We start from the raw sequence: 144,179 nt of genomic DNA, 5'->3' as shown, positions 1-144,179 counted from the left end.
TGATCAATAATCAGTAAATCTGTCTCAGGTCCCGATGATCAATAATCAGTAATCTGTCTCAGGTCCCGATGATCAATAATCAGTAAATCTGTCTCGCGTCTCAGTGATCAATAATCAGTAAATCTGTCTCTGGTCTTGATGATCAATAATCAGTAAATCTGTCTCAGGTCCCGATGATCAATAATCAGTAAATCTGTCACAGGTCCCGATGATCAATAATCAGTAAATCTGTTTCAGGTCCCGATGATCAATAATCTGTAAATCTGTCCTGGGTCTTGATGATCAATAATCAGTAAATCTGTCTCAGGTCCCGATGATCAATAATCAGTAAATCTGTCACAGGTCCCGATGATCAATAATCAGTAAATCTGTCACAGGTCCCGATGATCAATAATCAGTAAATCTGTCTCAGGTCCCTATGATCAATAATCAGTAAATCTGTCTCAGGTCCCGATGATCAATAATCTGTAAATCTGTCCTGGGTCTTGATGATCAATAATCAGTAAATCTGTCTCTGGTCTTGATGATCAATAATCAGTAAATCTGTCTCAGGTCCCGATGATCAATAATCAGTAAATCTGTCTCTGGTCTCAATGATCAATAATCAGTAAATCTGTCTCAGGTCCTGATGATCAATAATCAGTAAATCTGTCTCAGGTCCCGATAATCAATAATCGGTAAATCTGTCTCAGGTCCCGATGATCAATAATCAGTAAATCTGTCTCTGGTCTTGATTATCAGTAAATCTGTCTCAGGTCCCGATGATCAATAATCTGTAAATCTGTCTCTGGTCTTGATAATCAGTAAATCTGTCTCAGGTCCCGATGATCAATAATCTGTAAATCTGTCTCTGGTCTTGATAATCAGTAAATCTGTCTCTGGTCTTGATGATCAATAATCAGTAAATCTGTCTCAGGTCCCGATGATCAATAATCAGTAAATCTGTCTCTGGTCTCAATGATCAATAATCAGTAAATCTGTCTCAGGTCCTGATGATCAATAATCAGTAAATTTGTCTCAGGTCCCGATAATCAATAATCAGTAAATCTGTCTCAGGTCCCGATGATCAATAATCAGTAAATCTGTCTCTGGTCTTGATAATCAGTAAATCTGTCTCAGGTCCCGATGATCAATAATCTGTAAATCTGTCTCTGGTCTTGATAATCAGTAAATCTGTCTCAGGTCCCGATGATCAATAATCTGTAAATCTGTCCTGGGTCTTGATGATCAATAATCAGTAAATCTGTCTCAGGTCCCGATGATCAATAATCAGTAAATCTGTCCTGGGTCTTGATGATCAATAATCAGTAAATCTGTCCTGGGTCTTGATGATCAATAATCTGTAAATCTGTCCTGGGTCTTGATGATCAATAATCAGTAAATCTGTCTCTGGTCTTGATGATCAATAATCAGTAAATCTGTCTCGGGTCTCAGTGATCAATAATCAGTGAATCCGTCCTGGGTCTCAGTGATCAATAATCAGTAAATCTGTCTCGGGTCTCAGTGATCAATAATCAGTGAATCCGTCCTGGGTCTCAGTGATCAATAATCAGTAAATCTGTCCTGGGTCTTGATGATCAATAATCAGTAAATCTGTCCTGAACTCGATGATCAATAATCAGTAAATCTGTCCTGGGTCTCGGTGATCAATAATCAGTAAATCAATCAGTAAATCTGTCCTGGGTCTCGATGAACAATAATCAGTAAATTTGTCCTGAACTCGATGATCAATAATCATTAAATCTGTTCTGGGTCTCAGTGATCAATAATCAGTAAATCTGTCTCAGGTCCCGATGATCAATAATCAGTAAATCTGTCCTGGGTCTCGATGATCAATAATCAGTAAATCTGTCCTGGGTCTCTGTGATCAATAATCAGTAAATCTGTCCTGGGTCTCTGTGATCAATAATCAGTAAATCTGTCCTGGGTCTCTGTGATCAATAATCAGTAAATCTGTGTCAGGTCCCGATGATCAATAATCAGTAAATCTGTCTCAGGTCCCGATGATCAATAATCAGTAAATCTGTCTCTGGTCTTGATGATCAATAATCAGTAATTCTGTCACAGGTCCCGATGATCAATAATCTGTAAATCTGTCTCAGGTCCCGATGATCAATAATCAGTAAATCTGTCTCTGGTCTTGATGATCAATAATCAGTAAATCTGTCACAGGTCCCGATGATCAATAATCTGTAAATCTGTCCCAGGTCCCGATGATCAATAATCAGTAAATCTGTCTCTGGTCTTGATGATCAATAATCAGTAAATCTGTCTCAGGTCCCGATGATCAATAATCAGTAAATCTGTCTGGGTCTCAGTGATCAATAATCAGTAAATCTGTCTCAGGTCCCCATGATCAATAATCAGTAAATCTGTCTCAGGTCTCAGAGATCAATAATCAGTAAATCTGTCTCGCGTCTCAGTGATCAATAATCAGTAAATCTGTCACAGGTCCCGATGATCAATAATCAGTAAATCTGTCTCTGGTCTCAGAGATCATAATCAGTAAATCTGTCTCGCGTCTCAGTGATCAATAATCAGTAAATCTGTCACAGGTCCCGATAATCAGTAAATCTGTCTCAGGTCCCGATAATCAATAATCAGTAAATCTGTCACAGGTCCCGATGATCAATAATCAGTAAATCTGTCTCTGGTCTCAGAGATCAATAATCAGTAAATCTGTCTCGCGTCTCAGTGATCAATAATCAGTAAATCTGTCACAGGTCCCGATGATCAATAATCAGTAAATCTGTCTCAGGTCCCGATAATCAATAATCAGTAAATCTGTCTCAGGTCCCGATGATCAATAATCAGTAAATCTGTCTCAGGTCCTGATAATCAATAATCAGTAAATCTGTCTCTGGTCTTGATGATCAATAATCAGTAAATCTGTCTCAGGTCCCGATGATCAATAATCAGTAAATCTGTCTCTGGTCTCAGAGATCAATAATCAGTAAATCTGTCTCTGGTCTCAGAGATCAATAATCAGTAAATCTGTCTCGCGTCTCAGTGATCAATAATCAGTAAATCTGTCACAGGTCCCGATGTTCAATAATCAGTAAATCTGTCTCAGGTCCCGATGATCAATAATCAGTAAATCTGTCTCAGGTCCCGATGATCAATAATCAGTAAATCTGTCTCAGGTCCCGATGATCAATAATCAGTAAATCTGTCACAGGTCCCGATGATCAATAATCAGTAAATCTGTCTCAGGTCCCGATGATCAATAATCAGTAAATCTGTCACAGGTCCCGATGATCAATAATCAGTAAATCTGTCTCAGGTCCCGATGATCAATAATCAGTAAATCTTTCTCAGGTCCCGATGATCAATAATCTGTAAATCTGTCCTGGGTCTTGATGATCAATAATCTGTAAATCTGTCCTGGGTCTTGATGATCAATAATCAGTAAATCTGTCCTGGGTCTTGATGATCAATAATCAGTAAATCTGTCTCAGGTCCCGATGATCAATAATCAGTAAATCTGTCTCAGGTCCCGATGATCAATAATCAGTAAATCTGTCACAGGTCCCGATGATCAATAATCAGTAAATCTGTCACAGGTCCCGATGATCAATAATCGGTAAATCTGTCACAGGTCCCGATGATCAATAATCAGTAAATCTGTCTCAGGTCCCGATGATCAATAATCAGTAAATCTGTCTCAGGTCCCGATGATCAATAATCAGTAAATCTGTCCTGGGTCTTGATGATCAATAATCTGTAAATCTGTCCTGGGTCTTGATGATCAATAATCAGTAAATCTGTCTCAGGTCCCGATGATCAATAATCAGTAAATCTGTCTCAGGTCCCGATGATCAATAATCAGTAAATCTGTCACAGGTCCCGATGATCAATAATCAGTAAATCTGTCACAGGTCCCGATGATCAATAATCTGTAAATCTGTCCTGGGTCTTGATGATCAATAATCAGTAAATCTGTCTCAGGTCCCGATGATCAATAATCAGTAAATCTGTCTCAGGTCCCGATGATCAATAATCAGTAAATCTGTCACAGGTCCCGATGATCAATAATCAGTAAATCTGTCTCAGGTCCCGATGATCAATAATCAGTAAATCTGTCTCAGGTCTCGATGATCAATAATCAGTAAATCTGTCACAGGTCCCGATGATCAATAATCAGTAAATCTGTCTCAGGTCCCGATGATCAATAATCTGTAAATCTGACCTGGGTCTTGATGATCAATAATCTGTAAATCTGTCCTGGGTCTTGATGATCAATAATCAGTAAATCTGTCTCAGGTCCCGATGATCAATAATCAGTAAATCTGTCTCAGGTCCCGATGATCAATAATCAGTAAATCTGTCACAGGTCCCGATGATCAATAATCAGTAAATCTGTCACAGGTCCCGATGATCAATAATCAGTAAATCTGTCTCGCGTCTCAGTGATCAATAATCAGTAAATCTGTCACAGGTCCCGATGATCAATAATCAGTAAATCTGTCTCAGGTCCCGATGATCAATAATCAGTAAATCTGTCACAGGTCCCGATGATCAATAATCAGTAAATCTGTCACAGGTCCCGATGATCAATAATCAGTAAATCTGTCTCAGGTCCCGATGATCAATAATCAGTAAATCTGTCTCAGGTCCCGATGATCAATAATCAGTAAATCTGTCTCAGGTCCCGATGATCAATAATCAGTAAATCTGTCTCAGGTCCCGATGATCAATAATCAGTAAATCTGTCTCAGGTCCAGATGATCAATAATCAGTAAATCTGTCACAGGTCCCGATGATCAATAATCAGTAAATCTGTCTCAGGTCCCGATGATCAATAATCTGTAAATCTGTCCTGGGTCTTGATGATCAATAATCAGTAAATCTGTTTCAGGTCCCGATGATCAATAATCTGTAAATCTGTCCTGGGTCTTGATGATCAATAATCAGTAAATCTGTCTCAGGTCCCGATGATCAATAATCAGTAAATCTGTCACAGGTCCCGATGATCAATAATCAGTAAATCTGTCACAGGTCCCGATGATCAATAATCAGTAAATCTGTCTCAGGTCCCTATGATCAATAATCAGTAAATCTGTCTCAGGTCCCGATGATCAATAATCTGTAAATCTGTCCTGGGTCTTGATGATCAATAATCAGTAAATCTGTCTCTGGTCTTGATGATCAATAATCAGTAAATCTGTCTCAGGTCCCGATGATCAATAATCAGTAAATCTGTCTCTGGTCTCAATGATCAATAATCAGTAAATCTGTCTCAGGTCCTGATGATCAATAATCAGTAAATCTGTCTCAGGTCCCGATAATCAATAATCAGTAAATCTGTCTCAGGTCCCGATGATCAATAATCAGTAAATCTGTCTCTGGTCTTGATTATCAGTAAATCTGTCTCAGGTCCCGATGATCAATAATCTGTAAATCTGTCTCTGGTCTTGATAATCAGTAAATCTGTCTCAGGTCCCGATGATCAATAATCTGTAAATCTGTCTCTGGTCTTGATAATCAGTAAATCTGTCTCTGGTCTTGATGATCAATAATCAGTAAATCTGTCTCAGGTCCCGATGATCAATAATCAGTAAATCTGTCTCTGGTCTCAATGATCAATAATCAGTAAATCTGTCTCAGGTCCTGATGATCAATAATCAGTAAATTTGTCTCAGGTCCCGATAATCAATAATCAGTAAATCTGTCTCAGGTCCCGATGATCAATAATCAGTAAATCTGTCTCAGGTCCCGATGATCAATAATCAGTAAATCTGTCTCAGGTCCTGATGATCAATAATCAGTAAATCTGTCTCTGGTCTTGATAATCAGTAAATCTGTCTCAGGTCCCGATGATCAATAATCTGTAAATCTGTCTCTGGTCTTGATAATCAGTAAATCTGTCTCAGGTCCCGATGATCAATAATCAGTAAATCTGTCACAGGTCCCGATGATCAATAATCAGTAAATCTGTCTCAGGTCCCGATGATCAATAATCTGTAAATCTGTCCTGGGTCTTGATGATCAATAATCAGTAAATCTGTCTCAGGTCCCGATGATCAATAATCAGTAAATCTGTCCTGGGTCTTGATGATCAATAATCAGTAAATCTGTCCTGGGTCTTGATGATCAATAATCTGTAAATCTGTCCTGGGTCTTGATGATCAATAATCAGTAAATCTGTCTCTGGTCTTGATGATCAATAATCAGTAAATCTGTCACAGGTCCCGATGATCAATAATCAGTAAATCTGTCTCAGGTCCCGATGATCAATAATCAGTAAATCTGTCTCAGGTCCCGATGATCAATAATCAGTAAATCTGTCTCAGGTCCCGATGATCAATAATCAGTAAATCTGTCCTGGGTCTTGATGATCAATAATCTGTAAATCTGTCCTGGTCTTGATGATCAATAATCAGTAAATCTGTCTCTGGTCTTGATGATCAATAATCAGTAAATCTGTCACAGGTCCCGATGATCAATAATCAGTAAATCTGTCTCAGGTCCCGATGATCAATAATCAGTAAATCTGTCTCAGGTCCCGATGATCAATAATCAGTAAATCTGTCTCGCGTCTCAGTGATCAATAATCAGTAAATATGTCTCTGGTCTTGATGATCAATAATCAGTAAATCTGTCTCAGGTCCCGATGATCAATAATCAGTAAATCTGTCTCAGGTCCCGATGATCAATAATCAGTAAATCTGTCTCGCGTCTCAGTGATCAATAATCAGTAAATCTGTCTCTGGTCTCAGAGATCAATAATCAGTAAATCTGTCTCGCGTCTCAGTGATCAATAATCAGTAAATCTGTCACAGGTCCCGATAATCAGTAAATCTGTCTCAGGTCCCGATAATCAATAATCAGTAAATCTGTCACAGGTCCCAATGATCAATAATCAGTAAATCTGTCTCTGGTCTCAGAGATCAATAATCAGTAAATCTGTCTCGCGTCTCAGTGATCAATAATCAGTAAATCTGTCACAGGTCCCGATGATCAATAATCAGTAAATCTGTCTCAGGTCCCGATAATCAATAATCAGTAAATCTGTCTCAGGTCCCGATGATCAATAATCAGTAAATCTGTCTCAGGTCCTGATAATCAATAATCAGTAAATCTGTCTCTGGTCTTGATGATCAATAATCAGTAAATCTGTCTCAGGTCCCGATGATCAATAATCAGTAAATCTGTCTCTGGTCTCAGAGATCAATAATCAGTAAATCTGTCTCTGGTCTCAGAGATCAATAATCAGTAAATCTGTCTCGCGTCTCAGTGATCAATAATCAGTAAATCTGTCACAGGTCCCGATGATCAATAATCAGTAAATCTGTCTCAGGTCCCGATGATCAATAATCAGTAAATCTGTCTCAGGTCCCGATGATCAATAATCAGTAAATCTGTCTCAGGTCCCGATGATCAATAATCAGTAAATCTGTCACAGGTCCCGATGATCAATAATCAGTAAATCTGTCTCAGGTCCCGATGATCAATAATCAGTAAATCTGTCACAGGTCCCGATGATCAATAATCAGTAAATCTGTTTCAGGTCCCGATGATCAATAATCAGTAAATCTTTCTCAGGTCCCGATGATCAATAATCTGTAAATCTGTCCTGGGTCTTGATGATCAATAATCTGTAAATCTGTCCTGGGTCTTGATGATCAATAATCAGTAAATCTGTCTCAGGTCCCGATGATCAATAATCAGTAAATCTGTCTCAGGTCCCGATGATCAATAATCAGTAAATCTGTCACAGGTCCCGATGATCAATAATCAGTAAATCTGTCACAGGTCCCGATGATCAATAATCAGTAAATCTGTCACAGGTCCCGATGATCAATAATCAGTAAATCTGTCTCAGGTCCCGATGATCAATATTCAGTAAATCAGTTTCAGGTCCCGATGATCAATAATCAGTAAATCTGTCCTGGGTCTTGATGATCAATAATCTGTAAATCTGTCCTGGGTCTTGATGATCAATAATCAGTAAATCTGTCTCAGGTCCCGATGATCAATAATCAGTAAATCTGTCTCAGGTCCCGATGATCAATAATCAGTAAATCTGTCACAGGTCCCGATGATCAATAATCTGTAAATCTGTCCTGGGTCTTGATGATCAATAATCAGTAAATCTGTCTCAGGTCCCGATGATCAATAATCAGTAAATCTGTCTCAGGTCCCGATGATCAATAATCAGTAAATCTGTCACAGGTCCCGATGATCAATAATCAGTAAATCTGTCTCAGGTCCCGATGATCAATAATCAGTAAATCTGTCTCAGGTCTCGATGATCAATAATCAGTAAATCTGTCACAGGTCCCGATGATCAATAATCAGTAAATCTGTCTCAGGTCCCGATGATCAATAATCTGTAAATCTGTCCTGGGTCTTGATGATCAATAATCTGTAAATCTGTCCTGGGTCTTGATGATCAATAATCAGTAAATCTGTCTCAGGTCCCGATGATCAATAATCAGTAAATCTGTCTCAGGTCCCGATGATCAATAATCAGTAAATCTGTCACAGGTCCCGATGATCAATAATCAGTAAATCTGTCACAGGTCCCGATGATCAATAATCTGTAAATCTGTCCTGGGTCTTGATGATCAATAATCAGTAAATCTGTCTCAGGTCCCGATGATCAATAATCAGTAAATCTGTCTCAGGTCCCGATGATCAATAATCAGTAAATCTGTCACAGGTCCCGATGATCAATAATCAGTAAATCTGTCTCAGGTCCCGATGATCAATAATCAGTAAATCTGTCACAGGTCCCGATGATCAATAATCAGTAAATCTGTCACAGGTCCCGATGATCAATAATCAGTAAATCTGTCTCGCGTCTCAGTGATCAATAATCAGTAAATCTGTCACAGGTCCCGATGATCAATAATCAGTAAATCTGTCTCAGGTCCCGATGATCAATAATCAGTAAATCTGTCACAGGTCCCGATGATCAATAATCAGTAAATCTGTCACAGGTCCCGATGATCAATAATCAGTAAATCTGTCTCAGGTCCCGATGATCAATAATCAGTAAATCTGTCTCAGGTCCCGATGATCAATAATCAGTAAATCTGTCTCAGGTCCCGATGATCAATAATCAGTAAATCTGTCTCAGGTCCCGATGATCAATAATCAGTAAATCTGTCTCAGGTCCAGATGATCAATAATCAGTAAATCTGTCACAGGTCCCGATGATCAATAATCAGTAAATCTGTCTCAGGTCCCGATGATCAATAATCTGTAAATCTGTCCTGGGTCTTGATGATCAATAATCAGTAAATCTGTCTCAGGTCCCGATGATCAATAATCAGTAAATCTGTCCTGGGTCTTGATGATCAATAATCTGTAAATCTGTCCTGGGTCTTGATGATCAATAATCAGTAAATCTGTCTCTGGTCTTGATGATCAATAATCAGTAAATCTGTCACAGGTCCCGATGATCAATAATCAGTAAATCTGTCTCAGGTCCCGATGATCAATAATCAGTAAATCTGTCTCAGGTCCCGATGATCAATAATCAGTAAATCTGTCTCGCGTCTCAGTGATCAATAATCAGTAAATCTGTCTCTGGTCTTGATGATCAATAATCAGTAAATCTGTCTCAGGTCCCGATGATCAATAATCAGTAAATCTGTCACAGGTCCCGATGATCAATAATCAGTAAATCTGTTTCAGGTCCCGATGATCAATAATCTGTAAATCTGTCCTGGGTCTTGATGATCAATAATCAGTAAATCTGTCTCAGGTCCCGATGATCAATAATCAGTAAATCTGTCACAGGTCCCGATGATCAATAATCAGTAAATCTGTCACAGGTCCCGATGATCAATAATCAGTAAATCTGTCTCAGGTCCCGATGATCAATAATCAGTAAATCTGTCTCTGGTCTCAATGATCAATAATCAGTAAATCTGTCTCAGGTCCTGATGATCAATAATCAGTAAATCTGTCTCAGGTCCCGATAATCAATAATCGGTAAATCTGTCTCAGGTCCCGATGATCAATAATCAGTAAATCTGTCTCTGGTCTTGATTATCAGTAAATCTGTCTCAGGTCCCGATGATCAATAATCTGTAAATCTGTCTCTGGTCTTGATAATCAGTAAATCTGTCTCAGGTCCCGATGATCAATAATCTGTAAATCTGTCTCTGGTCTTGATAATCAGTAAATCTGTCTCTGGTCTTGATGATCAATAATCAGTAAATCTGTCTCAGGTCCCGATGATCAATAATCAGTAAATCTGTCTCTGGTCTCAATGATCAATAATCAGTAAATCTGTCTCAGGTCCTGATGATCAATAATCAGTAAATTTGTCTCAGGTCCCGATAATCAATAATCAGTAAATCTGTCTCAGGTCCCGATGATCAATAATCAGTAAATCTGTCTCTGGTCTTGATAATCAGTAAATCTGTCTCAGGTCCCGATGATCAATAATCTGTAAATCTGTCTCTGGTCTTGATAATCAGTAAATCTGTCTCAGGTCCCGATGATCAATAATCTGTAAATCTGTCCTGGGTCTTGATGATCAATAATCAGTAAATCTGTCTCAGGTCCCGATGATCAATAATCAGTAAATCTGTCCTGGGTCTTGATGATCAATAATCAGTAAATCTGTCCTGGGTCTTGATGATCAATAATCTGTAAATCTGTCCTGGGTCTTGATGATCAATAATCAGTAAATCTGTCTCTGGTCTTGATGATCAATAATCAGTAAATCTGTCTCGGGTCTCAGTGATCAATAATCAGTGAATCCGTCAGGGTCTCAGTGATCAATAATCAGTAAATCTGTCTCGGGTCTCAGTGATCAATAATCAGTGAATCCGTCCTGGGTCTCAGTGATCAATAATCAGTAAATCTGTCCTGGGTCTTGATGATCAATAATCAGTAAATCTGTCCTGAACTCGATGATCAATAATCAGTAAATCTGTCCTGGGTCTCGGTGATCAATAATCAGTAAATCAATCAGTAAATCTGTCCTGGGTCTCGATGAACAATAATCAGTAAATTTGTCCTGAACTCGATGATCAATAATCATTAAATCTGTTCTGGGTCTCAGTGATCAATAATCAGTAAATCTGTCTCAGGTCCCGATGATCAATAATCAGTAAATCTGTCCTGGGTCTCGATGATCAATAATCAGTAAATCTGTCCTGGGTCTCTGTGATCAATAATCAGTAAATCTGTCCTGGGTCTCTGTGATCAATAATCAGTAAATCTGTCCTGGGTCTCTGTGATCAATAATCAGTAAATCTGTGTCAGGTCCCGATGATCAATAATCAGTAAATCTGTCTCAGGTCCCGATGATCAATAATCAGTAAATCTGTCTCTGGTCTTGATGATCAATAATCAGTAATTCTGTCACAGGTCCCGATGATCAATAATCTGTAAATCTGTCTCAGGTCCCGATGATCAATAATCAGTAAATCTGTCTCTGGTCTTGATGATCAATAATCAGTAAATCTGTCACAGGTCCCGATGATCAATAATCTGTAAATCTGTCCCAGGTCCCGATGATCAATAATCAGTAAATCTGTCTCTGGTCTTGATGATCAATAATCAGTAAATCTGTCTCAGGTCCCGATGATCAATAATCAGTAAATCTGTCTGGGTCTCAGTGATCAATAATCAGTAAATCTGTCTCAGGTCCCGATGATCAATAATCAGTAAATCTGTCTCAGGTCTCAGAGATCAATAATCAGTAAATCTGTCTCGCGTCTCAGTGATCAATAATCAGTAAATCTGTCACAGGTCCCGATGATCAATAATCAGTAAATCTGTCTCTGGTCTCAGAGATCAATAATCAGTAAATCTGTCTCGCGTCTCAGTGATCAATAATCAGTAAATCTGTCACAGGTCCCGATAATCAGTAAATCTGTCTCAGGTCCCGATAATCAATAATCAGTAAATCTGTCACAGGTCCCGATGATCAATAATCAGTAAATCTGTCTCTGGTCTCAGAGATCAATAATCAGTAAATCTGTCTCGCGTCTCAGTGATCAATAATCAGTAAATCTGTCACAGGTCCCGATGATCAATAATCAGTAAATCTGTCTCAGGTCCCGATAATCAATAATCAGTAAATCTGTCTCAGGTCCCGATGATCAATAATCAGTAAATCTGTCTCAGGTCCTGATAATCAATAATCAGTAAATCTGTCTCTGGTCTTGATGATCAATAATCAGTAAATCTGTCTCAGGTCCCGATGATCAATAATCAGTAAATCTGTCTCTGGTCTCAGAGATCAATAATCAGTAAATCTGTCTCTGGTCTCAGAGATCAATAATCAGTAAATCTGTCTCGCGTCTCAGTGATCAATAATCAGTAAATCTGTCACAGGTCCCGATGTTCAATAATCAGTAAATCTGTCTCAGGTCCCGATGATCAATAATCAGTAAATCTGTCTCAGGTCCCGATGATCAATAATCAGTAAATCTGTCTCAGGTCCCGATGATCAATAATCAGTAAATCTGTCACAGGTCCCGATGATCAATAATCAGTAAATCTGTCTCAGGTCCCGATGATCAATAATCAGTAAATCTGTCACAGGTCCCGATGATCAATAATCAGTAAATCTGTCTCAGGTCCCGATGATCAATAATCAGTAAATCTTTCTCAGGTCCCGATGATCAATAATCTGTAAATCTGTCCTGGGTCTTGATGATCAATAATCTGTAAATCTGTCCTGGGTCTTGATGATCAATAATCAGTAAATCTGTCCTGGGTCTTGATGATCAATAATCAGTAAATCTGTCTCAGGTCCCGATGATCAATAATCAGTAAATCTGTCTCAGGTCCCGATGATCAATAATCAGTAAATCTGTCACAGGTCCCGATGATCAATAATCAGTAAATCTGTCACAGGTCCCGATGATCAATAATCAGTAAATCTGTCACAGGTCCCGATGATCAATAATCAGTAAATCTGTCTCAGGTCCCGATGATCAATAATCAGTAAATCTGTCTCAGGTCCCGATGATCAATAATCAGTAAATCTGTCCTGGGTCTTGATGATCAATAATCTGTAAATCTGTCCTGGGTCTTGATGATCAATAATCAGTAAATCTGTCTCAGGTCCCGATGATCAATAATCAGTAAATCTGTCTCAGGTCCCGATGATCAATAATCAGTAAATCTGTCACAGGTCCCGATGATCAATAATCAGTAAATCTGTCACAGGTCCCGATGATCAATAATCTGTAAATCTGTCCTGGGTCTTGATGATCAATAATCAGTAAATCTGTCTCAGGTCCCGATGATCAATAATCAGTAAATCTGTCTCAGGTCCCGATGATCAATAATCAGTAAATCTGTCACAGGTCCCGATGATCAATAATCAGTAAATCTGTCTCAGGTCCCGATGATCAATAATCAGTAAATCTGTCTCAGGTCTCGATGATCAATAATCAGTAAATCTGTCACAGGTCCCGATGATCAATAATCAGTAAATCTGTCTCAGGTCCCGATGATCAATAATCTGTAAATCTGACCTGGGTCTTGATGATCAATAATCTGTAAATCTGTCCTGGGTCTTGATGATCAATAATCAGTAAATCTGTCTCAGGTCCCGATGATCAATAATCAGTAAATCTGTCTCAGGTCCCGATGATCAATAATCAGTAAATCTGTCACAGGTCCCGATGATCAATAATCAGTAAATCTGTCACAGGTCCCGATGATCAATAATCTGTAAATCTGTCCTGGGTCTTGATGATCAATAATCAGTAAATCTGTCTCAGGTCCCGATGATCAATAATCAGTAAATCTGTCTCAGGTCCCGATGATCAATAATCAGTAAATCTGTCACAGGTCCCGATGATCAATAATCAGTAAATCTGTCTCAGGTCCCGATGATCAATAATCAGTAAATCTGTCACAGGTCCCGATGATCAATAATCAGTAAATCTGTCACAGGTCCCGATGATCAATAATCAGTAAATCTGTCTCGCGTCTCAGTGATCAATAATCAGTAAATCTGTCACAGGTCCCGATGATCAATAATCAGTAAATCTGTCTCAGGTCCCGATGATCAATAATCAGTAAATCTGTCACAGGTCCCGATGATCAATAATCAGTAAATCTGTCACAGGTCCCGATGATCAATAATCAGTAAATCTGTCTCAGGTCCCGATGATCAATAATCAGTAAATCTGTCTCAGGTCCCGATGATCAATAATCAGTAAATCTGTCTCAGGTCCCGATGATCAATAATCAGTAAATCTGTCTCAGGTCCCGATGATCAATAATCAGTAAATCTGTCTCAGGTCCAGATGATCAATAATCAGTAAATCTGTCACAGGTCCCGATGATCAATAATCAGTAAATCTGTCTCAGGTCCCGATGATCAATAATCTGTAAATCTGTCCTGGGTCTTGATGATCAATAATCAGTAAATCTGTTTCAGGTCCCGATGATCAATAATCTGTAAATCTGTCCTGGGTCTTGATGATCAATAATCAGTAAATCTGTCTCAGGTCCCGATGATCAATAATCAGTAAATCTGTCACAGGTCCCGATGATCAATAATCAGTAAATCTGTCACAGGTCCCGATGATCAATAATCAGTAAATCTGTCTCAGGTCCCTATGATCAATAATCAGTAAATCTGTCTCAGGTCCCGATGATCAATAATCTGTAAATCTGTCCTGGGTCTTGATGATCAATAATCAGTAAATCTGTCTCTGGTCTTGATGATCAATAATCAGTAAATCTGTCTCAGGTCCCGATGATCAATAATCAGTAAATCTGTCTCTGGTCTCAATGATCAATAATCAGTAAATCTGTCTCAGGTCCTGATGATCAATAATCAGTAAATCTGTCTCAGGTCCCGATAATCAATAATCAGTAAATCTGTCTCAGGTCCCGATGATCAATAATCAGTAAATCTGTCTCTGGTCTTGATTATCAGTAAATCTGTCTCAGGTCCCGATGATCAATAATCTGTAAATCTGTCTCTGGTCTTGATAATCAGTAAATCTGTCTCAGGTCCCGATGATCAATAATCTGTAAATCTGTCTCTGGTCTTGATAATCAGTAAATCTGTCTCTGGTCTTGATGATCAATAATCAGTAAATCTGTCTCAGGTCCCGATGATCAATAATCAGTAAATCTGTCTCTGGTCTCAATGATCAATAATCAGTAAATCTGTCTCAGGTCCTGATGATCAATAATCAGTAAATTTGTCTCAGGTCCCGATAATCAATAATCAGTAAATCTGTCTCAGGTCCCGATGATCAATAATCAGTAAATCTGTCTCTGGTCTTGATAATCAGTAAATCTGTCTCAGGTCCCGATGATCAATAATCTGTAAATCTGTCTCTGGTCTTGATAATCAGTAAATCTGTCTCAGGTCCCGATGATCAATAATCAGTAAATCTGTCACAGGTCCCGATGATCAATAATCAGTAAATCTGTCTCAGGTCCCGATGATCAATAATCTGTAAATCTGTCCTGGGTCTTGATGATCAATAATCAGTAAATCTGTCTCAGGTCCCGATGATCAATAATCAGTAAATCTGTCCTGGGTCTTGATGATCAATAATCAGTAAATCTGTCCTGGGTCTTGATGATCAATAATCTGTAAATCTGTCCTGGGTCTTGATGATCAATAATCAGTAAATCTGTCTCTGGTCTTGATGATCAATAATCAGTAAATCTGTCACAGGTCCCGATGATCAATAATCAGTAAATCTGTCTCAGGTCCCGATGATCAATAATCAGTAAATCTGTCTCAGGTCCCGATGATCAATAATCAGTAAATCTGTCTCAGGTCCCGATGATCAATAATCAGTAAATCTGTCCTGGGTCTTGATGATCAATAATCTGTAAATCTGTCCTGGGTCTTGATGATCAATAATCAGTAAATCTGTCTCTGGTCTTGATGATCAATAATCAGTAAATCTGTCACAGGTCCCGATGATCAATAATCAGTAAATCTGTCTCAGGTCCCGATGATCAATAATCAGTAAATCTGTCTCAGGTCCCGATGATCAATAATCAGTAAATCTGTCTCGCGTCTCAGTGATCAATAATCAGTAAATATGTCTCTGGTCTTGATGATCAATAATCAGTAAATCTGTCTCAGGTCCCGATGATCAATAATCAGTAAATCTGTCACAGGTCCCGATGATCAATAATCAGTAAATCTGTCACAGGTCCCGATGATCAATAATCAGTAAATCTGTCTCAGGTCCCGATGATCAATAATCAGTAAATCTGTTTCAGGTCCCGATGATCAATAATCTGTAAATCTGTCCTGGGTCTTGATGATCAATAATCAGTAAATCTGTCTCAGGTCCCAATGATCAATAATCAGTAAATCTGTCACAGGTCCCGATGATCAATAATCAGTAAATCTGTCACAGGTCCCGATGATCAATAATCAGTAAATCTGTCTCAGGTCCCTATGATCAATAATCAGTAAATCTGTCTCAGGTCCCGATGATCAATAATCTGTAAATCTGTCCTGGGTCTTGATGATCAATAATCAGTAAATCTGTCTCTGGTCTTGATGATCAATAATCAGTAAATCTGTCTCAGGTCCCGATGATCAATAATCAGTAAATCTGTCTCTGGTCTCAATGATCAATAATCAGTAAATCTGTCTCAGGTCCTGATGATCAATAATCAGTAAATCTGTCTCAGGTCCCGATAATCAATAATCAGTAAATCTGTCTCAGGTCCCGATGATCAATAATCAGTAAATCTGTCTCTGGTCTTGATAATCAGTAAATCTGTCTCAGGTCCCGATCATCAATAATCTGTAAATCTGTCTCTGGTCTTGATAATCAGTAAATCTGTCTCAGGTCCCGATGATCAATAATCAGTAAATCTGTCTCTGGTCTTGATAATCAGTAAATCTGTCTCAGGTCCCGATGATCAATAATCAGTAAATCTGTCTCAGGTCCCGATGATCAATAATCAGTAAATCTGTCACAGGTCCCGATGATCAATAATCAGTAAATCTGTCTCAGGTCCCGATGATCAATAATCAGTAAATCTGTCTCAGGTCCCGATGATCAATAATCAGTAAATCTGTCTCGCGTCTCAGTGATCAATAATCAGTAAATCTGTCTCTGGTCTTGATGATCAATAATCAGTAAATCTGTCTCAGGTCCCGATGATCAATAATCAGTAAATCTGTCACAGGTCCCGATGATCAATAATCAGTAAATCTGTTTCAGGTCCCGATGATCAATAATCTGTAAATCTGTCCTGGGTCTTGATGATCAATAATCAGTAAATCTGTCTCAGGTCCCGATGATCAATAATCAGTAAATCTGTCACAGGTCCCGATGATCAATAATCAGTAAATCTGTCACAGGTCCCGATGATCAATAATCAGTAAATCTGTCTCAGGTCCCTATGATCAATAATCAGTAAATCTGTCTCAGGTCCCGATGATCAATAATCTGTAAATCTGTCCTGGGTCTTGATGATCAATAATCAGTAAATCTGTCTCTGGTCTTGATGATCAATAATCAGTAAATCTGTCTCAGGTCCCGATGATCAATAATCAGTAAATCTGTCTCTGGTCTCAATGATCAATAATCAGTAAATCTGTCTCAGGTCCTGATGATCAATAATCAGTAAATCTGTCTCAGGTCCCGATAATCAATAATCGGTAAATCTGTCTCAGGTCCCGATGATCAATAATCAGTAAATCTGTCTCTGGTCTTGATTATCAGTAAATCTGTCTCAGGTCCCGATGATCAATAATCTGTAAATCTGTCTCTGGTCTTGATAATCAGTAAATCTGTCTCAGGTCCCGATGATCAATAATCTGTAAATCTGTCTCTGGTCTTGATAATCAGTAAATCTGTCTCTGGTCTTGATGATCAATAATCAGTAAATCTGTCTCAGGTCCCGATGATCAATAATCAGTAAATCTGTCTCTGGTCTCAATGATCAATAATCAGTAAATCTGTCTCAGGTCCTGATGATCAATAATCAGTAAATTTGTCTCAGGTCCCGATAATCAATAATCAGTAAATCTGTCTCAGGTCCCGATGATCAATAATCAGTAAATCTGTCTCTGGTCTTGATAATCAGTAAATCTGTCTCAGGTCCCGATGATCAATAATCTGTAAATCTGTCTCTGGTCTTGATAATCAGTAAATCTGTCTCAGGTCCCGATGATCAATAATCTGTAAATCTGTCCTGGGTCTTGATGATCAATAATCAGTAAATCTGTCTCAGGTCCCGATGATCAATAATCAGTAAATCTGTCCTGGGTCTTGATGATCAATAATCAGTAAATCTGTCCTGGGTCTTGATGATCAATAATCTGTAAATCTGTCCTGGGTCTTGATGATCAATAATCAGTAAATCTGTCTCTGGTCTTGATGATCAATAATCAGTAAATCTGTCTCGGGTCTCAGTGATCAATAATCAGTGAATCCGTCCTGGGTCTCAGTGATCAATAATCAGTAAATCTGTCTCGGGTCTCAGTGATCAATAATCAGTGAATCCGTCCTGGGTCTCAGTGATCAATAATCAGTAAATCTGTCCTGGGTCTTGATGATCAATAATCAGTAAATCTGTCCTGAACTCGATGATCAATAATCAGTAAATCTGTCCTGGGTCTCGGTGATCAATAATCAGTAAATCAATCAGTAAATCTGTCCTGGGTCTCGATGAACAATAATCAGTAAATTTGTCCTGAACTCGATGATCAATAATCATTAAATCTGTTCTGGGTCTCAGTGATCAATAATCAGTAAATCTGTCTCAGGTCCCGATGATCAATAATCAGTAAATCTGTCCTGGGTCTCGATGATCAATAATCAGTAAATCTGTCCTGGGTCTCTGTGATCAATAATCAGTAAATCTGTCCTGGGTCTCTGTGATCAATAATCAGTAAATCTGTCCTGGGTCTCTGTGATCAATAATCAGTAAATCTGTGTCAGGTCCCGATGATCAATAATCAGTAAATCTGTCTCAGGTCCCGATGATCAATAATCAGTAAATCTGTCTCTGGTCTTGATGATCAATAATCAGTAATTCTGTCACAGGTCCCGATGATCAATAATCTGTAAATCTGTCTCAGGTCCCGATGATCAATAATCAGTAAATCTGTCTCTGGTCTTGATGATCAATAATCAGTAAATCTGTCACAGGTCCCGATGATCAATAATCTGTAAATCTGTCCCAGGTCCCGATGATCAATAATCAGTAAATCTGTCTCTGGTCTTGATGATCAATAATCAGTAAATCTGTCTCAGGTCCCGATGATCAATAATCAGTAAATCTGTCTGGGTCTCAGTGATCAATAATCAGTAAATCTGTCTCAGGTCCCGATGATCAATAATCAGTAAATCTGTCTCAGGTCTCAGAGATCAATAATCAGTAAATCTGTCTCGCGTCTCAGTGATCAATAATCAGTAAATCTGTCACAGGTCCCGATGATCAATAATCAGTAAATCTGTCTCTGGTCTCAGAGATCAATAATCAGTAAATCTGTCTCGCGTCTCAGTGATCAATAATCAGTAAATCTGTCACAGGTCCCGATAATCAGTAAATCTGTCTCAGGTCCCGATAATCAATAATCAGTAAATCTGTCACAGGTCCCGATGATCAATAATCAGTAAATCTGTCTCTGGTCTCAGAGATCAATAATCAGTAAATCTGTCTCGCGTCTCAGTGATCAATAATCAGTAAATCTGTCACAGGTCCCGATGATCAATAATCAGTAAATCTGTCTCAGGTCCCGATAATCAATAATCAGTAAATCTGTCTCAGGTCCCGATGATCAATAATCAGTAAATCTGTCTCAGGTCCTGATAATCAATAATCAGTAAATCTGTCTCTGGTCTTGATGATCAATAATCAGTAAATCTGTCTCAGGTCCCGATGATCAATAATCAGTAAATCTGTCTCTGGTCTCAGAGATCAATAATCAGTAAATCTGTCTCTGGTCTCAGAGATCAATAATCAGTAAATCTGTCTCGCGTCTCAGTGATCAATAATCAGTAAATCTGTCACAGGTCCCGATGTTCAATAATCAGTAAATCTGTCTCAGGTCCCGATGATCAATAATCAGTAAATCTGTCTCAGGTCCCGATGATCAATAATCAGTAAATCTGTCTCAGGTCCCGATGATCAATAATCAGTAAATCTGTCACAGGTCCCGATGATCAATAATCAGTAAATCTGTCTCAGGTCCCGATGATCAATAATCAGTAAATCTGTCACAGGTCCCGATGATCAATAATCAGTAAATCTGTCTCAGGTCCCGATGATCAATAATCAGTAAATCTTTCTCAGGTCCCGATGATCAATAATCTGTAAATCTGTCCTGGGTCTTGATGATCAATAATCTGTAAATCTGTCCTGGGTCTTGATGATCAATAATCAGTAAATCTGTCCTGGGTCTTGATGATCAATAATCAGTAAATCTGTCTCAGGTCCCGATGATCAATAATCAGTAAATCTGTCTCAGGTCCCGATGATCAATAATCAGTAAATCTGTCACAGGTCCCGATGATCAATAATCAGTAAATCTGTCACAGGTCCCGATGATCAATAATCGGTAAATCTGTCACAGGTCCCGATGATCAATAATCAGTAAATCTGTCTCAGGTCCCGATGATCAATAATCAGTAAATCTGTCTCAGGTCCCGATGATCAATAATCAGTAAATCTGTCCTGGGTCTTGATGATCAATAATCTGTAAATCTGTCCTGGGTCTTGATGATCAATAATCAGTAAATCTGTCTCAGGTCCCGATGATCAATAATCAGTAAATCTGTCTCAGGTCCCGATGATCAATAATCAGTAAATCTGTCACAGGTCCCGATGATCAATAATCAGTAAATCTGTCACAGGTCCCGATGATCAATAATCTGTAAATCTGTCCTGGGTCTTGATGATCAATAATCAGTAAATCTGTCTCAGGTCCCGATGATCAATAATCAGTAAATCTGTCTCAGGTCCCGATGATCAATAATCAGTAAATCTGTCACAGGTCCCGATGATCAATAATCAGTAAATCTGTCTCAGGTCCCGATGATCAATAATCAGTAAATCTGTCTCAGGTCTCGATGATCAATAATCAGTAAATCTGTCACAGGTCCCGATGATCAATAATCAGTAAATCTGTCTCAGGTCCCGATGATCAATAATCTGTAAATCTGACCTGGGTCTTGATGATCAATAATCTGTAAATCTGTCCTGGGTCTTGATGATCAATAATCAGTAAATCTGTCTCAGGTCCCGATGATCAATAATCAGTAAATCTGTCTCAGGTCCCGATGATCAATAATCAGTAAATCTGTCACAGGTCCCGATGATCAATAATCAGTAAATCTGTCACAGGTCCCGATGATCAATAATCAGTAAATCTGTCTCGCGTCTCAGTGATCAATAATCAGTAAATCTGTCACAGGTCCCGATGATCAATAATCAGTAAATCTGTCTCAGGTCCCGATGATCAATAATCAGTAAATCTGTCACAGGTCCCGATGATCAATAATCAGTAAATCTGTCACAGGTCCCGATGATCAATAATCAGTAAATCTGTCTCAGGTCCCGATGATCAATAATCAGTAAATCTGTCTCAGGTCCCGATGATCAATAATCAGTAAATCTGTCTCAGGTCCCGATGATCAATAATCAGTAAATCTGTCTCAGGTCCCGATGATCAATAATCAGTAAATCTGTCTCAGGTCCAGATGATCAATAATCAGTAAATCTGTCACAGGTCCCGATGATCAATAATCAGTAAATCTGTCTCAGGTCCCGATGATCAATAATCTGTAAATCTGTCCTGGGTCTTGATGATCAATAATCAGTAAATCTGTTTCAGGTCCCGATGATCAATAATCTGTAAATCTGTCCTGGGTCTTGATGATCAATAATCAGTAAATCTGTCTCAGGTCCCGATGATCAATAATCAGTAAATCTGTCACAGGTCCCGATGATCAATAATCAGTAAATCTGTCACAGGTCCCGATGATCAATAATCAGTAAATCTGTCTCAGGTCCCTATGATCAATAATCAGTAAATCTGTCTCAGGTCCCGATGATCAATAATCTGTAAATCTGTCCTGGGTCTTGATGATCAATAATCAGTAAATCTGTCTCTGGTCTTGATGATCAATAATCAGTAAATCTGTCTCAGGTCCCGATGATCAATAATCAGTAAATCTGTCTCTGGTCTCAATGATCAATAATCAGTAAATCTGTCTCAGGTCCTGATGATCAATAATCAGTAAATCTGTCTCAGGTCCCGATAATCAATAATCAGTAAATCTGTCTCAGGTCCCGATGATCAATAATCAGTAAATCTGTCTCTGGTCTTGATTATCAGTAAATCTGTCTCAGGTCCCGATGATCAATAATCTGTAAATCTGTCTCTGGTCTTGATAATCAGTAAATCTGTCTCAGGTCCCGATGATCAATAATCTGTAAATCTGTCTCTGGTCTTGATAATCAGTAAATCTGTCTCTGGTCTTGATGATCAATAATCAGTAAATCTGTCTCAGGTCCCGATGATCAATAATCAGTAAATCTGTCTCTGGTCTCAATGATCAATAATCAGTAAATCTGTCTCAGGTCCTGATGATCAATAATCAGTAAATTTGTCTCAGGTCCCGATAATCAATAATCAGTAAATCTGTCTCAGGTCCCGATGATCAATAATCAGTAAATCTGTCTCAGGTCCCGATGATCAATAATCAGTAAATCTGTCTCAGGTCCTGATGATCAATAATCAGTAAATCTGTCTCTGGTCTTGATAATCAGTAAATCTGTCTCAGGTCCCGATGATCAATAATCTGTAAATCTGTCTCTGGTCTTGATAATCAGTAAATCTGTCTCAGGTCCCGATGATCAATAATCAGTAAATCTGTCACAGGTCCCGATGATCAATAATCAGTAAATCTGTCTCAGGTCCCGATGATCAATAATCTGTAAATCTGTCCTGGGTCTTGATGATCAATAATCAGTAAATCTGTCTCAGGTCCCGATGATCAATAATCAGTAAATCTGTCCTGGGTCTTGATGATCAATAATCAGTAAATCTGTCCTGGGTCTTGATGATCAATAATCTGTAAATCTGTCCTGGGTCTTGATGATCAATAATCAGTAAATCTGTCTCTGGTCTTGATGATCAATAATCAGTAAATCTGTCACAGGTCCCGATGATCAATAATCAGTAAATCTGTCTCAGGTCCCGATGATCAATAATCAGTAAATCTGTCTCAGGTCCCGATGATCAATAATCAGTAAATCTGTCTCAGGTCCCGATGATCAATAATCAGTAAATCTGTCCTGGGTCTTGATGATCAATAATCTGTAAATCTGTCCTGGGTCTTGATGATCAATAATCAGTAAATCTGTCTCTGGTCTTGATGATCAATAATCAGTAAATCTGTCACAGGTCCCGATGATCAATAATCAGTAAATCTGTCTCAGGTCCCGATGATCAATAATCAGTAAATCTGTCTCAGGTCCCGATGATCAATAATCAGTAAATCTGTCTCGCGTCTCAGTGATCAATAATCAGTAAATATGTCTCTGGTCTTGATGATCAATAATCAGTAAATCTGTCTCAGGTCCCGATGATCAATAATCAGTAAATCTGTCACAGGTCCCGATGATCAATAATCAGTAAATCTGTCACAGGTCCCGATGATCAATAATCAGTAAATCTGTCTCAGGTCCCGATGATCAATAATCAGTAAATCTGTTTCAGGTCCCGATGATCAATAATCTGTAAATCTGTCCTGGGTCTTGATGATCAATAATCAGTAAATCTGTCTCAGGTCCCGATGATCAATAATCAGTAAATCTGTCACAGGTCCCGATGATCAATAATCAGTAAATCTGTCACAGGTCCCGATGATCAATAATCAGTAAATCTGTCTCAGGTCCCTATGATCAATAATCAGTAAATCTGTCTCAGGTCCCGATGATCAATAATCTGTAAATCTGTCCTGGGTCTTGATGATCAATAATCAGTAAATCTGTCTCTGGTCTTGATGATCAATAATCAGTAAATCTGTCTCAGGTCCCGATGATCAATAATCAGTAAATCTGTCTCTGGTCTCAATGATCAATAATCAGTAAATCTGTCTCAGGTCCTGATGATCAATAATCAGTAAATCTGTCTCAGGTCCTGATGATCAATAATCAGTAAATCTGTCTCTGGTCTTGATAATCAGTAAATCTGTCTCAGGTCCCGATCATCAATAATCTGTAAATCTGTCTCTGGTCTTGATAATCAGTAAATCTGTCTCAGGTCCCGATGATCAATAATCAGTAAATCTGTCTCTGGTCTTGATAATCAGTAAATCTGTCTCAGGTCCCGATGATCAATAATCTGTAAATCTGTCTCTGGTCTTGATAATCAGTAAATCTGTCTCAGGTCCCGATGATCAATAATCAGTAAATCTGTCACAGGTCCCGATGATCAATAATCAGTAAATCTGTCTCAGGTCCCGATGATCAATAATCTGTAAATCTGTCCTGGGTCTTGATGATCAATAATCAGTAAATCTGTCTCAGGTCCCGATGATCAATAATCAGTAAATCTGTCCTGGGTCTTGATGATCAATAATCAGTAAATCTGTCCTGGGTCTTGATGATCAATAATCTGTAAATCTGTCCTGGGTCTTGATGATCAATAATCAGTAAATCTGTCTCAGGTCCCGATGATCAATAATCAGTAAATCTGTCTCAGGTCCCGATGATCAATAATCAGTAAATCTGTCTCGCGTCTCAGTGATCAATAATCAGTAAATCTGTCTCTGGTCTTGATGATCAATAATCAGTAAATCTGTCTCAGGTCCCGATGATCAATAATCAGTAAATCTGTCTCAGGTCCCGATGATCAATAATCAGTAAATCTGTCACAGGTCCCGATGATCAATAATCAGTAAATCTGTCTCAGGTCCCGATGATCAATAATCTGTAAATCTGTCCTGGGTCTTGATGATCAATAATCAGTAAATCTGTCTCAGGTCCCGATGATCAATAATCAGTAAATCTGTCACAGGTCCCGATGATCAATAATCAGTAAATCTGTCACAGGTCCCGATGATCAATAATCAGTAAATCTGTCACAGGTCCCGATGATCAATAATCAGTAAATCTGTCTCAGGTCCCGATGATCAATAATCAGTAAATCTGTCTCAGGTCCCGATGATCAATAATCTGTAAATCTGTCCTGGGTCTTGATGATCAATAATCAGTAAATCTGTCTCTGGTCTTGATGATCAATAATCAGTAAATCTGTCTCAGGTCCCGATGATCAATAATCAGTAAATCTGTCTCTGGTCTCAATGATCAATAATCAGTAAATCTGTCTCAGGTCCTGATGATCAATAATCAGTAAATCTGTCTCAGGTCCCGATAATCAATAATCAGTAAATCTGTCTCAGGTCCCGATGATCAATAATCTGTAAATCTGTCTCTGGTCTTGATAATCAGTAAATCTGTCTCAGGTCCCGATGATCAATAATCTGTAAATCTGTCCTGGGTCTTGATGATCAATAATCAGTAAATCTGTCTCAGGTCCCGATAATCAATAATCAGTAAATCTGTCTCAGGTCCCGATGATCAATAATCAGTAAATCTGTCTCTGGTCTTGATAATCAGTAAATCTGTCTCAGGTCCCGATGATCAATAATCTGTAAATCTGTCTCTGGTCTTGATAATCAGTAAATCTGTCTCAGGTCCCGATGATCAATAATCTGTAAATCTGTCTCTGGTCTTGATAATCAGTAAATCTGTCTCTGGTCTTGATGATCAATAATCAGTAAATCTGTCTCAGGTCCCGATGATCAATAATCTGTAAATCTGTCCTGGGTCTTGATGATCAATAATCAGTAAATTCATCCTGGTTTAGTAATGAGACAGATTACAGCTCAAGTCGTAGTTCAGAGCACTTTAAACTTTCAGAAAACACTTCAGAACGAAACAAGAAGAGAATCTCAGAGAACTGATCTAGATTTCAGCAGTAATTCATCACTATTTGCTGATTTATTACATTTCAGTAGAACCATTCACTTCAGCAATAGTAATTGAGGAATCACATAGTATCTGACATATTGAGCTCACTAAATTTAGAGGTGTATAAATCAGATTAATAACTATAACACAAACCAGAAATTGTATCAAAGTCATCTGTAATAAATCGATTAATATTGATTTTAGAAACAGAACTGAATTTAGGAAAAGGGTATTCCTGCACAACCGGAGGCTGCAAGTTTGAGGACCACAGTTTTAGGACCCTAGTTTTTTGTGTGACATCACCACCTACCGTACTGGATCAACACTAATTAAAGATGGATGACGTGGACAGCAATCAGACGGTGAGTACCGATATTTAATTAAGTTTTTATAACGTTTAAACGGTGCGAAGTTTACATAGTTAGAACTGCTAACTATGAATTAATAATTAATTACCACCAAATTAAAAGAGTTTGTGAGCTAGTTTTATTAATTACTACTATGTTAATTTTGTGTTTTAATGACAAAGTATTATAAGTCAATCTAGCCAGCACATTAATTAAACTTATCAGATGACAAGAGCATGGTTGATGTAAGGTTTGTAAGATTTACCTGCAGCTTAATGAATTAGTGTAAATACTGGCTTAATAGTCGTTGTTTTACCATATTTATGTATAAAATATCTTTCATAATTAAACAGAAGAAAAGAGACCGGTGGACTTTATAGTAAAGTTACAGGGATCTGAGGAGCATTTTGTGCTACTGCTGTATCTTTTAACTATGCTGCCCTCCGGAATTTGTCCTTGCAGGAGGCTGAGCAGGTATTTCTTTCTGGTCCAGATGAACCTACCAGCTGGGGCTCTAACTTTCGTATGGTGGACCATTTCTGTGAACGGCAACAAGCCATCTGTGCTGCTTTAGCAGAAAACAGGAATAAGTGGTGCCTAATGCCTTCTGACACAGACATCACCACAGTGAAGACCTGCGAGAGGTCCTGGGCCCACTAAGTGCCTTCACTGATGCCCTGTGTGGAGAAAAAGAGACAACACTTTCTTCTGTCATCCCTGTGATGTGAAAGAGACAACACTTTCTTCTGTCATCCCTGTGATGTGGAAGATACTTTCAAATGTACAGGATAGTGATACAGACTTGGTGCTAGCCTGCAACATGAAAACGGAGATCAGGAAAGATCTGGAAATGAGATACAGCAATGAGAATTCACAAATGCTTCTTAATTCAGCCACCTTCTTTGATCCTAGATTTAAGAACACATTTGTAACTAAGGAAAAGGAAGTGACAGAAGTACCACTGCAAAAAGCTGCCACAGCTGAACTCTCTAATATACAATCAGTCATGGAGTCAATTCAGGCAGAGCAGGAAGAACAAGCTGCTGCTAAAACACAAAAACAAGACTTGGGTAGCCTCCTGTCTTCTATTGTATCAGAGAAAAAAAAAGAAAAGAGGTGGGAAATGGAGATGAATGTCAAGCCAGGAGAGAATCTCTAGAGAACCCAGCTAACAGACTGAACAAAAGAACCACATAAATGAAAAAAAAAAAGATTAGTTTTAGTAAGCAGAGTTCTATACCGGCTACCAGACAGGAGAAGATTGAACTCAGAATACAAGGGGTGAGAATCATCTAACAAAATGTTCTCGACTTTACCCAACACCTGTCTATGGTATAACTGAGCCATAGACATCTGCTTCCTCCCCTGTTATTTTGTTTCCCTGATTTACGATCCTCTCCATACGGTTTTTATTTTTCACATTCAGAGAGTTAAACCAGCACAACAATGAAAAGGGTAAAAACGACTCAATATAGGATCTGTAAAACATGCACATCAATGTTGTATCCACATTAAAAGACCTCAATTTCCTTAAGCAACACAATCTTTGCTGCCCCTTCTTACACAAATCATCAGTGTTTGTGGAAAACGTCAATTTACAATCTAATACAGTACCCAAATACTTGTACTGTTCAACACTATGGATACTCGTTCCATTAATACTTATTTGCTTATCATCAATTGATTTCCCCCTCAATCTATAATCTATAGTCATCGCTTTAGTTTTCAGAACATTTAGTTTTAAAAAAGCATTCTGACACCAAACAGTAAAATCCTCAACCACAGGACCATGCGTAGAATCCTCCTCACTCAATAAGCTAACGATTACAGAGTCGTCAGCAAATTTTAAGATGTGCCTATTTTCAAAACTACTCTTACACGTATTAGTGTATAAAATAAATAATAAGGGAGAGAGGATGCACCCTTGAGGTGACCCAGTCGATGACACCAACCATTCAGAATAACAGTCGTTTACTTTGACTCTCTGTGTTCTCTGCACAAGGAAATCTAAAATCCAGCCTACCAAATAAAAATCCAACCCAAAATTCTTCGATGAGTTTGTCAATTAAAATATATGGCTGAATGGTATTGAAGGCAGAAGAAAAATCGATAAAAAGTAATTTAACATAAGTTTTCGGCTTCTCTAAATGCTGAAATACTAAATGTAAGAGAGTTCCAACAGCATCCTCTACACCTCGATTCTTTCTGTATGCAAATTGAAGAGGGTCTAAAGAACGCTCAGTCTTATGCATAATTTCCCTCTTAACTAATTTTTCTAAACATTTCATCACTAAGGAAATAAGCGCCACCGGTCTAAAATCATCTAATAACTGTGCATTCTGCTTTTTTGGCAATGGAATCAGTGTAGACTGCTTCCACCGTGCAGGTACTTTTTGTATTTTTAGGGACCATGCAAAAATGTCATAAAATGTTGGTCCTAACTGCTCAGCACATTCCTTTAGTAAACGACCCCCTATATTATCAGGCCCCGGTGCCTTGCTGTGCATTGCATGATAGAGACCAATGCCACAGAAAACCCACTTTCTTGGTGGAAAAGGAATGAATCAAGCCTCTCCATCCTTTCAATGTTTGCCAAATACTACCTTTGCATTCCAGCATCAAGCTCAGCCTCTGAGAGAGTTTTCAGTACATCTGGGCTCATTCTGTAGCCCACTAAGATCCAGACTATCAAGTGACAATATTGACACATTAGTTTTCCTGTCCAAAAATCTGCAACTATCAAAGGAGTTCTCAAAAAAATAAAGATGTGACTTTTTTTTTCTGTCTGCAAAATCAAAATTTAACCTATGTTCCCTCTAGGTTTTTTTGGTTCGATTTCATACGTTTTTGTTTTTTTTTGCACCATGTGATAAGGAGTAAAGACTGACAAGATATGAAGATATTAAACTATTTTAATAATATCTTTTAAATATTTTACCTACTGTATGTTTGCTGGCTTGGCTGTAGGTTTTTTTTTTTTTGTGAACATTTAAATGACAATAAGCACACCAGTCATTTTTATCAGCTTAACTTAAAAAATTCCTTTCACTCTTATCAGACAAGTCATGACGGGCAGTTACACTCTCTCTTCTAACAGGAACAAATCATGAAGATCTTCATGACTGGTTAGACCTGAAGCAGCACACCAGCGATCTAACTGGATTTTCACGAATATTCGCTTATTCCTGCTTGAAAAGCAAAACGTTATTGATAGTGTAAAAAACATCCACATTGAAACACATGCTGATTGATGGACTAGCATTACTCAACATTACTTACTACCTTCCAGCAACGCTACATTCAGTGAAGATAAAATAGTAAAAAACATAGTTCATTTAAATGAAACCAGAAGCTGAACCAGAAAGTTTCTAAAAATGCCCCATCCTACTGATGAAGATCTGTACACTTTAATATATGTTGCATTTTGACATTGCCAACCTTTAAATTAAAGGGGGGGGGGGGGGGGGGTGAAATGCTATTTCATGCATACTGAGTTTTTTACACTGTTAAAGAGTTGGATTCCCATGCTTAACATGGACAAAGTTTAAAAAATTAAGTTGTACGTTTGAAGGAGTATTTCTGTTCCAAGTTTTGGAAAGTTTTTTTCGAGTATGGCTCTGTGTGACGTTAGATGGAGCGGAATTTCCTTATATGGGTCCTGAGGCACTTCTGCCGGAAGAGCGCGCGCTCCCGTATAGCAGAGCACTGAGAGCACAACAGACTTCACTGATCAGAGCGAGAGCGTCGCCAAATGTCACAAAAAGAGTGTGTTTTTGGTTGCCAGGGCAAGACAACCCTGCACAGATTACCAAAGAAAAAAACAGCATTAAAGGACCAGTGGATGGAGTTTATTTTTACAGAGCATCAACGGAGTTGTGCAAGTGTTTTTGTTTGTTCCCTGCATTTCGAAGATGCTTGTTTTACAAACAAGGTCCAGTTTGACGACGGATTTGCGTATCATTTATTTCTTAAGGATAATGCAGTCCCAACGAAAAAGGGTCACGCAGGCAGTGAGTAAAACTGCTTCAAATATCTCTGCCTCCTTGTTAGTGCGTCCGCCTCCCATGCCGGAGACCCGGGTTCGAGCCCCGCTCGGAGCGATTCGTTGCTGCTGCTGCTCTCGTTCAGTTTCAGCCTCGGGATCTGATTCTTGATCATAAATAAACGGCTGAATCTGACTGTTAGCCATGGTTTGTTTTGGGTGTTTTTTTCTAAAGTTGGGGTACTCGAACTTGGACTCGGACTCGAGTCCAATTTTGAATGAACTCGGACTTGTCACGCACTCGGGTGAATTTGTACTCGGACTTGACATGGACTTGAACATTTTGGACTCGGAAAATATTCAGAGTACAGTCGAGTCCACGTCATGTGTTACAATAAAACCAGCATAAAATTGAAATGATAAATTAATCTCATTAGTCTCACCTTCTGTCATTTTACTGCACCACACCGGCAGGCAGAAGTCTCATGCTTGCAGACGAAACACACGCACCACTCACTGGATATCAATGTGGATTAGTGATGGGAAGTTCGATTCTTCTCCGTGAACCGGTACTTTCGGACGGTTTGATTCAATAAACCGGTTGAAAAAAAACAGTTCACCGGATACATAATCCATTGCGATGTATTTGTTATTAAATGAACTTACGTTTCGTCAGATTGCTCTTCATTCAAGCCCTCGGTTTACCCGCACTCATTACATTAGCACAAAATCAGTTCAGAATCAATCACCAAAAGAATCAGTTCGGTTCAGACGCGCTGTGAGTCATTCGGCTTCATGCTGAATCACGAATGCGCAGTATCATCAGCTCCTCGGTTCTCGAATCGGACGCGTCCGAAAGAAACGGTTTTCGGTTCAGTTTACTGATGATCTGAAAACTGATACAACCGGTTCTTGACTCGAGAACGAGAAACGCTCAAAACCCGGGGAGGAAAATCTGACAGGGTAGGATAAAATGTCAGGACACTGGCACATGCTGCAGTTCAGTATCATCAGCTGCTCTACTCGTGTTCATGTTCTGTTTACTACAAACTCAGTTTGTGAATCTGTCATCATTAACTATAAATACAGTACAGATATTTCATAAATCATCCCTTATTCATATTAAACATGGAGTCTTTAGAGTCTTAATTATTGTCCAACTTCCCTGAAAACCCCTTTGTCCCATACATAATCTACAATATACAGATTAAACATGTAGCCCCTATCTTAAAAAAAAACGTGTATATATATATATATATATATATATATATATTTTTTTATATATAGTTTTATCACACTTTCCCATGTTTAATTACACGCATGCGCAGTATCATCAGTTCATCGGTTCTCAAATCGGACGCCTCCGAAAGAAACGGTTTTCGGTTCAGTGTACTGGTGATCCGAAAACCGATGCAACCGACTACCAGAGACAGCAGCAGCAACCAACAGATGCTGCACAGCTCAGCATTGCAGGATTTGCAAGACCAGAACTGACCAAACAAGCAATGCAACTTTATGATGCAAGGTCTCCAAGACAACAAGAAATTCATAATGTCATCATTAAGGATCTCCTCATTGGCTGCACTTTACCTCTGTCAAATGTGGGGGAGAGGCATTAAATAACTGAAATGTCATCTTTAACTGGAGGACAATATAGTGTGATACAATAATAAAATAGGTTCATTTGTATTTTCATGCACTTGTAATACAATAAAACCTTTGAAACCTTTTTTGATAGGAAACTAGTTCTGTTGACATAAAATAAAAATGTTCAATGGCAATGACTAGATGTAACAGTGGTTTTTTTTTATTACATTTTTATATTGCCATTGGTTTAATGGGTTGAAAGGTTAAAATATTAATAAAATGTAAAAATGTACAATACCAATTTATAATCTTTTTTTAATTTAATTCCTTTCTGGACTCGAGCGGACTCGACTCGGACTCAGCCTTTAAGAACTCGGACTTGAGTCCAACTCGGCCCCTTCTGGACTCGGACTCGGACTCGATGTTTGTGGACTTGGTCTTGACTCGTACTCGACAAAGGTGGACTCGGACACAACTCTAGTTTTTTCCTCACGGTAATATCACAGTTTCCAAACGCTCTCAACGCAAAAGCCTACTGGCGCTCATGATTATTTAGCTCCGCCCACACGTCATGCCTCCAGTCGGTCGTGTTTTTCCGGGAAAAATCAGTACAGACTATCTTTCTCTTATTAATATAGTAAAACTAAAGACTTTTTGGAGTTATGAAGGATGCATTACTACTCTATAGGTACTAAAGATTAACAGGATATTGAGTGAAAACTAGCATTTCACCCCCCCCCCTTTAAGTTGACAGTAAGTAAGTTGAAGAAGTCTGAAGATTGTATGAAGACTGTATAACCTTTTGAACTGCTGAACCATGATGTGCGTTTTAGTTTCACCTGTTGGCCTATTGTTCCTAATTTTCTCATCTTTTCTCATTGTCTCATGTTACTGCTTCTGATCATCTCTGTAATAAGTTTCTGGATTTTTTTGTCACCAAAGTTGAAAATGTTTGTAGAGATTTTTGTACTTCTACTTTACTGTCTTCTACTGCTGTTCACATTTCTTCTTATTCTGGTACTAAGTTGTCTAAATTCTGTACAATAGACTCATATTCTCTTTTAGCAGAGGTTTCAAAAATGAAAGCAGCCACTTCTATACTAGATCCCATACCATTTGGTCTGTTTAAATCATGTTTTGCTTCTTTGTGTTCCTTTGTTTTGAGCATTATAAATGACTCTCTGTGTACTGGGGTTGTACCAACAACGTTTAAAACCGCTGCAATTACCCCAGTGCCTAAAAAGTCAAATATTGACTATGAGATCTTCACCAATTTCCGTCCCATATCTAATATCCCTTTTTTTGCTAAACTTTTGGAACGAGTGGTTGCTTCTCAGTTGATTTCTCATTTAACTCAGAACAATGTCTTTGAGCCTCTGCAATCAGGCTTTCGTAAATTACATAGTACAGAAACAGCTCTGGTTAGGGTCACCAATGACCTGCTAATCGCCTCAGATTTTGGCTGTCTTTCAGTTTTGATCCTACTTGATCTCAGTGCCGCTTTTGACACGGTTGATCACTCAATTTTAATTACTCATCTTGAAACTGTTTTTGGGGTTTCAAATACTGCTCTTAATTGGTTTAAGTCCTACCTTTTTGATCGGAAGCAGTTCGTTGCCATGGGTGGATTTAGATCTGAGGTTAATGTTGTGCAGTCTGGTGTCCCACAGGGGTCAATTTTGGGCCCTCTTCTTTTTAATATTTATGTTTATCCTCTTGGCCAGCTTTTGAGATCTCTTGGTCTAAAATTCCACTTCTATGCACATGATACCCAGATCTATATTCATTTTAGACCTAATGAAATTGTGCCTGTTAATATTCTTTCTGAGTGTATTTCTAAGATTAAGAAATGGATGACGGATAATTTTCTTTGTCTTAACAGTGAAAAGACTGAGATTATATGGAGTTTAAAACAAAATTGATGAATCTAGGAGTTTTCTAAGATGGAAGAATGAAATTTTAACAGTATTCAGAACATGTGCCTCAAACGTTAGGCTGGCATCGAAAATTACTACCAGATTCCAAATCAGAGCAAATCAGAGCTGGTTGTTCTTACTCTTGATGGCACAAATGTGGAGTTTAAAACAAAATTGAGGAATCTAGGAGTAATTTTCGATGCCAGCCTAACGTTTGAGGCACATGTTCTGAATACTGTTAAAATTTCATTCTTCCATCTTAGAAATATTGCCAGATTGCGTCCAATGCTATCGTTTACTGTTGCTGAGAGATTGATAAACACTTTTGTGTTTTCCCGTATTGATTACTGTAATGCCTTGTTAGCTGGCGTGTCAAAATCTACCTTAAACAGAATGCAGGCCTTACAAAATTCAGCTGCCAGAATCCTTACTAGAACTAATATACATGATCATATTACTCCCGTTTTGGAGTCTTGGCACTGGCTTCCAATTAGGTTTAGGGTGGACTTCAAAATTTTGATGCTTACTTACAAGGCACTGCATGGTTTAGCACCTCAATACTTGACCGAGCTTTTAACTCCATATACTCCAAAACGTGATCTTCATTCTTCGGAATCTGGTCTTTTAACTGTTCCTTCAACTCGTTTAAAATCAATGGGAGACAGGGCTTTTTCTTCATTAGCTCCAAAACTTTGGAATTCTCTACCGATTGAGATTAGGCAAGCTAAATCTTTTGGTATTTTCAAATCACAGCTTAAAACTAATTTTTTTAGGTTTGCTTTTAATTGATCTATTGTCTTTTATGTTTATTTTACAGTGTATTATGTCTTTTTGTGTGCTGTATTTTCTTTCTTCTTTGTTGTTTTAATTGTTTCTGTACAGCGCTTTGAGATGTACATTTAAAGGCGCTATAGAAAATAAAGGTTATTATTATATTATATAAGTAATAAACAGAATTGAGCATTTAGTAGTTGAGTATTGTGCATTTTCCCCTACCACTATTTCTTAATAATTGTTTAATGATTTTAATGGAACCGGAATCAGAACCGGAACCGTTAAGTGGAACTGGAACAGAAATCGGAACCGGAAAATTTCTAACGATTCCCAACCCTACTGAGAAGGTTCCTATTAAGATTCTCAGACACAGGGATGCATCAGAATCATTCATTTTGCAAACTGTCCTTCCTTTTACTCAGGAGTCCATTACAGGAAACAGTGTGCTGATTCGCGGCATTGGATTGCAAACATTGTCTGTACCCCTACATAACATGTTTCTCCAATCTGATTTAGTAAATGGAGCAGTGGTGGTGGGAGTCCGTCCTTCATTACCAATGGAAGGAGTTTCAGTGATTTTGGGGAATAATCTGGCGGGTGACCGTGTATGGATTGATGTTCCACCTCCACCTGTGGTTGCTACTTGTCCTTCTCCATTGGGTGACACTGATATCTCCCAGCAGTATCCAGAGGTATTTGTGTCTTGTGCACTTACGCGTGCAATGCATAAACAATCCGATGCAAAACTAAGTCATGTGAAGGATTTGTTTACCTCTAAGAGGGTAGGGCCTGGTATCCTTGCTTTGCCTTCTGTTCCCCATCAGGTCTGGGTGTCTGCTCAGAAAGAGGATTCATCTCTGAACTCGCTGTTTGATGCTGCTTTATCTCTTGATGTAGCAGAGAGTTCCGTTAATGGGTACTTCATTGAAAATGGGGTACTATTGCGGAAGTGGACTTCTAACACAGAGGGAGGTTTGACTGAACCAATTATACAGGTAGTTGTGCCTGTTTCTTTGCGAAGTGCAGTGTTGGATTCTGCTCATTGCGGGGTGTCTGGTCATTTGGGTAAAAATATGACCTACCAACATTTGCTGGTGGATTGTGTTAGTCCTTTACCACCTTCAAAGTCTGGTAGCATTTACTTATTGACAGTAATGTGTCAGAGCACTCTATATCCTGCTGCATTTCCTTTGCGTTCAATCACCACACGATCAGTTGTAAAAGCCTTGTCCCAGTTCATTTCTATTTTTGGAATTCCAAAAGTTGTTCAGAGTGATCAGGGGACAAACTGTACATTTAACATGTTTCAAGAGGTTCTGCGGCAGCTTGGCATTAGACACAACAAATCCAGTGCGTACCATGTGGAAAGTCAGGGTGCCCTAGAACGTTTTCACCAGACGTTAAAATCTTTGTTGAGGGCATATTGCACCGAGTTAAAAGGTGATTGGGAGGAAGGTGTACCTTGGTTGTTGTTGGCCACATGTAAGGTTATTCAGGAGAGTTTGGGATTTAGTCCCAATCAGTTAGTCTTTGGACATTGTGTACGGGGACCAGTGTTGGATAAATTACCCAAAAAAAGTAATCCACTACAAATTACTAATTACTGCTCTAAAATTGTAATTTGATTACATTACTGATTACTGTATGTAAAAAGTAATCAGATTACTAATTACTTTCAAGTTACTTTGAAAACCTATTAAACCTACAAGGGAAAAAAAACTACAAACAAAGTGAAACTCAGTTCTTTCCATAATTTAATATTGACTGAAAAATATTACAGAAATATGAAAACAGCAACTTGAATTAAAGATCCAATGCATTTCTATAACTTAACATTCTTATCATAAACTTGCCTAACAATGAAAAACTGTAGTCTTTTTAAATGTATATGCAGTAGGCTTATGTCTTAACTACATATGGGCTGTCATTCCAAGGAAGCTTCTATTATTACAAGTCCAGATGTCTGCGGTTGTGGAGACATATATTCCAAATGCTCTAATGTTTTTTTAAGTTCATACTCCATAGGGCTGTCACTTTTCGTTCGAAAATCGATTGCACAATCGATCGGACCAACCAAAAAAAGTTTCCAAAATGAAAATAGGGAATCGATTTTGACCAAACTATTAATTTTAAAATAATTAAACAATTAAAAAAATATACATGTAAAAAAAACTTGTGTTGGGGCTTAATTTTTATCATCTAAACGCGGGCTCAGGCTTGCGCTCCGGTTTGTGAGGTAAATGAGCGGTCATGTGATGTGTTTCGAGTAGCGCGAGAAAGAGGTGAAATGGATGCTGAGTAGGTTCAACGGAGGCTTGCCTCTGGCGAAAATAAGTTTTGGTTGCACCAGCAACTAAAGCAAAGTTCTGAGGTGTGGAAAAGTTTTGACCGTGTTTATAATAAGAATAATGAGTGAATAATCACCATCAGTGAGCACAGGAACACATTGAAGACATCTACAGTGGATTCATTCATTTTCCTCCACAAAAACATGTAGACCTAGCCTAACCTCTGTGAGTAAAGGTTTTTCAAATGATAACTATATAGTCATTAAGGCTTAAATGCATAATGTGGACAGAGTATTTACGCTAATGTTGGCATTATTCTTTTATTAAATGTCATCTGATATGTGGAAAAGCAAATCCGGCGGAGCCTTTATCTCAATTTCGTTATTGCCAAATACCATATCTTAATTTAATCTGTTAAAAAAGACTCGTTTTTATTGGTGCGTTGGTTTATTTATAGGCTAAATGAGTCTATGTCTATTTAGAGTGCCGAGATACGATGTTACAGAGGACTTATTTTATTTCTTTATTCCAACTTCCAAGTGGCCTAGTCTACGTTAGCTATGAATAAATTATGTTAAAACATGTATAAATGACTCATTGTTGACAAAAGGCAAAAGAGCTGTGCGTGTATGTGCACATCTGAATGTCGGGCTGCGCTGCACACGGGTTCGGGCTTTAAAAGGCTGTCAATCAAAATGTATTCTCGGGCTCGGGCCGAAACCTGTCGAGCTCCGGTCCTGTCGGGCCTGACATTTAAGACCCGATTACAGCTCTAATGCCAATAAATAAGAAATATTGCTGACTTGTGCGTTTCCGTCTTTTTTTTAGACATGGAAAATCGATTTTACAATCGATTCATAGTCTTAAAAATCGAAAATGTTTTTTACACAAAAGTAACAGCTCTCTATCCGCATAGCATTTATCTAGATACCTTGCAAATTTCTTTCGGTCCTGCAAGGGTACAGAGCTGTCCGTCACGGGTATCATCGCAAGTCTCTAAATGACTGCGATTCCACTGTCGACAAGGGCAGCATTTCCTCCACCACATACGCTGCTACAGCTCTCTTCACCTGTCCAGAAGTTACCTTCCCTCCCGATCTTAAACAAAAATCTCCGTCCATTTTAACAGCACGAGTTCTCCAGTAGGAATTCATTAAAGCGAATGCTCAATAAGCCGCCCCAAAACGTGATTCGAAATGCATTTTTATTTATTTACTTTAATATTTTTTCTTACTAATACATTTGTAATGCAAGTAACTTAATTTTATTGACATCAGTAACTGTAATCAAATTACATTTATTTTAAATGTAATGAGTTACATTACTGCGTTATCACGAAAAGTAATTAGAATACAGTAACAGTTACTTTGTAACGCGTTATACCCAACTCTGACGGTGACCCCTGGCGGTACTGAGTACTGCTGCTTTACCGGAGGAGCCACTACAGAGTCTGATTCAGTATATACAGGGTTTTCATCGACATTTAGTTTGGCTGGGGAATTGGCAAAAGAAAAGTTAGGAAAAACTCAGGAAAAGATGAAAGGCTGGTTTGATCGCAAGTCTGAGATTCGCATATTTAGTCCAGGAGATCAGGTGTTAGCCTTATTTCCTCTACCAGATTCTCCTTTTGCTGTGAAGTTTTTAGGACCTTACACTGTGCTTCGAAAAGTGTCTGATCAAAATTATATTCTTTCTACCACTGAGCACAGGAAACATTCCCAGTTGTGCCATGTGAATTTGTTAAAACCCTTCTGTTCTCGTAATGCTGCTCCTGAAGTCATTCCTTCCCCAATTAACCTAGCTAGTTTGAGTCAAGTAGGTGACGTGCAACAGGATGTGAAATCACCTGATGATGTCATTTTACAACCTCGCCTAAAAAACTCTTGAGACCTTGGCTAACAGAAGGATGGGTAAAACATTTGTCTTGCAAACAACGCTTTGAGTAAAATTCTATGCTGACTGAATTTTCTGTTCTTTTTTCAGATACTCCTTGATTAAACGTACAAACTTGATTAAGCACGATATTGATGTAGGCGATGTTAAACCTGTCCGACAATGATTTTATCGTGTATCATTTGACAAACGGCAGAAATTGGAGGCTGAAGTCAATTACATGCTTGAAAACAACATAGCAAAGCCTTCCTTTTCTGATTGGGGTTCGCCTTATTTGTTAGTAGGAAAATCAGACGGCACTCAGCGTTTTTGCACAGATTATAGACGAGTAAATATCCTTACTAAACCTGACTCATATCCTTTGCCTAGGATGGAAGACTGCGTTGACCAAGTTGGATCAGCTACGTCAGTAAATTTGATTTGCTCAAGTGCCTTTGACCGTCCGAGCACAGGAAATTTCCTCTTTTATTACACCATTTGGATTATATTCTTTTACCTTTCTCCTCTACATTTTAGCGTTTAATGAACAGAGTGACCGCTGGTTTAGAGGGCTGTGCTGTATATCGGTCCCCTGTCCTGATGGCTCCTCCACTTGATTAACCATTCAAACTTCAGGTGGATGCTAGTCAGGTTGGAGCGGGAGCTCTTCTGCTGCAGGCTTATGAGAGTGGTATAAATGGCTCTGTTAGCTATTTCTCACGAAAATTCAATTCGTATCAGCCAATTATTCTACCATCAAGAAAGAAGCGTTAGCGTACTGTGGTCCCTGCAACATTTTGAGGTGTATTTGTCTTGTGGGACTATGCCAACTGTGGTGTACACAGACCATAACCCCCTTATGTTTCTTCACTCTCTGCAGAATCCGAATCAGCGTCTTATTAGGTGGTCTCTTTTTCTTTGGACATTTTTCATGTATGTATGTTTTGGGGTTGGAACTTGTATAATGAAGAGTTCCTAATGAGAATCTCTCCCTTTTTAAGGGGGGAGGTGTTACGGCTCAGTTTTGTTTTGGGTTTGTTCTGTTGTTTTCTCTTTTTTCTATAGGTCGTCAGATAAGGATCCACACCTGTGTTGAATTCGGAAAGCAGTATTTAAGATCTGTCTAAGAGCTGTCTTTTGTGGGAAGGAGTTCTGAACCTGATTTTTTCTTTATTGTTTGTTTATTTTTTGTCGAACATATTTTTTCTTTATGATATAACCCCTAGATGTAAAATAAATATTTTGTTTAATTAAATTTTGGACTCTGATGCCTTTATTTTGTTACTTCCTTGAGCGGGAAAGTAACATATATATATATATATATATATATATATATATATATATATATATATATATATATATGAAGAGTTCAGATGCAAAAGCCTCCAAGTGTCATCTGAAATTTTCATCTAAAATTAGGATTTTTATCAGACTCCTATATTTATGTTCAGTTATTTCACTTTAATAGCCTGGAAAAGTACCTGCACATTGCCATTAAAGTAAAATGACTCAACCTAAGCATAGGAGCTTGATAAAAATCCAAATTTTAGATGGCACTTAGAGGCATCTGAACTATACACACACACACACACACACATATATGTTCCAGTTGAACATGTTAAACAAATGTATCTTATTTATCTCTCTCACTCTCCGTCTCTCGTTCTCTCTTTCTCTAGAATTGAAGCCTACAGCCATTCTATCCATGCGGCAACTGATGGAAAAGGGGTTCGCTTTGGTGCTGTTATCGCAAAAATGACATACATAAACATTTTTGAATTATTCTTGTCTCTTGTCTTGCCTCTCAACAACATTTAAAATATCGGCTGTAATTTAGTGACTCCATATGCAGATTCCAACTTCAACTTAAATGATAATGAGCAAATTTACCTTAAGGAGGTTAATAAATATACTATATCATTCAATAGCGCAAGACTTTTAAGGTTATCCATTTTTTACAATTGTTTTAAAATTGATATTAATTTTTCATTTATATTTTGTGTAAATTCATTTTTAAATTCAAAATTGTGAATCAAAGCACAATTAGTAATAAACCTCTGCTGCATTTTGAATCAAAAATCACATTTAAAAACAAATACTACTGAAATTAATATATTGATGCTATATACAAAGTGACGTGACTGCAAACTAAACCAACAGGATACTAGAAGAGCGGTCCTGAACACTGCAGCCTCCGTTTGTGCAGGAACATACTATTGGAATTAAGCCCTAGACTTTTCAAGCAGTATTCATGGCGATTCAAATCAGTGAATCGTTTTGTAAATCATTTGATTCAATTGACTCGGATCTTCGAAAAGCTCCGTTTCTCCATCAGTACTTGATGATAAACTGATTCAGAGAGAGAGAAATGAAACGCACTGTTTCTGTTACTCTTGCGCTTTACAAGCACAAAATACCCTTCATTAATAACACTGAACAAAGCATTGCAGTAATACAGTCGGTAACAACTCATTTCTAAGTTTTATATACAATTATCCGGAGTAGTTGTATCGATTTAAACACATTAAATGATTAAAATCACACACCTTCCTTCAGCCGAATCACAACAGATGCGGGAGCGCGCGCAGCCTTATGACGTCACGCCGCCAGAGCAGAATAAAAATCCCGTTCGTGAAATGAATTGAATGAACTGCAGAGCTGCCACAAGTCCGACATTGATCATGATCTCCAAGTTACAGGACTGGGAAGAACTTCAATGTCAAACTCATGGAGATTTTAAAGAACAAAATTAAATTTGTGGCTGCAGGAAGATTTGAACATTTACATAAAGGTAATAAATCAAAGTTCAGCTTAATTTGGTTAAAGTGTATTTCATTAAAGTACTGTGATTATAAAGGATTACATTGATGGTGAATTTTGACCGTCTGAATGGTCAAATATTTTATTAAAGGTTTAAAATAATTTATTCTAAACATTATCCGTCTCTCTCTCTCTCTCTCTCTCTCTCTCTCTCTCTGTGTGTGTGTGTGTGTGTGTGTGTGTGTGTGTGTGTGTGTGTGTGTGTGTGTGTGTTTGTGTGTGTGTTCACTACTGTGTGTGCGCACTTAAACCCTTCATGGTGCATCAAGAGCCTCTTTTAAGACCTGGTCGTTCATCTAAATGTTCACAAACTGGCACAAAGACTAGTAGTGTTGATATATATTTCTATTCACTCCCAGTGTTGTTAATTTTATGAATAATTTATGATCTTGAACACAATTACAGCCAAACGATTATTCTTGAACACCATCTAACTTTACAATTCACTTAAATGGAATATATTTTTGTCACTATTTTGAATTTTATTTTATTTATTCATTTTGATTTTAGTTAGTTTCTGCATTTTTTTTTTATTAAAATACGAATCATTTATTTTGAATATCTATACAGTTTTTATTGATATTTTTTATTATTTAAGTTTTAGCTCTAGTAGTGAGAACTGAAAACAACTGTAAACAAAATGAAAATATGTTTTATTTTAGTTAACATATATTACATGTAAGATGTTTTATTTATTAATTTATTCAAGTTAACTGTAATAAACCTGAATTGAGCTGTTTATATTTTTCATGTCGAATTTGGGAGTTTATCACATTTCAATCCAATGGTTTGGTAATTTTGTTTATTTCATACTATATTTTTCCTTTTTCTATTCTGGTTCCATGAATCATTGTGTGCTTACTAATTGCTTAACTGTTTCAAATTTACACTGGACTGAAAGCCATGAAAAGATGATCTTGCTGAAGGTTTTCAAAGTGACAGCTCACCCTAACAACAACCAGACCAGCTCTTAAACATATGCATTTCTTAATAAATATACCCAGATACAGATAAATATATTGATGGATCAAACGGGCCAAATAAAATTTCAAATAGTGTGAATCCACTGTCCCAGATTTGTGTTTTGGAGAGAGATGCTGTGATCACATTTGGGTTTGAATGTTTGAAGCACCTCTGTAGCTTCTCTCCGGTGCTCCGATTTAAAGACAGAGTAAAAAGCAGCGAGCCTTTGGAACACTCTGAAAAACAAATGAGCATTTTTTGCTATAACCTGGCACATGACATCTCTTCTTTCTTAGACTCATGTTTTTTGTGCATTGTCCCTGATTAAATATTAATAAACTTATTCAACATTCAACATAGAATAAAATAAAAGAGCTTCAATAAAAGCCTATTTATTTATTTAACATAAACATGCACTGTGAGCACTGAACACTTCTCATTCAGTCAGGGACTGGTTTGTACTTGCAAATGTAGTTACAGGACATGAGAATGTGTACCAAGAGCTATTAACATAAGGTCATATAACACAAGGTTAAATAGTATTAATAATAGGTTACAGATTACAAGTTACCCTGTTTAAAATCTAATAGTAGTGTAACTTTAATTACTTTATTAAAGTAATATAACTAATTACTTTTGAGTACTTTTTGTTTACTTTTCTAAATTTGTGAAAATTAAAGAATAATAAATGAAAGCATATACATCAACTCAAATACAGTTATCTAATAAGCCTGTGTCATATTCTGTATAATAAACTCTTGAAACATGATGTTTTTTTAACTGCTGTCTCTTTGTATATAATGATAGTTTTCTCAAAATAAGTAAAATGCACATGAAGTGACACAGAGCAGTTCTAGAAATTATGTTTATGTGCCCGTGTACTCCTATATTGAGGCGGCAGAGGTTGAAATCACTGCGAGCTTCAGTAGGCCTATGTGTAGTAAATGAAACCATGTCTTTGCCGTTAATTTACAGCAGGGGCGAACTGGGAAAAAATTCTGACTGGAAAATTCAAACTCATACAAACTAATTCATGGACAAAACTATTTTTTGTATGGACCTGACATAAAAAAAGGTTTAAATCTTTACTTTGGGGACATGCAAAATAATTAAAAGTTCTCTCCTGAACTGCACCTTCACTTTCATTTTTCTCTTCAGTCTCTTTATTTTGCCCCGTTATCCATCTCTCTCATGACTTTAATACTCAAGATTGAACAAAACTATACTTTACAATACAATACTCTACAATACTACAATATCTTTATAGAAAAATCTTAATACTGTACATGAGTCATGTTTTTCCCTTACAAAAATTAACCATGCTTTTATTAGCCTTTATAAAAGTACAATAACCTTTTTTTGTTTTTTTTTTTGCAAATGGATTTGTATTTATTTAAAAATAAATACAAATCCATTTGCAAAAAAAAAAAAGGTTATTTTACTTTTATATAGGCCATTTGTAAAATAATTTGACATTTTTGTTTACCACTGTTAAACAATAGTAACCATTTCCCCTGGATTTATAGTAAAATAATAAAATGTTAATTTTCGTAAGGGTTGTGTTGTTGTCTGTCGTAGCTTCGCCCCAAAAAATCTGATTATTTTTCAGCTAAATTACTACTGTAATATTACAACAGATAATAATGATGTCCTTCATATAGTATTTTGAGTGATGACTGATGAGCAACGTGCTGCTTCTTGATTAAATAAATAAAAACACAAAGACAAAAAAGCATCTTTACAGATGAAACTGACCTGAACCCCTGAACAGTAGTTCTGCTTCACTGCTCCAGCAGTCCACTCTATTCTCTCTCTCTATCGCATTGATTACTTGGAGTCTGATCCAAATCGTTTTGGGGAGGCGCAGAGAGCGCGCGAGTCAATACTAACACTTCATAATTTATTATAGATTTAATTATCAAATGGCGGATTCGCAAATGATCGCTTAAGTACATTCGCCGTGCAATTATACAATAATGATATTAAAATAGAGGGCAAAAATCGGCTGCCAGGCCACCAGGAATTGTCCCGGTTCTCCCGGTGTCCAGTCCGCGCCTGATTTCCAACATGCAGAATGTGCAAGTCATATATTGCATTTTGGGGTTTAATATTCACAGACACTAATCCATGTCATGTGTTGATTCAAGTGTACTGACCTTCTTTTGATTTAGTCATCCAAAATGTGGCATATTCCGTCCGCGTTAGGCATTGATTTGGTATGTACGGCGTTTCAAATGTTCATGTTTTTTATGTGTACTGCTTACACAAATGTAGCAAATACAGTCTTTATAAGGTTTCCATTGAAAAACAGTGATCTGTCGTCGATGCTTGAGGCTTAGATCTTTATAATGATACATTACAACAGCAATTATTATTAGCCTTGTATTACCACTGTTGTAAAAGCACCACATGCTGTCATAAAGTGAATTTGCATTCTCATCCAGCCCGTCTGCTGTTATGAAGTTTTATGTAGCATCATTTCAAAGCTAAAGTGAGAACATACCGTTTTTGCTTCAGATGTTACAAAGTATACAATCTAATTTAAATTAAAAAAAATTGTCATGCTACATGTGTGCAGCATCTTTGCTGAGAAATGCAGTTGTTGCCTCTAATTTTAAATGGCTTAGGTTACAGTTCAGTATAGTTCAACCTGTAATTGAGCAAATAAGTATCTTGTTCATATGCTCATATGATAACGTTTATATTATTTGTATTATTCATTTATATAGGATTTGTTTTAAAATCTCAATTTAGTTTTGTTTTGCATTTTGTCTGCCCTGTTGAAAAAAAACCCAGCAGAGCTGGTTAAGCTGGTCATGTGCTGGTCCTGAGCAGGAGCTAGGTGCGAAAAAAAGTTATACAGTCCATTCCCCTCTGCCATGACTGCGATGATCTTGTCCCATTCTTCTCTGCATTTGAACCTGCCAGCTTTGACCTTTCTGTTGCGTTACATTAAAATGTGGCCGATGTAAAAATGTCCTATGGGCAAAAACTCTTCTATCTTTTCTGCAGTAGGTTTCATAATAGTCTACTCTTATCTCGGACATCAACAACAACAGTAACAGGTAAAATAATAATAATAATAGCCACAGTAGTGGAACCTGTAGTAGTCGTAGGCTTACGCAGTTCAAGCCAAGTTGATTAGAAAAAAGAGTTTCTGACCGGGCCAATAAAGGTCAAGCACATGAAGGAAAATAGGCCATCGAAGAAAAATTAATAGGAAAAGGTGACTTAAAGAGCAATACTGGCAATTAGCACAAAACCTCTGGAGCACCAAGTTGGTGCTTGTAAGCACTTCGTCTTGGCGCAGTAATATCTTCACTAGAGGGAGCGGGGGCCGGTGAGAGGATTTTTCACAAGTGAAGATATTACTGCGCCAAGACGAAGTGCTTACAAGCTCTTGCCATGGTATTCCGCCACACAATATAGTTATCCATTTTACACGCTTAGAAAAGCGCAACGTTTTGTTTTGTGTTACCGTCCTAGGTCGAGTTACACTAGGCGAGTATCTGTATTTAAATAGGGAAAACGTGGAGGTGTTTGGTAGCTTCTCTGCTTGGCCCGTATTGAATGAATGGGCTAAGCTAAGTGCTTTCAAAGTGTCACCATCGCGCCAAAGCGATTGAGTGCACGCACTGAGACGAGAGAGGTATGTATCAACTCGTCTTAGGTAAGCGAAACAGATAGTTTAATATGAAAACACAGTGGAGTATCCCTTTAACAGCATGCTAATCATGCTAGAAACATGCTAACAACATGGTAATTATGTTAACAACATTCTAATGATGCTAGAAACATGTTAGCAACATATTAGTAATGTTAAAACGTTAGTAACTTGTAATCAAGCTAGAAACATGTTAGTGAAAGGCTAATCATGATAGAAACATGTTAGCAACATGTGAGTTGCATGCTTATCATGCTAGAGACATGCTAGCAACATTATAACAACATGCTAGTCGCATGCTAATCATGCCAGAAACATGCTAGCAACATGCTAATCATGCTAGAAACATGCTACCAACATGCTAGTCGCATGCCAATCATGTTAGAAACAAGCTAGCAACAATGCTAGTCACATGCTAATCATGCTAGAAATATGCTACCAACATACTAATCATGCTAGAAACATGCTACCAACATGCTAGTCGCATGCCAATCATGTTAGAAACAAGCTAGCAACAATGCTAGTAACTTGCTAATCATGCTAGTGACATGTTAGATACCTTGCTAATCATGCTAAGTACATTCTAGTCACCTGCTAATCATGCTAGTAACATGCTATTTTTTTAATGGATAGACACTTTTTATTTCCCTTCTTTTGGACTGATGCATGCAACCCGCTGAGTGCCATCAAACAGCTTGAAAGATCAATTTCTTCTTTCTTTCTTTCTATCTTCTTTTTTTCTTTCTTTCATTCTTTCTAATGAATCTTTTATTCCTGCTTTCTAATCTTATTTTTTTATTTTCTAACTAATCTTTCTTTCTAACTAATCCTTTTATACTTTCTATCTTCTTTTTCTCTTTCTTTCTTTCTAATGAATCTTTCTTTTTTCTAACTAATCTTAAATTTTTCTTTCTTTTTTTCTATCTTTCTTCTTTATTTCTAACTAATCTTTCTTTTTTTTCTTTCTTTCTAATCTTTGTTTTTTCTTTCTTTTTTACTAATTTTTTTTTCTTGGTCAGCGAAGTACCTCCTCAATCCACCAAATGCGCTGATGTCTGGGGAAGAGCAGGACCTGTTCACAAGGGGAGGGTTCATCTCCCTGAAGGGAGAAATTGAAAAAGTGAGCAAATTTAACAACATTTTATTATTATTTTTAAAAGAGTCCCCCCCCCCATTTTATTTATATAGCCACAAATGTTTTGCTTATTTTTATTAATAATAAGATATTCTCTGCCATCATTTTATTGCATTTTTTTTTATCATAGGTGAAGAGTGATTAATGTTTTAATACTTACAGGTTGAATTAAGGTAAAGTTTTGTTATAGATGCATTTTAATCAGATTTACAGCCAATGTTATTTTGATTATGTCCAAGCACTAGTAATTGTATTCACCTGCATTGCATTAACAACAATCCTACCCTTGTGATCATGCAGCTGCAGGTCCCCAGGATGACCCGAGTGGCTAATGGAGAGGTCCCCATCAGAGACCTGTCTCTCCGGTGTGGCCAGAAGGTTTTGGATGTGTCCCTCTGGCGTGATGAGGCCCTGGTCCAGCTCAGCCTGGGGGATCATGTTGAGATTTCGTACCTCAGGGCGAGTCTCAGACCTTCTCCCAAGCTGAACTCATCCAGCTATTCAGCTGTGGAGGTACACAACATTATGAATCATGTAACCTAATTATTCTCCAATTGATCTTTCTGCATCTTCCTACAGTCCTGAGTGTCTACCAAGTGGACATACAATTTTTATATATTCATTGGTAATAATTTATATTGGTAACACTTTAGAATTAGGCACTATTAGTTTAATATTAATGCGTTGACTAAGTTACCCAACAATTAGCAACACATTTGTTACAGTACTTGTCAATCTGTGTTACACATAATGTTAGTTAATAAAATACAACAGTTCCAAAACTTTCAGTTTCATAACTTTTTAATAAATGTAGAAATTAACAAAGATAAATAAATGCTTCAGAATCATTTTTTCTTGCTAGATCATGCGGTCAACTAACATTAATAGAGTTCATGTAATGACTCATGTCTATTGATATATAATGCCTTTGCTGAGACTTCCGTTCATGTTATTACATTTCAGAAGACTGTAGCTGAAGCAGTAGAGGTGGAGCTCAATATCATTGGGGTCTCGGATGGAGATTGTGAGACAGTTCTGCTGTCCGACACCTGTGAAGAATACACGGTCCCTGCAGCGCTAATGCTCGACATCACTGCTGATGACTTACCAATAAAAATTACACTAGCTCACAAAAATAAAATGGTTCAGAGTATTGAACCATTGGGGGAGATGTTGGAGGAAATGTGCCAATCAATTTGACTTTTTTTTCCTTTTTAATGCATACATTTAATTTAAAACTTTCAATTGATCTCAATGTGAACACTTTTATTAGTAGAAACTCAGTTAGCTTTTAAAAGCTAATCTGCTTACATACTAATTTGCTAACATATTAACAATAGTATTGTAACGATATGAAACTCCACATACATCGGGAAGAAGGAGGCGGGAACCAGCGCACAATCAAATGAAGACTTTAATGCCAAAAATAAACACAAAACAGCGCGTCAGCCCCTCACGGCGACTGACGCGCACAAATAAAAAGCAAACACATAAAATAATGTCCCAGGCCTGGTCCTCTCTCGTCCTTCACGGTCGTCACTCCAGTTTTATATCCTTCCATCTCCTACGTGGGACTCGATACCAGCGGTGGGGCGCAGGTGTAGCTCATCTCCAATCACTACACCCGGCCTCACTCCTCGTTCCCACGCCTCTCGGCCCCGCCCCACTTGCCACAGACCCCCATCGCCCCTCGCAGGCCGGGGGGTACCCTCGAGACTGCGCTCTACTCCCCCCCCCCCCCCCTCTTCCCTCCAGGGGGGACCGCTCACGGGGACCTGCAGGAACCTGGGGGTAGGACAGACGAGGAGAGAGAAAAGGAGATGGAAGGAGGAGCGACAAGGACGAGAGAGGGGAGAGAGAAAAAAAAAATAAAAAATTCCGGTTCCCAGACGCACTGCTGCTCGGCCCTCCACCGGCTGGGTGATCTCCTCCGCGGTGCCCGGCGGTGGCACTGGACGGCCCTCGGCGGACGGCACGACACTCCTCCGCCACCCGGTGGACGGCGACGGCTCCTCCGATTTTGGGCAGCGGCAGGAGTCCCCCGTTCCCTGCCCCTCCGGATTCCGTCACGGAGGCGGCAGGCTCCGGCCCCCTGGCGAACGGCGCCGACTCCTTCGCTCCCTCACAGACGGCAGCCGCCCCTCCATATCGTGGGCGGTCGGCAGCGAGCTCGCCCGTCCCCGGCAACTCGCTCCAGCCCACCGCCTCGAGCGTCCATGGCGGCACATACCTCGCCTGCTCGAGGGCACCGCGGATTCACCACAGCAGCGAGGGATCTTCAGCAGCGCGTCCCGGGCTTCGGCACCACTGTAACGATATGAAACTCCACATACATCGGGAAGAAGGAGGCGGGAACCGGCGCACAATCAAATGAAGACTTTAATGCCAAAAATAAACACAAAACAGCACAAATAAAAAGCAAACACATAAAATAATGTCCCAGGCCTGGTCCTCTCTCGTCCTTCACGGTCGTCACTCCAGTTTTATATCCTTCCATCTCCTACGTGGGACTCGATACTGGCGGCACTCGCCACAAGTATGTTATACAGAAGCTGTATGAGAGCAACAATACAAAGGGATCATTTTGTTATTAGCATAACAAAACATTAATCACTGCTAAATCTCACACTTAACATTAATCTTACTAAAAAAAAAACTTAAATAACACTTCATTTTAGCATTTACTCTCCCTTTTGAGTGCCATCAGCAAAACATGCTGGGAAATAGACATCAAAGCTGTATCAGTTAAACTTAAGTTTCTAAAATATATCAGTTATGTGAACTTGAAAGAAAAAGAAAGTGCTAAATACTCATAAAAGTTAACTTATTAGTTTAACTTAAGTTTTTCCTACTCAAACCAATTAATTATTTTGAGCGTTTACAGTGATGCTTAAAGGGCGAGACAGCGACCTTTAAGCCTCAATTATTTCATCCAGGTCTAGTGTCTCCGCGAGTTCTCGTTCAAATGTCAGCAACGAGAGGCTATTTAGTCTTTCTGTGAGCACTGATGGTCTGTTGCTGGATTTGATTCGGCTAACTGCTGAAAACAAGCGCTCCACAGAACAGCTTGTAACGGGCAATATGATCAAAACACACAGTAAACTGTTCATGTTGGGGAAAACATCCTTCTATCAAGAGTCTACGACTTCAATTAAGGATGGGTACAGTTGACCCCCATCCACCTTTCGTTTGAGCAGTTGCACAAATACTGTAAATTCAGTACCTTCCACTCCAAGTCCATAGTGCTTGCTCAGTACCTGTAATATTTGCATCTGGCCAAATGCGTCAGATCCGGGCACCAAGGAGACAGCAGCCTTCATTATTCCGTAGGAGTCACTCTGAAAACAGTTAAGTTCCATTAGCTATCTGTCAAGAATGGAAATCCACAACGATTGCAAATCTAAGTCACTCCTAATGGGCACACACCTGCCCACTGTGGAGATCACATGCGAGTCGAAAAGCCTGGCAGGTAGTTTTTTGTTACGTGCACCCACTAAGTCCCAGTTGTGCACATAGTTCTTCTTCATGACGTCACCAGTAAGCCCAATGATTCTTTCAAATTCCCCATCTGAGTTATTCCTAAATGTAGTAAAATTTTCTTTTAAACCCTCAATCATGTGTGACAGAGTCAGTAACAGAAACAGATAGGGACTGTAGGCCTTTTGTCGCAAATCACAAATTCATGTCAAACAGCCACTCCACCACACTGGTGCCCCTCAGGGATGTGTTCTCTCCCCTCTGCTCCTCTCCCTGTACACCAACGACTGCACCTCTAAAGACTATTTAGATATTAGACTAAAATAAAATAAAATAAAATAAAAAGGATAAGCATAACGTTTTGTTTGAATTCATACAAAAAATATATATATATTAGCTAAAAGCAAAAAATAAAAATAAAAAATTACACCACTTTTCAAAGTAAAAAACGGTGACATGCATTAAAACAAAGATGACAAGGCCAATCATACATACATAAAATTGTAGACATAAAGTAAACAGCATATGATTGTCAGCTTATATTTACAATAGCAGTTGTCTAGTATTAATTATTGTATCCAGAGCAAAGATATACAGCAGGATAATGAAGAGCTTGTCTTATTAATGGCTATAATTTACTAAGTAATTAATATAACACAGAACTGTATACCTAGTTGACAATCAAAATGTAAAAATATTATTTTGTCTGAATACATTTATACCCTGTATTCAACTGACATACAATGTTAGGATAAAAATGAAAAATCAGTAATTTCATGAGAAAAATAAAATTAAAAAAAAACCTCAGGATGAACTAGACTCCTTGCATGTACAACAAAGTTTTAAAGGTACCTGAAGTAAAAGACATGGTAATATAGTTACTTTTCTTGGCAAGGTTACAGCAATAATAACAACAGGACACACAACAAAAAATATTTAATGTATTGTACAGTAAATGGTTCAATCCAAAAGTAACCAAAAACCTGTGCATTATAATAATTATCCAGGAGTGTACATTATAAAACAATCTAAAAGCATTACATTAGTGAAAGAGTAATATGTAACATAGATTTTGAATGTATGTAACATAGGGAGAATGGATTTTGAACATTAAAGGTACATTAAAGGTCATTTTGTTGACAAGATGCCTGGTGTTCACAAGCTGTAGCACCACAGTTGCGTGTAGAAATAGTCTGTAAAACACTGGAGGTGGAGGGGAACTTAGCCAACGTGCTGTTTGTAAGCTGAGTTTTGGAGAATCACATACAAAAAAAATAATTTGATTTTTGAATTATTGTATTTATATTGGCTGAATAATGTCTTGTTTAAAATTAATTATACTGTTGCCAGATTTGACTGTCTTACCTTTGATAGCTGACACCTTTTCAGGAGTTTGAGGAGGTTTTGCCTCAGCATCTTTTTTAGTGTTGCATTTCATGCCAGTAACGCTCCTCAATTTGAGGTCTGTGGTACCCCATATAACGACAACCAGGCTCTTACAGAATTTTGAGCCACCCTCAACTCTCCTCACAATGTCCCATTTTTTGTGGGTATCATGACTCCATATCCTAGATCCTGAAAACAAAAAACACAGAATAATATGCAGAAAAATAGGTTAACCATTATATTGGTTTTACTGAATACTTTGCATCAACACGTAGGGCTAAGTACTGTTGCCAACTAGGGGTGAAACGGTCAGATCTTGGGTCTCAAATCTGACAATGCATTCGTATCTACAATATGGTTTGTTGAAAAATCACAGCTTGTAATTGATCACAAGACATTTTCTGGTGGCACGGCTCGAACTCGCCACCATTTGGTTCACAAATGCTCCCAAAATGTAATGTTTGTGACTTAAAAATTTATTTGGAATACTGCTTGAGGTAGATGTTGTGTTTTGTTAGTACATGTTCCATTTTATTACTAGTGTTCCAGATGGAACCGCTATGCACCGAACCGAATCAGAAAGCAGATTTCGGTGCCTCATTTCAGTGCTGCTTAATGCCTGAGCAATCGACTGAAATATGTGTCTCCGAAATGGACGTTAGAAGCAGGGGTGTTGCTAGGCCATTTTTAGTGGGGCTATAGTGATTAAATGTACTCAAATTTGTGTTCCTCTTAGGGTTAAGATTATAATATCTGTATCTTTGCAGTTATTTTTCATGAATACAGTTTACAGAAGGTCACAAGGGCGCAATCGGTTTCCCATCTTCTGTAAAGTTTTTGATGCGTTCCCGTCCAATTTTTAATGGTAAAATTATGTACCGTATTTTACAGATAAACAAAAAGCATTCTGCACTGTTTATAATACTAATAACAATTATAATGAAATCAGTTTAATAAGAAGTACTTGCGTGTGATTTCGACATCTTTGTTTCCACAGCGACAGAGTCTCCAGAGCGTGTGCTGTTAAAGCCCTTTCACACAAGCGCAGCATGCGGTAAACAAACCTGCACTGTTTAAAACATCTAGAGCTCACATCTGCCCTTTGAACACAGGAATCTCCAGATGTAGGTCTGAATGGGAAAGTTATCAATTCGCTGAAGGTGACGCTCATCACACCAAACGCGGTTTCTTCAAGCGAAAATCTAGCCCTTAACACATATGAACGCATACTTTATAAAACGATAATGTTGGTATTTTCAGTTGAAATGTTTGTTTAATATAAAACATATTACAGTGCATGTGGCATACCTCAGTCATTCACATAACTGATTGAAGACAGTGACACACAGCACTCAGTCAATTCACAATTCAATGAGATATAAATATTATGTGCGGTTTTGTATTTAATATTGTTTTGTATTAGCCTTAGAGTAAGGAATGCATAACTCAGGAAATAAGAGCATCCGAGGAGCATGTAAATGCTATGGTTATTTATTTTTAATATTCTTTAATGTTATCCAGGTTTCAGGCACCGTTTAGTCACCGGTACTGTTTAAAATATATCAATTTGGCACGGGTATCGTAAAAAACCCAATCAATACCCAACCCTACTAGTGTTGCCTCCTTTGTTCATTATTAAGCTACTGCATATATTGCATCTGACACTGGTGTCTAGTGTTGAGGAATATGGTCATTTTTCAAATCACCAGCCAGTGAGATCGCAGAGGATATTATCTGCGGACTGCATGATGAGCCCAATACACTGCCACAGAAACAAGAATGAGATGAATTCTAACGTGACTGTGGCATTAAACTCGATTAGTGAGGGTTTGTTTAAAATATTGCACATATATAGGCCGTTCTGATTACTTGTTAAAATCCAATTAAATACCTTTTACCAGCAGACAATGTACATCTGTTTGTGGTTGGAGACTCCTTCACCGACTACAGGCTCTAATCCTCATTTGCGTGAGTGCGAAATGTTGTGCTGAAGTTAAATAGTGTGGTAATCTGATAATAATAGCCAAATTATAAAATGCCCACTTTGTGTAATATCTGTTTGCTCTTCTGGATCATGAAATGGCTGTTGTGGGAGTGGAGTATGGACTGCAGAAGAGATCTCATTCCGTGTTACTGTAATATCATATTAAGCAACACTTATATTAGTTTTGTTGCCAAAACAATAATAATAAAAATAATAACTGGATTTAAGTTGCAGTTAAAAGTGTCCAATTCTAAGAACCATCTATATTAAATTATTAGTTAAATAGTCTAAAAATGCTCATTTTTGTGTGTGTGTGTGTGTGTGTGTGTGTGTGTGTGGAAAAGCTCCTCTTGGAGATTTAGGTTTAACCACCTTAGTTGCTGCAGTTCAGCCTTCGTGTCCCTTTTCTATTCTTTTAAGCATTTTTTTTCTTCTCATTTTCTTCATTAGACATCTTCTCCTCTCGCATCTTTTTTTTGAGGTTGTAATATTTGTCTTGCAGTTCCTTGTGCACAGCCATGGGGACATGTTCCTCTTGATTCAGGTGATTCAAAACTGATCTGGATAACTTTTCTTTTCTTTTAGGATATCCATTAAATTCTTCCTTTTTTGTGTGTGGTTTGGACTGCTGCCTTTTTTTCTTGTCATTTGTGTTGTCACACTTTAAAAAACAGAAAATAGTTCACACAATGTTCAATTCTCACAAAACATTAAATACTCATTACACATTGATTGTAACACCAAAACAAACTGACACTATCTCCGTCCAATCAACTGGCTTACTGTAATAATACTGTTATTTATAAAAAAAAAATATATATATATATATTTATGTAGGTCTGGGCTATAAAACGGTTATCTGTATTTAGCGACAGTACACCTTAATTGATAACAATAGAAAAAAAAATGTTTGATATAGCACATGCAGGGCCTAAATTGTAACACTTTGTTACATATATTTGCCAACGCCAATTTTTGACAGTGTCAGTTGCCAGATGGCGGGATAAACTTTTAAAAAATATAATAAATTCAATGTAGTGAGGACAACGGCCAGTTTTTACAGTCTTCATCATCTTATTCACATTGCTTCATGGCATTCTAGTTCTTTCCATCACTAAGGTGGTTAGGTACACAATCTGGTACCTTTGTATTTTTGTCTGAATGTTTAAATACCTATTCTACATCAAATAAAAGTTTGTAATGTTATGATTTCACCTCGTAAGCTTATTGGTATGGAAGCTTGTTTCCACCACGAAATATAAAAAAAAAAAAAAATTTGCTTTTTATCTCAAAATTTAGATACTTTTTAATTTGGTTTTATTTTTTATACCTGACCATTCTGATTTTTTTCTCTCTCAGTTGTGTGATATAAACTCTCAATTCTTACTTACTACTAAAAGTCAGAATTGCAAGATATAAACCTGCAACTGAATAATAATAAAAAATAAAACATGTCAGAATTAAAAAAAAAAATTCACAATTACCTTTTGTTTATTATTTCATGGCAGAAACAAGCAAAAAAAAAAATCGTTTTAAACTAACACTTTAGTAACTAACAACACTTACACTTTAACTTGAGACAAAAAAGTGCAGCATGATCTATAAAGACATGCATCACATAGCTTACAGATGGATTCATGGACCTTCTCGAGGATGACCGGTGTCCTGACATTTTATCCTACCCTGTCAGATTTTCCTACCCGGGTTTACTGCGCACGCGCACATCAATATTTAATGTATCTGCATTACTGTAAGGGTAGGTTAAGGGTTGGGGTAGGTGTAGACTTTAATAAAAACGCAATCTAATTGGTAGAAAGTAATATTTAATGTTGGTTTCCTGTAGCTGTATCCCTTCTAGCTACAACCGCGAATATAACACATAATTACTGTATTTGCAGTACTGTAAGGTTACTCCTGCCCTGTCTGTATGCAAACTGCCATGGATCTAGTTTAGATATTACTTCACTTTTCAATATTGACACAATGTACTTCTCAAAACATGTCTAAAAACATTATTCTCTGATGGTGTGGCTTTTTCGGAATAGGAATGATCACAGCTTTTTTCCAGAGTGCAGGAACAATATGTGAGTCCAATGACTGCTGAAAGAGTGTACACCACACTGGAGTAAGTTCTGTAGCACAGGTTTGAAAAAAAGCTTAGATTTCCTTGTGCATAATTGATGAAATAGCAGTTGCACCTTAGAACTGTCTACCTGTAATCTGCTGCCCATAACATCCATTAGAGAACCAATAACAGATCAGAATTTATCAGAAAAATCATCAGTTTGAAACTGCAGGTCAAATTTATTAAGTTCATTAGCTTTCTGTAAGTCGTATTAGTAGAACCAAAACAACAGGAACATGAGTAACAGCCTTCATTTTTGTTTCACTTTTTTTTTTCAAATTTGAAGTGAAAAACTGACGCTCAATAAGGTCTTTCTGTTGTCCCCTTGCTTCTTTTAACTGATGACTAATCTCTTTTTGTATTATTTTCAACACAGCAAGATCATGTTTTTTAAACGCAGCCTTTTCCTGTTAATGCAATTCTTAATTTCTTTAGTTATATAAGGTTTCTTGTTTAGATGTATAATAACATTATTTTTAGGAAATACATTGTCCACTCAAAATGTAGTATAATACGTTATTGTCTCAGTAGTTCTGTCAATGTACAGATCATTAAAAACATTCCAAACAGAGTAAACAACCTTTAAGTCTCTCTGTGGCATCGTCCGACTTTACAGTTACTTCCCTCATACATGGTTTACTGCGCTTGAGCATAGTCCTGTATGTGTCATGGCGCAGTACGACGTGCAGAGGAAGAAAAGGAAATTATAACTTTTTAATAAAAGAGAACAAAAAGGCCAACAAGGCAAAAATGAAACAGAACCAAAACAACAGGAACATGAGTAGAAGCAACCAGAATGTAAAACACGAAGGACAAGCAACAATCAACAAATCACAATTAATACAGCCAGACAGGGTGGTTACATTACTAACATACACCGCCAGACAGCCGCTTCTGATTTTCTGTGCATTCCTGTCCGCCCGCACCAGCGAGAATCCTTCCAGCCCCAGAGCAGCGTCTGGGAAATCGCAGTGTAAACATGTTTCCGTAAACACCACCAAACTTGAAGTGCGGTATTCAAAACATGCTTTGGGATTAGCTTGAAGTTCCTCCATTTTACCGTGCAATGATCTGGCGTTGCACAGTATCATCGCTGGTAAGGGTGGTCTGTTTCCTTGTCGTCGAAGACATTGTCCTATTCCGCCTCATTGGCCCCGTCTCCTATGACTTCTATTGCGTTCAGATGACGGCCTCACACAAACAGGCGGGTTCAAGGGAGGTGTCCCTCATGGTGAAGTGCAAGCAGTGCATCTCTGGCATCCATGTTGACACACCTGTATGCAGTGTTTGGCAAGCAGAGCAGTGCCACCGGAAGTACGTGGGGAGAGCCACAAGTGAATTTTCAGGGGTCATCAGGACAAACACGGCATGTAGAATCAGCAGTAAAATATGAACTATATTGCCACGCACATTGCATCCTATTCCTATCTGAAAGCCCAGGTGAGCAGTTGTCGCTAGCATCATGGCTATCAGTCTCAATTTGGTCAGTAAGTTAGCTGGTTAGAAAGACACAGGAGCTTAGCTTGGGTCTCAAGTCTACGTTATTCACTGACTGTGTTCGCAGTCTTAACTTTATTGCTAGCCTCTACTATCTGCTCCTGTCGTCAATCTCTCTCTCTCTCTCTGTGTGTGTTTCTCTACCTGTGTCTGCACCTATTCTTAAATAAATTTCGCTTTTTGTATGATACATTTCAGTTTACAGGGATTAAAGTTCTCTGTTGCTACGACAGATTTCCGTCAATATTTCCTGTCATTATGTCGTAAGTTAACTTTTAATAATTTTAAGGTTGTAAATATGCTTACATTTCTCAAATAGTGAAATATGTGTCTTAATTTTAGTTTGAATGTGTCTTAAATTAAGGAAGGACTAGGTGTATTCTACCTGCTGAGGGGGGTGTGATTAATGCCTGGAGTGGAGCGAAAACAGCACTCTAGCATTCTGTAATTACACTGATCCTGATCTACTCCGGGTTTTCTATAACTTTTAATGGAAAAACTGCTCAGGATAAGTGCAAAATGAAGGTTGTGAAATTATTGCCTAATGTAAACTCTACTTTGGTGCTGCAATGATATTGCATATTGCAACGATAACCAACCTCATCTGAGCTGCTTTAAATGCAGATGCACTAAAAGTAAGCTCAAAGAGCGACACCATTGCAACTCTCACTTGTTTTCTCAGGTAATGTGAAAAAAAATCAAAGTTATCTTGTAGATTACAATTTACAACTAGACGGATGGACTTCCTCTACAGTAAAAAATCTGGGTGTTATATTAGACAGCAACTGTCTTTTGAAAACCATTCTTCCATCTAAAGCCCTATTCGGACGGGATTAGTTTTACAGGGGGTTGTTAGAGAAATCTACGTTTCACAGACGTACTTGGTGATTTTAATCTCGTCCGAATCTGCCACGTCTGTGTTTTTCTCACACAACCTCTGTGATAATTCCAGAGCAAATTACCTACCGTTTTTCAGCAAACTCAGTGATCCTCTGAGAAAACTAATCCCGTCCGAATGCGAATGTCTGTGATTGCCGGTGATATTTTATTTCACAACGCGTTTCCTTGTGTGTTTTGGCCAACGTGAATTACCGTAGATGCTCTTACCGCGCGCATGTTTGATATATTTGCTTAGTGGCAAATAAATAATAATTAAAAAATAATACAAATAATAAAATCAAGAGCAAGATCGCGTAAACTGTTAATACCGGCTATTGTAATATCAGCATCAGGTAAGATTACTCACGTTCATTTATGTACTCAGTTACATAATGTTTTAATTACATTTAATTTAAAAAAAGGAAAACAAGTTAAACTAAAGGAACCACACAATAACATGGTTTTGTTATACTAGCCATGTAGTATTTATTGAGTAATAATACTAAGGCAATCATTCTGAATGAATGCAATGCACGCACACAGAGCGCGTGATCTCTGTGACGCCCAGATGCACAAATCAGACCCTCCCACCTCTGTAATAAACACGGAGATGTTAGTCCCGTCCAAATTGGTACATGAAAATCACAGACGTCCCGTGGTAAGAATCGAAACTCAAACGAAGTTTAGAAAACTAGTCCCATCCGAATAGTGCTTTAGAAACATTGCCAAGCTACGAAACATGTTGTCTGTTTCTGATGCAGAAAATCTATTTCATGCATTTATGACCTCTAGACTGGACTATTGTAATGCACTTCTAGGTGGTTGTCCTACATCTTCAATAAACAAGCTACAGGTTGTCACATTCTTCTGTCTTTCTGTCACTGTCTTCTGTTAGTGTTGTGTTTGTTTGGTGCCATATGCTCTCTCCTGTCCTTTTCTGACCCCGCCCACCTTGTCACATCATCATTGTTTTAGTTGCTTCACCTGTGTTTCTACCTTGCTCATTTACTCATTTACCTTCACCCTGCACACCTGTAACTCACTTACACACACACAGCTGTACCCCATTTGTTCATTAGTATATATTCTTGTCTCACCCACCACTCTGCCTGGCTGTATTGTTTAATGTTACTTGTGATTTGCAAGTGTTCCTGGTTCTAGTGTTTTTTGCAGCTTGGTTTTGTTTTTGCAGTGTTGGCCTTTTTGTTCTATTTAAGTTAATCTTCCCTGCATTTGGACCCAGACCCTGTTTTTTTTTTTTTGCTGGCCCGTGACACAGGTAGTCCAAAATGCAGCAGCAGTCCTTACCATGTTAACAAAATATGATCATATTACCCCAATTTTACAGTCTCTGCACTGGCTACCTATTAAGTTATGTATCAGTTATAAATTATCATTACCTAACCTATAAGGCCCTAAATGGTTTAGCTCCTGCGTACCTAACTAGCCTTCTACTACGCTACAATCCATCACGAACCCTAAGGTCACAAAACACTGGACTTTTGGTAGTTCCTAGGATAGCAAAGTCCACTAAAGGAGGTAGAGCTTTTTCACATTTGGCTGGAATAACCTTCCTGATAATGTTCGGGGACACACACTCTCTGTTTAAATCTACGGTAGGTGGACAACCTAAATGGGGATTACCACCCCACCGTTAACTGTAATTCAGTCGTGTGTTAAAATCATTCGTGAAACTACCGCCAGGTGGTGCAAAGGGACGGATTGCGAAATTAATGTAATTAAATTAGATAAAATGAGGAAGTAAAACAACTAATATTATGATATAACATTGTAACATCTTTAAAAAATATTAAACATTTACAGTTCATTTCAAAATGTAGGATTGTCTTAGACTACACTCTACTCATCAAACATTTAAAGAGGAATTTTAAACAAAGGAATTTTATAATTTTTTAAATAACATAATATTGTGTTGTCTCACATAAAGTAAAAATATACCTACAGAAATCTTGAAAAAAATTTTAAACGAAAAAGAATTGTGTAATCTGTGAATGTTGCATTTCTCTCGTCGGAGAGAGCCAGCACTGTGAATTTCATCTTGTAGCCGACAAGAAAACATCAGTTTATTAATAAATTATTAAAATGTCTCATTTTTCACAATTATTAGACTACTTCTTCATGTGCTTTGTTGCAAACTTAATGCATGTGCATGAGCGTGGAATATATTAAGATATATATCTTACAGATCCAGTCTGTATCCAGATCAGAGGCTCACTGCAGTCACCCGGATCCAGTACGTATCCAGACCAGATGCTGGATCAGCACCTAGAAAGGACCTCTACTGCCCTGAAAGACAGCGGAGACCAGGACAACTAGAGCCACAGATACAGATCCCCTGTAAAGACCTTGTCTCAGAGGAGCACCAGGACAAGACCACAGGAAACAGATGATTCTTCTGCACAATCTGACTTTGCTGCAGTCTGGAATTGAACTACTGGTTTCGTCTGGTCAGAGGAGAACTGGCTCCCCAACTGAGCCTGGTTTCTCCCAAGGTTTTTTTCTCCATTCTGTCACCGATGGAGTTTCGGTTCCTTGCCGCTGTCGCCTCTGGCTTGCTTAGTTGGGGTCACTTCATCTACAGCGATATCATTGACTTGATTGCAAATAAATGCACAGACACTATTTAAACTGAACAGAGAAGACATCACTGAATTCAATGATGAACTGTCTTTAACTATCATTTTGCATTATTGAGACACTGTTTTCCTAATGAATGTTGTTCAGTTGCTTTGACGCAATGTATTTTGTTTAAAGCGCTATATAAATAAAGGTGACTTATTTTGACCTGTTTCTCCAATTTTCTTTTACTGCAAATGTGAATAAAATCTTTATTTTTATTTTAAATGTTGTCAGTAGTTCACAGAATGAAGCAAAAATTATTTCACTCAATTACATACCTATAAATAGTAAAGTTAGAAAAACTAAAAATCATTTTGGAATGTTCTTGGAGATGTGTGAAATAAATGGAGAAGAAAAAATCTACTGTCTGCTTACCAATATAAATACCTAACCGATACTGAAGTTTGGACATGATGGTAAAAAGAAATCGCTGGATCTCCTGAGCAAGTAAAACACATTAGATCTGAAAATACAGTTAGCTGTTAGTGTAATAATCTCATGGAATGACCTGCAGTGTCAACTAAATATCAAAACAGCTCTACCTCTCTGTATCCCCTCCAGCCATTGTGCTCTACCTGCATTCACTGTGTTTCTACACATGTACAGTTCCTGTCAGATCTATTTTCAGACATTTCATTTTATGACCTGAGCTGAGGGATCCAGGAGCCCTCTTAGGGCATTAGGGAATTTCGATTAGAAGTAAAATAAAAAATTATTTAGAGGGGTCCCCAGATTTTTTTTAAGATAATGATGATAAATTTGATTAATAGAACACCTTGAAGAGCAAGACATTTCACCATTAACCCAGCAGCAGCACAAGTTAGCACATTGATTAGGGACTAAATCTAAGTCTGAACATCAATACAGCAGAACACATGAGTGTAAGATCTTAGTTGTTTGGGGACTTGTCCACCTTCTCCCTCCGTGTGTGTATGGGCCAATCGGTCTTAAAACCTTTCATATTAAAATCATATGGCGAGAAATCAAGAAAAAAACTTCTTCACTAGCAATCGTGCATGTTAGTTAACATTTCAAATCCCCCCAGTTCTTTGCTTTAATAGTTTTATATTTAATGTGCATGTGCTACAGTCACAAACTTTTATAGATGGTATCGACTGCAATAACATAAACGTGATTGTAAATGCACGCTTTTGTGGCCCTAACTTAACTTCCTGTAGACTTACAAATAGAATCAATAACAATAGATAAGTAGTCCCTCTAGAGTAGATTATTTTTGATAACAAGCTAAATATGTTTGCTCTGTAAATCAGATGGACTTACTGAAAATGCTAATTCATTCTCTGCCAGCAGGAGTTGCTTTAAAGCACGAGAAGCAAAGGTTTTCCCAGTAACTGCTGTACAAAGCAGTGCTGAGCTCACAAAACTGTTTTATCAGGCATATATCATGCAAGATTAAATGAAAATGACATCAAAAATGTAATAGACTAAATAAAGATAGCCTTCCTTCAGATATACAGTGATATAAAAACACCCGCGCCTCATTTTTATTTTTAAACATGCAGTACAAGCTTTTTGGAAATTCGGTCAGTTTTGATATTTTGAGCACCACAAATAAATAAATGTATGGGAAACACATCCCACAGCATAACGACCTGAGCCCAACTTAAATAACTTTAACTGCTTTTGTAGACAGCACTATAGCCAGAATGACAAACAAACACAGACCGGAAGTTAACTTAGTTATATATATATATATATATATATATATATATATATATATATATATATATATATATATATATATATATATTTTTTTTTTTTTTTTTATTGTAGGGGTGTAACGGTACATGTATTCGTACTGGACCGTTTCGGTAAAGGGCTTTCGGTACGGTGCATGTGTGTACCGAATGACCGAATGCAATATTTTGTTTGTGGAACATAGGTACATTTTCCCGCCCTGCAGTTGATTCTAAGGCCGGTGACACACCGCAAGCGTGAGCGGCGCACGAGCAGCGCGTATTTTTTCGGGCGTCCATGTTAATCAAGGAGTGCATTCACACCGGGAGCAGGAGCGTCACGTGAACAGCAGTGCAGCGGGGGTTTCGGCGTCCGGTCTATTTTTGCTGTGTTGCTCACGCTCAGTTAATGTAAAAGCACACTTTTGATGGACAAAATAAATATGATTTAACACAAAAACGTGTTCTAAATGGACAGAATATGCATGTCAAGAGGCCACCGACAGACCAGGCTCTTGTGTTCACGACAACAATATCTATACTTAATGTTGAGCATTAATATAAAGCCTACTGATAAAGGACACCGTCAACAGTATTGACAGCAAAATAGACTATGTTTGACAAGTGCAATATGCCAGTGTGTCACCGGCCTAAGGTTTGAAAAGGCATCATGCAAGTGTGAACATCACTACAACTAGGAAAAAAACGATTGTAAATCAAACGCAGCTCCTGTCGACATTTAAACAGACCTTTGCTCTTAATTCCAATCGGCCCAACGCAATAACGAAATCTGAACAGGTCTAAAAACTGAAACTGTTTATGCTGCACTTTACACTTTGGAAAAGTTATATTTTTTTAAATATGAGCAGGCCTATAAGCTAGGATTGGTAATGCTGCACTGTAATCATAGTTGTTTATTTATATTTTTCATTATATTTTATCATATGATATAGGTTTGATACTGAGAGTCTTTTATTTAGTGGAGAACTTTGCAGCAGTATTTTATTTCTTATTCTTTTTTTATTTTATATATATTTTATTTTAAAAAGTGTAAACAAATTGTAAAAAATAAAGTTTATAGTAATAAACAACCTGCAGTTTAATGTTTGCATTTCTTTCCCTTACTGTACCGTAAATAACCCGAACCGTGACTTTAAAACCGAGGTACGTACCGAACCGTGTTTTTTGCTTACCGTTACACCCCTAATTTATAGTATAAGTAACTTTCTCCACCGCTACCAAGAGTCGATACTCGAAAACCATGATCAGCAATGCAGTGTTTGGCTGGCAGTAAGACAACAACGTGACATCATATAATTTAAAAAGACACCTGACAAACAACTTTCTGGACTTCTGGATTTTTTTAAATATGATTCCCAATTATTTATATTCACAACTTTTAATATTTGTGCAGGCTTTACATTTTGATTTCAATGTAGTAATTAGTCATTTATATTTCAAATGTAAATTTATATTTGAACAGATTTGCTTTGTGACAGCATTCAAGTTTATTGAGGGTTAAGATTATGTTATCTGCATGATATCCAGTGCTTCAAAAGCCCACCCATAATAACTGTCATCCCTCAAATTAATGCATGACTCTACATTATCTGTGTGTAAGACAATTATGAAGTAATTATTTTATGTTAGTAAAATGGCTGTGTCTATATTAAAGGCTACACAACATTATTATATTATCTTTAAATACATATTTGAATTTGTCAAAAAATTTATTATTTTATATTATTGTACCTGGATCAGTAGGATATGCTTGTATTACAGTAGCGGTGGTAGCGGACAGATTTGAAGTATCAATTCTGCTTAAATATATGCAATCTAATCCTGTTTACATTAAATAAGCTGCTCAGAACAGGAGGTTAAGGAGCTGGCTGTCCAGTGCAGCCTCATCAACCTGGAGCTTAACATGCTCCGAACAGTGGCGATGGTAGTTGACAGGAAGAACCCCCCACTCACCATCATAGACAGCATTGTGACTGCAATGGAGTCATTCAGGTTCCTGGTAGTGATGGGAAGTTTGGATCATTTTACAGACTCAGACTTTTGAGTCTAGTTCAGCAAAATGAACAAATCTTTTTTCGAGTCATTTCGTTCATATCATTCATTTTAGCAAAATGTAATTAAAATATTAGGGCTACCTCCCCAACACATCTAGTACTTACGCAAACGTTGATCACACTACAAACTATACAAAACTAAAATGCTATAAGATACAGAAAAAAATATTCATTCTTTACCTGGGTCTTCAGTCTGTGATTAGCTCATCTCACTTCTTATCTGACAAGTCTTCGGGTTTAAGTCATTCCTTAATCACGCGACAGACCCATACGCAAAACCAATGCAGTTTTGAGCCGGAAAGAGAATTGATTAGTTCATCTCATGAGTCTTTCGGGTCGAGTTTGACTCGTTCCTTAATCACGTGACAGACCCATGTTCTATTTATGACATCACTGTGTTTTTATTACTGTTTGTTGAGGATCTGTGGTTTGTTATTATTTTATAAATAAATAAAACCCTGTTATAAATAAAATATTGATTAATTTGTCTTCTTGACTGCCTATCGTTAAATAAACACTAGGCTATATAATAATCCAAGCTTACAATAAAAAGTATTTATAGACTAGTTTGTTCATTTTTACTCCAATTTTGAGTTTGCTGGTATAATAATTGCTTTTCCTAGGCAGACTTGACATATTGGTGTAATATATGTATAAGAAGATTGCTCAAAAAAGGACATAATGACATACATTAAAAGCAAATAACATTTTGAATTTGAATTATTAATATTAGTTTAAGACATTAAGGTTATGATAACTTCAGCTTTAACAGTTTTAACCCAGCTCAGAGGAGGATACTTCAGAACCTGGTACGACTGCCAGTGCAGAGCCCATGTTTTGGGAAGACTTTGATGAGAGGGTAGCAAGTTTGAGGACTTCTGCTACGTCTTCTAAGACCTCAGATGCTATGATGGAGATGAGGGCCAACTTTGCAGAGCCACTCTGCCTGGTGGAGGAGATGTTCACCAGTATACAAAAGCCTTTCTGAAGTCACAAAGACAAGACTTTGCATTGTGGCCACATCCGTGCCATCTGAAATTGTTTTTTTCTAAAACTGGGCAGATTATCTCAGAAGGACTCACAGACTCAGCCCATCCAAGGTCAGGGAGCTTGTTTTTTTTTTTTTATAATGCAAACATGCCTTAAAGCAAGTCCTAAAAAAATAGCCACAGTGTGTTATTTATTTTAAAGCTTATTTATTTTTATTTATTTAGAAAAAGACTAGCTTGTTGTGCAATATTTTTGTTGTTGTTGTTGTGATTTTAAAGGTAATTTGTTATTTAAGGAGATACTCCGTAGCTTTAGTATCTCTTAATTATCATTTTTTATTCAAATGGTTTAAAATTATTTTGGGAATAGTTATCCTCTTTGATATAAAGTTTTATTTTGGCACAGAAGTGTTATTTTAAAACTTATTAATTTAAAATTATTATATGAAAAAAGCAAAGCTTGTTGTGCAATATTTAGTTTTTCTTTTTTTTTTATTGTACTTTTAAAGTTCATTTGTTAAGGTTATTAGGCTTTATTATCTTTTAATTTTAATTTCATTTTTAATTATTTAAATTTGTATTATTTTAATTTATTTTGGAATAGTTGTCCTCTTTGTTACAAAGCTTTTCTGGCACAAAAATAAACAATAAACAACCATTCAAAAGTATGTACACAGTGTTTTTTAATGTTTAGAAAGTGTCATATGTTACAAAAGTATGGTTTACACAGACAATCTGATTCAATAACTGCACAACTAAACAAAAACAAACAAACAGACAGAAAAGTACCATCATGATTGAAATTAAAAGCAACAATTTGAAACCAGAAATGCATCACGTAACTGTAAGAGTAAATAATAATAATAATAAATAAGTACTACGCACCCATTTGTAAGGAAAGTTGTAAATTAACTAATTACTCTAGCCAATGTTGTCACATCACGGGACAAAAGAACGAAAAACCCGAAGAACCGAAAGGTGAACTATTAAATTCTCTGCTATTAAATTCTCAACACTGCATTCTTTTACTGTCTATGCTTTTAGCGTATGGGTCTGTCACGTGATTAAGGAATGACTCGACCCGAAGACTCATGAGATGAACTAATCAATTCTCTTCCCAGCTCATACTGCATTGCATTTGGCGTATTGGGCTGTCACGTGATTGAGGAACGAGTCAAAAACCCGTTAGACCCGAACTATGAACTAATCAATTCTCTTTCCGGCTCATACTGCATTGGGTTTAGCGTATTGGGCTGTCACGTGATTAAGGAACGAGTCAAAAACCCGATAGACCCAAACTAAGAACTAATCAATTCTCTTTCCGGCTCAAGACTGTATTGACTGACAGGTGAATTACTACTACTAGAACAGAACCTATAGAATAATGTGCATGCGTGACTGAACGAATCACTCCCCGAGATGACTCGTTCTTCCCGAGTCACATTAAAGATTCGTTCAAAATGACACATCACTAGTTCCTGGGCACCACTATCTCTCAGGACCTGAAGTGGGACAATCACATTGACTCCATTTAAAAAACAAATGCCCAGCAGGAGCTGCTGATACAGTTCTACTCCATCATCATCGAATCCATCCTCTACACTTCAGTAACTGGTAACCAAATCTGACCTCAGAAGACTACAGAGGGTAGTCCGAACTGCTGAGTGAATCATCAGTACAACCCTCCCTTCTATTCATGAACTGTACTCATCCAGACTGAACAATGAATGTGGCTAAGCCACTCTTAACTCAAGTCTTCTCAGAAACAGACACATAATGCACATAAAAAGGGACTCTTCTCTAATTCATAGAAAAACCTTTCTCAGCAAAAATCCAGTTTTTTTTGTCTTTAGCCCAGACGGGACGCTTCTGACGCTGTCTTGTTCAAGAGTGGCTTGACACAAGGAATGCAACAGCTGAAACCCATGTCTTGCATACGTCTGTGTGTAGTGGTTCTTGAAGCATTGACTCCAGCTGCAGTCCACTCTTTGTGAATCTCCCCCACATTTTTGAATGGGTCTTGTTTCACAATCCTCTCCAGGGTGCAGTTATTGACGAAGCCAATCAGCAGATATGGGGATTGTTAGGAGGCCATGATGGTCAGAGGCCAATGGGCGAATTGAGCCAGGATGCCGAGGTCACACCTCTACTCTTTTTGAAAGACTTCCTGGGATTTTTAATGACCACAGAGAGTCAGGACCTCGGTTTAATGTCTCATCCGAAGGACAGTGCTTGTTGACAGTAGAGTGTCCCTATCACTACACTGGGGCTTGAATCTTGTGAGGAATCGATTATAAACATGATACAAACATAAATTCAGATCTGATCTCAAGTTCATTTCTTGTTGCGTTTTATTATTTATGCATAAAAACAATAGAGAAAATGACTGACAATACTTTTCACAAACATGATTCATGAAGAAATTTTCAATTGAAAGAAAATGTTGATATTAATAATACAAATGACTGATGTGACAGTACAATAAGAACACAAATGTAGATAAACACACACACACACACACACACACACACTCTCTCTCTCTCTCTCTCTCCCACACACACACAAAAACACAGACACAAAAACACAGACAGATCTTATATGAGGATTTGTGGCACATTTATTGTGACTGTTATTTCAGTGACAGAAGTTCAACTGCAGTATTAATGTCATGAAGAGACTATCACATCTCACTGTAACTGATTTACATGCAGCTCAAAACATTATGGGTAGAATCTCTTGTCAGTCTCGTCTGATTCATCAACACAGTTTCACTGATGATCCATAATAAACATAAAACCCAGGATAGAGCGGCTGAGTGAATGTGGTTTGGACTGTGTGGATGAGGCTCATTGTGTTTTTAGAGACTCTGTAGAAGGACAGAATTCCTGCTCTGTGATCCAGAAACACTCCTATTCTACTGATATAATCATTATCATACACTCCTATTCTCCTGATGATGGACTTCATAGGGAGATCAGTATCTATGTTATTGTGTCTGAATGAGTAACTATCAGGAGAGCAGAACAAACTCCAGGACTGATCATTATATCCAAACCAACACTCATCACCCCATCCTTTCCTGCCGATGCTCTTATATGACACTGATATAAACACATGTCCACTCCACTCAATCTCCCAATAACAGCGTCCACACAAACTCTCTCTGCACAACACCTGAGGATACTCATCAAATCTGTCTGAGTGATAAGGATATGGCTGTTTCTCTCTCACACTTGTCACGTTTCTGTTCTCCTCAGAAAGAATGAGTTCAGTGTTTGCTGTGTTTGGATCCAGTGTGAGAAAACAGATCCCTGAACACGAGAACAGAGACATTTAGAACAACAACAATCACTACAGCTGTGTGTGTGTTTATTTGTTTAGACATACATTTCTGTAGTCCCGCTGTAATCCTGGATTCTCCTCCATTATCCACACTAGAACACACACACAAAGTCATATTTAGTCAGTGAACAAATTGCTGTTGCTATGTAGTTAACATAGGGTGGTTGCTCGTAGGGGTGTGTTTTCCCAGTAAAGTTACAATACGATACGTATCCTGATATGGGACTACACCGAATTTCACCTCAGCAGAATTCAGTAAAACAGCTGTTTATTAATCACTACTGACTATAGGAAGAGCAGGTGGTCGACCTCTGCATTATGAAAGGCCTCCAGAACTGTATAAAAATATCAGTAATGGTGTAGATTTCACATTTCAACATTGGGCACTCTTTACCAGGTACAATATTTTGATTGTTTGCCTCTTGTTTTCAAGCCCATAAATAATAATGTACTAGTTCTAATATATTTGGTGGTGTTCAATAACTGAGAAGCTTTACTTCATTACTGTACTTAATTAATTTTTTCAAGTAGCTGTACTTTACTGGAGTAGTTTTATTTTGAGTAACCTTTACTTCACTGCATCCCAAAGCATAAGATCGTACTTTTTACTTCACTACATTTCATAAACATATCGTTGCTTCTTATAATATTATCAAGTGCTCCGACATACAGAAGTGGTTTCTGATTCATGAGCGTCTTCATGAGAGTCTTTTGAATGAACCTTTTAAATCAGAATTCGTTTACAAATTAGGATGATCCAATTGCAGTTTATCTAGAGTCGTCAACTTACTGATTCAAATGAACCATTTAGTGCGAGTCTCCAGTGAACTGAGTTCACAAGAACTGGGAGATCTTGTGCGCATGTCTGATGCTGTTAAAAGGTATTAATTTAGAAATTTATGATTAATTATTGTAACTGAAATTAATTTCATTGCATTTAGGTCAAAACTGTCAGTTTTTTTGTGAAATAAATCTGCTGTAAAGAGTGATCTATTTAAGCCCACTGAAATGCTTGAATGCAGATGATGCAGACACATCATTCAGTGTCTCTGTTTTAGGTAACAAAAACCCTGAAACGTTAAAATAACAGATTAAATAAACTAACTCATGCACGCTCAAATTCCCCGCTTCTGTAATGTTAACAGTTTTATTGAAATGCTACTCAAGCCTTATGTGATATCTGTTTTTATATTGTTTATCAACAGTATACATTTTTATAAAGTTTGGATTAACTAGTCGAGTAGACAGATATGAATGTTTATTCATAAACATACTGAAAATAAGTAAATATAGTAAGCTGATGCTTACTCTCTAGCTAACAAGCTTGGTAGTGCTAAGTTTTTAAAAAACAAAGTCAAAATATTTTTATTCACCCACCTAGATAGATTACATCTGGTGAAAAAAGAAAGCAATGTTGTGATGTTCAGAACGTGGTAACTACAGTAATTATCAAAGTGGGAAGTAATGCCATCTGGCAGCATTTGGCCAGGGGTGTTTTTACAGAAGAAAAAAAGCATTCTTAATATGTTCTTCCTAACTAAAGGCCTTATTCTCGTGTCATATATAACTGTGATGTTCTGCAAAGCAACAAAACTCTTTTTTTCTTCCTGGTGAAAATCAGATGGTCAAATCTGTTTTCTCTCAGGTACGTGTAAGCTTCACAGTGAACATTACTACATCACTCTCATCAACATAGTCCATATCAACAACAAAAATAAACCTTGACTCCATATAGTGGTTATTTTGGAGAAAAAAAATCCCAGGTATTTTGAGCAGCAGGGTTATAAAAAATATGTGCTAATATAAAATTTAATTAAGGAGCCTATTAAAAAAAATACTAAATCTATCTTTTGGTACTTCTTTACTTAAGTACATTAACATTTAGTTGTTTTGTACTTTGACTTGAGTAAAATTGAAAAAGGAGTACTCTTACTGGAGTAATATTTTATTATACATATCTGTACTTTTACTCAAGTACTTGATTTGTGTACTTGGGTCACCACTTAATATATTTATATTGTAATGTACTCATTATAATATATTAATAAAATCATCTTTACATTGATGGTAGGTGATCATTGCACAAATTGTCTAAACTAATGCACTTCATTTTCTCCTGACATCAGAGTTACAGAGGAGGCAATGGATCAGTTTTGTTTTTGATGGGAACACCATCGAATAGACAAAATAAAAGTAAAAAACCAGAAGAGTGGGGTGAGCGGTAGCTCATTATTGCTTAAAGAAAAATGACTCACTGTGAACTGAGATGTTTCTGACAAAGTAGAAATGGATGTTTTACACAACCATTGGGGAATTTTAACCAGTGTTTTCATGGATATTTCATGGATTTCTTGTTTATTTCATGTTTGTCACTCTTTAAAGTTTCAGATCATCAAACACATTTAGGGAACACATCACGCAGTACATGCAGTTTTTAAATAATTTTTTTTATTATTAAAGAAAACAAAATCCAAAACTACATGGCCCTGTGTGAAGAAGTGTTTGCCCCCCTGTTAAAACTGTGGTTTATCAGATCTGAGTTCAATTTCTCTAGCCACACCCAGGCCTGATTAATGCCACACCTGTTCACAATCAAGAAATCTCTTAAACAGGACCTGCCTAACAAAGTGAAGTAGACCAAAAGATTCTCAAAAGCTAGACATCACGCTGAGACCTAAAGAAATACAGAAACAAATGAGAAAGAAAGTAATTGAGATCTATTAGTCTGGAAAATGTTATAAAGCCATTTTTAAAGCTTTTGGGACTCATTTTGGGACATTTTTCACAAATGGCAAAAACATAGAACAGTGGGGAACCTTCCCAAGAGTGGCCGACTGACCAAAATTACCCCAAGAGCATAGCAACGACTCATCCAAGAGGTCACAAAAAACCCCACAACAACATCCAAGGAACTGCAGGCCTCACTTGCCTCAGTAAAGGTAAGTGTTCATGACTCCACCATAAGAAAGAGACTGGGCAAAAATGGTCTGCATGGGAGAGTTCCAAGACGACGACCGCTGCCGAGCAAGAACAACATAAAGGCTTGTCTCAGTTTTGCCAGAAAACATCTTGATGATCACCAAGACTTTTGGGAAAATACTCTGTGGACTGACGAGACAAAAGTTTAATGTTTTGGAAGGTGTGTGTCCCATTACTTCTGGTGTAAAAGTAACACCACATTTCAGAAAAAGAACATCATACCAACAGTAAAATATGGTGGTGGTAGTGTAATGGTCTGGGGCTGTTTTGCTGCCTCAGGACCTGGAAGACTTGCTGTGATAAATGAAACCATGTTTACCTAAAAATCCTAGAGGAGAATGTTCAGCCATCTGTTCATGACCTTAAGCTAAAGCAAACTTGGGTTCTGCAGCAGGACAATGATCCAAAACACACCAGCAAGTCCCCCTCTGAATGGCTGAAGAAAAACAAAATGAAGACTTTGGAGTGGCCTAGTCAAAGTCCTGACCTGAATCCTATTGAGATGCTGTGAACTACCTTTTTTAAGGTCATGCCATTCTCGAAAACCCTCTAATGTGGCTGAATTACAACAATTCTGTATAGATGAGTAGACAGCACTGTAACATACTCATTACAAGTTATCGCAAATGCTTGATTGTAATTGTTGCTGCCAAGGGTGGCCCAACTAGTTATTAGGTTTAGGGGGCAAACCGTTTTTCTCACAGGGCCATGTAGTTTTGGATTTTGTTTCCCTTTAAAAATAAAAATCTTCATTTAAAAACTGCATGTTGTGTTCACTTGTGTCATCTTTTACTAATATTTAAATTTGTTAGATGATCTGAAACATTAGAGCGTGACAAACAGGAAAAAAAGCAATCAGGAAGGGGGTCAATTTTTCTAAAGAATCATAACAACTTGTTTAAAATGGGCATTCAATAAGTTAATTAAATAATTAATTAATAATTAAAGTTAGGGCTTTTGTTCCTTCATTTACAATTTGTTAATGTTTGCAACACAAGTTATCATAAAAATGTTTGTTTCTACCTTTTATGGAAGCGGCTGCTATTTCCATTGTGTTTTCACGGTTTGCTCCAGTTTTGAGGCTAGTTAGGATGTGAGTTAAAGTACTATTTTGTTGGTAATTTGTTTTTACTTGAGATTTTACTCCTCAGACTAATGCTCTTTAAATTCTAAATATTGTTGCATCCTCTTAAAACTCTTAAGACTCATATAAATATACTCAGAGACACTAAAAAGTTTAAATAATAAAAACTAAAACCTCTTCCTACTCAACATACTTGAATTTGTCCAGTAAGCAGTTTGGATCCTCTAGTTTTTCAGAGAGCAGCCTCACTCCTGAATCTCCAGGGTGATTATAGCTTAGATCCAGCTCTCTCAAGCATGAGGGGTGTGAAGTCAGAGCTGAAGACATATAATAACATCCCTCCTCTGTCACCATACAGCCAGACAACCTACAAAAACATACAGCAACAGTCCACATCACACTAGTTTTTTTTTTTCTGTATATCACATTATGTGTTGTATGCTTTTTGTATTGAACTAATTATTCAATAAAAAATGTTTTGCACATTTGTTGTCATTCTGCTCTTGTCAGTCGGGTCAATATTCACAGAGACAGAACAGACTTTTTGAATATGTGCAATAAGCTTGTGTAATGAAAATCTGATTATTTTATTTTAAACTTACTGAGCAATCCACTGAGAAGGTAGAAGCATAGAAACGTGCTATTCACAGAAGCCTCATTCATACTAATTTACTCATATGAGGACATCCTCAGACCTTTTCCCAAAAGCATTGTTAGCGAACTATGGTCGCATGTTCCATCTTTACCAACATAGTTCTACGTTTCAGTGTTTCCCGAAACCATAGTACACATAAACATTCATAAACTGCACCACAAATTTGTGTCATTGGAACAACAGCTCTTCACCTGTGGTTAGAGGCATAGTTTGTTGTGTTGACATCATTGATTGCACCATGCCTGGGGTGTGTTCTATTCAGTAAAAGTTAAAGTATAAAGTATTACTACAGTACAACTTTGTTACATTCCACTTAGCCTACAATTGAAACGATACATGCATTTTGTTTGCTTTTAAATGTTTAACTTTTGATTATAAAATGTTTGTTAAATTAGTTTAAATGTGGCCAGTATACATGTTAAAATGGAATAAAGTATGCTGTATTAAGAAATATTCTCATCTGAAATGTGTATTTTAAAGTTTATGATTACTTTTATAGTTTTTTTTTTAGAATTTGATTTGAGTCAAAATGATGTAGTACTAATAGGTATTTATTTACTAATAGGTTCACTTTAGAATTCTATTTCTGGTTCTAAGTAATTCCCGTGTCGATTACTAAAGGGTTCACTATAATTTCACTTTAAAATAGGTATACTGTTTCATATATGAAATAAGTCCTGCATAATTATTTATTCATTACTAATGGGTTCCCTGTATTTTCACTTTAGAATAATGTTTCAGGTTCTAAGTAATACTTGCTGAATTATCTAACAATTCTCCATTAATTACTAATGGGTTCCCAATATTTTCTCTTTAAAATAGGCCTACTGTTTCAGGTTTGAAATACAGTAGTTGGCCATCCTTTCTGGGGCTTACCGCTGTGCACTGCCGCGGCGGTAACTCTAATTCAGTCGAGTGTTAAAATCATTCGCGAAACTACCGCCAGGTGGCGCAAAGGGACGGATTGCGAGATGAATGAGATTGTAAAATGAGATAAAAGAAGGAAGTAAAACAACAATAACATTATGATATAACATTGTAACATAAAAAAACTGTTTTTTTACAATTTGGTAATTTTTAAAATGTAGGATAGTCTTAGACTACAGTCTACTATACAAAAATTAAACAGTAAATAAATATAAGGCCTATATTATATATACACACACATATATATATATATATATATATATATATATATATACGCTAAATGTTTTAATTTCATTTTCATTTCGATTCATTCTTGGTTCAAAAAAATCTTCAAGTTCCATATGCAGAGCGAAATGGGAACGGTCCAGCATTTAGCAATAATTAGTATTAACTTATTATTATGTTATTATGTTATTATTCTTGATTTTTCAAACTAACAGCATTTTTGAATTATGCCTTATGTGTGACCAAAAATTAAGTATTATTTGTTTCAGCTGATCATGCTGGTGCCTTGCGCACATAATGGAAACAGAAGTCGTTCACCAGACATTCGGCGTGAGCACTTTGACATATTGTTAATTATGATTTTTTTTTCATCAATACTGAAATGCACACAGCCTATTTACCTCATGAAAAATAGTTAAGCTTCAAATGGGCAACATCACTTATATGGAAACGTTTGATTTCTCCCGATTGAGCCTATAGCCTATTTATTTCCTCTCACAAACTCTGATTTATTTTATAGCGTGTTTAAAAAAAAAAAACATGCAGCAAACGAAAATAGCTGATTGATCTGTTAAAATGAAACCTATACACGACTCATATATTTTTTTCCTCTTACAAACTTTATTTATTTTTTAGCGTGTTTAAAAAATAAAAAATAAAGAAAACATTCAGCAACTGAAAATAGGCGATTAATCCGTCCGTTAAGTCAGGTCATGCAACCTGCATCTTAAACCCTCTGTCAAACTTTCTGCGTCCGTGAGTCCACTATGGACCGCTAGGTGGGCGTGATGTCAAATCGTAATTGGAGAGTGTGTGCAGAGGCTCTAGCAGACGACCGCGCGGACAGGTGCGCCTGGTCAGTTGGCTTCAAAAGCAAAATTGCACATATGCAGACAGAGTGAAGAAGCTCATTGCTACTCAAACCTGTGCAATCCGTCAGTAAAAGAATACAAAGACAGTGAGATGTGCAATAATTCTGGGCAATTGCAGAGCTGGCCATCAGCCTGCGCATTCAGAAGTATATATTGAAGAAGTCTGCGTCCGCGCTGGCCGTGTACGTGTCCGGATTGCTCATGCGGAAAGTATAACAGGCTTTAAAATCGCAACTTCTTTGTGTTACTCCTTTCAAGCTAAATCTCACAAAATTGGTCAGCTCCCGACAGCATCAGGTGTTTTATTTATGGGGAGTAGAATTGTTTATTTCAATGAATGTAATAGATTATATATCATAATAGCAGTGCTTTAAGTGCGCCGGTACGAACCGGTACTCAGTACCGCCACTTCCAAATATAGTTCTTGAGCGTACCGCCACCTCTCCGTGCGCCCAGAACGTGCTTTGAGCGTACCGGTACGCCCATTTGGACATCTGTTTTAATAGAGGTTTTAATATTTTGCCTGCGCTGCCGCTTTTCAGAGCGCCCTTCATAATGTAAGCTCCACATCATCCCACCGAGAGTAGAGACTGCATTCCTTTGAGTTTTACAAGTAAGTAAATAGTGCATGCGTCGTTTTTTTCCGCTGTCTGTACTCAACGTGGCCATAAAGAATTTGAGAAACGTGCATATTCGGTTTGATAATAATTCAAGTACAGAGAGCACTTAATATGCGCTACTGGTTTCAGATTCTCAGTACTTAAACAACACAGTCAGAATCAGATACCTCACTGGCTGAAACCCCACCAGACCTGAATGATATCTCTGCAGGTCAGATGCAAGCTAATGAAATAATGCAGTAGCTCTTTCAGGTAGGGTGACCAGATAAAAAAGGCCCCTCATGGACTATTGATGCGCACAAATAAAAAGCAAACACAACTAAAAGCCCAGGCCTGGTCCTCTCTCTTCCATCAATGTCGTCGCTCCAGTTTTATATCCTTCCATCTCCTCTGTGGTACTCCAGACCGGTGGTGAGTCGCAGGTATTGCTCATTTCCCAATCACTCCACCGGCCTCGCCCCACTCGTCACAGTACTCGCTCATGTTTCCCGACAGAAAACAGACGTTTTAAGCAGCAGTGCGTTTGTTTACTGCTGCATGGTTTGTTCTGTCCACCCACGTTTTCTGATTAGAGAAGGTCCTTATAGTTATTGTATCCATAGCTTGTTCGGCTAGTGTGTTTACAAAGCTTAATGCTACATCCGTGAACTCACTGATGTCAGATGAACTTGCCCGAAACATGTCCCAGTCTATGTAATCAACAGCCACCTGTAGCATGGCTTCTGAGTGGGCGGACCATAGCGTCAGCACCCTCTGCACCGGGGGATCATGAACTAGCCTTTGTTTATATTCTGATGTGAGGAAAATGGTGGCATGGTCTAATGTGCCGAAAGTCGGTAGTGAGCAAGCTTTGTAGGCATTTTTAAAGCTTTCTTTGACCAACTTAAAAATAAATTTTATTTGTCCAATTCACATTTATTCTGGTATTTTCAAGGAAACATTTTCCTGAGTTCCCCTCTGTCCCTCCTAGAGGTGTCTTTGAGTGTATTTTAGACCAGCATAAATGTATAAGGGGTGCCATTTGAAGGATTTACAGCACAATAAATGACAATCAAACCCCGTCTAGCAGGACATTAAAGTCTCTCTCTGGGAGTAGGACTTGATTGTTTTGTTAGAAGACAAAACCTGGCACACTATCTTAAAAAGGATACATTCTTCTTCAGTTAGCTCTAGACACAGGCTTATTCAATTTAAGGTGCATTTAAGTGCATCATATTCATTGGTCTAGGGTGCAATTTGGCAAGATATTTCCTGATTTAGACCCCACCGGCCCACGTTGTGTTGCAGAGCCAGCCTCTACGTTTCATTCTTTCTGGTCATGTCCTAAGTTATTAAGGTTTTGTGGGCAAATTTTTAGTTGTATTTCAGAAATTCTTACCACAGTAATAGATCCCAACCAATTGACTGCTTTATTTGGGGTCCTTCTGGAGAATGTTAAACTCACATCTTTAGAGAGGGATAATATTGCACTATGCACACTGTTTGCTAGAAGACTTACACTGATTAATTGGAAGCTGCCTTCTCCTCCAACCTACTGTCAGTTGGTTTTTGACCTACTTTTTGCCCTTAAACTTGAAAAGATTACATTTGGAGTTAGAATGAAATCCGAACATTTCCTGAAATCTTGGAGCCATTTTTTAGATAATTTTAAGGAGACAAGCTCTGGATAAAAAACTTTTTTTTTGTTTATTTAGTTGTCTATATCTATATTCATATGTTATTGTGATTATATGTACACCTGTATGTGGGTATTTATTATGCTTGTTTAATTTTTGCTTTTTTCTCTCTTTATTTTGTTATTCAGCATTCTGATACTTGTGCTGTGCTTGAGATGCTTTTCTTAACCCCTTTACGTGCAAACATCGCCGACGGCCCCAGTTTATTATTGTTTCACTTTCACAGCACATTAAACATCACTGTCTTACTTCATCTGGACAAACTGTGCATCAATTGAAAGTTTAAAGACTCTAGTTTCAAAATTTTTGACCTATATTTTGATAAAACATTGTTGCAGTGACAGATATTTAGTGATTTATGTCAGACGTGCAAAATAATAAATCCGTATTATGCCACATTCTGAATAGAAATTCACCACTCACTCATATTCAGTCACGTCAGCAGCGGTTTATTTGTGTTCACATAGACTCACTGAACAGAGTCAATAAGGATTTACAGACCAAAGATGCATATCTGCGGAGATATATGGATATATTTACTGATGTTTACTTCATATTTCTTCAGACAGAATCGTCATTTCTATTCATTTTCCACGGATTTACGCGATCAGATGATAAACAGCCTCTCCCAGCGATCTCTGTGTGCGTGCAGTAGTCACAGCTCGTGCGGTGTGTGACTCAGACTCTGATTGGGCCTTCCCATTGTCAATCTGAGTGTGTCATATCTGGACACCGCCACATCGTGTCACATGCTTCCTGCACAATTCCTGGTAGTTACCTGGCCAAAACAACACTGAAACACCTCTGTACACACGAAATATCCAAATAATAAACCCGCGATTACAATAGTAAAGCTTGGTATGAGATTTTCTTGAGATCTCGGGCGTTTTTATAAAAAAAATCGAAAATGTACATGGGAAATGCTAACTTGTGCAGCGATGAAAAAGGCTACAAATAACATATTTTTACAACAGTAAACGACCAAATTCCACCCCTGATCGCTAAACGAAGTTATTATAAACACTCGATTGGGGTTTAAAGTGAGTTTTGAGTAAAATATAGGAGAATTGCAGTTACCACAATTACAGAACAGCTTTTGGAGGGTTTAAGCTTCTGGCCATCACTGTAATTACTGATGCAGTGAAAATGTTGTTTTCATAGTCCTATAACCACTATAGAGCGTGTCCGTCCATGGGACTGATTAAAGATAGTAAGTCAAGGGGGCTAAAGTGTTTCCTTATATGCATTTATATACACTGCCTGACTTCTGTGTCGCTGTGCTCAAGCTGTAGGATTCTTTGTAAATCTGCCATTGTTGAGCACTTGAAACACACATTTTGTGTCATTTTTGGCTTATATTGTCATTTATATAATGTTGTGAAATTAGAAAATCTGTATATAGCCAACTTCAGTTACCTGATAGGTTTAGTGTATGTCATGGTGGCTCACCACAATAAAATAAAAGTTTAAATTCCTTTCCATACATATATAATCAGAATTAGTCACATTATTTTAAGAATAATGTGAAAGGTTAAGAATGATGCAGTTTGCACTTATTGTCAGTAGGCAAAAACATGGTTAGAGAGGGCTTGCTGACCTGTTCACACAGTAGTTCCAATTTATCCCTCCTATAAGCCATAACCACCTGATGATGTTGGTCTTGCTGCTCCCCCTCAGGGCTTTTAGTTCTATCCTGATTTCCTGGAGTTAAGATATTTCCTTCTGCGACTTAAGCAGCTTCTCATGCTGCCACAACGTCCCCTGTTTCTCCTTTAGCGGGAGATTAATGGCTGGTATTGTGGAGGGGGCCTTATGCTAAAGGGCCAGACTGGAGAGGGCCTGATGTGGCCTGGTTGTTGCATATGCATATATACCTCCAAAGATCCCGTCCAATGCTTCAGGCCCAAAGATGGCCAAAACTTTCTCTTCCTCTTAGGTGAGAGAAGGAACTGAAATGATAACCCCAACCAATCTTGTCTGCAGCCCTCCGTTTTGTCAAACTTGCGTTCCTCCACTTATTCCTGACTTCTTCTGGGCTTTATACACATATAGCCAGCAGCATTTATTTTTTTGAGTAATTTCTGCCCAGTTTTCCTTTTTGTCAGCATTCTACGTATAATGCTGTGTTTCAGCCACCTCCTCCAAAGAACTGCAATTTCTTGCTTTGAAAATTAGGGTTTTCGTGTCATTGTACCTCCCTGCGAATTAATGCAGCCTCCTCATCTACAGGATCCCTTATACAAAGACATGCCATTGTTGTCACATTTACTCTGTCTGCATGATGAAAATTATCACTATGTGCCTAAGTGGTCCAATGAGAAAAATAATAAGAATCAGAAATAGCTTTATTGCAAAGTATGCTTGCGCATACAAGGAATATGTTTTAGTGATATAAGCTTTCAGTACACAGAGACAACATACAGACAAAAAAAACATGTAGATATAAATAGACCAATATTTAAAAAAATAGATAAAAAATAAGTAAATTGTTTGAATGGCTGAACCAAACCAGACAGTGATTGAAGTGCACAGGGCAGACTTAATGATGGCTGGGTAGAACTGTTTCAGCATCTCCTGTGGCAGGTTAAACTTCCTCACCTGGCGAAGAAAGTATAAGATTTGTTGGGCCAATGGAATCAATGTGATTGTCCCACTTCAGGTCCTAAGAGATGGTGGTTCCCAGGAATCTGAATGACTCCACTGCAGCCATAGTGCTGTCTATGATGGTGAGTGGGGGGGGAGTGCAGGGGGGTTTCTCCTGAAGTAGACTATCATCTTCACTGTTTTGAGTGTGTTCAGCTCCAGGTTGTTAAGACTGCACCAGACAACCAGCTGATTAATATCTTGTCTGTAAGCAGACTCGTCACTGTCAGGGATGAGACCAATGACTATAGTGTCGTCTGCAAACTTCAGGAGCTTGACAGAGAGGTCTTTAGAGGTACAGTCTTTAGTGTACAGGGAGAAGAGCAGTGGGGAGAGAACACATCCCTGAGGGGCACCAGGTTGGTGAAAATGCAGGAAGGGGGAGGGGGGGGGGGTTGGTCAGAACAGGTGTGGAGGGGGTTAAAATCTACAATAAAATTTATTCAGGTCTTCAGCAAGTTGTTGATTCACTTCAGTGCAAGAGGATGGTGTCTTGTAGCTTGTGATGGCTTTCAGACCTCTCCATACTGAAGGTGAGTCATTGGAAATTAACTGATCTTCCAACTTTTTATCGTAGGTCCTTTTAGCCACTCTAATCTCCTTATTCAGTGTGTTCCTGGCCATTAAGTCCTGTTATCTTGGGTTTATTTGGAACGGGGATGGTGATGGAGTCATTGGAAGTAAACTGGTCTTCTAACTTTTTAGCTCTAATCTCTTTGTTCAGTGTGTTCCTGGCCTGATTGTACAAGACTCTGTCCCCATTTCTGTAGGCATCCTCTTTGGCCTGACAAAGATGTCTAAGTTTTACTGTAAACCATGGCTAATCATTGTTGAATGTTAAATAAGTCCTGCTATGAATGCATATATCCTCACAGAAACTAATATAGGATGTTACAGTTTCTTTGTCCAGATCGGTAGTAGCTGCTTCAAAAACACTCCAATCAAGTGAGGTTGAAACATTCTTTTAAAGCACCCTCTGTTTCGTTGGTCCATCTCTTTACAGTCTTTTCTACATGTTTAGAAGATTTACGTTTTTACCTGTAAATTGGTATAAGATGAACCAGGGAGTGAACAGACAGACCCAAAGCTGCCTGTGAGACAGAGTGATAAGCATCTTTTATTGCTGTGTAACAGTGATCTTTTATATTACTGTCTCTGGTGGGACATGTGATGTGCTGTCAGTATTTTGGTAGTTCATGGGAAAGATTTGCTTAATTAAAGTCCCCGAGAATGATTAAAACAGAGTCAGAGTGTTGTTGTTCTGTCTCTGATCAGTGAATTTCTGTAAAGCTGAGCTCACCTGCGCTTGCGGAGAAATGTTAACACTCATATGAATAAACAAATGAATCTCCTGAGGAGAATAGAACAGCTTGCAGTTAATAAAGAGCGCTTCTAGATCAGGACTTCTTTAACACAGTTAATCCATTCTCCACCTTTCACTGATGTAAAAGCATGTCCCGCCGCCGTGTGATTTCCCCGTCGATTCTGTGTCACAATCTGCTCTAAACAGCTGAAAGCTGGGCAGATGGAGTACACTGTCCGGAATGGCATCATTCAGCCAGATTTACGTGAAAGACAGAGCAGCAGATAATTTCCAGTCTGTGAAATTGTGAATTTTATGAAATATTTTCTAAGGCCATGTCATGTGTGTTTTTAGAGTAGCCTTATCTGATTGATTTATGTCACTTTTCATCTGCTCTGCTCTGTCTGTGTTTTTGGCTCTGAATACTCCCCCATTCATGATTCTATTGTTCTCACAAAACAAGTCTTTCACACCTCCGCCAGGTATGACACATTATTTGCTTTATTCTTTTATCATTATTATTTTGTTTTTATTTCACCTTTATTAGCCTTTTTTGTGGTACTTAAAGCTTTACAAAGCCACCAAGCTGCAATCTCACTTCAGTCTCAGTATGCATTTACCCCATATTTATCAAAAGTCTCACTATAAAAATACAACATTTTTTTACGATCTTACATTAATTATTATGACAGAAATGCATTATAAAAAACAAATGCACCTGTTATTAGAAGCATTAGAGCTAACGTCAGCATCAAGCTACATTAGACAATTTATGAATTTATTAGTACACTTTTACTCAAAACTCACTTTAAACCCCGCTTGAGTGTTTGTAATAACATACTTTTGCAATCACGGGTGGAATTTGGTCGTTTACATCCAGTCCCTACAGAAAAACGCGGATTCTTTTTGTGATTGTTGCGGGCAAAAATCCTTGATTTTGCGGCACATTTTCTTAAAAATTGTGATGGAATATGTGGGATATTTTTGCAATTTTAATGCGATGAAATTGCGTGAACTTGCAAAAACTGCGGTTTGATGAAAAAAGGGTGATTCCCCCAACACCTTTTTCTCACTAGGCTACTACCTTAATGTAAAGAATAATTACTTCCTATGATAAGCGAGCATACTAAATCACAGAATATTTAAGTTGCAATCTCTTACTGCAACGTAAATTATTTTACATACTACTAATATAATTACAACTGTAAGTTTTTGGTACTGTTCTGTAAGAAAAAGTGCAATCCTACAACTGTAAAGTTGCATCAACTTCTGAATGAAACTACAACAGTGTTAGTAGCGTAGTGAGAAGGGGGTGTTGGGGGAATCACCTTTTTTTCTCTATTTCATCAAACCGCAGTTTTCGCAAGTTCTCACAATATAATTTGGCTCCACTGTCATCTAACAAATCGGGAAACTGCTTCACGCGTTTTTTTTTGCGCTTATTTTTGTTAGCAAATAAGAATGATTTGCGCGCTTCAAGTTTCACCCTGGTTTCACTACCGCGGAGTTTGCAGATGATGTTCACGTCACGTAATTACTTCACTTCATAAGGTTCCCATGGCAATAGGAGGAAAATGGCCCTTTACTTGTGTGAAGTAAACGCAAAATTTTTCAACTTTCTGCTAATATAAATGTGAGTTTTTTGCAACGAAAATACAGGGATTATGAAATCATGCTAGCCCCGCGTATTTTGCTTTCTGAAATCGGCAATTTATGCGGCAAAAGAGCGGCGTATTTGAAAAAATGCGACCCCGCATAAATATGCGGCCTTTGGCTGATTATGCATTAAATCAAGTGATCGCATAATCGCGTTTTTCTGGAGGGACTGTACAACGCTGCACAAGTTTTTATATTTTTTATAAAAATGCCTCAGATCTCAAGAAAATTTAATACCAAGCTTTACTACCGTAATCGCAGGTTTATTATTTGAATATTTGGACCCACATTATATTAAGTTGTCTTAACTACTATCTACTTACATTTTAATTAATAATTTAGTACAATGTACTTATTGTGTACATACAAGTTTTTACATTGTACTTATATTTAAAAAAAACGACATGTAATTACATCTGTATTTAATTTCTGTAATTACATTTATAATTACACTGTTGACCCATAGTTTACACCTTAATCCACCCTTAAACTTACCCATACCTCCAACCCTCTCCCTAAGCTTACCCCACTTCAATAGCAGCAAAAGTGTTTTACAATACAATATGAACACAATAAGTACATTGTACTTCTTTTTTATGTACGTACATAGTAGTTAAGGCCACCTAATATAAAGTGGGACTGAATATTTTGTGTGTACAGAGGTGTATCAGTGTTGTTATGGGCACATAACAACCACAAAGTATACACGAACCATATGACACGATGTTACAGTGTCCGGTTATGACACTCTAAAGATTGACAAGGCGAAGGACCAATCAGAGTGTGTCTGACACACAGCATGAGCACACAGGACTGCAGACTCACACAGATCACTGGGAGAGGCTATTTATCATCAGATCGCGTAAATCAGTGGAAAATTAAAAGAAATTATGATTCTGTCTGAAGAAATATGAAGTAAACATCAGTAAATATATCCATATATCCCCACGGATATGCATCTTTGGTCTATAAATCCTTATTGACGCTGTTCAGTGAGTCTATGTGAACAAAAATAAACCGCTGCTGACGTGACTGAATATGAGTGAGTGGTGAATTTCTGTTCAAAATGTGGCATAATACGGATTTATTATTTTGCACTCCTGACATAAATTACTAAATAACTGTCACTGCAACAATGTTTTGCAAAGTTTGTCCAGATCAAGTAAGAGAGTGATGTTTAACATGCTGTGAAAGTGAAACATTAATAATCTGGGGCCGTCGCCGATCCTTGAACGCAAAGGGGTTAATGATGCATTTGTAAATGATGATAAACGCAGACAAAGGCTGCAGACAGCACTCCTTGTTTGTTATTGGTCCCACTTTATATTAGGTTTTTATCGTTAATTGACTCCAGAGGGTTAAGGGACTGCACTTAATTTAAATAAGAATAATTAAATCATTTAATTTAATTATTTAGCCTGACATGTTAACTGTTCCAAAATGTTTTCTGTTTCTTAAAAATAAAATGTATTGTGTTCCGTGGGGAAAAAAGTGGTTGTTTTACCCAGACATTTAAAAATAAAATATTTTAGAGCTGTAATTGCGATACTGTAATATTTTTATCTAAGGTTATCATACCATCAGAATCTCATACCAGACCATACCTACTACAGACATCTGTATAAATATGACAAAATGCCTGCAAATGCTGTTTTTGTCTCTAGTTTTGGAATTCCATTTAGAGCAGATGTAACATTTGACAAAATTCTACAGCCATTTACTGTGGCAACATTTTGTTAACTATTTTATGGAAAACCATTACCTCAGTATCTCCAGTTTAGAGTTTGGACTCTTAAGTCCATCAGAAAGAAGCTTCACTCCTGAATCCTGCAGGTCATTGTTACTCAGATCCAGCTCTCTCAGGACAGAGTTTGATGTTTGTAAAACTGATGACAAATTCTCACAAGAATGAGCAGTGAGGTTACAGATGGAAAATCTGAACAAGAAGAACACAGTAGCTGGGTAAAGAATAAATCCTAACAGTGTGATTTTTTTAGTAATTATTTTGCAAACAATGTAAAATAATTGATGAAACATTTCAAACTTAAACCTCAGTATCTCCAGCTTAGTGTTTGGATTCTTCAGTCCACCAGAAAGCAGCCTCACTCCTGAATCCTGCAGGTCATTGTTACTCAGGTCCAGCTCTCTCAAACAGGTGTTTGATGATTGTAAAACTGATGACAAACTCTTACAAGATTGAGCAGTGAGATTACAGATGGAAAGTCTGAACAAGAAGAACAAAGTAACTGCATACAGAATAAATCTTAACAGTGTTTTTTTATAATTAACCTCTAACAGAATTAATAAAATATTTGAAGCTCAAACCTCAATATCTCAAGCTTAGAGTTTGGACTCTTCAGTCCTTTAGAAAGCAGCCTCACTCCTGAATCCTGCAGGTCATTGTTCCTCAGGTCCAGCACATTTAGATGGGAATTTGAGGATTGTAAAGCTGAAGACAAACTCTCACAGGACCGAGCAGTGAGATAACACCCACATAATCTGTGTAAAGAACAAAACAAACAGCGAAATTAATGTGAATTTATGAGGTTATGTCGTTTATAATCTGCAGTACGATTGTGTTAAATACAGTGTAATTGGTAACACTTTATAATACTTTTATAATACTTATACAATCACAATAATACATAACTCATAAAACTATTGTAGTTCATTGGTAGTTTATAAATTGTAGTAATAACATTTATAGATTATATAGAAATAGTGAGTTCATCATTCGCCACTGTAATAAAGTTTTCCTGTTTAATTAGCTCATATGTAAAGAATTAGATGATTCCAAGATGATCTTGGAAAATCTGAAAAAAACATTAAATGCTTTAACCTGAGCACCCCCCATTATGGGACTCACAGCTGAAAGTGCTTCACCTAACTTATAATTGTAACAGTTTCCTACTTCGGGGTGTTACAAACATAATTTTGGTGTATTTGGAAAGAAGACCCTTTGGGCTTTAGTTTTTATCAACCAGATTTGATAATGCTCAAACATATTAAAATTTATAGACACTGAAGTGCCTTGAAATTTTTTTTACCACACTTAAATATTTTTTATTTGATATAAAATGATATAAAAATACATGAAATGAGTCCTGGAGCAATCTAGAAAAGTAATGGGTTGAAAGCCACATGTCTCATGAGTTTCTATTTCAAATCTGAATAAGATATCATGAAAAATGAGACTCCTGCAAATATTTTTATGAGACTATGTCTACATCCCCACCCCCCAAATATAAAAAAATATATATTTCCCTATAGTATTGAAGGCTTCTACAAACTATTTAGTCAGTAAACATACCACTGCATAGTTTTTTCTATTATAGAACACTAGACAGAAACTTAACCATCATATAAGTGATTTGTTTGAGCACTAGAAAAATACAATAAGAATAATTTGAGTAAGAAAAGAAAGAATACTAAGAAAAATAAAAAAATATTTAGCTTTGTTTGCCAATTACAAAAAAAAAAAACAGAGATTTCTAGAAATGCAGCATTAACAATGAATTACGATGCAAATAAGTACTGATGTGCTGATGGCCACTTATACAGATGGTAATAACACAAATGCGCCATAAAGTAAATAATCCACTCTCTCTATTCATATAGATGCGTTCACTTTGATAGTCAAGATCATACTGTAATAGCGAGCTGATCTGAGATGATTTGCACTCAAACAGATGGTAATCATGCAGATACATTCACATTCAACATAAAACACGCTCTCACATATATAAAAACTGTTGAAAAAGAAAAAAAGATATAGGTGATTGCTATAAGTTCACCCTCCGGTGGATTGCCTCATTCGGTTTGTGACACTGTACACTGCAAAACCATGCCGTTTTTTTACTACCAAGACGCAGTTTCTGACCGTGAGTTATTACATAATGGACGCAAACTGTTTACATTTCATTTCTTCAGCGACAGAACTAAGGAATTATGATCCATAATACGTCATTGCTACATTGGACTAAACGTGCTTCATGAGATGTTGTTCAGTTGACCCTTACCTTTCTAACTAAACTGGGATTTACAGCTGTGGATGTGTTTATGACTCGTTATTATGACGCATCTGGTATGTACTGCGTTTCTAATGTTCATGTTTTTATATGTACTGCTTACACAAATGTAGCAAATATAGGCTTTATAAACTTTCCATTGAAAAACAGCGCTCTGTCATCGATGCTTGAGGCTTAGATCTTTATAATGATACATCGATTGTCAAGATTAAATTTGTTCAGTTTCATTTAATCTATTCATAAACACTGACACGTGGAGGTTGAGGGGCGTTCAGGACGCCGGCATCGGGGTGCAGGCTAAGAGGTTGTCTTGTTGTTTGAAGTCGATTAGCATTTTCTCCTGAGAACCCAGAAAATAACTTATTTTAGACTTTCAGTTTTGATCGTACAGATAAGAGCAATACATCAATCTAATCTGTAAAGGATTTACTTTGTGCATTTATAAAATAAAGATAACAAACAAGGTGTGCTGTCTCATCGTTGATCTTCATTTACAAATGCGTCTGTAATAGAGTAAAAACTCCATAATCACGGGAAGAAGGAGGCGAGAACCGGCGGACAATAAAAACCAAAACTTTAATAATAAAATAAACACAAAACGGGGGGGGGGGACCGCTCACAGTGACCTGCAGGAACCTGGGGGTAGGACAGATGAGGTGAGAGAAAAGGAGATGGAAGGATGCGGAGCGACAGAGACGAGAAAGGGGAGAGAGAGAAAAAATATTGTTCCGGTTCCCAGACACGCTGCCAATCGGCCCTCCACCAGCTGGGTGATCTCCTCCGTGGTGCCTGGTGGTAGCACTGGACAGCCTTCGGCGGACGGCACGACACTCCACGGCCGCCTGGTCGACGCCGACGGCTGGCAGGAGTCCCCTATTCCCAGCTCCTCCCCATTCAGGCAGAAGGCAGCCGCCCCTCCACGTCGCGGGCGGCCGGCAGTGAGCTCGTCCATCCCCGGCAACTCACTCAAGTCCACGGCCTCCATGGCGGCACACTCCCTCACCCTGCTCGATGGCACTGCGGATTGACCACAGCGGCGAGGGATCTTCAGCAGCACGTCCCTCCTTCTCCCAGATTTCAGCACCATTTTAAAAGATTAAAAACTCCATAGTCACAGGACAATCAAAATCAAAACTTTAATAATCAAATTTACACAAAACACGCGCGACAGCCCCTCACGGACGGAAGTTGTGAACAAAACCAAACACAAAATAAAATCCATGCCTGGTCCTCTCTCGTCCTTCACTGTCGTCGCTCCTCTTTTGTATCCTTCCGATCTCCTCCATGGGACTCGAGACCATTCCCATGACTCTCGACCCCACCCCACTCGTCACAGTAACTCAGTGAATACTCAATGAAGAGACATGAGACATATATCTATAGAAAGCTTGACATGTCTACTTTTAAACTAAATAAGTCCTGCCAAAAACAAATATTCTGTGATAAAGTAATCCATATGAAAACATTGCAATGTCTGTTTTGCACATCTCCCTTCATTATCTTCTAATATGACCGGGCCCCGCGCTGAACACCATATTCAAATTATAATGTTTCACTGAAGTGCGTGTCTTAAATACACCCACACAACAGAAGACAACGCATCGAGACTGTTCTTCAAGTTATTTTTATTTTACCGTTTGCTTCGTAATGAGTGGAATAAGACATAATTCACCCCAAAAAGATGTGATTTGGACCTCAGGATTTGAGATTTGGATTTCCTCAGAAAAAAAGGAATGAAGCACTTTATTCAGCGGAAAGATTTTGAAACACCTTAAAGCTGCAGCTTGGACAGTGAAGGACCCAGGGTGATAGGGTGTTTCGGGTCTTTGATCTTCAGACACCCTCACCTGGGCGACCCAACCGGTGTTGATCAGGACCCGGTTTGTGTCCAAGCAGCGCGCTACTCCATACTTCTCCCCTTTTGATCCATAAGCACCTTGAGTCTTTTTTGGTGGCCTCACTGATGTTTTTATTGGCTGCAGCCTACTTCTATTGGCTCACAGCGGGCCCTCCATCCACTCCCTCTGCGGCCCCGTCCACACGGAGACGCGTTTCTGTGAATACGCACAAATTTTTTAGCGGATAGGCATTTCGTCCACACGCATCCAGCGTTTTCGTAAGGTGAAACCGCTATTTTTTTTAAACCGGGTCCCAAAGTGGATAAATTTGAAAACGCCTTCTTTGCGTTTTCGTCTCGACGGCTAATCCATATATTTTCAGAAACGATGACGTCATCAGCCCACGTCTCCCCCCTAGTCAGACACCTCTACGTCATGTAACAGCAACAAAAACATGTACAAACACTGAACGATTGTCTTTTTATTAACTAACATTAACACAGATTAATAAATGTATTATTCCAAGTTCGATTGTGTACCACGCGCAAGGTTTATGAGCATAGTCCAAGTCTTCTTCTCTGTTTTTAGTGTATCTCTGTGTCAGAATTACAGCGCCACATACTGGTCTGGCATGTATACTAAATCAGTTTCGTGTGGATGCGGATATTTCTTGAGACGAGGAAAAAAAAGATTGGATTGGGGTAAGCTACTTCTCCGTGTGGACGGGGCCTGCATGCCTCAACCAACTCAAGATATTTGGCCTTCTTCCTTTAGAAAGCCTCCTCCATCCTGTCCTCCCAGGGGACAGTGAGTTCCACTGTACAAACTGTATGTTCTGTACCCTAACTCTACCTCTAATCATAACTGGTGTATTTAAACAATGTGATCTAATGAGTATTTGTATATTGCATTTTGTCAGCATTATGTCATTTCATATTTTAAGTGGTTATGTTTAGGTTTGTGTATATACTTCTTGTATCTGTAAATATATCTGTAAAAATAACTTTGATAACACCATAATATGTACAGATTAAACATTTTACCACAATTTATAGCCATTATTAAATAAAACATTAAATTCGTTTTTAATAGATATCACCCAATAGTAGTACTGCTTTTTGTACAGAATTTATGTGCCACATACATTATAAAGCACTTTCAACACTTTCAAGTGGAACCATTACAATATGTCTGTCCCCTGCAAAATTTCAGGATCTTACTGTTATGGCATTCTGATTTCATGCATTACAGTCTTAACAAAAATGTTTCTAAACAGTACCAGAAAAGAATCTTCAGCTTGAAACTATAGCAGAACCCTTTTTGGTGATAAATAGAATCCTTTTTATAGGCTTCCACAAAGAACCATACTTGAAAAGTTATACATAGAACCTTAATGGTATTATAAATTAGATTTTTTTAATGATGGTTTATTTTCATTAATTTGCAAATTAGGATTTTTATATGAATAATATAAGTATTAATAATTTTATTTGTATATATTATTTATAACTATTGTTTTTTATACCCCTTTATCTGCCTAGTTTTAAATCGGTAACACTTTATGATAACATTCAGTTATAAGTAAATTATACATTATTAATTATTGATGACTAATCATTTACAAAACATAAATATACATTCATAAATGATTAACTATTGTTAAGTTAACATTTTAGTAATGTTTAATTCAGTTATAAGTCACTTATAAGTTATTAGTTAATGATGAATGAATCATTTACAAAACATAACTTAACATTCATAAATTATTAATAAGGGGTATGCTAACAATTTATACATGTTATCTTAAAAAAATAAATCTTGAAATAAATCAAACAGATCATTAGTAGATAGTTTATAAGTTATTAGTTTATAAATTATTTATCCATTATAAATCAATTAAGTATTTATGTCAAAATAGTTTTGTATCATTATCTCAATAAAAAATTGTTAATCATGAACAAATGATGAACAAACCATTACTAAATTATCGGTATATGATTAATTGAAGAAGTTGGAAACTGGTCTGTGTTCAAAAGCACAAATATGCAGGTATGCTAAAACACTATTTTTTAAAAAGAGTAATTTATTTGTTCTGAAATAGATATACATTTATAAATGCCTTAGTCAGGTTATTCCAGTGAGTTGTGTTAAATCCTTTCTCTATTCTGTGTGTAGTGTGGTGAATCTTGGGATAAAATAAACCTCTCAACCGGGGTTACCTTCAACTCCATGTGTGTCAGAGAAGACAGCTGTCTATACCCTGACCAGTCAGCACTTACCCTGCAGTACGCACTACAAAGTGTTCATAATAAATAATTTACAAAGCTTTCTGCATCCTCTAATCTAAATTGTAAACTACTCATTACTTGTAAATGTGTTACATATCATTTGCAGATCTTCCTGTTACATGATTCATCTCATTATATCACTTTACCCAAGCTTGAACTTAATTTTTTGTATATATAAATAAATTAACACTCTGCCACAATTTAATTAGTACTTAATTTTTTTTTTCTTATTTCTTACGTAGTCCATTATTTTGTGCATTTTATTCCAAGTCTTCAGAAGTAGTACGATACAATATTGTAGTAGTAGCCCTTTATTGTCACTAGTCACAAGTACCAGCGAAATTAGCCATCAACCTGTCCATACATACATACATACATACAATATGACAGTGGGGTAGACAGGACAGGAAGACAGGGTATTTGAGGAAGAAATAAGTACAGCATAACATTAGGTAATTGAGGAGAAAAAAACCAACACCCAGACTATGCTCCTTATGGTAGCACAGTATGAGAACAGGAAAAACACCTCAGCACAAAAAGCACATAATCAATACACCATAGACACATGACTTTGCAACTGGGTACGGAACTTGGGGTGGTTGAGGTTATCAAGCGCAGGCAAACAGCCATCCGGTCCCAGCAGCTTGAAAGCGCTAGTCACAGACCCGCCTGCCAGACTGGAGGAACAAAGCGGCGAAGGCGGGGAATGGGGGTTGGGAGGGTGAATGCATATCTGTATATGTGTAAGAGTTTGTGTATTTGTAGGCCTGGAGAGTTGAGACTCTCTCTAGATGCCTCAGTCCGCAGATTTTACAGCGTCACAGCAAGTTGCCATGGAGACGTCCTTGGTCAGGTCCTAGATAGAGTCAACAATCAGCAGGTGTCTGAGGAATGCAAGAGAAGTCAAGCTGTCCTGCTCGCCTGGGAGATTTTTGTCATCCAGCCAAGGCTGGTAAAGAAAGCCAAAAGAAGATAAGATACCAGTTGTTTGGTCTAGTAGCCACATTTCTTTTCCCGGTCACTATGATTTTTAATTTGTCCATTGGTCTCCAAATTCTCCAATTTCTTTTCCAAATCCGTGAGCTACTTCATGATGTTATCCATATTGCGGTTAATAGTCTCAGTCTCAATGCTGACCGCTCTGCCCAATGCTTCAATCATGACGGACAGACTTGTGAGGCTTTGGACAGCTGTTCCCGTCTTCTTAATTTTCTGATAACCCAGGGCAAAGCCTAATCCAATCAGCAGAAGACCTGTTATCATGGTTCTGAATAGGTAGATGTCTTCAATGTCCTCCACGGAAAGAGTCGCCAGACACACGACCCGCCAATTCGCCCACGCGTCCATCGTGTAGCCAGCTGCAAACGTTCCGGCAGGGCAGTCAGGTTCCCCCGAACCCAGGCTTCTCGTCAAGAAGATGGTGTCAATTGCGTTGAGAGACCAGTTTATCAGATCCATATTCCAGTTTAGGAGAGCAGTGCAGAGAGAGTCTCTCAAGTAGACAAGACAAGAGAAAAACAAGCGAAGCAAAGAAAGGCAGGGAGGGAGAGGAAAGAAATGCGACCGCCTCCGTTGAGAGCAAGAGAGAAGGGAGAATAGCACCATGTAAGAAAAAGATTTGTTTGCTGTAATATAATCATTATACATTAATAACAGTACATAGCTGCTGACTCATCCGTTAACTTAAAATTTTCCAAATTGGCACTTCAACACAACGACACTGGTTTGCGACAGTGACATCAAACCTCGCTCCTTATTGGCTGTCACTTGTGATTTGCAACCACCATAAATTGTTTGCGACATGCCAAATTTGAGTTGAGTAGTGTTGAGTGAGATGCAGCGTGATGATTTTGAGGATGGAATTGCAGATCAGGAGAATGTTTGCAGCGATTTAACACTTTAATTTAATTTTGTAACTCACACAAAATTGTTTTTCTGACAGAACACTGGTAATGTATCATACACAACATTTTATCTGTTCTGTATACTGCTTTTTGTAATGTTTTAAATAAATGATTGTGACTAACGTACATTTATCTGTCTGTCACACTTTGTATATTGTCAAAATGGTTATGTTTAAGATTATACGGAGGAGTGGGGAGCTTAAAATTATCCTTTTTATACAATAGTATATTAACTTAGATGACAGTCACTGTCAATATATGTATATATTGTTTTTTTATTTTTGTGAAGTGGCTAAAAAGTTGTTTATAAGAAATGAGTTAGTGCTCAAAGATATTTATATAATACTAAAATATATTTGTATAAAAATATTTATAATTTAAATATCATATAAGGGACTCATTTCATTTTAGAATAGGGGATTCAGAAACTTTCGCCAGTCATTAAAATGGAATTCACAGTTTAACACGGAATGTCACGGAATTTCTCAAATTTTGAATTAATCAAAAGTAGGTAATTATATTTACAGATACTAGTTCATATCATGTTTTAATTTAAGTGTAAAGCAGCAAAAGTTTATTTAAATATGGATCCTGTATGTTCTGCCTGTCTCTGTCAATGGATGGTGCAGATGCGGGTTTAAACACACACTGAAGCGCCTGACGCTTGTGGTAATTTCTATGTCTGCCATCTAATTAAATGAGGACGTAAGCAGATGAACAACATCTCCAGAACTGCTCTGAGAGTCACGTTTTTTCACTTGAAATTCATGTTTTATGCCTTTTTAATTATTAAAACCACTGTAATAATTAAACCACTGTAGGTGTCATTTGATAACCAGAAAAATTTAAATACACAACACAGAATTTCTAAAGAAAAAAAAATCATAAGGAAAAAATGTAATTAATAAATTAAGTTGTGTTATGCATTCAAATAGTTAGACATGCTAAAACACTGAATTTGAAGAATAATATGGTAAGGAAAAAAAAAACATATGATGGGGCCTTAACATATATATATTTTTTTAACTTTTAAGTGAAAGTGACATTCAGCCAAGTATGGTGACCCATACTCAGAATTTGTGCTCTGCATTTAACCCATCTGAAATGCACACACACACACACACACACACACACTCACACTGTGAGCACACACCCGGAGCAGTGGGCAGCCATTTATGCTGCGGCGCCCGGGGAGCAGTTGGGGGTTCGATGCCTTGCTCAAGGGCACCTAAGTCGTGGTATTGAAGGTGGAGAGAGAGCTGTTCATGCACAACCGCCACCCACAATTCCATCCGGCCCGAGACTAGAACTCACAACCCTTCGATTGGGAGTCCAACCCTCTAACCATTAGGCCACGACTTCCCCCAAATAATCAATAAAAATTTTAATAAATTTATGTGAAAATGTATACTGTTCATAGATCGATTACAAAACTATACATGTATTCCAAGGGCAGGCTCTAAGATGGTTTAGATCCTACCTGTCCCATCACTACCATTTTGTTATTTAAATGGGGTGTCATCTCAGTTATCACCAGTAAAATATGGAGTGCCACAATGATCCATCCTAGGTCCCCTTCTATTTTCAATATACCCCTTGGCAATATTATTAGAAAATACGGGATTAGCTTCCACTGTTATGCTGACGATACTCAACTATATATCTCAATGAGACCAGATGAAACTTCTCAATTATCTAAGCTAACAGAGTGTGTTAAAAATGTCAAAGATTGGAAGACCATTAATTTTCTCCAATTAAATTCAGATAAGACGGAGATATTCATTACTGGACCAAAAAAACACTACACAGAATCCTGTAGATTTAAATTTCCTGCCTCCTCCTTCCCGTGCTTATGAAGTTTTTATATTGTTACATGGATGCTGTAGGGAGGAGGGTGCCTTTTCCTTTGTATTGTACATGTTTTTCTCCTTGTTTGAGGATTAGATCGGGAGTGAGTGTATGATTTTGTTGTTGATTTTCTTTTGTTTGATAGGTTTAGAAAGAATCTATCCCCTAGAACAGATATACTTTTGTTTGTTGTTTTCCATTGTTCCCACTCCTGAAGTTTTTTAATTTTAAATTCTTTTATTTGAGAATTATGTATGCTCTCAGAGCTCTTAATAAAACCTTTTATAAGGGATCTTGTGGTAGTTGTTGTTATGTTGTGGCAGTGGCTCGGGCAAATGCTCTTCTTAAACCCTCAATAATGTTACGTTACCTTTAAACCCCTAGACATTTAAGAGGTAACTGTATTTTAATAGACTGAATGATGCACTGAAAGAGCACACTCTAAATGTGCATGCATGCTAGAATTCACATAATGTACACACTGTAGGTGTTTTGGTAGTTTTTTTGCATTGTGAGAAAAAGAGTCACTTGTCATGGAATATTACTTAACTATACAGGTGCTTCTTAATAAATTAGAATGTCGTGGAAAAGTTAATTTATTTCAGTAAATCAACTTAAATTGTGAAATCCATGAATTAAATAAATACAATGCACACAGACTGAAGTAGTTTAAGTCTTTGGTTATTTTGTGATGATTTTGGCTCACAATAAAAATCAATTCACAATCTCAATTTTTTTTAATACTTCATAAAACCAATTAAAAAAACATTAAGTGAATTGTTGGCCTTCAGGAAAGTATGTTTATTTACTGTACATGTACTCAATATTTGGTAGGGTCTTCGGCGTGGCATGGAGGTGATCAGTTTGTGGCACTGCTGAGGTGGTCTGGAAGCCCAGGTTTCTTTGACAGTGGCCTTCAGCTCATCTGCATTGTTTGGTCTCTTGTTTCTCATCTTCCTCTTGACAATACCTCATAGATTCTCTCTGGGGTTCAGGTCTGGTGAGTTTGCTGGCCAGTAATTTACACCATGGTCATTTGACCAGCTTTTGCTGCTTTTGGCAGTGTGGGATGACACCAGCATCTTCAAAAAGCTGGTCAGCAGAAGGAAGCATGAAGTGCTCCAAAATGTCTGAGTAGAGAGGTGCAGTGACTTTGGTTTTCAAAAAAAAAACACAGTAGACCAACACCAGCAGATGACATTGCACCCCAAATCATAACACAGGACTTGGGCTATGAGCTCAGACTCTAGGATCTTGTTTTCCAAATGAAATACAAAACTTGCCATCATCTGGACAAAGGATCTTGGCCCAATAACAAGTCCATTTCTTCTTCTCCTTAGCCCAGGTAAGGCACCTCTGATTTTGTCTTTGGTTCAGGAGTGGCTTAACAAGAGAAATACAACAACTGTAGCCAAATTCCTTGACACTTCTGTGTGTGGTGGCTCTTGATGCCTTGGCCCCAGCCTCACTCCATTCCTTGTGAAGTTCTCTTAAACTCTTTAATTCAATTTGCTTTACAATCCTTATAAGGTTGCGATTCTCTCGGTGGTTGTGCATCTTTTTTTCTACACTTTTTCACTCCAGTCAACTTCCTGTTAACATGCTTGAATACAGCACTCTGTAAACAGCCAGCTTATTGGCAATGGATTTTTGTGACTTACACTCCTTGTGAAGGGTGTCAAGGATTGTCAAAGACCATTTTGAAGGCTTAGGAAACATTTGCAGGCGTTTTGAGTTGATTAGCTGATTGGCATGTAAGAATAAAAAGTAAGTAAAAAAAAACATTTTAAACTAGCTAGAAGGCTGATAATCTTTAGCTCGACCTATATAATAATAATTATTCTGCTGAGTTACGATGCCTTTCTCCCCTTTGCGTGTATGTGCAGCACAGCAGTGCAATGCACTAGGCTGATATGGCTAGGAATTAATACTCTCGTTCCAGGCATAATAATCAAGGAACTTTGCTGCCATAGTGTGCATAGCCACAATGAAATTATGCAGCCCCAGTCTGTTCAGCCACACACTTTCTTGTCTTTCACATTCCAAAAGCTCATCTTCAATGTTTTCTGGTTCAGATAGATAGTTCAGGATCTGCACCAAGGTAAACATCTTCTGATTCATCTCTCACAAATGTCTCCATGGTTGCATGGCACACTCTCTGTGCAAGCAGATGGTCTCGTAGGTTGATGGAAGTCTTATTTTCAGGAGCTGCGTAATATCATTGCACCTCTTGCACCCATGGTACGGCAGCAAAGCTCCTTGATTATTATGCTGGAATAAGAGTATAGTTCCTAGTTATACTGGCCCAGAAAATCACAACTTTTCATTTTCCATCGGTCTTAGTACACAATGTAACTACAGAAGAATCAAATTTTAAATATCAAAACTCTTTGGTCATTTATGAGCGAGATGGTAATGGTCTAATCCGATTCAATGATCTACGCTAAGCTAAGCTAAAAGTGCAACCGCCAGAACCTGGAGATCGGCTGAATGGATTTGAAAATGGTGAAACTCAAATGTTCAACTCTTAAGGAGTTGGAATATTAACTTATTTTCAAATGAAGTGATGTGTTCCCTTTAGAATTTGACTGGAAAGATGATGCACTTTTACATTTTTGTAGGTAAAAATGACCATAAAAGTTAAAAAAAAAAAAGAAAAAGTAAACTTATTGTAAAAGATTCATTTCTATCACTGCTGTGAACTGAACACCACACAGAATATGCAGAATATCAAAAACTTTAGAAGTTAGCTGCCCATGGTAGTCCTTAAAATATCAGCACAATAAAACACACAGCAAAATATAATCTAAGTGATTGACATACCGCCAAGTATGGTTACCCATACTCAGAATTTGTGCTTTTCATTTAACCCATCCAAAGTGAACACACACACACACACACACACATTGTGAACACACACCCGGAGCAGTGTTCATCATTTATGCTGCGGCGCCCGGGGAGCAGTTGGGGGTTCGGTGCCTTGCTCAAGAGCACCTCAGTCGTGGTATTGAAGGTGGAGATTCGAACCCACAACCCTAGGTTTATGAATCAAACTCTCTAACCATTAGGCCACGACTTCCCTAAATTATTATTGTTATCGATAAAATTCCAGAAAATATTAAGATGTGTTTTTGGTCAATATTGCACACCCATAATATATTTAATGTTTTGTTTAGAAAAATTTAAATAAATATGAGTAGCGCCCTTTTTTCCACTTGAGCTTCTGCCCCCTCAAAATGTCTGTGCATGTCCCTTCTGACTCAGAAAATACAAGTGTAGGCTATAAATAACTAATTAAGATATCTCCTTGATATTTTCCCCCTACACATTCATAGTCATTACTTTAGCTGGCAAGCTTATATGCTATAAAGCCTAATAAAAGCCCATTTTTTAGTTTGTTGCATGCCTGTTAATTTGATCGCGCTAGTGGTGCCTTACGCACATATTCATTGGAAACAGTGCAACCCTTCACCGTGACATCCCACACGAGCAGCGGTCGTGTTATGATCATTAGCTGGAGTGCCCATAAACTCCAATAGGGGGCACTCCACTCAGGACTCTGCATTTTTGTTTCCATCCCCTTTTTCAAACTCAATTTCCCATCCTGCCTCATTCTTGGGACTGATTGCACACACACACACCTGCATCTGATTACACACCTGCAGCTAATACACACACACACACACACACACACCCATATAAGCAGTACACTCACGCCAACTTAGGGTGAAGTCTTGTTTAAAAAAAAAAAATGCAGCAAATGAAAATAGGTGATTAATCTGTTAAAATGCAACTTATATATATGACTTGTATATTTTTTTTTCTCACAAACTTAATTTATGTTTGAACGTTACAAAAAAGTTTGTCTGTTTCTTTTATTGATTATCTTTGGGTTAAACCATGATTTAAACAGATACAGCACATTCACACGCAATCGCTTTAGCAATAATGCATTCAACCAAAATGTAATCTTGCAGTGCTACTACATTATCAGTAGGCTATTTGATTTTGAAATCTTGAAGAAATTAATCGATCTGTTTAGATAAAATAACTGACAAAAATGTACTGTTATTTTCCTCACAAACAAAATTTGCACAGCTGATGGGCTAGTATTAACAAAAAATAAATAATAATAAAAAATAATAATATATAATAAAATAAAGGTCTTTCCAGCATTAAGGTAATAACATCACAGTTTTTTTTATCATCTTGTCTCAGTTATAAGTTTATAACTATATTAAAACTTGTTTTGAAAAATTTCTTTGTCATTTGAATATTGATTTTAAAATCGATTTAAATCTGATTTTTTTTTTTTTATTTTAGGCCATATGCTATTGCCCAGCACTAAAAGCAAGTAAAGAAGGCTCCCTTTAAAATCACTTATGTTGTCAGTTAATGAAGCTATTTTTTTACATCGTGTGTATTTTGTTGATAATAATAAGAGAACTTGAGTTTAATTTTGAGGACGTAGAAGAGTTTCAAAGATTTAATCGTGCAGGTTTAATTTTATTCGTTTCTTGTTTTAGGCTAATAATGCATAAATAACGAAATTATACAGTGCTTCATGTTTAAACATGTAACAATTTCTTATTCAGTTTACAGACAAATGTTTTTCCCCAATAAGTTAAAGGACAGGTAACGAATAACAAAAATGCACGTTGTTTTATTAAAGGAAAAAATATATTTATATTGAAAATATAAATTAAAATATAGGCATAATATATGAAAATATTTACATTTTGCATATTAATCCATGTAGCCAACCCCCCTAAAATAGGCTACCACTTTTAATGATCCGATGCAAAGTTAGCCAAAATTTATTTTGAATAATATAACGCATAATTAATATAGTATAAATAATACTGCACACCTTTTAAATGTGTCAAATCTAAAATATGGTTTAATACCATGTAGATTAGAGAAAATATAAACACAGACTCAGGCACAAGCTTGACATTTATCCTGCTTGAATTCGTTCTAAGAAATGCACATAACTTCCTAAGTACCAAACTTTCGTCTGTGGATATTAAATATTTTAACTACAGTGTTTTTCTTTCATTTTTTCCTGACTGAAGCCATCAAATCTAACACGTCAGTGAGGCAAAACTGACGTCTATTAGCGGAAATGTGCTTTGATGCTCTTGTTTGATAACTTGTGGTTAAAGCGTCACTCAGCGGTCAAAGGCTGCAGCGTACGTGCAGCAGTAAAAAGGGCCTTTTGAATGTCTACTTAGTGTATGAGGCGCTAAATGGTTTAGCTCCGGTGTACCTAAATAGCCTTCTACCATGTTACAATCCATCGCGCTCCCTAAGGTCACAAAACGCTGGACTTTTGGTAGTTCCTAGGTTAGCAAAGTCAACTAAAGGAGGTAAAGCTTTTTCACATTTGGCTCCCAAACTGTGGAATAGTTTTCCTGATAATGTTCGGGGTTCAGACACACTCTCTTTGTTTAAATCTAGATTAAAAACCAAGCATTCGTATCAAGCATAATGTATCTTTTAAATTGTGAGTGTAGTTGCATCTGATCAAATGCGCATTCTTATTCTTTAGCTTGGGTTAAACTAATTAATTTTACATTGTTGGATCAGCAGCTATGCTAATGATGTCTCTATCTGTTTTAATTTTTTTCTAGGATTTACAAAAGCTCCAGTCTGGATCCAGAACACCTGAGAAGAGATGATGCTGCCCCCTCAGAGGACCCCAGATGATGCTAACCTAGAATCAACAAACAGAACTAACAAATATTGCTACAAGTGTGACTACAACATATAATAATTATTAATTAGTAATAATATTAAGAATGTTCATCGTCTGGCTGACCATGTCTTGTATTAATTTTTCTAAAAATCCTGTCATACATGCACTAACTGAGAGTCACCACTTATAAGCTACTACTAAATATTGTAGAAACATAATTTTCTGTAAAGTTGCTTTGAAACGATTTGTATTGTAAATAGCGATATACAAATAGACTTCAATTGAAATGAATTGAACTGTTAAAAAGGAGTTGAGAAAACTTACATGGAAAAAAACTTTTTGGAAATTAGTTTACTAAATAATAAACTTGACTGGCTGCTACTTTAAATGGATATTGTTTGTGTTGTTTCTTATTTATTTTTATGTATACTATATAATTTTGTGCAATTACTTGCCTATCAGTTGAGTTTGTGGCAAAACCTTTTGCAGTGTTTACATGTTGTTTCTACCTGCATAAAATTCATTAAATTATGTTTAATTTCATAGGTACAATTTGATTTTAAAATGCATCTACATTTTTTGCATTTTGTGTTTTTCAGTTGAATAAAACACAATTTTCCCCTACATATTTCATCATTGAGGATTTCTTTAAAAAAGTGAACAAATCTCGTCTCGCTCTCGTGAACCCAGTCTCTTGTCTCGTCTCGTGGGATAAGTGTCTCGTCACACCCCTACCCAACAAAATCACTTGCATTTTATGCATCTTATGCACTTTATTCCCATTTCATTTATGGTATTCATTTAGTAGTTGTTGATTACTCTTTTCTGTCTTATTTAAATAAAATCTATTTTATTACACTTGTGTCTTCCTTTTGTTGATGATACAGAAGAGCTTCTACAAGTTAGAGATCCCACCAATCTTTCTAATTGATGTACAAATTACCACACCTTAAGTAACCCAGGATTCAAACGTCATTGGTGATGTGAGTACCCATCACTACACTATTTTGCCTCCCTAGGTTGGCGAAAACAAATGTCACTACAAAAACCATCTAACAACAATTTTCCCAATTATATTACATGATTCTTTTGAAAACTTCTTAGACTACAGATTAATAATGCTAAATGTAGATCAGAAACATCTTTTCATGTCTGTATTGAACAGTCAGCGTCATAGGTTATAGATAGATAATTAGTATGAAAAATAACTATATTTGTAACATTGTTTTTTCTGCTGTTTGTGGTTTTTGATGTTGTTAAAATAACTGTCATCTGCAGCTCTAAACTGTGCCGGTGGCATCCGGAGAGAGAGAACCCGCACGGAGCTGAAAGGTTTCAAATAAAGCGGCTTTTGATTAAAAAACTAGAGGATATAGCGCTGAAAGATATTTATCATAAATGACCCTGAGTGCTTGTTATATGATCTGCTCTCTTGTTTTGATGCATTGTTCATTTAAAATGGTGCTGTGTTATGGCTTGCGGTCCGGATGCGGTCCATCTTTTGAATCAGTTATACAAGTATTTAACCCTCTGGAGTCTAATATAAGTTTTGTCATGCCCTGACATTTGTTCTTTTTTCAGTTTCTTATACACATCTAAATGGGTAAAGTCTAATCTCACTGTAATCAGCACAAACTGGGCCATAATAATATGTGAGCAGTATGTATGTACATGATTGTTTTTGAGAAACAAATTTGAGGACAAAATAAATGTATTTAATTTTATGTTTGTAGTTTAATTATCCCACAACAAAATTTAATATCCAGTTGGGGGAGCAGTTAAACAGTTTATTAGGAACAATCAAAGCTGACTTTCAAACTGATTTTTTTGCATCATTACTCCAGTCACACAATCCTTCAGAAATCCTTTTAACAATTTTATTTTCTAAAAAAAAAAATATATATATATATCATTATTATTATTATTATTATTAAGGTTGAAAAGAGCTGAGAATATTTTTCCAGGTTTTTTAGGGGGGATAAATTGAAAGAACAGCATTGTTCGTTACATTTGTTACATTTACATTTATATTATTTACATCAAGCTTTTGAATTGTATAGTATTGTATACTGTTACTGAAACTTCATAATATTTCACTTGATTATACATTTAGTCAGGAATTATAGTTTGGAAAAAGTCTAACTAGTAAAATGTTTACACGTTATGTGAAAACTAGTACAAGTATATAAATAAATAAAAAGAGACATGTTTATGATCTCTGCTGAATAAAGTACTTCATTCTTTTTTTCTGAGGAAATCGAAATCTCAAATCCTCAACCACATCACATCTTTTCGGGGTGAATTATGTCTTATTCCTCTCATTGCAAAGCAAACAGTAAAATAAAAAGAACTTGAAGAACAGTCTTGCTGTGTTGTACTGTGGTATGGGCGTATTCAAGCCGCGTGCTTCAGTTTGAAACATTAGAATCTGAATAGAGCGTTCAGCGGGGGCCTGATCACATTAGATATAATGAAGGGAGACATGAAAAACGGACATCGCGTTGCTCTCATATGGATTACATTATTACAAAATATCTGTTTTCAGCAGCACTTGTTTAGTCTAAAAGTAGACATGTCAGGCTTTCTATAGATATCTCTCTCATGTCTCATGTTCACAGAGTTACTGTTCATTTTAATGACGTGTTTGTAAATGAAGATCAGCGCAGCCAAAGGCTGCAGACAGCACACCTTGTTTGTTATCTTTATTTTATAAGTGTACAAAGTTCTGTTGTTATTATGTCTGTATACAAAAAAGTAGACCCTTTATAGATAAGTTCTTTTCGGGGTTATCAGGAGAAAATTACTCATAACGCGTATACGCTTTAATCGACTTCAGAGGGTTAAAGATAAAAGGCTCATGTTGCTTTTAAAATTTCGAGTCCTTTTCCTCGAGTCGAGTCAAGGCTGGAATTATTTCAGGTAGACTCTGAATCAAACAATTAAATCCAGTTAATTTATAAAGGATTATCTCATATATTGACATTTTTTATTTATTTAAGTTCTCAACAGTATCTTACTACATCTTGTGAGAGGTTAGGAGTGGTTCAGTGTTTCTGAGTGTCTCCTGTGAGGTTAATGCTAATTTTGCTTTGAGCTAGTTTAAGCTCAATTGTAATACTTTTAAATGAAAAGAATGCAATATTATGTTATATATATATATTACATAAAATTTTATTTTGATTGTCCCCTTGTAACTACATGCCAACTAACTCTCATTTAGAGTATTAGTAGACTTAGGTTAAGGTTAGGGTTGGTAGAATATGTTGACTTATTTGCAAATTTGCTTATAGTCAGCTGAATGTGAAACTATCAGAATAAAGTGTTAGCAGATATACTACTTATACTGCAATGAGTTGCTAAGTTACTTATCAACAGTTGTCTAAAGGGTACCATCAAAATAATCATACTGATATTACAATAAAATGAGTTAAAAGCAAATGTCACATTTCTGTGACTAGTTGTGTGTGTTGATTTCAGAGTTGCAGGTGATTTGTTGATGGGCATGGTTTGCACCTGAATTGGATTATGGCACTTTATAAGGGCCTGAGCCAAACAGACATGTCACACATTATTGTGTGTTGGTTCCTCTTGAGACTTCTGATTAGCTGCTGGGATGTGAGGTGAAGGAGGATCAAAGTGGCCATGGGTTTCACATCCTGACCATCTATCTTCAGTATTTTTCATTGTTAGGATTGTCACTGGCTGAACTTACCTTCATTTGCTGACATACTGATGTACATTTATACTGATGACACATTTACACTTTTTTTAGTGGTTTTAAGTTCAACAAAAATTGTCAAGCTGCAGTTGTGTATGTTGTCTCCCTTATTTTGTTGCGGTTTGGTTATATTTGTAACAATGAATACACATTCAACTGATTTAATATCTGATTTTATGTCTGTTTGAGAAAAAAAAAATTAGAATCACGACTTTGAGTCTTAAAAACATACAGACAAAACCAAATTAAACTGTGAGGCTTGTCACGATACACTGATGAGTAAAGATGCAAAACGATCAATCTGTGCAAAAAAACTGAAGAGTATTTGTGGGTGGGTTGGGGGGGGGGGGGGGGGGGGGGTTTACCTCGGATTTCCACCCCAATGACTGAACTGTCCTGAGCACGTCCTGAGTGTGTTCTCAACAGCTGGAGCCTGACATATCTTTTTAAGTGCATTACTGCTACCTAACTCTCAAATGGACCACTGACACTCTATCTACAATCTCAATTAGGAGTGTCAATGTCCACTTGAGAGATAGATAAACATCTAATTTTATCTATCCCTTTAACATAAAGCAACAACTTAGGATTTTTTTAGGGTAAAGTTGTAGTTAATACTGAATAAGTGTTCCCTATACTAAAGTGTTACTCTTTATTTAAAGCAGACAAAAACCACTTATAAATATTGTGATCACATTATTAAGCCTTTTGGATGAATTAATGATTTGTCATTTTAAGGTAAAAACAGTAATAAGATGTACTAAATTATTGTGCAGATCTTAAAAAAATATCTTAAAGGCAAGGTATGAGACTTCTAATACAATATAACTATGGGAAATATAATACATTGTAACTCGAATGGATGCAACATGTTCATTGTGTGTTATAAATCATCATACTCTTAAAAGCTATAACCACAAAAAGCAAATGATGTTACTGATGAAGTGAAAAAAATCTATTGTAATTAAATTTATAAGGAAAAGGAAACATTTTTTAAAGTTCACTGAAACATAATGTTCAAAGTCATTAAGAAATGTAGGCATCATTTCATTCTCATACCTGGAAAACAGCTTCACAAAATCCCAGGTTTTCCAGTATGGTTGGGAAGCATGAATGTTTTCTCATCAGTTTTTTTTTTTAAATAGGCATTGCCTGTTTTGTGTTCTTGGAGAAAAAGCCACTGACACAATCGTACTACAATATAGACAGGAACAAATATCTGCTAGATATAGTTAAGAAACACCTATTCTTCCACATATTTGAACATAACGAGTCAGTAAATGTGAATGTCAAACCTCAATATGTCCAGTTGACAATGTGAACTCTTCAGTCCACCAGAGAGCAGCTTCACTCCTGAATCCAGCAGGTGATTGTTACTCAGGTCTAGCTCTGTCAGATGAGAGTTTGAAGATTGTAGAGCAGAAGACACAGTTTCACAGCATGTTTCATCAAGTCGACAGCTGTCAAAACTGCCAAAACAGAATGTTCAACAAGATTATTTCCTGATGTTCAATGATTCTGCAATAACTTATTGTGGCCTTAATAATCAGGACAGGGAACTATTTTACATAATATTTTAACATTTATTTGTTTAGTGATATAGAACAAAACATTTAATTAAACGGCAGTCAGTGAAATTACTCACAGGGCTTTTCTGCAGCATCTCACAGCTGGAACGAGTCTCTTGTAGTCTGCTTGTTTTGACGTGAACCTTTTTGGGTTGAACTCATCCAGCTCTTTCTCAGACATCAGCAGTATGTAGGTCAACACTGTGCACATTGAAGATGAGAGGTCTCTTCCTGGATGTGCATCTGAACTGAGATAACTCTGGATTTCCTCATATAATGAATTATCTTTCAGCTCAAGTAAGCAGTAAAATAGATTGACTGAAGTTTCATCTGAGATGTCCTGTTTTTGTAATTCTTTAATGTGTTCAATTGTTTGTCTGATGCTCACACTGGTGTCTTTAGTGTGTGTGATCAGGCCTTTGAGCAGGTTCTGACTGGATTCCAGTGAAATTCCCATCAGAAACCGCAGGAAAAGGTCCAGATGTCCTCTCTTACTCTGCATTGCTTTATCAGTGACCCTCTTTGTTAAGTCATGAAATTGGAGATTTCTAAAGAAGAACTGAAACTTTTGTTTGAGTGTAGTTTGTGAATCTTCAAAGAAAAACAAAAGCTCTTGCATGTTCTTGTTTAGGTAACAGAGGAACATGTGCACTGCAGCGAGAAACTCTTGAACACTCAGATGCACAAAGCAGAAGATTGTTGTCTTATAAAGTCCATCTTCCTTCTTAAAGATCTGAGCAATCATTCCTGTGAACTCAGTTTCTTTACTCACATTAATACCACATTCTTTCAGATCTTTCTCATAAAACACAATGTTTTCCTTTTTCAGCTGTTCAAATGCCAGCTTAGCTAACTTCAAAATCATCTTTCTATTAAATTTTAAGTTCTCTGTACATTCATTTTCTTCTTGTTCATCATACTTCTGGCTCTTTGTGTTCATCTGTATCCGCAAGAAGTGAATGTATATTTCAGTGAGTGTTGTGCTGATGTTTTCTGCATTGTTCTTGATGAGAATATCCTGAAGTACTGTGGCTGTGATCCAGCAGAACAAAGGAATGTGGCACATGATGTAGAGACTACGAGACGTCTTAATGTGTGAGATGATTCTGGAGGCTTGAGTCTTGTTTGTGATTCTCTTTCTGAAGTACTCCTCCTTCTGTTCATCAGTGAATCCTCGCACCTCTGTGAACAATCCCACATACCGAGGAGGGATCTGATTGGCTGCTGCTGGTCGTGATGTCACCCACACAAGAGCTGATTGAAGTGGCTTACCTTTTACCAGACTTGTAAACAGCACATCTACAGATGCTCTTTCCTCAACAGTGTCCAGTGTTTCACTTTTAAAGTTCAATGGCAGGTGACTCTCATCAAGTCCATCAAATATAAATGCTAGTTTACATTTCTTATATAACTTTGATTTCTCCAGGTCCTTCAGTTCAGGATAAAATTTCAGAAGAAACTCATGGAGACTGACCTCTTTATCTTTAATCATGTTGATGTCTCTGAATGGAAGCAGGAAGACACAGTCTATATCCTGATTGGTGTTTCCTTCTGCCCAGTCCAGGATGAACTTATGTACAGAGACAGTTTTTCCGATGCCAGCTACTCCCTTGGTCAGCACAATCTTCTCCTCGTTGTTTTTTCCCAGTTCAATAAATATATCATTGCATTTGATTAGTTTGACATGTGTTTTTTTGTTCCTGAAAGCATCATCAATCTTCAGAATTTCATGTTCATGATTGACATCTTTCATATCTCCCTCTGTGATAAACAGTTCTGTGTAAACAGTCTTGAGATCTGTGTCACTTTCTTTGTTGCCCTCAAAAATAAATTTTGCTTTCTTTATCATGTTGTTTTTGTGAGTTTTCAAGAAGTTTTGTAGTTCTATAATGAAAAACAAATCAATCAGATTGACCAAAGCATTAAATAAATTGGAGAAATATCTTTCATATCACCATGATCATTATTATTATTAATCGATGCAGACAGATTACATTCATACTGCTAAAAACAGCACAGACCATCCTAACAGCTGGGTTTCAATTTTGGAATTTCTGAAAGTTTTTTTTTTTTTTTTGATGTATTGATTGAGATCATCTTTAGGCCATGCTGACAAATGTTACTAAAGATGAATGACATCTTTTAATCTAGCACATCATCTAGAACATCAAACAGGATATTTTGACCTGCTTAAATGAACCTTTGTATGTGTGATTGTAATCATGTATTTATAACATTGAATCAATTTGGTGACAGTGCCACTAACTTTAATAAACAATTGTATCACAATATAACATGTTTAATTAATTTGTAGACCTTTGTGAACTGGGTATCACTGGTGACATGTAGTAACACCAGTTCTCACTATTAACTAGTTGCTTATTTGCATGCATATTACTAGCATATTGGCTGTTTATTAGTACTCATAAAGCAAATGTTAATACCTTATTCTGCATGACCATATTTTAGATCCATTAATCCTACACCTTACATAAAATTAAAAACTACCTTACTAACTATCAATGAGCAGCAAATTAGGAGTTTGTTCAGGGAAAATGTTTAGCTAATAATGAATGTGTTCCCTTTTGCACTGGATGCACTATTCTATTCAATACATATTTATATAAGATCTGCCGTTGGTGTGACTGGCCCTTTAATGCTTGCAGTTATATTTTCTCTAGTTTTTATTTACAGACAGTGATTGATATTTACTCCAGATATGTTGTGAATTACCTCCAACAGGGACATATGTCTTCATATTGCCTTCAGCCTGAGCTGTGAGAGAGAGAGAGAGAAAGAGAGAATTACTCACTGGAAAATATTTTTCACACATTAATCAGATCAGCAAAGCAAACAGGAAAAGAGGTTTAAGTCAAACCATCACACTTGTACTTTACTCACATTACAGTCATGTTGAATGAAATGTTACCTTGCTTGTGTTCATTTTTCAGCTGATCAGCCAGATCATTCTGCTTCATCTTTCTCAGGATGTCCACCATGATCTTCACAGCTCCTTCAGGTCCAAAACATGCCACCAACTTTTCCACTGTGTCGAATATATCTGCCTTTTCCAATTCATACTTCGATATACACTTATGATATGCATTCATTAAGTGCCAATGAAACTCCTTCAGTTCAGCTTCTACCAGCTCCTTCAGTGAGTCCACGAGCAGCTCTTTAACAGATGTCATTGGCCTGCACTGACTTACAGCTGCAGGACAAGAAGAAAAAGATCTGAATTACTTTCACTCTTAACATGTGGTTAAATGTTATTTGGATTATGAAGCTGTGATTGGAGATTGTGATATGAATCATCAGAAAGTTGTTTAACCTCTTAGCCAGCACCCCGATGCCCTCATCCTGAAAACAGCTAAACTCGCACGTGTCAGTGATTATGAATAGATTATATGAAACGGGACAAATTTAATCTTGACAAACTATGTATCATTCTAAAGATCTAAGCCTCAAGCATCGACGACAGATCACTGTTTTTCAATGGAAAACTTATGAAGACAGTATTTGCTACATTTGTGTAAGCAGTACAAATAAAAACATGAACAATGGAAACGCTGTACATACCAGATCTGTCGTAATAACGAGTCATAAATACATCCACGGCTGTAAATCACTGTTTAGGAAAGAAAGGTAAGGGTTCACTGAACGACATCTCATGGAGCACGTTTAGTCCAACGCAAGCAATAACGTCATATGGATCATAATTCCTTTGTTCACGTTTCAGTTCTTCAGCGACAGAACTGTTTCCGTCCCTTATCGAATAAATCACGGTCGGAAACTGTGTCTTGGTAGTAAAAAAAAACGGTATGGTTTTGTAGCGTACAGTGTCACAAACAAAATGAAGCGATCCAAAATGAAGATAGTATATTTGAATTTTGGTGCTCCCTCTTGAGAGTGCTTATGACGCGTTCTGACGCACCTGTCAGCTGATGGAGGCGGAACTTATAGCGATCGCCTTTTTCTTTGTGTTATTTTTCAACAGTTTTTGTATTTGTGAGAGTGTGTTTTATGTTGAATGTGAATGTATCTGCATGATTACCATCTGTTTGAGTGCAAATCAGCCCAAATCAGCTCGCTATTAATGTGGCTTTCAACCCATTACTTTTCTAGATTGCTCCAGAACTCATTTCATGTATTTTTATATCAAATCAGTAGACACTTCAGTGTCTATAACTTCTAATATTTTTGAGGATTATCAAATCTGGTTGATAAAAAGTAAAGCCCAAAAGGTCTTCTTTCCAAAGACATCAAAATTATATTTGTAACATGTTACAACTATATGTTTGGTAGAGCATTTTCAGCTGTGAGTCCCATAACGGGGGCTGCTGGCTAACAGGTTAAGCAAATCTGCAATAATTGCTTTGAGTTTTGTTACAGTAGATGGACAACCTAAATGGGTAATACTGCCACATGTACCGCCACTGCAGGGCCGTGGCGTTAATTGCAAGTAATTCGCGTGTTAAAGTTATTTGCGAAACTACCGCCAGGTGGCGCACAGGCACGGGTTGCAAACTGACTGTAATTGTACAATTTTGATTTGCAAACAGAGATGAAACAACGAAGTAAAACAACAATAAAAATTATAATATAACATTGTAACATACTTAAAAACCATTAAAAGTCTAAAGGGAACCCATCAGGCCCTGGAGCCTTGTTACACCGCATGAGGCTAATACAGGTAATTATTTCATCTAGCCTGATAGGTTCATCCAATGTATTTGCAGTGTTTCTGTCAATAGTAGGTCATACCTGTCAACCCTCCTGTTTATCCCGGGATTTTCCTGTATTTTACCATTCTATCCTGCTATCATCCCATTTAACCTGTTAGCCAGCAGCCCCCCCATTATGGGACTCGCAGCTCAAAGTGCTCTACCAAACTTATAATTGCAACAGTTTCCTACTTCAGTGTGTTACAAACATAATTTTGGTGTCTTTGGAAAGAAAACACGATGGGCTTTACGTTTTATCAACCAGATTTGATAATGCTCAAAAATATTAAAAGTTATCAAAAGACACTGAAGTGCCTTGAAATTTTTTTTTAACACACTTAAATATTTTTCTATTTGATATAAAAATACATGAAAGTCCTGGAGACATCTAGAACAGTAATGGATTGAAAGCCACATGTCTCATGAGTTTCTATTTACAATCTGGATAAGATCTCATGAAAAATTAGACTCCTTCAAATATTTTTCTGAGACTATGTCTAGACCCCCCCACCCCCCAAATTTAAGAAAATATATTTCCCAATAGTATTGAAGGCTTCTACAAACTATTTAGTCAGTAAACATACCACTGCATAGTTTTTTCAATTATAAAATACTACTGTAGACAGAAACTTAGACATCTTATAAGTGATTTATTTGAGCACTAGTAAAATACAATAAGAATAATTTGAGTAAGAAAAATAAGAATAATAAGAAAAATAAAAAAGATTTAACTTTGTTTGCCAATTACAGAAAATCCTGAGATTGCTAGAAATGCAGCAATTACGATGCAAATAAGTGCTGATGTGCTGATGCCCACTCATACAAATGGTAATAACACAAATGTGCTATAAAAGTAAATAATTCACTCTCTCTATTCATATAGACGTGTTCACTTCGATAGCCATGATCATACAGTAATAGCGAGCTGATTTGGGCTGATTTGCACTCAAACAGATAGTAATCATGCAGATACATTCACATAAAACATAAAACACACTCTTACATATATAAAAACTGTTGAAAAATAAAACAAACAAACAAAAGAAAAAGGCGATCGCTATACGTTCCGCCTCCATCAGCTGACAGGTGCGTCAGAGCGCGTTACGAGCCCTCAGCAGGGAGCGCCAAAATTCAAATAAACAATATTTCGCCTATCTTTCATTCATTCTTTTTTCCGGTGGATTGTGTCATTCTGTTTGTGACACTGTACGCTGCAAAACCATGCCGTGTTTTTACTACCAAGACGCAGTTTCCGACCATGAGTTATTCCGTAATGGACACAAACAGTTCTGTCGCTGAAGAACTGTAACGTAAACAAAGGTATTATGATCCATATTACAACGTTATTGCTTCATTGGACCAAACGTGCTCCATGAGATGTCGTTCATTGGACCCTTACCTTTCTAACTAAACCGGGATTTACAGCTGTGGATGTGTTTATGACTCATTATTACGACGGATCTGGCATGTACAGCGTTTCCATCGTTCATGTTTGTATGTGTACTGCTTACACAAATGTAGCAAATACAGTCTTCATAAGTTTTCCATTGAAAAACAGCAATCTGTCGTCGATGCTTGAGGCTTAGATCTTTATAATGTTACATAGTTTGTCAAGATTAAATTTGTCCCGTTTCATTTAATCTATTCATAAACACTGACACGTGCGAGTTTAGGTGTTTTCAAGACAAGGGCATCGGGGTGCAGGCTAATAGGTTAAGTATTTCCCTGTGTTTCTCCCATATTTTTAATCTTTCTATGAAAAAACCCACAAACTATAGATGCCTTTATGCGCCCTGACCACACGAAAATTCCTCTTCAAGTGAAGAGTAAATTTGTGTATTATTGCATGGACTTTTGTTGCACAGACCTGCGCCCCTTTGATATTGTTTTGGGGGAAGGTTTTACAATGTAGTCCAGGCTCTCATCAACATTGGTGCACGTTATGGCTCAGTCAACGCAAATGGAGTGCTTCCTCATAGGCAAACAGTCTGTGGTCGCCATGGTCGAGAAAGAAGCTTTGTCCAAGGTTCTGAAGTCAGCGGTGCATGACAATGAAGGGATTGCAATAACTACTGATATGTGGACTGATGATTTTATCAGAAGGTCCTACACTGTCTTGACGTGCCATTATATCACATAGGGTTGGAAGCTGGCAAGCCGTCTTATGTGCACAGTGGAATTCGATTCCACATTGCCCATAACAGCAATCAACATCCATGAACAGTTTAATGAGCAGCTGTCTTCTAACGGAATCTCATTTGTCAAGTGTTGCTCGTGAGTGACCAGGGCTCTAACATTAAAGCTGCCCTAAAAAATTATCACTGGATACCATGTGCAGCCCATGTTTTGAACACAATTCTGAAACATACGTTCAGTGGATCTGACATTGAGGAGGTAACGGAGATGATTGACACATACAAGGGCATTGTCAAATATCTTTAAAAAGCCATTGCAAGCACAGCTCTCCCATATGGCTTAGTCTTAGAGTGTGAGACTTGTCGGAATAACACAATTGACATGCTCAAATCTGTGCGCAAGCAATACAGGGAAATTCACGAGCTACTCGAACGCAGAGGACAGTCAGACCACATGGAAGGCATTTATCAAAACACACTCACAACCGTAATAGATTTCTTGGAGCCTTTCAAGAAAGCATCTGAGGAATTGCAGGGAGAGGACTACCCAACACTGCATTTAGTGATGCTGTGGTTTTACAATCTGAGCGCACACTGCCGACCAGTCTTTGGAGACCCTGAGTACATGGCTTTGCTCCGTACACGCGCATTTGCTCTAACCTTCAAAAGTTAATCCTCACAGACATGCACAAAATCTCCCTCTTCCTCCACTACAAAAGTCTCAAAATGATGTCCGAGACCACAGAATCGTTGGAAACCTCATATACCCTGTGTTTTCTGAAGCCGCAGAATCTCCTGAGACTTCAAGCACATCTACAGGCGAGGGTAAGTGGCTGCGTTTTTAATGATGAATGGGATATTTCAATTTAATGCTAGTAAATGACATTATTGTCAAATGCTATTTTACCATCCATAGATGTCACTAATGAAAGTCAGAGAGAGAAAAGACCTAGAGTGGACTTCACTGAATGGGCCGATAATGCTGCTGATGTGGGCCTAATGACCGAATTGGACCGTTACTGTGCTGCACGCTTTACGCTGGATGACTGTGATGAGGACCGGTTGCTTGAATTTTGGGAGAGACAGGCACCCACCTTCCCGAGGCTTCGTGCGTTGGCAAGGAGGATCCTCTGCGTTCCAGCATCAAGTGCAGCCAGTGAGCGCACATTCAGCTCCGCAGGTCGTGTCATAGAGGCGAGAAGAAACCATCTCAACCCAGGGATGGTTGATTCAATTTTATTTCTACACAGCGCGTGGAAAGCTAAAAATAAAGAAGGCTAATCTTCCGTTTTATGCCACAAACAGCACCTTACAACCCTTTTAAGCCCAAGTTAGGCTTACTGTATCTGATTTAGGTTCCTGTGTTAGTTTTATTTATATATTTGTGTAGACTAAACAATGCAGCCTTTTTTATTTTCTTATACAAATGCATATCTTGTGTTTATCTTGTATTAGGCTACTTTTTTTTTTACCAATAAGTGGCTGTGTGTTTATTGTGTGTTTCAGTTTTCAGTTTTACTTTCATGGGTATTTTTTTTTTTTTCGTCTAAAATGCGTTAATAAATACTTTATTAACATATTCTATGCTTGCATTTTGTGCTTTGTGAGAGCTTCAATTGGGCATCCACGTGGCGAAATAAGCCTAAGCCTACTAATACAATTGGGAAATCCTTATTTACCTTTGGAATGTTGAGCGTTATTAACTTTTGAATAAATGCAGACGTGGAACAAATGCCCGATTTCCCAACACGCTGAACTGAGCAATACCATTGTACCATTTGAATATGCCACTTTTAAACCGTATTTTCTGCACTATAAGGCGCACTTAAAAGCCATTAATTTTCTCAAAAAACGACAGTGCGCCTTATAATCAAGGCGTCTTTATCTGACTGTTTTGTTGACATTCCCTTTAGCACTGCTCCATCTAGTTAATGCATAACGCAAACCCAGTCAAACGTTTGACTGCAGTATCTTCTATATTATCTGTGCGTATGCATAATATAGATTTTTGTTGTATTTTTAAAAGTTTTTTGTTGTATTTTTAAAAGTTTTGGTGCATGGACAAACCAGATTGCTCTCCATGGTTCTGACCAAAGAAGAGCGCTCTGGAATCTCATTACGCACCATACGCATCATACCTGGGCTGCACTTTCTGATAACGTTATCTCTTTGCGCGCTACGAAGACTCTTAAGGTATAACTTAACTAAAAGTATACAACCACTGAAGGTATACCATTACTAGGCATCTTCAGGGCTATCTTCCACTCTCGAGGCAGAGTCGCTGAAAGGCAGTGGCACTGTTTTTGGTAAAACATGATTTTGACGACTTCATTAAGTTTTGTTTTATAGAAAACTCTTTTTAAAAGATTTTCGTTTTGTATAAATTGTCTCTTAATTTTGATATATGTTTTATCAATCAGTTGCCTGTATTTAATAAATAAGAAGCAAATATATAGCAGACAATGTAATGAGACGCCAACACGATCACTTGCATTGCATGTGAACTGGAGGGCACTGAAACTCAGCTTGTGACTCACAGATTAGAGAAATATAGGCTATATATTACAGAAAGCTCGAAATGTCTACTTTTAAATGAAAATATTCAAACCAAATAAATAGTCTACTCTCTGATAATGTAATCCATATCAACTATGCATTTCTCTCTGGCGTTCATGGTGAGTCCACATCGTCAACTTCATCTTAGCAGCAACACTGAAAAAAACAGTGTATTACTAAACAATTACTAAACAATCATTGCTAATTTAGACACATTCATAATCATTACTTTAACCGGTTCTTTGTGGCAAGCTTTATGCGTGCGGTCATAAGGCTTATTATCCTGTAGGCTATAGCCTATTTAGGTAATTAAATTAATATAAATGGGCGATTTGTCCACGAATGCCTTAAATGAACAGCTACTAATCGACTAGAAAAAAAAAATTAGTCGGAGGCAGCCCTTATTCCACATATTTTCGAACCAGCAAGCCATTGGTTGAGTGAGACCCCACGGAATGAGTGAGAGGAGCGGAATATTCAGAAATGCACTCTCCACTCACAAGCTCTGATCGGAACAAACCCGAACCTCTCACTGTCTGCTGAACTTGCGGAAACATCAAAATAGACATAGCCAAACTAGACTATTTTAGTTCAAATTATTAGCTTATTGTCGATTTTTTTATAATTCTTGACAAAATTAGAATTTTTTTTGGGGGGGGGGGGAATAAGGGCTGGGCCTGTTGAAAAGCCATGACGCCGTGCCTGCTCCACAGGCTGGATTAATGGATATTATAGGCCAGGGAGGTTCCTACGTCCTATGTCTATGGCCCAATGACACTACGATGCGCATTTACTACTTTTAAAAAATGCGGGTCAGGAAATATAATTTTTTTTCTTTTTTTGTGGTCCGAGTTGCGGGCGGGTTAGTTGAAAACATTGGTCGGGTGCGGGGTTGTCTAAACATTGACCCGCGCATCACTGCAGAGTGATCCTTCCTCATTATTTTACCTCACGATGACGGTAAGATAATATTTCTTTGTTATATGATTGTTTGGTACATCTAATTTACTGCTACTGAATAAGTGTTTATATTAGAATCGCACAGTAATTTTTATTATAATCTTGGTCTGTCAATAGTTGTTTTTTTATCTTATGAAGCTAGCTCACTATCGGATTGTTAGTTGTAAATTAACATTTACACAAATGCACTCAAGATTCAGAAAGTATGCTAGAACGTCCGGCTTTGCTACCATTCGAACGTTCTAGCTTACTGCTCTGCGCTTTGCTTCTTATTTCTGTATTTTTTCTCAAATTTTTCTATTATTTCTACATCAGCAGATCAGCACAGTGCTCAAAAAACAGATTTTTGCCACAAACGCTAAAACTAAAAACTACTTGAATAATACTACAAAAAAAGAAAACTCTGTCTCCCACTGCCAGCAGCTTACATTCCAGAGACGGGAAAACAACTGCCTACATTCAAACAGAGTAGAGAGAAAATGCCTCCTGTTGGATCTACTTGTTGCATGAACTGCTGCAAACTTCTACAAAGGATTGTGATTCTTGAAACAAAGTTACTTTCTTGACTTCCAAAACAGACGGAACACTTAGCAGACCGTCGTCATAGACCCTCTCAGCATACAGCCGGTGAGTCCCATGAATCTTCTGAATCTCAAGAGTTTATACCAAGTGTAGAGGAACAAGCCGAAACTGATCGATGGCACAAACAGGGAGCGAGACCCAAAGGAACACAAAATATCAGATTGTCACGAGTTTCTCGTATTGCTGCTGTAGTTTCCTCTACCCCAGATTCAACTATGACAAGGCTTGTGAATACTGGCATTCAACCACCCCCTATACATCTGGAGAACAGATTTGAAGCATTAATAAATGTGGGTGAGGAATCCCCAAATGTATTTAAACATGGATCTGATAAGCCAGCAGCAAACATTGCTACTAACAGGCGCTCAAGCACAAGCAGACAGCGGCTTTCAGCTCAGAGCGCAGCCGAGCCCAGGACTCTGATAGTGGGTGACTCTGTTATCAGAAACATACATAGCAGGACTACAACATGCTGCCTTCCTCAAGCAACGGTCTCTGATGTGAACAAGGAACTTCAGAACATTCTGATGAAGCACAAGACTGCAAATCGAATCATCATCCATGAGGGTAAGAATGATATTCGGAAAGAGCAGTCAGAACTCAAGACGGACTTCAGTGAACTCTTTGAAACACTTCGAAGACTCAAAGTTCAGTCGTTCTTTCATTGACAACTTCAATCTTTTCTGGGGCCATAGACAATTGTTTAAACCGGATGGCCTCCACCCAAACAAACTTGGTGCTAGAGTGTTTAAGGACAATATCTACTTTTCCCTCCGTCATCCTTCAGCAGAGTGTGTCAATCCATTCAGCACACACACACCGCGTCAGAGTCATCATCTGGTTGACATATCCCACATGGACACTGATAACACCATGCAGACAAAACAATCACTGCTGAGAGACACTATCCTGGCTGAGCCCTGCCCACAGAGCTCATCACAGACAGACTGTGATGTATCAGAACAGCTACAAAATTCAGCACCCAGGGATGAATTTCTGGAAAACAGCCAGGGAAGCCAGGACAACATATCACAGCCACCGGAAACACCAGAGACACAGCCCATCTCACCAGACACATTATCCTTCTCTCTAGCATCTCCACTTCTGTGCTTTTCACAGAAAGTGGTGTATGTTGGGACTAAACTCTCTCACTCATTAGCTGCAAGCCCGCAGATATAAAAAAAAAAAAAAAAACAGCAGGCCCCAAAACCACCAAAGCCTGTGGTCCCTGCTAATGCAAGAGCTCTTTGACCTCTGCCACAACACCAGGGCCCAAACCTTCTATCTGCTGAAGGTGAACCAAAAACAACTGATAGCAGCTCTCAGTGATATGTGTCGGGTCCCCGCTATAATAACTGCAACATTCACAAATGCCTACTGAACAAGCGGGAACCTAGTGTGCCTGTAGCTTTCTCTATTTCAGTTTTATCACGTGATAGAAAGTCTAAGGCCTTCTCAAGCCGAAGGGCAAACTCATCTAATCTGCGGCCTATTATGCATCAAACTAAGATTGATGTAAAGACACAAAGCACAGCCATCAATTTAGCATCTTTAAACATTTGCTCACTAAAAAAAAAATCATTTCTAATCAATGATTTTATAAACACAAACAATCTGGATTTTATGTTTCTAAATGAAACTTGGCTAGAAGACAGCTGCAGTGCAACAGTCCTAAATGAAGCAGCCCCTCCTTAACTTCACTTACATGAGTGTTTTCAGGACTGTTAGGAGAGGAGGAGGTGTAGCTGCTCTATTTAAAGATGTCTATCAATCCAAGCATCATTTAGTCAATACCTGTCTTTTGAATATCTAGGTATTGTACTGAAAGATGCTTCACGCAGTCTGTTTATTATTATTTACAGGCCTCCAAAATACTCTACAGCCTTTGTTGAAGAGGTCACAGAAATGTTATCAATGCTTTCCTCAGAGTTTGACTGTTTTGCTATTGCAGGGGATTTCAATATACACATAGATAATATGCAGAAAACAAAACTACAAAACAAATGATAACGGTTCTAAACACTTTTGACTTGACTCAGAATGTGCATGGACCCACACACAAAGGTGGACACACTCTAGATATATATCTTTAACACCAAGCATTTCTGCAGACTCTGTTGATATTCTCCTTGATTCCTTCAACTCAAAAGTTAAGAATATTATTGATTATATTGCTCCAATAATAGTCAGTAAGAAAACAAACAGACAGAAATCAGTTTGGAGAAGATCAACAGCAGTTCAGACTATGAAAAGACAATGCAGAAAAGCAGAGCGGATGTGGCGGGGATGTGTAGGAAGACAAAACTTAAAATTCACTATAGCATCTATAAAGAGAGCCTTCATGCTTTTAATGTGAAACTAGCCACAGCTAGACAAAATTTCTTCTCAAACCTAATTTTGTCAAACAGTACAGTAACAGTAACACTCATACTCTTTTTGCCACTATTGAGAGACTGACAAACCCCCCAAGTCAGATTCCCAGTGAAATGCTCTCAGACAGCAAATGCAATGAGTTTGCATCCTTCTTTTCTGAGAAGATCATCAATATCAGGAAGGTGATTAGCACATCCTCAAGTAATGCAGAAGTCAGACAGATTAGGCCACAATATCAAAAATATACCATTTCTATTTTGAAGCAATTGATAGAAAAATTCTGGAAGACATAGTGCAGCACCTAAAATCGTCAACCTGCTATCTTGACACACTTCCCACGTCTTTTTTCAAAAGTGTGCTTAACTGCTTAGAAGCAGATCTTTTAGAAGTGGTGAACACATCACTTCTTTCTGGGAAATTTCCAAACTCCCTACAAACTGCAGTTGTTAAGCCCCTCCTGAAAAAGAACAATCTTGATTACACCATTTTGAGCAATTTTAGACCAATATCTAATCTTCCTTTTATAGGCAAAATTATAGAAAAGTTCATTTTTAATCAGCTGAACAAATACTTAAACTCAAATGGATACCTGGACAATTTTCAATCTGGTTTTTGACCCCATCACAGCACAGAGACAGCACTCATTAAGATAATAAATGATATTCGCTTAAATTGTGACTCTGGCAAAATATCGGTGCTGGTATTGCTAGATCTCAGTGCTGTGTTTGACACTGTCGATCATAACATACTACTAGAGAGACTGGAAAACTGGGTCGGGCTTTCTGGGATTGTACTCAAATGGTTCAGGTCATACTTAAAAGGGAGAGGCTATTATGTGAGTATAGGAGAGCGTAAGTCTAAGGGCCATTTCATAGCCAACACGAGAAACGCGAGTAAGCAACGCGAGCGACGTGAGCGACGCGCTCCCTTTCATAGTCTAAACAGTGAACACAAGCGTCACGGGTGATGCGTGTATGCAATACACCGCTCACGCAACAGGGGGTAGTAGAGTCGGGTCGCGTGATATTCAGATCACAATGGCAACTGAAGAGGAGTGTATTCTGTTGTTGATGAACTATCGTATAAATGTGGATGAATACGTATACGTAAGTTCGCATAATTTTTCCTCTTCGCCCGCCATTGTATTCAAACCTTCTTCTTCTGTAAACACAATATACTTGAATTAATGTACAATACTTGCAATATCACCCCCACCGACAACGCATAGTATTGCGTGGGTCGGTGCGTCACGTATCAAAAACTAGGACGACACATTTGGCTACGCACCGACGCATAATGGCGGCCGAAGCGTAACGATGCGTAGCCTCGGGGACGCGTATGCGTACAGATGCATTGACTATGAAACGGCCCTAAGTGGACGTCCATGACATGCGGAGTCCCACAAGGGTCAATTCTTGCACCGCTCTTGTTTAGCCTGTATATGCTCCCACTAAATCAAATAATGAGAACCAAATTGGCTATCACAGCTATGCTGATGATACCCAGATTTACCTAGCCTTATCTCCAAATGACTGCAGCCCAATTGACTCCCTCTGCCAATGTATTGATGAAATTAATAGTTGGATGTGCTAGAACTTTCTTCAGTTAAACAAGGAAAAAACTGAAGTCATTGCATTTGGAAACAAAGATGAAGTGTTCAAGGTGAATGCACACCTTGACTCTAGGGGTCATACAACTAAAAATCAAGTCAGGAATCTTGGTGTGATTCTGGAGACAGACCTTAGTTTCAGTAGTCATGTCAAAGCAGTAACTAAATCAGCATACTAACATTTAAAAAACATCGCAAGAATTAGATGTTTTGTTTCCAGTCAAGACTTGGAGAAACTTGTTCATGCCTTTATCACCAGCAGGGTGGACTATTGTAATGGGCTCCTCACTGGCCTTCCCAAAAAGACCATTAGACAGCTGCAGCTCATCCAGAACGCTGCTGCCAGGATTCTGACTAGAACCAGAAAATTTGAGCATATCACACCAGTCCTCAGGTCCTTACACTGGCTTCCAGTTACATTTAGGATTGATTTTAAAGTACTTTTACTCGTATATAAGTCACTAAATGACCTAGGACTGAAATATATTTCAGATATGCTCACTGAATATAAGCCTTACAGAGCACTCAGATCATTAGGATCGAGTCAGTTAGAAATACCAAGGGTTCACAAAACAAGGGGAGTCCGCCTTTAGTTACTATGCCGCCCGCAGTTGGAATCAGCTTCCAGAAGAGATCAGATGTGCTAAAACACTAGTAACATTTAAATCTAGACTCAAAACTCATCTGTTTAGCTGTGCATTTATTGAATGAGCATTGTGCAATGTCCCAACTGATTTCACTATATTTTCACAGGTTTTTTATTTTATTTTATGTAAAATCATTTTCTAACTGTTTTAAATTCATTTTAAATAAGTAAATTTTTAAATAATTTTAAAAGTTTTAAAATTGCTTGTTTTATTCTTGTTATTATTTTTCTTCATTATTATTTTACTTTCTTTTATGTAAAGCACTTTGAATTACCATTGTGTATGAAATGTGCTATATAAATAAACTTAACTTGCCTTGCCACGTGGAGTGCGTTCTTGTGATTGGCTAAAACAAGGGAGATATTCCTATTCATACACAAATGCAGTGAAGTTCACAGTCCATTTGTAAATCAAGATATATTTGTGTGTGCATCAGAAATACATTTCTGAATCTTGTCTTGTGCATTTCTGAATTTTGTATGCATTTGTGAATCTTCTGTGCTTTTTAAATTTTGTGTGTGCATTTGTGAATTTTGTACGCATTTGTGTATTTATGAGTCATGTGTGTGCACGTATGAATCCTATGTGTGCATATGTGAATGTTGTGTGTGCATTTACCTTTATTGAAACACTTTTAGCTCCATATTAAATGGAGAAAAGGGTTTTAAATTCAATGCAAAGAGGCAAATTAAAGTCATTTTATGGCCAGAAATTTTTTTTTATTTCCATCTGCAATCCCATTGTTTACCCACTCTAATAAATAAACATGTATCTAGTCTAGTTGCTCAAAGGAGTATTGCAGGTCTTTACTGCTTACTTATTTTTTAAGTTTTGCATTTAAATAAATAAATTAGACATGATCAAACACTAGATTTTCAAATGATACATTTTAAAAAGATACTCGTATAAGCACACACAAGTGAATATTAATTAATGCAAAATCCTGAATTTAACCCAAGAAAAGTAAGTAGAGTAGGCCTATTCATGTGAATTGATATTTAATCAAGATATTGAAATTGATTAATGGTCATCAGCATTGTAATCGTATCAAATTCTTTATATTTTCCCCTCTTGTAGAAACACTATTGTGACAAAACATATATTTAATGTAGTCTCTCATTCACCACTATAAAAGTTTACCCAACTATGATAACTTTCGCTAGAAAAAATGAAAGGGTTATGTAACTACATTCGAGATGAATTAGTTTCTTAATGAAATAAAATGCATACATGTGCACTGTTCAGAGTATATAGATTTTTATTTAATTTTACGTATAGTAATTGCTCAGCTGCAAAAACATGTTCTGAAACACACCAATTAAATGAAATTCCCAAGTAAAGTAAATTAAATGTAAATTATTATATGAAATAAATACAAATGTATATTATCAGTTTTTTTGGGGTATCAAGATAGCTATACCTCTTGACCTGCTATTAAAGCTTATAACTTTAACTCGATACACTGCTGTTAATATATCCTGTCTTACATTGAAACCCTTTAGCCTTCTCACTAAAGATAATCACTGCTGAGCCTTCTTATAGGCACTATTCGCCTGCTGTGTAAAATATACAGTTGATGCTTGTCAATTTCAATGCTAAAGTATGTAATTGCCTCAACTTTAATGGTTCAGGAGGAACAGTATTAAAGGGGTGACTGATTATGATTTCACCTTTTTAACTTTAGTTAGTGTGTAATGTTGTTGTTTCAGCATAAACATAATTTACAAAGTTACAATGTTCAGAGTTAAATGCAAAGGGAGAAATTTTCTTTTGCAGAATTTTCTTTTTAAGACCTACAGCAAAACGGCTGGTAGGGACTACAAGTTTCTTCCTGGGTTGGTGACATCACAAACCCTGAAATTAACATAAACCCTGCCCCCGGGATCATGCAACAAAGTGGGTGGAGCCTTGTTGGCCTCCTTTAAGCCTGAGACAGGGTCCCCACGGGTCAGGTTCAAGGACCTGGAAATATTTTGAAAATAAACATACATTGATGCAGGTCCTTGAAAGTGCTTGAATTTATTTTGTGCAAGAATTTCCATATTTCCTCTTTTTCCCGGACATGTCCTCTTTTTGGTCCTAAAAAAAATGTGTCTGGCCGGGATTTCTGAATCGCCCAAAATGTAGAGAATTCAGCTTTTGCTTTCTACAGTCGCCAGTGCAGTTTTGTATTACAGCGCTACGGGGGACTGTTTTCATAATCCTGCTCCCACTGAATTTCTGACCATTATTGGCCGCTCCAGTGATTTCTGTGTCTGCAACAGATCTGACTCCTGCAACTTGTGTTGTATGCAGGGTTACCAAGTCCACTTTTTTTTCCTATGGCTATTTTAAACTGTTAATGAGTTGATTTTCCCCGTGGGTTAAAGTTTTGAAATGTTGCTTAATTACATTTGTCTAAAATACTTTTGATAAAACTGTGCTAGATGTTAAGTTTTGTGAAGGAGGGCCAACGGTAGGAAGCTTTTAAACTGTGTTTCACTAGTTCACGCTTACATAGAATTAGCTGAGGCATGGTATGCGTATTTGGCGTGCTGTCCGGGGAAGGGCTCCGAGCTCGGGAATGGCCCATACCTAGAGTACCACCCAAAAAGGCAAATGTACAAGAGGACAGCCGCCAGTTTAAAGAATGCCCCCCCCAAAAAGCATAGAGTACTGGCAGGGGCTGATTTGGTTTCTGAGAAGTCATCTCGTTGGCAGGGTGGAAATTTCTTTTTAATTAATTTATATTTTACTCAGCTACATGTCATAACTGATTATGTATTATAGCTTTATGAGAGATATCTTAGGATCTAAATGATGGATTTTCTGCAAATAATGACGTGCCTTTTTCTATGATATATGATGTTTCATGAGGTTATGAACGAAATCCCCATTACAGATACCTTTGATGTTTTTTCTTTTTGCCAAGCTCCTGTGTAGTTAAATGCGTGTTATAACTTCACGAGGAATATCTTTAGATAATGACAGATTATGGTGATTTTGGGCTCTTTTTAATCAGGAGAATCTAAATAATGGTGTAATGGTGTATATTTATAAACTATATTTAATATTTTTTATTATTTTATTTGTACTTTTGTTAATTAAATAACAGTTAAAGGTTAATGATTTTATTGTAAAACATTTACAAAAACTCCAACCAATAATATATTTGTTATTAAATGATTAAACTTTCATCTGAAACATCACATGATTTTCATGTTGTGACTTTTTTGTATTTTTTAAGTCATAAAAACAGTTGGATCATAATATGAAAGTATACTTTGATTTTTATTCTTAGTGTTTTTTTCATTTATCTAGATTTCTCACAATCCAAAATTATGATTCAGTGAATTGTGATGGCTTTAAGACCTCTTCCCACAATATTAAAGAGCCACACAGATGGGAAATCAAAAATTACCTGTATTACAGTGTATGATGTAGCTGTCCATCAGTGTAAACAATGTGCAAAGTAATTAAACCAAAAAGTACACGATTTATAAGTTATTTGGCATCTAAAGTAAGGAGTCGACTCTGAATCGCTGAAACGAGTCGTTATAGATTTCAAATCTTTTGCCCATCTCTATGTACGTCACTAGGAACACTTTGCATAATAATCTCTGCCTACCGTGTTGGGAGAAACGAAGCTCTGACCTGCCCCACCCCCCACACAGATGCTCTGGTTGGTGTGATAGTACTCAACGAAGAGATATGAGAGCGATATCTATAGAAAGCTTGACGTATACTTTAAAACTAAACAAGTACTGCTGAAAACAGATATTCTGTGATAAAGTAATCCATATGAAAACAACGCGATGTCTGTTTTTCATGTCTCCCTTCTAATGTGACCACGCCCCCGCGCTGAACGCGCTATTCAGATTCAAACTGAAGTGCGCGGCTTGAACACACCCACAAAGAAGAAAAAGCAGCGAGAATGTTCAAGTTTTTTATTTTACTGTTTGCTTCGCAGTGAGAGGAATAAGACATAATTCACCCCAAACAGATGCTAACGCATAGTTTACCGTGGAGGTGTGTGTGGAACAACCAATCAAACCTGACTATGTTAGTTGACCAATCAGAACACAGTATGCTACCGAAAGGTGGGGTTTAAGGAAACTGAATCTTTTGAACAGCTTCGCGCGAACCGTTTGGGGATCTCTGAGAATTGAGGTAATTTTAAAATGATATTTTGACAAAATGACAATGTTTTTTTAACCTTGGATGGATTTAAACCTAATGTACAGGACTTATAAACAGTAGGAAGCTTATAATTTTCATCTTACTGGCTCTTAAAAATAAAGCAGTGTCAATTTTTTATACTTTGCTTTATTCCATGAGCAAGCAGAGTACGAACAATGTTTAAGTAATGAAATCTGTAAACAGCAGAAGTCAACAAATTAAAATGGGAGGAAAAAATACCAGAAAATAAATTGATAAACTACTAAAGTGACAAAGTGGCACTTCTCCGGGTGTGTGTTTCACTGTGCACTTTGGATGGGTTAAATGCAGAGCACGAATTTTGACTATGGGTCATACTTGGCCATTGTACTTGGCCATTGTACTTATCGGAAGCCAAAAATCATATCTTTGAGGGACATGGAAAAAGTATTGGATTATAGGAAAGTCTTAGAATAACTTTTATGTTCCACAGAAGAAATAAAATCCTGCAGGTTTGGAAAGACATGAAAATGAATAAATGATTACTCAGCGATTACTTGATTATGAAGTTCTTGATTTTGGTGAACTATCCTTTAAGTAAAATACAAATACTTCCCTTTAAGTAAAATCAAATACATTACTATATGCATGAAAGTGTAATTAAGATATTACTTATTTTAACTTGAATCACTGGATTATAGAAAAACATGTTCTCTTTCATTTTATTACTGTTTAATGCTTGGTAAAATTACACCTCCGATGATGATGTATTATTTAGAGGGTAAGTGTAATGCAGAAATGTACTTAATGAATAATTTATTAAATTTTTTGGCACACGTCAGTTGAGGCGGCATACTTATCACGCATTAGTTGAGGTGGCGTACCCTTCTCACACGTAAAAGTACATGACTGTCGACTTCAGCAGGTAATCCTGTCACATTCCACTCGCCATACTAGGTGGTTAGCGAATTATGACACACTGAGCCAGCTAACCAATCTGAGGCCATTGTGTATTTCTGAGGGAGGGGCTTCATAGAACCTGTGCAGAAGAATGTACAGTAGGTAGACTTTCAAAAGGCCCTTTTTACCGCTGCACGTACCTCCGACGGTGGTATAAGGTGCATTTGCAGCCTTTGACCGCTGAGTGGTGCTTTAACCACAAGTTATCAAACAAGCACATTAAAGCACATTTTCGCTAATAGACGTCAGTTTTGCCTACTTGATCTGTCAAAATGTCAATATATTCATATATTAGGCCTATATTTTAATTTATAATTTAAATATATATATTTTTTCTTTAATAAAACAATATGCATTTTTGTTATTCATTACCTGTCCTTTATTTTGACATAACTTATTGGGAAAAAGACATTTGTCTGTAAACTGATTAAGAAATTGTTGCATGTTTAAACGTGAAGCACTGTATAATTTCGTTCCCATTATTTATGCCTAATTAGCTTAAAACAAGAAATGAATCAAATTAAACCTGCACGATTAAATCTTTGAATCTCTAAAGAATGGATGAATTAATAAACCGTCCTCACAATTAAACTCAAGTTCTCTCATTGTAATCAACAAAATACACAAGAGGTAAAAATTGTTTTAGTAATTGACAACTTAAGTGATTTTAAAGGTAGCCTTCTTTACTTGCTTTTAAATTTGGGCAATAGCAAATGGACCAGAAAAAAACAAAAAAAAATCCCAGATTTTTTTTTTTTTAGAAAAAAAAAATCAGATTTATGATTTAAACCAATTTTTAAATAAATTAGTTAAATATAACAAACGAACGACAAGAACTAGAAAAATCTTACGTGGGGGCAGACCATTTTTTAGTCTATAACCAAAACAACAGTCATATATAAACCAGTTCAGCAACTTTGAAAGCCTCATAAGACACTGTCCATATGAAAGAGCAATTCACACCTTTATCTAGACCCCCACAAGCCATACATAACTACACCCCAAAAAAAACCCAACCCCCTCCAGCTGAACAGAATTCGGTCTGTGTTTTGGCTGTGAGGATCTGTGTGTTACTGGGCTGAAACATGCCTGCACTCAGCAGCACTACTCTTTGTATTCATTATTTTCTCGCAGCCCATATTATTATTTTCACAAGACCATAATGATAATAACAAATTATCAATTAATAATTAATAATTAATTTACGAAAATCATTGTTATTTGTGATTGTGGATGTTTGCGGAAGGCTTTAAGACCAAGCGGAGTCCTCTGTTCCCGCCTCACAGCGCATGGGTCTCCGAGGCTTCACTGTCTGCGGTTTGACTTTTCTGAATCAGATTGAGGCGAATACAACTTATTGATCATGAGACCAACATTTAGCAAGGCAGGAAAAGTCTAACAGAAGGAAGATGTATTTCCTTGAGCTAATGCTGTTAAAGAGAGAGAGAGAGCCTTGTCTAGGGCTATCCTTAAACTTGGAGCTCATTATATTGAAGTACAAATCCAAACACCAGAAACTTTATGCATTTTATTAATAATAAAATATTATGAAAAGTGTGCATTTTATTTTTTCACATGCTATATGGTTGAAATAATATTTTAGTTCACAACTTTAAGTTCCGTTGTTTAAAAAAATGCTTTATTGTCTAATGTTTCATAAACCTTCAGTTATGCTCTAAAATCCATGCCATTATTTATTTCACAGTATTTTACCACCTAAATGACTAATCTTTAAAGTCACAATTCTATAATGGTCAAAATTACTCAGGCCAATGGTATATTGTTTGATGACATTATTTTATTATTATTATTATTATTATATAATTGTAGCCTACATAAATAGGTGAAGCAAAACAAATATTCAGATTGTCCCTTATTTTTTCTCTTATTTTCCTAAAGAATAAACACGTATTTTCTAACATGATAACATATTATTAATTAGTTAAAATAATTTAAGCAATTAAATTAAATAAAAAAAAAAATCTACTTGAATTTATATACTATTAAACAAACTTTAAATTCTCAAGGAGTTTATAAGGAAAAATGGTAAAATATCACAGTGCATGTTAAATAGCTTAAATGAACTTGTGTTAACAATATAATTAGAACTAACAATATAATTTGATTATTTTACACGAACAACTCCTGCATAAAATGGGACAGTAACCTTTATATCAAAATTTTTAAATCGTCCACAGCTGAGCAACATGGGAGGCTGATCTGCGCCAGAGCGTGTGAAGTGAATGTGATGAACGAAGTCATTTTCAGATGCGCAAAAAACCCCCCAAAAAAACCTGGATAGCCTAGATTAGGCCCAGGCTCATAAAGGACCGGATCAACGAATTTCTACGTTCCCCAAGGAACTCTGTTGACCACACTTTAATTTAAAATACACTTATTTTAAATACATTTAAAAATCTGTTAATGTTATATGTTAGTAGTTGTATTTTATATGGCGGTTTTTATAAAATAAAATAAAATAATATAATAAAACCTATATTTCCCTCAAGACCTAGTCATGTTTTTGTGGTTGTGTCTGTGTCTGAATTTAAAATCTTAAAAATTGTAAGTTTAAACGAGTGAAAATGCCACAGTGAATGTTAAATATAGCCTATATAACAGAAGACCTTGATTGCATGTTACCATGAAACTAACAAAATAATTTAAAAAAATTAAATTAACAATTCATATACAAAATGGGACAGCAACCTTTATATCAAACACTTTTATGTCATCCAAAATTGAGCAACGCGAGAGGAAGGTATTGCGCAAGAGCGCACAAGTGAATGTGAAGATAATTTTTAGGGGGTAGGAGGATTTTTTTATTCTTAAATTTTCATATGCAATTAAAAAAATGGGTTAACACAAAATAAATAAGTAAATAAAATAAATTGATATACAGTATATCCACTTAGCTTACATTTTGGGTTTACCTCTCTCATTCTGGACACATACAAATTCCATATTCGTGATGTTGCGTATTTGCAGCTAAACTATTATTTATTAGGTAAAATAGGCTTTGTGGTTCACGTGTGTTTCAGTATCGACAGGAAAAATATTATAAAGAGCAAAAATATGCCACAGTAGACCTCTGCTCATGCTGAACTGCGCTGTTTACAATTAATATGTGCGCGTGAGGCACCAGCGCATAAAACAGCTGAAATATACCATACTCAATTTTTGCTCACACAGTTAAGACATAATTGGAGACAGTTTGAAAAATCAAGAACAATAGCAGTTAATAAGAATTTTTGCTATTAGTGCGGTTCCTCATATGGAACTTGAAGGATTTTCTTTATTTATTTTTGAATGAAAATATATATTTTTTAATCCATGTGTGAGTGTTTCATAAAATATATAATATATAATATAATATAATAATAATATAATATATATATATATATATATATATATATATATATATATATATAATGGTTTTTAAGGATGTTAAAATATTATAATATAATGCTATTGATGTTTTACTTGTCCTTTCATCTTCATTTACAAACCGTCATTTTATTATTACAGTCAGTTCAAAATTTGTCCCTTTGCGCCAACTGGCGGTGGGTAAGCAAATAATTTTAACACGCGACTGAATTCAGTTAATGCCGCGGCAAGCTAATGCCCATTAGCTTGTCCGCCTACTGTAATTCTGAGAGGAATCTCAGAACAGCCTGATTTAAAATGGGAATAATAATAAAAAAAAACTACTCTGTGGTTTTTAATCATTATAGGGTGAATGTGTACACACACTTCCAACACACATGTATGTTCAAACAACTTGTAAAGTGAATTTTGCATCGGATGACCCCTTTAAACAAATCATGAACAAGTTACTGTGCACCCTATAAACACAATCAAGCCTTTAAAAATAGCCGGTTGAACACCCCTTTAAAGGAACAAAACTTCTCTTAACATAACTCTTTAGTCTTACTATTATTTAACTCCAGCAAACTTTCTTGGGAACACAGAATCTACAAATTGCATATTTAAACAATTCCATGCAAATGTCAACTTTATCTGTATTTTACTTCATTGACATGCTTTAAAAGAAATGAGAATGAAATCGCTGTTTGTGCACCCATAGTAAAATGTTTTTAACTGAAAATGAGAGATCAAAGGCTGCCCTTTTTTATGTCAACAGTAAGTATTTTGTAGAATGATGGAGACCTTTCTGAAAAATGTCTAAACAGCAGTGACTTTATAAGAGCTTGACTTACGAGGTCAGGACTCTTCAGTGTCATGTCCGTAAAGATTTAAAGATTAAGTTTACATCATATAGTAATTATTAATTCAGTTAACTTGAAACTTTCCATATAAAGCCAACTAATGCCTATTTTAATTTTGATCAACAACTCATCTCCATTCATTGGTCTTATCAACTATAATAATGGGTTAAGGTCATGAACATTACGAATGCTTTGTATTAAATTCATATGCATACCAGCACGAATGTTTACCACGTTGCTGATGACTGTGAAGGTCTACTGCTGTGATCTGTTTCAGGTTTACTGAATATCATAACATTTTAGAAATGAATTAATTCTAATAACATTTTAGAAATTGTACACTCAACGAGAACACTGCGGAGATTTAGCTTGCATTTGTTGTGCGGTAAGAACAGGCGGACTGTGGGACAAATTATTATTCAAATATTTTACGTGTGCCAAATAACTCTTTTTGCGTGTTCAGTGCGCATGCTGCCGAGTGTGACGTGCAAGAGATGTGCTGCTTCATTCATTATTATGTTTTTTTCTAAATATATATATTTTTTTATGTTGAGTGTGACGTGCAAGAGATGTGCTGCTTCATTCATTATTATGTTTTTTTCTAAATATATATATTTTTTTAGTACACATCTTGTTTAGTTTTATTTTGAATCATTGCATGTTTAAAATAACTGACTTTGTTATGCAGATGCAAAATGTGAAACTGGAGTCTTAATCTCAGTCTATCACGTCCAGGCCCATCGCGACAAGGCAGGCAAACCAAGAAATAGCTTGGGGCCCCGAGCTGGCCTGGGGCCCCAAGACAACGACTGGTTAAGAATAAAATGCAACGACAATGTGTGCGCGCCCCTTTGATCATCAATGCAGTAACGTGTAATGACACTGTTATCGCGATCCCCCTCAAGGGGCCCCCCCTCTCAGTAGTCGCTGACAGCAGCCAGGCAACCACGTGATCTCTGCTACCTGCAAAATACAAAACCTCCTCGGCAGTCACGAAGCGGAATTATGCTTCAGGAAGCCAGAAGAGAAAGAAGAGAAAGGAAGAGGATGATAAGAAAAAACAAGATAAGTGATAAATTACACTGGATAAAATAGTTCATCAGTACTTGTCAGTCTTGTACAAATGGTGTAATTTTGCAGCAGGTAGGCTAGCAAAAATATGTTTATGTTAGCTACCTAAATGCTGCTTGTAACGAACAGTTAGTGCAACTTTTTTTTTGAACGGAAGGAATATGTTTTTTTTTAATGGTATAAGGAAGACGCAGATCAGAAATCGCATACTGCAAGGAGTCAGCAGTGTTCTGATTTGAGGGCACGAGCAAACTTACAGAGAACTTTGGGGTGTTTGTCCATTGCAAGATAAAGCTGGTATACCACAACTAGAGCCCTATGATTTCCGCGATGCAGAAAACGCGGAGGGAATCGCGGAATCCAGTCATAAAAACGGAATTTACAGTTTAACGCAGAATGACACATAATTTGCCAAATTTTGAATGAATTAATTAAAAATAGGTAATTGCACTTCAAATCACGATATGGACTAATATCTGTATAAATATTAAGCTGTAACAGTCTATTTAAATATGAATCCTGCATGTTCTGCATGTCTCTGTTAGTGAATGAAGCAGAACCACGTGTTCCTTTATTAACACACACTGAAGCGCGCGTGACGCTCCGGTGATTTCAACTTCTATCCTCTCACTAAATGAGGATGTGAACACATGAACAATGATGAAAGAGGCACAGCAAATAGCATGCTATACTATAATCTATTTACCAAATGGGGGTTATGAAAACCACACAATAAATTCTGTGCATCAAACATTAGCTTGGGATGTTTTTAAGCATTGGTAGTGAAAGAAGCTGCCTGCATCCCGTCCCTTCTAATATCAAAATATGGAAATACTAACATATCTTTTAAGTTTTCGGTAAGCTTTATATTAAGTAAAAATACTGTTTGCTAACAGTTAAACTATAATTAACTAAATATTAATTAACTATCAATTTACCATCTATTAATGATTGTTATTACAAAGTGTCTACCTTCTAACTTAGTTAGCAACTATGGATTTGGGAAACGCACCCCTGAGCTGTTAATAGTGACCTCTGTCAATATGTTAACAGTGAAATGGTAAAACGTACTTCACAGGTAATTTCAGATTTTTTTTTTTTTTTTTCAGCTACACCATCAACTTCATCCTCAACATCAACAGATGCTTCACTTCTCAGTGCTGATGTTTCCTCTATATAGCAGAAGGTACCACAAGCTCTATAATTATAGCTGATATCCTGCACAGCCCAGAGTTTAAACTGATAAGTGTTTGCTGCCATATTATTGCAAATCACTACTGAATTCCCACCAAACTATTTTTTCATGCAGTACTTGCACTGTAAACCTTTTTTATTTATATTAAGTGCGGGTGAACTTAAACTGTATCGCTATGCTGTGGTTCCTGTAGGCTTTGTGTGCATGCGGGGGGCCTCCATGTCCATTTTGCTTGGGGCCCCCAAATTTTGGGGGTTTGAGCAGCTTGAGTCTGAAGAGAAAGGAGGCATTTTCTTTCTTGTGTGCCTGGATGAAATTGTACTGTGCTACACTGACCTGCAGTTCTACACTATTGTATTTTACTCACATTTAGGTTTTCTGCAGTTTAAATGCACTTGAACTGGCTTACTTTCATTGTGAACAACAGCAGCTCAATATTGTAAAACATGGTGAACAGAGAGAAATGGAAAGAACAAGCAGAAATAGTTCATGAATATTTTCCTACTGCTTCTGGTATTTCCATTTACTTTATTTGTGGGGTAAAAGAAATGATTTTGTGTTATAGTTAACTGGGGATTTTCAGCCATCCATGAAAGCACAGATTATGTGTGAATTCATTAAAAAGCGTTGTTATGATATATAGCTATTCAGTCTTTATCAACTTTCAAACTTTATACATTTAAGGGCACTTTATTTTTTGCAATGGGAGTTTTCAATATTGAGAGTTTTATATTTCTATACTTTTGTTGTTCAACATCTACAGTGAACTGAAGTGAACCGTTTTTATGGAAGTAGAAATGCTGCTCGTTGTATCAAAGAAGTATGTTATAGCACTCATCACTGTCTGCAGACACACGAAGATGTGGAGCGATAATTTCTGTCTCAGAGTAAAGAGTGCATGATGAGAAATACTGAAATCAAAGACTCACTAACAATCACATTAAACTGAGAAACAGTGATTTCACACAGTGTGACAACATCAGAATGAGCAGCTCTCCATGATTCACTGACAGACACACTTGATCATGTTTGATCACGACATCAAGAGCTTTAAATAAAAGCATCAAAATGACTTCAGCACAGAATTAAAGTCTCAGAAGCTCAGAGTGACCAATGATATATCATAAGATGCCACTCATACATGAAAATAACTAAAAAAAAGATCACACACTCACCTCAAGACAATATTTCTATTTTCTCCTCCGAACCGTTGTGTTGAATAACAGCTTTGAAATTTCTTTTACTTCTGTAAAACTAGTGAAACCTACTTCCTGTTTTCTTTCAGGAAGACATGAGAGTCAGAAGAATGACAGACATCAACACAAACACACACACACACTGATCTGGTTCCTTAGAAAGATGACTTCTCAGCAAACTGTATTGCTGTAGTTGCACAGATACTTCAGTATAATTTCAATACATATTAGGGATGAAGGCTAAGCTGACAGATTCTGTCAAATAATGGAAAAGATACACAGTAGTTTCATGTGCTTGCTGGTGTGAATGAGGTGTTATAGATCATTTGCACAGAAAGTGCACAAATAATTACCTTCAATCCCAACTCCACCAACTGAACCTGTAATCCGATCTAACTTTGTTCTTTCTTTACAGTCTCTTCATTGGAAGCAGTCTCTATCACATTTTGTTTACAACTCATGTAATTGTGAATTGTAATTATATATGCTTATAATGGTTCTGTTCTGTACCCCAGGCGGGTTTGTCTTTCTGCTTTCCCCGCTCTGTCCAAGCATGGCTGCATGGAGAGGTTTGTGGAGTGTTGCCCAGACCATAATCATACCCCCAACACTAATTGTACACAATATAATTGTTGTTATCAGCAATCAGAAGCCTACATCTCTGATGGTATGGGGTTGCATGAGTGCATGTGGCAAAGAAGACCTAAGACAGTTGAGCAACTAGAAGTCCGTATTAGACAAGAATGGGACAACATTCATATTCCTAAACTTGAGCAACTTGTCTCCTCAGTCCCCAGACGTCTGCAGACTGTTATAAAAAGAAGAGGGGATGCCACACAGTGGTAAACATGGCTTTGTGCCAACTTTTTTGAGATGTGTATATGCTATGAAATTCAAAATAAACCTATGTTTACCTTAAAATCATACATTTTCTCAGTTTAAACATTTAATGTCATCAATGTTGTATTCTGAATAAAATATTGAAATTTGAAACTTCCACATCATGCCACATCAAGTTTGTATCTCATGCACACACACACACACACACACACACACATGTAATGGAGGCCAACGAGTAGTGCTGTGCAGGTAAACCTCACTCCCCGATCTCAAGAGACGCACTAGCAACAGACGCTACTGGCTGTAGCCATTTAGCCTCCTTGTTAGGAGACCCACTTGGAATGAGTGCGAGGAGCTTCAGAGAGGACCCGGGAGAGAGGAGTTACACACACACACACACACACACACACACACACTGATCACATTGTTTATGCACATGGCCTAAACTTCCAAATACCAGAATTACTAATTTACAGTTGTATCCAAGTTGGTGAATGAGATCTACCAGTGATTGATATTTCAATAGTTTAGAATAGTAGCAAGGGTCCATATACAGGTCAAAACAGCAGCTCACCTCAAAGATGGATACAGATTTCATAACCTCATTTCTAATTACAATATCAGGAGTATTTGGAATATTTTTAAAGTAATCATTGTCAGATGAGCTATGATAAAACCAGTTAAATCGTACAGTGCTATGCTTGTAAATCTTACTATCATGTCCATAAATTACCTTTTGAAAGTCCTTTGCAACCAGATCAACCAAATGGTCATGTCTGGCCACATAAAGTCCTTTGTAATTGAAGCATCCGTTAAGTATATAACAGTTTCATTTTCCTGCTGAGTTGGATGTCATATACAGTAGGGTTCATGCTTGATGGATACCATGTTGCCAAATTATACTTTGTTGGAAGACTCTGTAATCTTGTTTTGATCATGAATATTACAATGTCATCTGAGATTGAGAAGTTTGTCAGGACAGAATGAGACACTGAATGGTCAACAAATTGAAGTAATGCAAGCTTTCCTTGCAATCTGTTGAACTCCATTTAAAATGCGGATGAGTCTGATCCATTTTGTCGGCGTTTATAAATTCTCTTATAAGGACTTCCGTTCTCGTCAAAGTCATTTTTTTATTATAAAAAAAATTATGTCACGATGTGGGGTTAGTCTGGAGCGCAGCCTGTGGACAGCAGAAAACACCCTCTCCGATGACACAGATGTACCGGGAATAAAGAGATAATGTCTTGCTAGAGTGGCCAGCTTTGGTTTGTGTCGCAAGTGATATTGCATTGTACTTGCACTACTGCTTTATTTTAATACCGCGTAGCATATTTTGAAAGTAACTCCATTGCCATTTCTCTAGAAATGGGCCTATTTTTCGCTCGCTTCATTTGGCTTGCTCTGCTAAATATGTCTAAAGTCATGTGGTTGCATGCGTCAACGCACCCAGTGATTTGTTGCACGCACGTTTTCTCCTTCTGTCCAAAGCGCTTGGGCAGTTGCACGGTTAAACGGTCAATATGAGCATCCCTAACTGGCATATAAATGTAATATAACATGCTAAATTTTAAGCCACACATTCAACATGTTGGTATTTCTTGCTCTGAATCTGCCATAAAATAAAGGTTTATTGATCTTTGAAAAGGTCCACCTGCGTTGTTATGCAGTTATCATTATATAATTGTCTTAGAACAACAATATTATCGTTTATCGCATTAATTTCTTGGACAATTTATCATCCAGCAAAATTAGTTATCGTGACAAGTCTAGTTATATGAATTATATATAACAGTTTTATCTTGAAGTACACTGTAAAACCGAACAGTGAAATTAATCAAATGAAATTAGTTAATTGCACTCAAAAAATAACGAAAGTTCATTGGACTTAATTTAAATAAGTTCTGTTAACTCAAAAATTTGTTGTATTGAGGTGAACTTAAAATGATTGTGTTTTCTAGTTCCCAGCATGCTTTGCATCAGAAAACAAGGAAAATAAATTTAGAAATGAAGTGTTATTTTGTGTGTTTTTACACAAGATTAACATAGAGGGACATAAGTTAATACATAAATGTTGTGTTATATTAGATTTTACAAAGGTTTATGTTATGTTGGATTTGTAGTGTTACCGTTGTGGTGAAGAGTAGAGCCTGTGGTTAGACTGAGGATGGACAGCAAAAGCCTAATTTTGAGTGTATTTCCCACATTATAGGAGTTGAAAAATAGATAAAATTATGGGTGAATTACTCCCTTATTATAAGTTCAGAAATATAATTATTTAAGATAACTGAGATAATTTAAGGCAACTGGAATTCATTTTTTTAAGTTTATGTAAACTTAAAACATTTAAAAACATCACTTAAATGTTTTTGTGTAATCTGTTACAAAATATTTTTTGAGTTCTGTGAACTTATCAGGGTTTACAGTGTAATAGTAGTGCTGAGGTGTCTTGTCATTTCTGACGATGCCAGATTTTTCTTTCTGCTAGGTCTACTAGCATTGGACAGTACGTTAGTTATCTTGTTGACTGAAATCTTCCATTAGAGGTGTGCGATACCGCTAGATTTGGTATCGATCCGATACCAAGTAAATACAGGGCCAGTATCGCCGATACCGATACCAATATCGATACTTTTTAATAATTAAGGTGGATGCGTCTTCAACCTAAATCTAAATGAATTTTCATGACTTTTAATTTGTTTTTGTGATTTGCATTTTGGGTTATTAATCAGTACTACGAAAGCTTTTGTTCAGAAACAACTTTTGGTTACTTCTGATTTATTTAAATAAACAAAGTTACAAAATGATTACTTCACAAATATAAAAAATGTAAAAACAAATTCTCTTTTCAAATAGCATGTTAATAAAAAAATGTTTCTCCTCTTGTGCACTTCTTTTCAGGATTGTTTTCTTAAAGTCACAACGTTTTACTTCACAATGTAAAACAAATTCTCCTTATACAAAATTCCTGAAGCCGACATCTTCCACTATGGAAAGAGGCTGCAGGTCCTTCACAATCATTTCTGATAGGCGCCTTGTAATATCCACTGCTCTTGGAGAATCAGTTATTGATAAAATAATAAAAAATAATTAATTCTGGTGCACATCTAGGTGAAGTTTAAATATAGAAACTAGTATCCCTTTCACAGCTAACACAAAAAGGGTAGATCGGCCTGAAAATACAGCCATACAACGCTCTTCTTTCTCTCCGCCTCTGACTGACTGCTGTTAGAAATGCGCGGCTGAGCGGTGCGCGCGCCTGACTGCTGGTGGTAGCGCTAGTGGTGAGTCACGTGACGGTACAACACAGGAGAGGGGGCGGAGAGCAGTCTCGAGCACGAGCAGCACTCTTAGAGCTTGCTCTGCTCTGTGACAGCAGCAGCATTTTGACAAACACGGCCAGGTGGCAAAACGAGAGAAACTGAAACTTAAGTATCGATATTTTCCCGTTGGTATCGATCAATACCGATACCAACGTTGGTATCGATATTATCGATATTAGTATCGATCTGCCCACCTCTATCTTCCATGGTTTTATATCTGACGAGGATAATGAATTTAACACAGAAAAATCGCATGCCGTTGACTTAGCCACTATGCATTGTTTTTGTCGTCATCTTTGGTGAGATCGCTAACGTGATTTTCATGTGGTTTAAAAAACACAATATTGACCCCTGCTAGTTCTGGTGCTTGTCTGAGGATCAGAACTTAGTGCAAAACAATCCTCTGCAATGCAGACTAAACACTGTGCATTGCAGATAAAACAGATTGTAGCTTACAATGTCAAGGCATGCCATCATGTTCAACAAGTAGCTGCATTTGCCCTCATATTCATCATTTTAAGGAAGCTAGCTGCCTTCTTGCCCCGTTATCATATGTAACCATGCCGTATAATTTAGGGAAACAATCATTTGACCTTTTTTTTTTTTTTTGCAGCAACCATGCTTGTCTCCTTAGAGGAACTCTGTCAGATGCACCAGACCACCTGAAGATCAAAGTGCTGAAATTTAAACACCTCCATCCCAATGGACTTTCACAGCTTTTATGAGAATTTACTTCACTAGCTTAATAAAAGATGCAGTATTAACACAGTCAATATGATGGCAATGTTATCTGTGTTACACTATGATATCAGTTATTGATGTATTTCAAATATCTACTTATTCCTAGGCTTATTATGCATGTGCATTTAAGTTTAAAAATTATTGTTTTTATTATTATTTTTCTGACTTAACTGTTAGGCCTACTTATAGATTATGTCTCTCTTGGCACTGTGCATGTAAAACACCCCAAGTAGCAAGGTTTTTATTTATGGGAGAAAAAAAGGCTGTCTACTGGCACCAAGTAAGCCTCTTTAGATACAATAACGAGTGAAAATAGTTATGTTAGATACATTTGACTAGGCCTGTTTTGTTAAGAAATCGATAGCTGTAATGATTCGGTGCAGAAGGAAGCCGTGAGCATCGAAGGTAAGTTTGCGAGCAGATTAGGCAAATTTCCACCTAATAAACATCTTAATCAGCCCATAATTTTTTTTAATTGCATCACTTCATAGCTCTTACATCTTCCTATTCGCTATTTCAAAGGTTTATTTAACTACCGTTGTTAGCTTTTCTCTTGCCAAAAGGTTCAATGTGATTGTCAATTTTGCGTGCAGATTAATTTCCGCCTATTAGACAGCCTAGTCAGTTTATCGTTTTATTTTGGTATTGAATCATATAGCTATAGGGTTTAGGAAGACGTATGTAACCACAATCATTTGCTTTGATTAACTCGTAAAGCCTCGTCTCTTGTCACAGACTTTGATGAACACTGCTGGCAGCAGCGACGTCTGTGTCCATACCATTCTTATCAATGAGAGCTTAAACTCGTATCTCCATTCTCCCAAGTCATTAAACTTGTATATCCAATAAAACATGATTTTGGGGAAATGTTTTGTTTATGTTGGCACACAACAGTATATGGTAGCAATATAAGGTATAATACCAACTGTAACAATACAATGCTGAATATCTAAAAAAGATATGCCGTTTTTTTATTTCCTGAAAAATAATGGTTTTGGAGATTCAAGGATTCCACCCAACAGCGACGATATATAGTTCATCATATATATAAAAAAAAAAATTATTTCCTTATGCAATCGCACTGTAAAAGATCTATATGACCCCAAGGGACCTAAGTGTTAACTCTATTTGAGGGACGATTAAGGGTTAATAGAGATCTTGCACTCACAGACATGGAGGAAGACATGCTTGAGGTACCAGCTTTGGAGATCACTGAGGTAGGAGATGAAGATGGATATGGGCGTTGTAGTCAACAAACAATTGTAGAAAACATTTTCACTGTTTGATTGAGAAAACTGAAAGAATTACTATTTTGAAATGCACTTGTCACATTTTAATCTATTAATCAAACCAATCTTTAAAAAAAATATATACGATTACATAAAAGATCAGTAGTAACTTCTGAAATTCAATATAATCTTACAATTATTTAAACAGAACTACCTTAATATTCACTTACATGCATGTCAAATCTATTAAATACACTTAAATATATTTAAATTCCCACTTAAGTGTTTCAAAAATGTCACTCAAAAGTAGTGGTGGGCCGTTATCGGCGATAACGTGCTGCGTTAACATGAGACTCTTATCAGGCGATAAAAAAAAATATCGCCGTTAATCTTTTCTCAAAGTTGGGTTGAGAGCTGGGTCTATACTAAGCAAGCTATGATGACTTTCACCTTGATATTTCAGTGCGGCTGTATACCTAGCGGAATCTGTAGGGGGCGAGAATGCATCTTTAACCCTCTGGAGTCTAAGGGTATTTTTGGGGCCTGGAGAAGTTTTGTCATGCCCTGATATTTGTGATTTTTTCAGTTTCTCATAAATATCTAAATGGGTAAAGTCTAATATCACTGTAATCAGCACAAACTGGGCTATAATAATATGTGAAATGCCTGCATGTACATGATTGTGTTTTTGAGAAAAAAATGTTATGCATGGTTAGTGAAAAACTAAAAATGTTAAGTCACTTGAATAAGGCCATAAAACACATACATAAAATTGGTTCCCGGGACTGTTGAGAACTGGAGCTTGTAGCCTAGAATTTTTCTTTCTGAATGATGTGAAAATCATCTTGTTTACTCACTCACAGAAAACAATATATTGATTTAAATTTTCTAAAACACTTTTTGTTGGTAAAAGTCATATGTGAGTAGGCGTCAACTATCATGAATATCATTGTGATTTACACCTGAGAAGACAAAGGCCTGCATAATGAGCTGCATAATGAGCCTCTCAGTCAGCTGTGCCACTGAGAGGGAGGAGTTACAAGAAAGAATGTGGGAACAAAATAAAAGTATATAATTTTATGTTTGTAGTTTATTAAGAATATATTTCATTATCCCACAACATAATTTAATATCCACTTGGGGGAGCAGTTAAACAGTTTATTAGGGACAATCAAAGCTGACTTTCAAACAAATTTTTTGTCATCCTTACTCCAGTCACACAATCATTCAGAAATCCTTTTAACAATCTTGTTTTCTACCAAAAAACAAAACAAAAACATTTATCATCATCATCATTATTATTAATGTTGTAAAGAGCTGAGAATATTTATCAGGTTTTTTTACGGGGAATAAATTGAAAAAACTGCATTGTTTTTACATTTGTTAAAGTTATCTCTATTTGTCACATTTATATTATTAACATCAAGCTTTTGAATGGTATAGTATTGTATATTGTTATTGAAACTTCATAATGTTTCACTCGATTATACATTTAGTCAGGAATTATAGTTTGGAAAAAGTGTTTGGAAAAAGTCTAACTAGTAAAATGTTTACACGTTATGTGGAATGTAGATGCCATTGTAAAGGTAAAAGAAAATACCCCTGTAGATACTTTAAGGACTCACATGTCCTTAATATTTTATGTCCAGAATTTTTGATTATTGATCACACGGTACTCCTAATTCTTTTAAACTAGGAGGACAAGCGCTCCTAAAAAGAAAAGTAAGCATAGCGCCCTGTGTAACAGTATCTGCCTAAATTAACCTTCTGCTGTCTTTCATCATCCAGTGTTATTTTACAGTTGAATAGTTTACAGTTAGACCTACCTGAACACATTACTTGTTATTGTTATTGTTTGTGCTATTGTTTATCATTAATTTACTTGTTCTTATTGTATTATGTACTAATTTTTTTTAAATTTGTTGTTAAAATAAATCAAATTCAGTATGTGACAGGTACGGCAATGGAATGGGGCTCAGTTGAATATTTTTCAGTCAAAAGAGTTTTGTTGTTGTTGGTTTAACCCCTACAAAACGTTCACTAATTATTTTGTGTCATAATTTCATCATTTTAGTCTGTGCTTTGGGTTGTTACTGTAGCTGAGAGTCTATAGTTAGTCACTGATAGGGGTGGGCGGATCGATCTAAATATCGATAGTATCGATGCCAACACTGGTATTGGTATCGGATCGATACAATTGTAATTGAATTGATATTTTAATTTAAATATCTACTTTCATTAAACTTTGCTTGTGTCTTCTACTTCTACAATCCTGAGCAAACGCTGCTTTAACATGCTGGCCCACTTTGCTACTCCTCCCGCTGCTCTGCTCTGCTGTGATTAGTTGTTGTCGTCACGTGACTCACTGACACATCGCGCCAAGGACCAGCGAACTGAGCGAAGCTGATAGCACACTCAGAAGGGGTTCAAGGAATGTAATTGCAAAGGATTATTTTTCTGTGTTTGTTCTTCAGTAATAATTGTGTGCACTTTATTTCATTTGCGTTTAAAACCAGAAAAAAGGGAGAATTTTTTTTATTCTTTATTTTCTATTATTATTTTAAAACGCTGTAAAGAATTAATTCTACAGTGCCTAATAACTTATAATTTTGTGGACTCGATACATTAATAAAAATATTGCCTAAATAATTGATCATTCATCCACCTCAGAAACAATGACATAGACCTACTGCACTCCCCTACACAAAAGTAAAAAGTATCGTATTGGTATCAGTATCGGCAATACTGACCCTATATGTATTTGGTATCGGATTGGTGCATGG

At 37.1% G+C, this 144,179-nt stretch overlaps 1 protein-coding gene across 2 annotated transcripts; it reads right to left on the bottom strand.

The window, feature by feature from the left end:
* Positions 1 to 68,350: 68,350 nt before the first annotated feature.
* On the bottom strand, positions 68,351 to 135,305 carry LOC113073160 (NACHT, LRR and PYD domains-containing protein 3-like). 2 transcript variants are annotated; one of them, XM_026246030.1, is made up of 11 exons: positions 135,243 to 135,305; positions 109,819 to 110,100; positions 109,623 to 109,664; positions 106,967 to 108,773; positions 106,617 to 106,790; positions 86,325 to 86,498; positions 86,050 to 86,223; positions 85,762 to 85,935; positions 73,616 to 73,789; positions 69,405 to 69,451; positions 68,351 to 69,328 (listed from the first exon to the last, which is right to left on the bottom strand). In XM_026246030.1, the coding sequence occupies exons 2-11, from the start codon at positions 110,078 to 110,080 to the stop codon at positions 68,775 to 68,777; spliced, it is 3,582 nt and encodes a 1,193-aa protein (XP_026101815.1). In that variant the 5' UTR covers positions 110,081 to 110,100; positions 135,243 to 135,305; the 3' UTR covers positions 68,351 to 68,774. The 2 variants fall into 2 exon arrangements, with proteins under 2 accessions (XP_026101815.1, XP_026101816.1); XM_026246031.1 differs by lacking the exon at positions 135,243 to 135,305 and having other exon boundaries at positions 109,819 to 110,105.
* Positions 135,306 to 144,179: the final 8,874 nt, after the last annotated feature.

This window comes from Carassius auratus, unplaced genomic scaffold, assembly GCF_003368295.1.
Source record: "Carassius auratus strain Wakin unplaced genomic scaffold, ASM336829v1 scaf_tig00011483, whole genome shotgun sequence".
Taxonomy (NCBI): domain Eukaryota; kingdom Metazoa; phylum Chordata; class Actinopteri; order Cypriniformes; family Cyprinidae; genus Carassius; species Carassius auratus.
The sequence above is the reverse complement of the archived record's forward strand: the minus strand, read 5'-3'. Positions and strand labels throughout refer to the sequence as shown.

Excerpts from the sequence above, each read along its gene's own strand:
- LOC113073160 (XM_026246030.1), bottom strand. The coding sequence starts at position 110,080 with ATGACATCTGTTAAAGAGCTGCTCGTGGACTCACTGAAGGAGCTGGTA. Across the intron at positions 109,665-109,818 it reads GAAAAATGAACACAAGCAAG|CTCAGGCTGAAGGCAATATG; the intron begins GTAACATTTCAT and ends TCTCTCTCACAG. Across the intron at positions 86,499-106,616 it reads TGTCAACTGGACATATTGAG|ATTATGTGGGTGTTATCTCA; the intron begins GTTTGACATTCA and ends TTCTTTACACAG.